Raw genomic sequence first — 144,179 nt, 5'->3', positions numbered from 1 at the left:
AAACCATTTTATATTCAAGTTCTCATCTGTGCTACATTTAATGAAGTCATTTGGTACTTTCAAAAAATTTAACATGGTGATAATTCACCTGTTAAATTTTTTTAAAACAAATAAATTGTCTCAAATGTTAAAACATATATTTAATAATATTAAATCATTATATAGTTTGGAGATAGGTTTAACTTTTCTCTACAAGGAGTTTAATTTCAGTGTACTATAGATTATTCATGTTCATACAATCATTCCCTCTCTTTTAAATAAACAACTTTGGCATTAATTTCATTGCTTGCCTAAAAGTATATGACTTAAAAGTATAATTTCTACAGTTATTTCTTTTTGTTTGTTTGCCTTATAAGAAGCAGCAAACTTTCATTTTAAAAGGGATTCACTACTAAGAAGAAAAGATCTAATCTAAGAATAAATGCAAACCTTTTAGGAAGAATAATCATGGCACCAAAGTTATTACAGTAATAATTTATTCAGAACAGAGCATCTGTGTTTGAAGATGACTACAAATGGGAATGGAAAATATTGAGAGAAAAGAACAACACATATTTTGAGGATGAGTTGCCATTTCCTTTTGTAAGGTCTTGGTCATGCCATAGGTTATTTCTTTAAAAGGTCAAGTTAAATTTCTTTATGTGTGGTGGTCTGCCCTCTCATGGGCCAGAGTAATATACAAAAGATCCATGTGACTTGTAAAAAGAACCTCAGCTCCCAGAGAATAAACTATCTTTTAAGTTAACCTAGTATTAAAATCTTAATATGTATTCATGAATGTAATAACTTCTCACAGATTGTAGTCCTTGTCCAAATATTTAAAGAGTTCTTAGGTGTGGTTGTTCCATTAATTTCCTCCTTATCTCCCTTTACCCCTTCTCTCTATTGCAAAATAAACACAGCCTGCCTCTTGATATTTTCCTTGACCTCTCTTTTTAAAATACTTTAAAATTAACTCATAGGCAATGAACAGAAATCCCCTCCTTGCTCACACATTTTTCCATTAAAATCTTCTTTATTATTACATAATATGAATTTGTTAAAGAAGAAAAATAGAGAATATAAAAGATGACTAGAGAATAGAAAATAGAGAACAGAAAAAAAAAACATTAAATATTACTTGTAATCCCATCACAATGACATAACACTATTAATATCTGGAAGACTAATTCTCCATTTTTGAGATATATGTATTTGTGTGTGTGTGTATATTTATATATATGTATAAATATGATATATGTATATACATTATATATACTGTATATATATTATATATGTATATACATTATATATACTGTATATATATTATATATGTATATACATTATATATACTGTATATATAAAATACATGTAACATATTAATCTAAAAAGGTATTTATTTTAATAAAGTGGGATATAGTGCCACTTAAAAAAACTTTATATTGCTCTTTAATCATTGTAGTGCTGTCTCTTTTGCTCAAGTAGACAGTAATCCCCTTTGGGACAATGTCTGTGCTGAATTAACTTGGAATTTCTATTGTTACGTATAGAATTATATACAAAAATATATACTCACTGTTTTAGAACAATCTCATATATATTTTGACCATGAGTTGTCTCTGGAAAGTATTCCCTAAAGGAGAAAAGGAAAACAACTAGATTCTATCCCCTCAATATATGATTAAGAGTGAACCAAGCAAAATGAATCTAAGCAATGGATAATATAGGATTTCAACTATAATCATGATTACAGTTAGTGATGTGCATACAAAGTCATTGTATAGATATGATAAAATAAGTATTCGAGATTAAATAGGTGGCTTCAAGGAAATTTTATTTTTGCAGTTTATTCATAGTTCTCCTGTGAGTCCTGTTTCATTCTTCATAGTGGAGGTGTATAGAAAATATCTACTGGGTTATCTTTTCAGCCCATGAGCCTCTCCTATGGTATGAATTAGGAAAGACCTACTTGCTGGTATAAAAGTTAGACCCCAAAATGCATTACTTAAATATGCGAAAAGTTTATTTCTTCCAAGTAACACTAGTGAGTAGTTTGGGAAGTTTGGCAAAGCAGCCCTATTCCACCTAGTCAATTAGAAATCCAGGCTGCAGAAGTTCTGCTAACTTAAAAATATAGCTTCCAAGGTCACCCTATTCCAGTCAGCCCTAAAAGGAGGGAAACATATATAAGTTTTATAAGGGCCTGTGTCTTAAATTGGCACATGTCATTTTCAGTCACTCTATGATGAAAACTCAGTCACTCTGCTATACTCAGCTATAAAGTAGACGGAGACATATAGTCCAATGGTGTTCCAAGAAGAAAATATAGATTTTTATCTATATTGTGAGCTACTAGCAGTCTTTGCTAGACCTCTTTTATGAGAATTGCCCCTGCCTTTCCAGGGATGAGATGCACCCTCCTATTATGTTAGTAATGTGTAACCTTTCTCCCCACCCCCACTGATTTATCAATAGTGAACAGCTGACATGTCATAAGCTGGGCCAATCAGATTCAGATTCTCCTTCCAGGGAATTAGAAAGTAGGATCCAATTTCTGTATGTGGCTGGAACTATAGCCATTTCACTCATGAGAGGGGGTAGGAGATGGTATGAGAATGAAGCAAAATAATGCAAAAAGGACATGAGACAGAGATTGGATTTCTGCTGACTTTCCAATTGCTGATATTAGTCCCTACCTGACATCTGACTGGTTACTCTGACTGATTCATGAAATGAATTTATATCCCATACATTAATTCTTATTTTTTGATTAAGCTGACTCAAGTTGATTTCTGTTACTTTAAACCAGATTTTTGACTAACAGAGGGTATGTTGGTGAAAAAGTTTCTACTGAATGAGAAAGAGTTAGACAAGACCATTATTAAACTTGTTTTCAAATGTTAAGTGTCTGCCTTTCATGAAATGATACCTGACTCAGCTTTCCCCCATCTGCAAAATATGAACAATAATTTACACCTTCCAGTGTTCTTACAGGTTTTTAAAAAATAAAACACAGGGGACAGTGCCAGACATACAGTGTATGCTCAGTAACTGATAGTTCTGATGATGATAAAGAGGATGACGATGATCATGTTTACAGATATCAAATGGCACTTGCTTTCTGGTATATATCTTTCAGTGGACCCAGTGGCCTACACCTGTCCCTGAGGTGGTATTTTCTCAGATTTCCAGGTGAGACCAAAAGCAAGTGAAATGTGACGTGCCTAATTAAGGAACCTGAACCTTCCTGTCAACTTGTCAGCTGGTCTATAGCTAAAGGTCATCTAAAGACCAGAAAATATTTTAGAAAAACTCATCCTAAATCAAGTAGTGCCAATTGTATAAAGGGAGAAGTATTTTACCATTTTCTCAGATTTGTTTTTGGCCAACATCATTTTAAATCCACTTTCCATAACAAGATTATATCTATAACTTCACATTGTTACAAAGTGCCTTTAAAAAAATGAAAGATCGAGAAACTAAAAGATTTGAAAATATGTCTGTCACTCCTAAAAAGGTAAAAATGGCAGGTGTGATTTAAACTGTTTTAATCTATCTCCACTTAATCAACTCACTGAATTAACCATCACTCTCCAGGGCAGATACAATTGAAGTGTACTTAATTTAATTCCATTTAACCAAGTCACTGAATTAACCATCATTCTTCATTCTTACTGTATTGCACATTGATAGATGCCTACATAATCTTGCATGATCATAGCCAGTGGGCCAGTCTTTAACACATACATAGAATAAATGCTTTTGAATGAGGAATAAATGATTGGAATAAAGTTGAAAATTCTAAAAGAGGCTGGCACTTAAGAGTGCTTAAAACACACACACACACACACACACACACACACAAACACACACTTTAAGAATAAATCAAACAGGGAAATGTTGATGCTATTGTAGGAGTGTGGTATTTGCAGTTAGATGACTGAATTTTAATCCGTCAAGCAATGTTCAAAAGAAAGTCCTTGGTGATGAGTCAAAATGTTGTTCAATGACTGTACATTCATATATATACACATATATATGAATATATATATGTGTATATACATTAGGCTTAAAAGTCTAAATGATCCATATATTTATATTTACATACACACACGCACACACACACACACACACACACACACACACACACACACACACACAGTGGAATACTACTCAGCCATAAAAAATAATAAAATTTGCCATTTGCAACAATATGGATGAAACTGAAGGGTATTATGCTACGTGAAATAAGTCAGACAGAGAAAGACAAATGCTGTCTTTCAATACCATATATTATCACTTATATGTGGAGTCTGAAAAATTAAATGAATGACTATAATAACAACAAGATTAGCTACTTATGTTTGAGGGCCTATATATTGAAAAAATATGTTGTAGTGATTAAGTTAATGATATACATGGGAGTTCCCTGTACTATGCTTGAAGTTCCTATTCTTGTTTGAAATTATTTCAAAATAATTTTTAAATACGTCTAAATGATATATCTTTTTAAATGATAACCCCCTCTAACTTTTTTTGATTAATTGGCTAATTGCCTATCCCAATCATGTCAAATGAGAGGGGAATTACTGTCTTATTACTTGATGCTTTTTGTAGCAGATTATTTTTCAGTTCATAGAATATTTATTAACAATATTTAGACTTTTGAGGAAATTGTGGTTATTCTTTCCTTTAATTCAGATAAACCATGCCATTAGGAGAAGAATTTCTCCAAGAATGCTGTGATGTGTTTAAATATCAGAGAAATGGAGTGCAGTTGCCTAAGAGTATATCTTATTCAGGACTCTAGAGCTACACATGATAGCTAGGGAAATAGCCACAGATATCCTGAACCTGTGTATTTGTAAGTTCTAGGGAGGGCACAAAAGTAACAATGAACTTGATAAAAAAGCAAGTAGTGGGCTTTTCTGGTGGCACAGTGGTTGAGAATCTGCCTGCTGATGCAGGGGACACGGGTTCGTGTCCCAGTCTGGGAAGATCCCACATGCCGTGGAGCGCCTGGGCTTGTGAGCCATGGCTGCTGAGCCTGCGCGTCTGGAGCCTGTGCTCTGCAACGGGAGACGCCACAACAGTGAGAGGGCCGCGTACCGCCAAAAAAAAAAAAAAAAAAAAAGCAAGTAGCAATAAAAGTGCCAATTCATAATACCCCAAGTCAGAAGCATTCCCAATATTGATATACAACCCAGAGGAAATATTTTTATTTTATTAAATTAGTTCTCCTCCATGACAAAAACTGCAAGGTCAAAAGACCAAAAACAGAAAAATAATATTGCCAACTCATATCACGGACAATGACAATATAAATCAATTTGAAAATGACCAAGAATCCAACAGATAATAAGCAAAGAGTACAAATATGAATGTAAAATTTACAGAAAGTGAGCTGTAAATGGTCCTTAAACATATGTAAAGACTTCACCTTCAAGTATGAAAACTGCTAATTAAACCAAAACTGATATGCCATTTTTTATTCTTATAAGACTGGCAAAGATCAAAAGTTCATATAGGACTGATGGACTTCCCTGGTGGTGCAGTGGTTAAGACTGCGCACTCCCAATGTAGGGGGCATGAGTTCGACCCCTGGTCAGGGAACCAAGATCCTGCACGGTGCAGCCAAAAAAAAAAAAAAAATCATATAGGATTGAAATAGCTAAAGCTAGAAATAACCAAAATGTCTAAAAAGAATGGAATGGAGGAAGTAACTATGGTATATTTCTTCTGTGAAATCCTATACAGCATTAAATAGGATTGAATTGGCGTTACATGTGAAAATATTTACAAGCGTGTAATGTGAAAAATAAGACATAAAAGATGCATATGGTACAATTCCATTTTTCTAATATTTATTCGTAGACACCACTAAGTTCTACTGATTAGGAGTACATATATGAGTGATAAAATAGCAAGAAAATTATTAACATAAAAGCCATGAGAATTGTTACTGCTGGAAGGATGAATGAGGAAAGATTGGGAGTGAACATGTGGGAGCTTCTGGAAAGTTAGAAATGTTTTGAATTTTACCTGAATTGTAGTTACACAAGAGTCTGCTTTATAATTATACTTTAAATTGTGCCTATGTTTTACACTCTCTTCTGTGGTTATAGCACATGAATATATATTTCCAAGAAGAGAAAAAAAACCACAATGACCAACAAACCTGTGAAAAGATTCCTGACCTAATTTGTAATAATAGAAAAGAGAATTAAATGAGATACAATTTTATACTCACAGATTTGCAAAGGCTAAAAAGTATCATAAGAATGTAGAAAAGTGGTAGCAGCAGTGTAAATCCGTATAAGCACTTTGGAAAACAATTTGGTATCATCTAGTAAAGTTGATGGTGCTCACACCCCATGACTCAGCATTTCCACTATTAGATACATTTTGTAGAGAAACTACCTCACATGCAGGAGACTTATATAGGAAAGTTAATGGCGCTGTTATTTACAATAGCAAAAAACTGGAAACAATTCATGTTTTACCACAGGAGCATGGACAATCCCATATAGTCTCTATGTAATGATGAAAATTAATGAACTATCATTATGTGCATTAACATAGATGAATGACACACTGATACAAAAAGTATGTTGTAGAAAAATACATGCAGTATGATTTCTTTTTTATTACTGCTCAAACACATGTAATGTGAAAATAATCATATATATACATTTGTGGTAAGATATTAAAGAAAATAGAGTGTTAAATATAAAATTTAATCTAAAAAAAACTCCCAGTGAAAAAGAGGAAATTTGATTGGAGAGTGATGCACATGGATTTTAAGTTTATGGGTAATATTCTTTATCAAGTCGTGAGGTAGATATATGAGTATTCATTTTATTATTATTCTATGTACCTTTCATAGGCTATATAGATGAATATGCTATATATACACATACATGTATGCATGACATGTATTTATGACACAATCTTTAATTTAAAAGAATTAATGAGAAAGAAAAATAAGATGATCCTTTATACATTTTTTAAATTATTATTATTTTTTAAGATTTTATTTTTATTATTTTTTAAAACTTTATTTTGGCTGCGCAGGGTCTTGGTTGCAGCATGCAGGATCTTTTAGCTGCGGCATGTGGACTCTTAGTTGCAGCATGTGGCCTTCTTAGTTGCGGCATGCATGCGGTATCTAGTTCCCAGACCAGAGATCAAACCGGGCCCCCTGCTTTGGGAGCGTGGAGTCTTACCCACTGGACCACCAGGGAAGTCCCGATCCTTTATATATTTAAATGGTATAATCTTCAAGATAAATTAAGTGGATATGTGTATAGGATGCTATGATTAGTATAAATAAAAGGGCAAAATGAGAATAAATACACATTTTGCTTATTTGTGTACTGAACATCTTTAGGAAGTTACACAGGAAACTGATAGCTGGGTTACCACCTGAGGAATTAGGTATTTGAAAGGCACTTATGTGGGAGGGAGAAATTCCACTGAATGCCCTTCTGTAACTTTAAACGCCTGTACCAACCAAATACATTATAATTATTACAATAGCTACAGTTAAAATTTTTAAAATAAATTATAATATCCCACCCAAATTTTCTGGTTAGAATGGGTCCTGTGATACACCTAAATGGGTGGGAAAGAAGATTCTGACTTACAGTCTACTAACAAAGGATGAAGGCATTCTATCACTGGCCTTCTTGCCTAGAGGGCACAGCACAAGGATATACTCCTTTTACCACCAGAAAGGAAGGAGAATTTGGGAAGGCATGCCGTGATTATTATCTTTACAAATTGCAAATGATAAGCATGAAATAGAAGAATGGGGCTGAATTCAGTTAATGTCAAACCAGAAAATCACACCAAATGTCAAATTTTCCCAGACGCTCTCATTAACAACACTTATGGCAGTCACATACATTGGTTTCTACAGAGATCAGCCAAAATGTCCAACAGTTACTGGCTATAATCTGACTTTCTAACAAAAACTAGCTTATTATATCCATGCAAAGCCCAAGGCTGAGCAACACAGAATAACAGCAGCAGAGAACGAACACTGTGAGCCAGAGTAAATCCACTTATTTATGACATAGCTTAATCAGTTTGGGGAGGCTCTTATTTGATAGCACCATCCATGATTCTGGAATTTTCCTTCAATTAACAATTGTGCAAAATTTACCAAATGTATCATTTAGTTGTCTAAAATGGACAAAGCCTTCATTTTTAAAAAATGATTATTTTGTAATTTAACTACTATTTTTTTAAATGCTTTTATAGGTAGGACAGAGCCAATTTATTCTTACTTTGCTTGTTCTTCAACTTTCTGTACTGTCATGAGGGTTGTCATTTTAAACTTTCTGAGTTAGTATCTAAAAAGAGGTGCTCATGTTACCAATCTTGATATATTTACAGCATATAATTACACAAGTAGTCAACAAACATTTCTGTGCCTACTACTTTTAAAATAGTCTATCAAGAGATAAAAAGACATAGATAGAAAAGTACTATATAGATTGTTCTTTCCAATAGATTTGTTTGCCTGGAGAGCCCAGCTATACTGTGACTGGTAATGAAAGGTAAGCAAAGGAAAAGTAGATAAATTACTTGTCGTATAAGTGTGTAGCATCTAGGGCTTATTTAGAAATCTGATAGTATTTGGAGCTATCTGAATTCCATAACGCTTAAGGGCAGAAGGAACATTTTCCCTTGATCTTGGAAGCCGAGAATGATTTTTTTTTTTTTCCCCTGTGGTACGCCAGCCTCTCACTGTTGTGGCCTCTCCCGTTGCGGAGCACAGGCTCCGGACGCGCAGGCTCAACGGCCATGGCTCACGGGCCCAGCCGCTCCGCGGCATGTGGGATCTTCCCAGACCAGGGCACGAACCCGTGTCCCCTGCATCGGCAGGCGGACTCTCAACCACTGTGCCACCAGGGAAGCCCTCGAGAATGATTTTTGTAAGAAGGAGGAGAACCTAAAAGAGGGAAGAGCATGAGCTAGCTAAGATTGGTAGAATGAAGTAAATGAAGTAGGTATTTGGAAAACCAGAAGCTATGCCTTAAATAGCCAGTTACAGGATCTCAGAGAAGTGAAATGAAGTCAGACTAGAGGCCGTGAAAATTACGCTAAGTCATTTACAATGTGTTGTTGTTAATTTGTTCATGGGGAACCATTAAATGTTTTTTTAAAAATGGTTACTTAAATATGAACCACATTTTATTTAATAGAAGAAATATTTGGCCAGAGTAGATTAGTGAACAGATCTTTTTTTAAAAAATTGTAATAAAATACGCAACATAAAATTTACCATCTTAACCTTTTTAAAGTATCCATTTCAGTGGCATGAGTACACTCACACTGCTGTGCTGCTATTACCACCATCCACCCACAGAACTCTTTCATCTTGCAGAATGGAACTCTGTACCCAATAAATAAAAATTCCGCATTCTCCCCTCCCCAGACCTTTTTTTTCTAAATATGAAGTAAAATAACAGACACATAAAAGGCAAAACATTTTCCCAAGGGTGTTGAGAAATATATAAGATGTAATGAGTGGGTTTGCTTGCTGTACCCTATTTACATGTTTCTTTCTTATCATTTCTCTCTCTCTCTCTCTCTCTCTCTCTCTCTCTCTATATATATATATATATATATATGGGGGAAGGGAGAGAGAGAGAGAGATTTACACACAAGCATACACTATATATATGTATATAGTGTATGTATGTGATACATATATCACATATTTCTTAGATCTAAGAAATTGAAAAGACTAAGGAAAGAATATGGCTGAATTGGTCAAGAAGGAAATAGATTTCATTAGCAAGATGCCCTAGAGGTTAGCCATCACGGGCCTTGACCAGTAATACCAACCATTCAACATAAAATATAGTGGTTTTGGACATAAAATAACATTTAGGCAGAACATAAAAGGGTTGTATTGGATAATACAGTAAGAAGGAATAGATCCACTTTTACTATCATCTGGCTGATGTATTGACAGTGCTACAACCTAGGAGAAAAGGATCTAGTTTTCATTTTTAGTCGCATACAGTATACCTCCAGGCCAGAAGCTCTTTCACTGCATCATTGCCAGAGAGGGGCCTTGGATGGCTGGGGAACCAATGAATGTATCCAGTTACTTTGTTTTAACAAGCTTCTGTGGAAACAGGAGCAGACCAGGAAATTTCAAATGAGCCAATAGTCTTCACTGAGTACACACAATGTATTCAGCCAGGTTCTAGGTTTTACAGATCATGGTTAAGTTTTTAGCGTGATGTGTAATCAGGAAGGATAAAGTTTTACATCTTACAGGAATATGTGGTTATATCTAACAACAATATTATGATATTTCCATATCTTGTGGTATTGCCATGGGAAAACACAAATTTGTTTTCATGAGTTTACTGCAAAATCAGCTGTCATATATGCCTTAATTTAAAGATAATTAGCCTTTTTTTTTTTTTTTTTGGTAATTGGAAACTTGAGGAAGAACATTGTAAGATACCCCAAAGTAAACAAACCCAGTTGGCAGTGTAAATTAGTTTTGATTTACATGAGATTTTATATGCTTAGAGATTTTGGGTTGAAAGAAACTGCACTTTTTGAATTCTAAAAACAATTTTAGTGCATTTTATTTCTTATGTTTGCCTAATATTGACTTTGTTGCTTTTTATTGCTATCATTGACTTCCCCAAGCCTTTAAAAGGTTGCCTTTTCATATATCTTATGGTCATTAGACTTACTAAAAGAAGAATTCAGTTCTACTTGGTAGAAGATATGTTGGTGATCTATAAATTATGTGGCAATAATTTCATTTTGTGACAAATGTAATAATGAAAATCATTCTCATTGGATTGGAAAATCATGGTTTTATTAGACATTATGTGTCCCTGAACCTGAGCGTGACATTCCAGTGTGACCACGTAATCCCTAGATTGGAACTGACTTTACAAAGTCTTGACTCAACCATAAAGGAGAATAAGCTGAGTGGAGGAAGGATTGGGCAGGGTGTGAGGAATTCTATCTGCTAACGTTTGGGCGTTGTGGCTGTTAATATCACACAAGCAAGAGAAAAAGAACTCTGGGCTCTCTTCTTTGCTTGTTCATCAAATCATGATTTCCAAGCCAAGTTTCTTACAATAATTTTATATTTTAGTTACATTTTGCTTATTGTCTTTATCAGAAACAGAGACAGATTTATGTAGTAGCCCCAAAGTTTTCAATTAAAGCCTGGCAACACTCCTTATTAAAGAATGTTCATGGCTAATCACTGAATGTAAGGCAATGATTTTATACGTTTTTGTTGTTGTTTCAAAGTATTGGTTTGAGGAGATTATGGTCCTTTTCAGAAAATTGCTAACAAGACAGGCACTTTTTCCAGATAAATCCACATATGTACCTACATTGACAATCATATACAATTTCAAGGGGTTCTTCCATTTCCTGAATTATATCCATGTACCCCTAATTTAGAACATGAAGCTTGAAGCACCAAATCTATGCTTTTCAAGTGACCCTCTACAACTAGAGCATCTCCCGTCTCAATCTCTCACTATTTTATAAAATTAAGCTTCTACTCAAGTCAAGATGATTTCCTTACTGTCTCCAAAACAAGTCATATTGAACTCTACCTACAATCTAATGCTGCCATCCTCCCTGGCCCTTGGATAATTTTTGTGTTTTCTTCTCCTTTAATCCCAGGTTCTAGAAAATCAAAGTTTAAGTTAGCCTTTCCAAGAAAAAAAAAAATTCCTGATGTCAGCTCACAGTGCATTCTCCTTTCTCTGTATTTTTAATTTGTGACACGCTGCATATTGATGAATATACGACAGTATCTTAAAGTAGTAATATTTCCCTGGGTGTGTGGTAGAGACCCTCAAGAAAACTATGAACTCCAGTAGCATAGGGTTACACTCCACACTTGGATCCATTCAGTTAGAAACTCTTCTATGAAGAAAGATGCTGTTGGGATGCTATTGACTTCATCGTGAAGTGTCCTCTTAAGGAGAACCAGCTGTGGCAACATTCTGGTTGTATATTACCCTATCACTTGATTTGTTTCCTTTCATGGTTATCTAAATCTCATAGCTAATTTCCCTCTCCTTTGTTTGCTAGAAGCTTAGAGCCAAATTGGTGGAATTTTAGCAGCAGTATAGGGCTTCATGGCATGTTTTCATTTTGTTTTACCACATTTTATTTTCCTTTTATGAAAATTTCCTCATGGTGTTTATCTTCTGATACTATATTAATGTTTTTGAAACAATCTAAATGTCCTTCTTGAAAAAAGTCAGAAAAACACAATAAATAAAACATATTATTTGCTTCCTCTAATGTGTTATGGAAATGCTTGAAGAGGATGAATGGTTACCAAAGATCAGGTAGGTGAGGGTGGGAGGGAGGAAGACATGCATAGATTGGAATATTAGTTTTACTAATTTTAAAAGGAGTAATTTTAATTTACAGGTTATAATAATTTGGATTAAAATAGTAATTTTTCATCTCAGACATTCTTTATTCCTCATTCCTGTTATATTTCTCTCTATAGGACTTATACCTGGCATATCTCTATTTGCTCTTTGTTCATCTGTATCCTTCTGCTGGAATATCAGCTCCATGAAGGTGAGAACTTATTTTGTTCCTCACATATCCCCACAAACTTTAACAGTGCATGGCCCCAATTAAATACTCCATAAATATTGAATGAATGAATAATTTTAAAATCACAGCAATATCCTATGGATACAGGGTAGAAATAGTCCCACTAAACTGGAAATGTATGTCTTTTAGTTCTACGTGTTCCAATAGCAGTTTTGTGGATTTGGCTCAATTACAATATCTTCCAACTTTATTACCTTCTTTTAGTTGTCTCATGATGATTTTGGATTAGATAGACTATAAGATATAATGCCAAGTCCTTTTCTCAGATTCTATTAATAAAGATTTTTTTAAAGTGTTTATTAATCAATTAGAATCCATGGAAATAAGGCTGTTTCTGAAAATTCCTCATATTATTTTTTATAGTGCTTCTGAAAAGGCCTTTATTTCTCAGTCAAGAATATCTTTTACTTTCCATTTTTTAAAGATTACAAAGTCTCCGACATGCAGGTCTGCAAACCTTAATTGATAAGACAGACCTTAACAGCTTTATTCTGTGACAGTTTTGAATAAGTAATTGTTTTTGATTTGAAAGATATTAACAATGGCTCTAAGTGTAATGAGAATCTCTTAGGTTATGAAGTCAGGTGAAGTAAACATGGATCAATTATTTCATGATTTTTATGAATGAGGACAGCTGTGTTCTAAAGCTAGGATATGAACAATTAACATTTACAATTCCTTTTCATTACTGGTCGACTTTCACCATTTATTTACATTATCTTTACATTTCTTTAGTTCATTTCCCTTGCAGCTGTGTATAATAATGGTCTGATTTGGTTCTGTTTTATACACATTCTTCAAAAATTTCATCATTTTGAGCTCATTTTCAAAGCAGGAAGTAAATGAATTCTTTTCAGGACAAAGACACATGAGGTAGGTGATATTTACTCTAAAAATCCTGCATTTTGTCCATTTGTATCAACACTCTTCCTCATTTACCATGTGCTACGCTCTAGGGGTCTCTGAAGGTGAACAAGCCCTTACTGAGCTCAATCTAGTGGGAAGAACAGACACACACGTCAATAGTTCATAGCTAAAGCGGTGAAGTAGCAGTGAGTACAATGAAGAGCACAGAGGAAACAGTGACAAAAGCCAGCATTTGATGAGGTAAGGGAGTGGGGCAGAAAAAAGAATTTGCAAGGTCACAAAGGAGCTTTGGAGCACAAGAGCTCACACTGTGCCAGGTAGAGAATTCTTTTCTATTCCTAGTTGGTTGGGTGGTTTTTATCAAGGCATCTATGAACACACACAGCTAACATCATATTTAATGGTAAAAGACTGAATGCTTTCCCCCTAAGATCAGGCACAAGACAAGATTGTCTGCACTCCCAATACTGTACTGGTGGTAGTGTACATGCAGTAAAATTTTGCTAATTATTGTCAGCATAGTCTCCAAAAATCTCATCCCATTTCAAACTATCATAAGAGTATTAGAATGCCTCGTTCCTTATCCTATCACAAAACATTTTGACCTCTACAATCTGTGAAAAAATAGTTATATATTGAGGTTTTAATTTGAACTGCTTTAATTATAATTGAGGTCGAACATTTTTTATATGTTATCTATTTCTAATAGTATTTCTGCAAACTGTTCGTTTGTGTTGTAACCCATTTTTATTTGCTGTTGGTTTTTTGTATTGATTTATGAAAGCTTTTTATATATTAAGAACTTTCAGTCTATATATTTTACATATAAATGTTTTATAAGCATTTTTTGTTTGTAATTAGACCTTGCTCATGGTATTTTTTACCATCTTAAATATCTAATTAAACGTATCTATTTTCTGTGTTTTGTATCTTTTTTAGAAAGGGCTTCCTGTTTTCAAGTTTTAAAAAATAAATCCCCTACTTATTTTTATTTATTTTTTGCGGTAGGCGGGCCTCTCACTGTTGTGGCCTCTCCTGTTGCAGAGCAACAGGCTCTGGATACGCAGGCTCAGTGGTCATGGCTCACGGGCGCAGCCGCTCCGTGGCATGTGGGATCTTCCCAGACCGGGGCACGAACCCGTGTCCCCTGCATCGGCAGGTGGACTCTCAACAATTGCGCCACCAGGGAAGCCCCCCTACTTATTTTTATAGTATTCAAATTTTGGCCCATCCAAAATTATGATATAAAGATGGGGATAGGAACCCCCAAATAGTTAACCAGTTACTCCTTCCCTATTTAAAAAATTGTGTATAAATATAACTTATCATGTTAAAATGACATTTTATCATTAGAAAATTACTCTGTGGGTTTTTAAAACATGTGTGTTTGGGTTCTTTGTCACATTCTGTTCCATTGTTCTATGTAGGAAGAGGGAGTCCACCAGGGGCCCTGATCGTGCCCGCACAATCTTGCAGAGTGTGTTGCAAGGCTTATACATATCCTGAAACAGCTATTTCTGTAGCTATCTACATAGGCAAATGATTAGATCAATAATAACCATCCTATAACTGTTCACTTCCTGGGGCAGGGGCTTGGGGAAACTGGCTTGTTCATTGCTTGCTACAATGTTTATTGTTTGCTCAAAAATGCTGCATGTGCCCTTTGCCCTGGATTCCTTTCATTGAATTAAACTGCCTCTGCAGGTGTCATCTGGGCCCAGTGCACAATCCTGGTGGAACTTGGAGGGGCAAGAGTAAGCACTGTAAATATGCTGAATGACAGTAAACTCACCAAGACAAGTGTGATCTTGCAGGTCCTTATTAAGGTGGTCAGTCCCTCTTTTCCAAACTATACTTACTTATTTTACTATATAAAATTAAAGTAAGTTATTGATTCCTATACAATTTAAATTAGTTGAAAATTCCAGAACAAGGCAGACTTTATCTCAGGCTACTACACTAATTTTCACTAATTTATCAGTCCTACTGTAATATAAGCTTATAATATAATCTTTATAATATAATGAAATATGAAAATTCTTCAGAATATTGGTGATTATAAATAATGCCTTGAATTTCCAAAAGGGTATTCTGAAAGCTGACCTCAGATGACTGTAATGTACAAGTCTGGTAAAATACTGGATTTTTAGAAATAACTGTCTTCAATAGTCCCAAAACACTCATCAAAACAAAATTATCTGACACAAACAAAAACAAATTAAGAAGTGCTAAAATGGGGTATAACAAGAGCAAAATCTCTAGGAAGACAACACAATGACCAGGGAGTTACTTGATCAATCAGGAATAATGGAGAATAAAATAAAATAATTAGGAGTAAGAAATTGATAGATATTTCCCTTTAAGATATTAAGTAAGTGGTCCATGAGTTACCTACCTTAATCCCAAAAGGAGGGATATGAAAGAAACTGGGATACAAGGAATCAGCTGACGGGGTATTGAGTGAGAATTCCTATTATTATTATAATTGTAGGTCTATTAAATGGCAGGCTGGAATGGCCTAAGAAAACAGGTTAAATCGAAAGGTGTGTGTATACATATATATGTATGTATATGTGAAAATTGCATAACGCCCAAATAGGGAGGCATGCATTTACAACTCCAGGGAAGGTGGAGGCGGGGTGGAACAGGGGCAGGAGAAGTTCATCTGGTGGAAACTGTCTGACTTCAAATGTCTATGAACCAATACTGTCTCTCCAATATTAACATCACTCCCTCACTGGCATCAAAAATGACCACCCCCGACCCCAACCTCAAAGCCACTGGAAGTAAAATCAGTATTCACAGAATTATAGAACCTGAGTCTAGAGTTGTAGTTATCCCACACTGCTTTAGGCAAGAACCCATCTTCAAGGGCTATGTGAGATTCTGAGTGTTGTGTTTTCAAAAGACGCTGAGACTGCTGTTATGAGGAACAGAGTAAACCACATGGTGAAAAATTGGGGACCATTTTACAGGAGAAACAGTGAATAGATCTAGTAATATTTCATCTTGAATGAGATAGTTTTCAGTTAAATATGATATTTGATTTACTGAATTAAAAATATTTGAAAGATTAGTTTATGGCCATTGGATTAAAATTCTCTATCTATACATCATGTTTGTCTAGCAATCCAGATGATTTTGGTAAGACTCTTCCAAGCATAACATTTTACAATTCTAAAAGTTAAAGGTTACAATTAATCTGTGACAAATCACTGAGAATAAAAAGGGCTAAGTTTTGGACAGTAGGTAGATTTGAACAAATGTAAAAACTTTCCTAATAGAATTATAATGCAGATACAGACTCTTGAGATAGGCCATCAGGTTCAAATCTCATCTCCATCAATTACTGTGTGACATTCAGCAAGTTACCCTTTCTGTGCCTCAGTTTGACCATCTATAAATCACTGATAATAGTAGCACTTATGCATGTGTATATTGCAGAATTAAAATATGACTTAAAATGCTGCCAGGCATATGTAAGTGCTATATAAATGTTAGCCTTTATTATTATTAAACTTCTTAGGAAATAGAACAGGTAATTTTATGAATAATCACACTGGTTGGGGACATGTTAGTCAATTTTACTCAACGGGTAGGGGGTCTATGATTCCGTGATTTCTTTCTCTCTTCTTCACAGAGATGAACCTAATGAGAAAAATAGGCATAAAAAAATAATCATGCCTAAGATACTCCTGTGTCTTCTTGTCGTGCCTCTGTCCTATTAGGGGGACAAGGGAGAGTGGTGAAGGTGGTAGTTTTCCCACAGGAGGATTACTGATTTTTATAAATAAATATAAATTTAAAATAAGGCATAAGCACTACTACCCATAACACTTTACAGACCATATTTAAATGAAAGCCACTGGATCAGTGTCATTTCCATTTTGCAGGAGGGTGAGAATGATGCAGAATGACTTCTAGCCCAAGAAGCAGAAGCAGCATCTGGAGAAGAGCATAGGCAATATATCTTCCAGTCACTGCTTTCTAATGCCAACAACTTGCAATGCAACAATGGAACTAAATCACTAGAGAAAGTAAGATGAATTAAAATTCATCTACTTTCCAAAGGAAGCATTCAAAATGCAAAAGCAGGGCTAATGTCTCCTTGTCCCTCTCATAGTTTTTGCTTATGGCCCTCCTACAGCAATTAATCACATCTCCCAATTGATCTCTTGCCTCTGAAAACAGACTGTGTCTTATCATTTTTGTATCGCCAAACTTTTTATCATAGCACCTTGCTTAGGAAGTGAACCGAAATATTTTTTAAATAAATACATAAAGTTACTTGCAAAAGCTGAAAGTACTGGATAGTGTTAAATGAGCAAGTATTTTTGTTAATACCTACTGTGTGCCCTTATTGAAGCTTGATACTAAGATGTTTATTTAAATAATTAAACAATTAAACGACTCTGAGCTTATTGAAAATATGAATTTCTTGTTAATATCTATATTCTCAGGTTCGCTTGACAGTTCCATGTACATATGTAATAATAGGTGCACAAAGGTGTTACTAAATTAATACCCAATCTGATTGATTATTGAATATTTTTCTGATACAACTACTGATAACAACAATTAAGAAAACAGTTGTTGAAATTTCTTATGGTATTTTAAAATTCATTGTGATGAAAACGTAAGATGTATTATTTTATTTAATCTTTACAGCAAATCTATGAAATTTGCATTATTACCTATAGTGAGTGTCCCTTATATGGACACTCGTCCTTGGATTTAGGCCCATCCAGATAATCCACCCAAGAAAGTTACTTACATCCACAAAGACTCTTTCCAAATAAAGTCACATTCACAGGTTTTGGAGCTTAGGATGTGGACATATCTTTTGGGGGAGTCACCGTTCAACTCACTACAGTGTTGTAACAAATTATCATAAACTTAATGGCTTAAAAGACTATAAATTTATGGTCTTACATCCTAGAGATTGTCATACTGAATAAAGTAAGTCAGACAGAGAAAGAGAAACATATGATATTGCTTATATGCAGAATCTAAAAAGAAATGATACAAATGAACGTACTTACAAAACAGAAACAGACTCACAGACTTAGAGAATGCACTCATGGTTATCGGGGCTGGGGGGAAGGGTGGAGGGAAGGGATGGTTAGGGAGTTTGGGATTGACATGTACACATATTTAAAAAGGATAACCAACAAGGACCTACTGTGTAGCACAGGGAACACTGCTCAGTGTTATGCAGCAGCCTGGATGGGAGGGGAGTCTGGGGGAGAATGGATACATGTACATGTATGGCTGAGTCCCTTTGCTGTGCACCTGACACTATCACAACATTGTTAATCGGCTAGACTCCAATATAAAATAAAAAGTTAAAAGGTAAATAAATAAATTTATGGTCTTACAGTTCTATATGTCAGAAGTCTGACACTAGTCTCACTGGGTTAAAGTCAAGAAGTCGGCCCGACTGTGTTCCTTTCTGGATGGAGACTCTAGAAATGAAACTGCTTACTTGTCATTTCCAGCTTCTTGAAGCTGTCCCCATTTCTTGGATCATGCTTGCCTTTCTCTTATCTTTAAAAGCCAGCAACACTGCATCTCTCCCACCTTTCTTCTGTCTTTATTTCTGTCTCTGACTGCAGTTAGGGGAGGTTTTTTCACTTTTAAGGACTCATGATCAGATTGGACCCACCTGTGTAACCTGGGATACTCTTCACATCTCAAGGAATTTAAACCACAGCCACAAAATCCCTTTTGCCACCTAAGGTAACATATTCAGAGGTCTTGGAGATTAGGACATGGACATATTTAGGGGGCTATTATTCTGCCTACCACACAATGCCTAAAACCTGGTGTTGCTTTAGAATCATGCTTGAAGACACTTGAAGATCAGTGATGCCTCACAGGAGCTGAGGATTGTGTGCTTATCAATGGAAGCCAGCAGACAAACCCTGGACAACCAGAAACCTGTCCTATTAAGGCTGTGGTCCCTGCTCTACTACTCAGCTCTGCTCACTGCTGTTACTACCAGGTCATGCCCAATGAAACCTGAACATTCTGAAGAGATTTGATTGTTATTAAACTCCTGTTCAGACCAGACCATAGTCATTCCTTAAGGTGCCATGATGGTAGACAATTCTTCCACAGGACCATCACCCATAACAAACTGGCTCTGTACCATTGGTATTATAGTTCTTTAACATAAGTATTTACCTACAGGTCAAGATGGCCACCCGGTGGCTGGATTGAGACAGATTCCTGGTGTCCCCTGACTCATACCCTTTTAAACCACCAACCCCCCTTCAACTGTGGTTTGCTGTCAGGGCAGAATAACAGGTCCTATTTTTTTTCTGCCTTTGGTGAAGTTCATCCTGCTCTCACTGAACAGGTTTTTAAAACTGGAATTATTTTAGGTCTTATGAAACCAATTTCCTTTCAAAAATTAATTTTAATCAATTTATCCAGAATTGGTTTCTGTTGCATGAAACTTAGAAAGCTGAATGATACAGAAACTTTTTCAGTCTGTTCAATATACTAGACTTTATTGTAGAGAAAGGCTTAGTCTTTCAATGGGATGTTAATTTTCTCAGACACTTCCATTTTGCCTCCATATGTTGAAATATTTTAATTATAATATTGTTGCTTTCCATCAAGTTGCATGACCTAATATGTCATTTCTCTTTGATGTCTAGTTAGTAACTGGCCTAACTGGACCAAAAAAAAAAAAAAAAGGTAGATTTAGTATAAAGAATGTCAATAAAATAGATTGGCTACAGGGCTTCCCTGGTGGCACAGTGGTTGAGAGTCTGCCTGCCGATGCGGGGGATGCAGGTTCGTGCCCCGGTCCGGGAAGATCCCACATGCCGCGGAGCGGCTAGGCCCGTGAGCCATGGCCGCTGAGCCTGCGCGTCCGGAGCCTGTGCTCCGCAATGGGAGAGGCCACAGCAGTGAGAGGCCCGCGTACAGAAAAAAAAAAAAAAAAAAGATTGCCTACAGCTATTGATAAGAGATACATCACTTTCTATTAAAATGACCTTCTCCAATTTGATTAACCTTTCTGGGTATCAGTTTCTACATTTTTTTTTTTATTGTGACAAGCAAGGGAAATGAAATCAAAATATTATATGTGAAAACATGCCTCTCATTTACTAGGTGCTTGATAGATGCCTCATTGCTGACATGATAGATTTTGATAAAATTATTTTCTATGATTATTTATAATTTTCAATAGTAAATTTGAAAAAAATATTTTGAAAGATATCAAAATCTTGTAGAAAAACTGACCATCTTGTCTAGAATGTTTACTGTATGTAGTTGGGATGTCATGAAGGACAAGCATAAACGTCACAGTATTCTATGAACCAAGTCTTAGAATGGATCCATAAAGATTGAGTACATAAAAATGACTCTTCTACTCTTTAAAAATATTTGTTTTGGAAAAAAAGAACTAGGAGCTATTGGCATGCCCAGTGAAACAAAAGAACCCAGTGCTTAATTTATTACTACTTAATTTATTACTACTTAATTTATTACTATTACTACTGCTTGTCTTAATCCATAGAGAACATCTCTTGCATTGACCTGGAAGCTGCCCCTGACAGAGCCAAACATGTGATGCAGATCTTAAACATTTGTAATTATTAATTCCAGATTTCTGCTTCGAGGCTTGTATCACTCAGCGTCCAAACAGGAATATAGAAAACTCTCTAAGAATTTAAACCAGAAGGGATTTGGTTACACAAGTGATGAGATGGGTGAAAAGTCAAATAGAGTATAGGAAAGCAACCCAGAGGTTAGCAATAGCAGGAAACTACTAAAAACCTAGGCTGCAGAGTCAAAGGGAGGATGTGTTATGAAATTCTAGGGACTGAAGTCACTAAAAGAAACTAGAAACACATCAGTCTTGTCTGGTGTGAACTAGAGAAATAGACAAATCAATGGCTGGAGACACCACCCAAAGCAGATAAAGAGGAGGGAGAGGAAGAGGGAATGGGGGAGGGGGAGGGGAGGGGGAGGGGGAGGGGAGGGGGAGGGGGAGGGGGAGGGAAAGATCATCCAAGACAGAGAAAAAGAAAATTACCTTGACTTCTTTTTCCTATCCTTCAATCTCCCATAAGAGTCTTGTATTGGCTGCACCCAAACAAAAGTCAGCTGGATTCTGCAGGGATCAGCCATTGTGAAAAAGAACAGGGGAGGCGTGAAAAAAAATGTATCTGAATGCTAATAGGCCCAGAACTGGCTCTCAGCCCAGAGAAGTTTTATCAATTCTCAGGATGTATCTAGTTCTTACAAAGCATTCACTAGAGTGGAAAAGGAAGTAAAAATATCATGGGTATTCCTGAAAGTTCAATAAGCATAACATCTTACTCTAACCCTCTGTATCAACTCCATCATGAAATCCTATTGATTTTACTTTATTCTCCATGGTTGCCTTTTTAAATCTTTCTCTTGAATTACTGCACTAGCTTCCTAAGTAGGCTCCCCATATATTACACTGTGAAAACTTTGATGGGTTTCATCAGACGAAAATTCTTTTCAAATTACAGATGAAATTATGTCACTTTTCACTCATCATTTAACTCATCAATGCCTTCTTGTTGCTCCTGGAATAAAGATCCATATCTGTAACTTGACCAACAAGGCCCTATGTAGCCTGGCCTCTTTCTGCCTCTTCAGGTTCACTTTTTTTATAAGGCTTTTTTTAAAAAAAGTATTTATTTACTTATTTGGTTGCACCAGGTCTTAGTTGTGGCAAGCGGGTTCCTTAATTGTGGCACATGGGCTCCTTAGTTTTGGCATGCAAACTCTCAGCTGCAGCATGCATGTGGGATCTAGTTCCCTGACCTGGGATTGAACCCGGGCCCCCTGCATTGGGAGTGTGGAGTCCTATCCACTGCAAAACCAGGACAGTCCCCAGGTTGACTTTTGATTGCTCTGCTTCTCATACTTTGTTTCAACCATTCTGGCGTTTTTATAGTTTAAAATAGTGTACCGAGGAGCTTCAAGATGGCAGAAGAGTAAGACATGGAGATCACCTTCCTCTCCACAAATACATCAGAAATACATCTACATGTGGAACAACTCTTACAGAACACCTACTAACGCTGGCAGAAGACCCTCCCAAAAGGCAAGAAACTCCCCACGTACCTGGGTAGGGCAAAAGAAAAAAGAAAACACAGAGACAAAAGAATAGGGATGGGACCTGCACCAGTGGGAGGGAGCCGTGAAGGAGGAAAGGTTTCCACAAAGTAGAAGCCCCTTCGCGGGTGGAGACTGCAGGTGGCGGAGCGGGGGAGCTTTGGAGCTGTGGAGGAGAGCGCAGCAACAGGGGTGCGGAGGGCAAAGCGGAGAGGTTCCCTCACAGAGGATCGGTGCCGACCGGCACTCACCAGCCCGAGAGGCTTGTCTGCTCACCCACCAGGGCGGGCGGGGCTGGGAGCTGAGGCTCAGGCTTCGGTCGGAGCGCAGGGAGAGGACTGGCATTGGCTGCGTGAACACAGCCTGAAGCGGGCCAGTGCACCACAGCTAGCCGGGAGGGAGGCCGGGAAAAGCTGTGGAACTGCTTAAGAGGCAAGAGGCTTTTTCTTCCTTCTTTGTTTCAGGGTGCGTGAGGAGAGAGGATTAAGAGCGCTAAGTAAAGGAGCTCCAGAGACGGGCACGAGCTGCGGCTATCAGCGTGGACCCCAGAGACGGGCATGAGACGCTAAGGCTGCTGCTGCCGCCACCAAGAGGCCTGTGTGCACACACAGGTCACTATCCATACCTCCCCTCCAGGGAGCCTGTGCAGCCCGCCACTGCCAGGGTCCCGTAATCCAGGGACAACCTCCCCAGGAGAACGCACGGCACGCCTCAGGCTGGTGCAATGTCATGCCAGCCTCTGCCACCGCAGGCTCGCCCTGCATCCGTATCCCTCCCTCCCCCTGGCCTGAGTGAGCCAGAGCTCCCGAATCAACTGCTCCTTTAGCCCCGTCATGTCTGCCGTCCTGTCTGACCGAAGAACAGATGCCCTCAGGCGACCTACACGCAGAGGCAGGAACAAATCCAAAGCTGAACCCCAGGAGCTGTACGAACAAAGAAGAGAAAGGGAAATCTCTCCCAGCAGCTTCAGGAGCAGAGGATTAAATCTCCACAATCAATGAGATGTACCCTGCATCTGTGGAATACCTGAATAGACAATGAATCATCCCAAGTTGAGGAGGTAGACTTTGGGAACAACGATATATATATATTTTTCCCTTTTTCTTTTTTTGTGACTGTATGTGTATGCTTCTCTGTGTGATTTTGTCTGTTTAGCTTTGCTTTCACCATTTGTCTTAGGGTTCTGTCTCTCCGTTTTTTTCTTTTGGGACACTTTTCAGCACTTGTTATCATTGGTGGATTTGTCTTTTGGTTTGCTTGCTCTTTCTTCCTTTCTTTCTTTTTTTATTACTTAAAATTTTTTTTAATAATTATTTTTTATTTTAATAACTTTTTATTTTATTTTATTTTATCTTCTTCTTTCTTTCTTTTTTTTTCTCCCTTTTATTCTGAGCCGTGTGGAGGACAGGCTCTTGGTACTCAAGACAGGCGTCAGGGCTGTGCCTCTGAGGTGGGAGAGCCAAGTTCAGGACATTGGTCCACAAGAGACCTCCCAGCTCCATGTAATATCAAACAGTGAAAAACTCCCAGAGATCTCCATCTCAAAGCCAAGACCCAGCTCTACTCAATGACCAGCAAGCTACAGTGCTGAACACCATATGCCAAACAACTAGCAAGATAGGAACACAACCCCACCCATTAGCAGAGAGGTTGCCTAAAATCATAAGAAGGTCACAGACACCCCAAAACACACCACAAGACGTGGACCTGCCCACCAGAAAGACAAGATCCAGCCTCATCCACCAGAACACAGGCACTAGTCCCCTCCACCAGGAAGCCTACACAACCCACTGAACCAACCTTAGCCACTGGGGGCAGACACCAAAAACAATGGGAACTACGAACCTGCAGCCTGCAAAAAGGAGACACCAAATACAGTAAGATAAGCAAAATGAGAAGACAGAAAAACACACAGCAGATGAAGGAGCAAGATAAAAACCCACCAGACCTAACAAATGAAGAGGAAATAGGCAGTCTACCTGAAAAAGAATTCAGAATAATGATAGTAAAGATGATCCAAAATCTTGGAAACAGAATGGAGAAAATATAAGAAACGTTTAACAAGGACCTAGAAGAACTAAAGAGCAAACAAACAGTGATGAACAACACAATAAATGAAATTTAAAATTCTCTAGAAGGGATCAACAGCAGAATAACTGAGGCAGAAGAACGTATAAGTGACCTGGAAGATAAAATAGTGGAAATAACTACTGCAGAACAGAATAAAGAAAAAAGAATGCAAAGAATTGAGGACAGTCTCAGAGACGTCTGGGACAAAATTAAATGCCCCAACATTCGAATTATAGGGTTCCCAGAAGAAGAAGAGAAAAAGAAAGGGACTGGGAAAATATTTGAAGAGATTAAAGTTGAAAACTTCCCTAATATGGGAAAGGAAATAATCAAGCCCATGAAGTGCAGAGAGTCCCAAACAGGACAAATACAAGGATAAACATGCCAACACATATTAAACAAACTATCAAAAATTAAAGACAAAGAAAAAATATTAAAAGCAACAAGGGAAAAACGACAAATAGCACACAAGGGATTCCCCATGAGGTTAACAGCAAGAGACAAAGAAGGACACAACATACTGATCAAGGGATCAATCCAAGAAGAAGATATAACAATTTAAAATAATTATGCACCCAACACAGGAGCACCTCAATACATAAGGCAAATACTAACAGCCATAAAAGGGGAAATCAACAGTAACACAATCATAGTAGGGGATTTTAACACCCCACTTTCGCCAATGGACAGATCATCCAAAATGAAAATAAATTAGGAAACACAGCCTTTAAATGATACATTACACAAGATGGACTTAGTTGATATTTATAGGACATTCCATCCCAAAACAACAGAATACACTTTCTTCTCAGGTGCTCATCGACCATTCTCCAGGATAGATCATATCTTGGGTCACAAATCAAGCCTTGGTAAATTTAAGAAAATTGAAATGGTGTCAAGTATCTTTTCCGACCACAATGCTATGAAACTAGATATCAATTACAGGAAAAAATCTGTAAAAAGTACAAACACATGGAGGCTAAACAATACACTACTTAATAACCAAGAAATCACTGAAGAAATCAAAGAGGAGATCAAAAAATACATAGAAACAAATGACAATGAAAACACAACGACCCGAAACCTATGGGATGCAGCAAAAGCAGTTCTAAGAGGGAGGTTTACAGCAGTACAATCCTACCTTAAGAAACAAGAAACATCTTAAATAAACAAACTAACCTTACAGCTAAAGCAATTAGAGAAAGAAGAATAAAAAACCCCCAAAGTTAGCAGAAGGAAGCAATCATAAAGATCAGATCAGAAATAAATGAAAAAGAAATGAAGGAAACGATGGCAAAGATCAATAAAACTAAAAGCTGATTCTTTTAGAAGATAAACAAAATTGATAAACCATTAGCCATACTCATCAAGAAAAAAAGGAGAAGACTCAAATCAAGAGAATTAGAAATGAAAAAGGAGAAGTAACAATGGACTCTGCAGAAATACAAAGGATCATAAGACATTACTACAAGCAACTATATGCCAGTAAAATGGACAACCTGGAAGAAATGGACAAATTCTTAGAAATGCACAACCTTCTGAGACTGAACCAGGAAGAAATAGAAAATATGAACAGACTAATCACAAGCACTGAAATTGAAACTGTGATTAAAATACTTCCAACAAACAAAAGCCCAGGACCAGATGGCTTCACAGGTGATTTCTATCAAACATTTACAGAAGTGCTAACACATCCTTCTTAAACTCTTCTAAAATAGAGCAGAGGGAAGGACACTCCCAAACTCATTCAATGAGGCCACCATCACCCTGATACCAAAACCAGACAAGGATGTCACAAAGAAAGAGAACTACAGGCCGATATCACTTATGAGCATAGATGCAAAAATCCTCAACAAAATAATAGCAAAGACAATCCAACAGCACATTAAAAGGATAATACACCATGATCAAGTGGGGTTTACCCCACGAATGCAAGGATTCTTCAATATATGCAAATCAATCAATGTGATACACCATATTAACAAACTGAAGGAGAAAAAACATATGATCATCTCAATAGATGCAGAGGAAGCTTTCAACAAAATTCAATTTTTGATTAAAAACCCTACAGAAAGTAGGCATACAGGGAACTTACCTCAACATAATAAAGGCCATATTGACAAACCCACAGCCAACATGGTTCTCAATGGCAAGAAACTGAAACCATTTCCACTAAGACCAGGAACAAGACAAGGTTGCCCACTCTCACCACTATTATTCAACATAGTTTTGGAAGTTTTAGACACAGCAATCACAGAAGAAAAAGAAATAAAAGGAATCCAAACTGGAAAAGAAGAAGTAAAGCTGTCACTGTTTGCAGATGACATGATACTATACAGAGAGAATCCTAAAGATGCTACCAGAGAACTACTAGAGCTAATCAGTGAATTTGGTAAAGTAGCAGGATACAAAATTAATGCACAGAAATCTCTTGCATTCCTATAGACTAATGATGAAAAATCTGAAAGTGAAATTAAGAAAACACTCCCATTTACCACTGCAACAAAAAGAATAACATATCTAGGAATAAACCTACCTAAGGAGACAAAAGACCTGTATGCAGAAAATTATGACACTGATGAAAGAAATTAAAGATGACACAAACAGATGGAGATATATGCCATGTTCTTGGATTGGAAGAATAAACATGTGAAAATGACTATGCTACCCAAAGCAATCTACAGATTCAATGCAATCCCTATCAAACTACCACTGGCATTTTTCACAGAACCAGAACAAAAAATTTCACAGTTCGTATGGAAACACCAAAGACCCCGAATAGCCAAAGCAATCTTGAGAAACAAAAACGGAGCTGGAAGAATCAGGCTCCCTGACTTCAGACTATACTACAAAGCTATAGTAATCAAGACAGTATAGTACTGGCACAAAAACAGAAATATAGATCGATGGAACAGGATAGAAAGCCCAGAGATAAACCCGTGCACATATGTTCACCTTATTTTTGATAAAGGAGGCTAGAATATACAATGGAGAAAAGACAGCTCTTCAATAACTGGTGCTGGGAAAACTGGACAGCTACAGGTAAAAGAATGAAATTAGAACCCTCCCTAATGCCATACACAAAAATAAACTCAAAATGAATTAAAGACCTAAATGTAAGGCCAGACACTATCAAACTCTTAGGGAAAACATAGGCAGAATATTCTAGGACATAAATCACAGCAAGATCCTTTTTGACCCACCTCCTAGAGAAATGGAAATAAAAACAAAAATAAAGAAATGGGACCTAATGAAACTTAAAAGCTTATGCACAGCAAAGTAAACCATAAACAGACGAAAAGACAACCCTCAGAATGGGAGAAAATATTTGCAAATGAAGCAACTGCCAAAGGATTAATCTCCAAAATTTACAAGCAGCTCATGCAGCTCAATATCAAAAAAACAAACAACCCAATCCAAAAATGGGCAGAAAACCTAAATAAACATTTCTGCAAAGAAGAGATACAGATTGCCCACAGACACGTGAAAGAATGCTCAACATCATTAATCATTAGAGAAATGCAAATCAAAAGTACAATGAGGGGCTTCCCTGGTGGCGCAGTGGTTGACAGTCCGCCTGCCAATGCAGGGGACACGGGTTCGTGCCCCAGTCCGGGAAGATCCCACATGCCACAGAGCGGCTGGGCCTGTGAGCCATGGCTGCTGAGCCTGCGCGTCCGGAGCCTGTGCTCCGCAACAGGAGAGGACACAACAGTGAGAGGCCCGCGTACCGCAAAAAAAAACAAACAAAAAAACTACAATGAGATATCATGTCACACCAGTCAGAATGGGCATCATCAAAAAACCTACAAACAATAAATGCTGGAGAGGGTGTGGAGAAAAGGGAACCCTCTTGCACTGTTGGTGGGAATGTAAATTGATACAGCTACTCTGGAGAACAGTATGGAGGTTCTTAAAAAACTAAAAATAGAACTACCATAGGACCCAGCAATCCCACTACTGGGCACATACCCTGAGAAAATCATAATTCAAAAAGAGTCATGTACCAAAATGTTCATTGCAGCTCTATTTACAATAGCCAGGACATGGAAGCAACCTAAGTGTCCATCTACAGATGAATGGATAAAGAAGATGTGGCACATATATACAATGGACTATTACTCAGCCATAAAAGAAACAAAATTGAGTTATTTGTAGTGAGGTGGATGGACCTAGAGTCTGTCATACAGACTGAAATAAGTCAGAAAGAGAAAAACAAAAACTGTATGCTAACACATATATACGGAATCTAAAATACAACAAAAAAAATGGTCATGAGGAACCTAGGGGCAAGACAGGAATAAAGACACAGACCTACTAGAGAATGGACTTGAGGATACCTTGAGGGGGAAGGGTAAGCCGGGACAAAGGGAGAGAGTGGCATGGACATATATACACTACCAAATGTAAAATAGATAGCTAGTGGAAAGCGGCCTCATAGCACAGGGAGATCAGCTCGGTGCTTTGTGACCACCTAGAGGGGTGGGATAAGGAGGGTGGGTGGGAGGGAGATGCAAGAGGGAAGATATATGGGGATATATGTATATGTGTAACTGATTCACTTTGTTATAAAGCAGAAACTAACAGACCATTGTAAAGCAGTTATACTCCAATAAAGATGTTAAAGAAACAAATAAATAAAAATAGTGTATCATTCTACTTTTCATTAGATGATCATCACATACGATATTCCCTCTACTTGGAATTCCATTTCCCAGATTAACTTTTTTTTTTTTTGTGATCAGCACTTTCTGACTCCTAGTTATATCTTTTTAAAGCACCTGTACCTTTCCTCATAGTTAGTTTCTATATACTTTAATTACATGTTTGCAGTGGAGGTACTGTTTCATGATGCCTATTCTACCCAAGAGAGGTCCAGGAAATTTCTCTTTCACAGTACCGGTGTTCTTCTCTGGGTTTCCCTTCCTGTGCAATCCTCTGTCAAAGTTCATCTCACTGAATTCACTTTGAGGCGTTCCAACTGTCTCCTGCCAGGATCATGACTGGCACACAACTTTTGTAGTTTTTCAGGGCAGTAAAGCAAGTTCTTTTTTGATGTGGGCCCTAAGTCCTAGAGTATGACTCAAGGGAACAGAATAGAAGGTTTAGACCTATATATCCATGTGTATACACTTAACTGATTTTTGACAAAAGTGCCTAAGCAATTCAGTGGGGGAAAGGATAGTCTTTTCCATAAAAGGTGCTGAAAAGTTAAACACCCATATGCAAGAAAAAGAAAATCAAATTACACCTTTATCTCTCATCTCAGACTTAGCAAAAATTCACTTGAAATAGATGTTCATGTAAATGTAAAAGCTAAATGTAAAAGCTAAAACAACTTCTAGAGGAAAACAGGAAAAATCGTGGTCACCTTAAGTTGCACAAAGATTTCTGAATCATGACACAAAATATATAAACTATAAAAGGGAAGTTAACAAATTGGACTTTACCAAAATTAAAATCAGGGGCTTCCCTGGTGGCCCAGTGGCTAAGAATCCGCCTGCCAATGCAGGGGACACGGGTTCGAGCCCTGGTCCAGGAAGTTCCCACATGCCACGGAGCAACTAAGCCCGTGCGCCACAACTACTGAGCCTGCGCTCTAGAGCACGCAAGCCACAACTACTGAGCCCGTGTGCCACAACTACTGAGCCTGTGTGCCTAGAGCCCGTGCTCCACAACAAGAGAAGCCACTGCAGCGTGAAGCCTGTGCACTACAACAAAGAGTAACCCCTGCTCGCCGCAACTAGAGAAAGCCCACGTACAGCAACAAAGACCTAGTGCAGCCAAAAATAAATAAATAAAATAAATTTATATTAAAAAAGTTAAAATCATTTGCTCTTCAAAATACACTCAAGAAAATAAAAATACACACCATAAACTGAGAGAAAATATTTGCAAGACTAATATCTGAAAGCACTTATACCTGGAATATGTAACTTTAAACTCAATAATAAGTAGACATACAGCCCAATTGAAAAATGGGCTAAGGATTTGAATAGACACTTCTCCTATATATATGGATACAGGATATACCCTATATAGGATATACGGATATAAATATATGAATAGCAAATAGTCACATAAAAATATATTCAATGTAATTAATCATTAGGAAAATACAAATTAATTCCATAATGAGAGTCTACCATACACAAAATAAAATAGCTAAAATTTAAAAGATCGACAAATACTAAGTCTTGGAGAATATGTAGAGCAACTTAAACTCTCATATTCTACTGGTGAGGATATAAAATGGTGCTACCACTTTAGAAATAGTTTCACAGTTTCATAAAATGTTAAATATACATTTACCATACTACTCAAACATCGTTCTAGGTATTTACACAAGATAATTGAAAGCATATGTCCATAAAAGTCCTGCACTCAAATGCTCATGACAACTTTATTTTTAATACCTCAGATTTGGAAATAATTTAAATGTCCATCAAAAGATAAATGACTTGAAATTTGTGGTTTACCATACAATAGAATACTATTCAGCAATAAAATAGAATCAACCATTGATACATGCGATGACACGCCTGAATCACAAAATAAATATACTGAAGGAAGTAAGACCTAAAAGACAAGACGGTATATTATATGATTATATATATAAAATATTATATGAAATGGAAATCAATCGATAGTAGCAGGAAACAGATCAGTGACAACACTAAATGTGATTAGAGAAGTTTGTGAAGATGGAGGAAAGGATTAAAAAGAACAAGGAAATTTTAGCAGGTGATGGATATATTCATTAACTTGATTGTGATGATGGTTTCATCTGTGTATCTATTTGCCCAAATCCATCAAATTTTACACCTGAAATATGTACAGTTTATTGTATGCCAATTAAATCTCAGTAAAGCTGTTAAATAAAGTATATTCCAATCCAGTGTTTCACTCTTAAAAATTAAAATAGTTTGAAGATCATTTTCTACCAATACATAGAAACATGCTTTTTTTCTTAAACCATTGCTTTATAATCCATTAGATGGATATATCATAATTTATATAAATAATTTCCATTGATATACACAGGAATCTTTTCCAGTGTTTTGGTATGAATAACATTCTGGTAATGAACAAACTTGTATATAAATTATTTAACATGCATACAAGAATATCCTAGGACAAACCCACAGAACTGGGTTTATGACATTGAAAGATGTATATATATATATCTTCTTCTAATTGACCTCCATAAGACTTAGACCAATTTATTCTGCCATAGTTTTTTATTTTTCCAATAATCCCATTATACCTTAATTTCTCTTTTTCATACCTGAAGCCCTCCCCACACTTCTGAAAATATATCCCTTTCATAAATTTGTCTTTCTAATTCTGTGAATAAAATATCTCACAAACTCCACTGGTCTTGCTTTAAGACACTTCATTAAGACACTGTGACTCTTGTAATAGATTCTTAATTGGTCACTCCGGTACCTCTTTTTCCTGTTTTTCTGTCTTTCACACAGTCACCATCTATCTCAAATCATAAAATAGTCACATCAGTGCTCTGATGAATTCATAGGCTTCCCCCACTAACCACAGAACCCATCTATAAACATGTACAGCTTTATACAATCTAGAGCCAGCTAGCTTTTCACATTTCTTCCTCCAACAAGATTCCCACTACCCACACATTTTGCTCTTAACCTGCACTGAAATTGTTGTGTCTGCCAAACATATCACTATGTCACACAGTTCTATCTTTGAACATGTATTTCTCTCCATGAAGATGTCTCCCCTTTCCTTTCTCTGACTAGGAAATTCCTACTCTTCCTTTAAGAACCAATTAATTGTGGCTTAAGTGATATTCAACTAGTCTCCTTGTTGTTGCCCTTCACACTCTTCCTTTAAAAAAATAATCTCATACACACACACACACACACACACACACACAAGAGTAATGCATCAATTCTGAAAAAGGAAGTCTTGGAGGCAATCCTCTTCTGAAAGATTCATAACGCTAAACTGAGAAATAACAATTTTTGATCAGTAAAACCTTTGTTCACTGCATTAGCAAAACCACCTCAACCTTCCAAAACAGAGCTGTCAGAAAACCAGTGGAATAGTGAGGGAGCACAGACAGTGGCAACAGGAAGCTTACTAGTTGACTTGCACACTGGGGTTGTGATTTTGCACTTGCTAAGTTATATTTAAAGTGTTGGAAAATGGAGAATTAAGAGATAAAATTTATGCCTGTTTACTTACAATCTATGTATACTTATTAGACTCTGAAAATAGGGCCTTCTGTCCAACTACAATTCTGGGAAGTTGTTTTTATCACTATTTAAGAACTGCTTTGGGCAAGTACTGGGCCTTGATATGTCTCTGTTCTTTGAGCAGTAAGAAGAAAAAAATTACCAATATTCTTACTAAGGGAAAAGAAACTATAGAGCGAAGTAAACAAAAATCATAATTGACATTCAGAAGTAAAAGGTGCCACTCAGACTTTTTATTTACTGTGGGCATAAGAATACATTTCAGAAAGTTACTTTATATAGTTTTAGTAGGATGGAATAAGGCACACATATTTAAAAAAAAGAAAACATCTCAAGATAAAAAGAAAACAAATTGAACTCCTTCAAAGAAATTAAAACTTTATAGTGGAATTGAAACCTGTGTTGTCGGCAGTAAAGAGGAGAACTGACACAGAAAAATAACAAAAACATGAAAACCCATTACAGGTAAAAAAAAAAAAAAAAAACACACACACAAAACAACAACAACAAAAACCCCCAAAAAACCAACCTGAAGAAAAAAACAGAGATTAAAAAGACAAAACAAAATATATTCAGAAGAAAATTTTCTGTAGATGAAAAATATTTGGCTTTCCAAATAAGTAGAATCTAAGTGCCAAAACTAATTAAGAAGATTATAGCTAGACAAATCCTAGCAAACATTTGAATGGCAAAGATACAAGGAAAAAATATTAGGACAAAGTTTTGAGAGAGAAGAACTGAGAACCCTCCCAATTTTATATCCAATTACATGTTTGTTCATATGCAATAAAACAATTTTAATTATCAGGTAACCCATAACAAAAAAAAAATTAAAAATATGCATTCTAATTTCATTATCACTTACACTATTCTAAATATTTTGGCTGTCTCAATTTTTTAAAAAATGTTTTTTACCCTAAAAAAGGAGTTATCATTACCAGAAAGAAATAAGAAAAGTATTATTTTTGAATACATTTTGTCTATAAAACCATTAAACTAAATAGAATTAACAAGAATTCTTAGAATTAAAAAAATTTGTGAAGTGGGCAACTCTAAAAAAATTAAAATTCTAGTTTCCTATATATCTTGTTTACTGAATTTATGCATCGCATTTTCTATATCACAACAAAAAACAAAAGCTAGGAATTATTCTATAAAATGGACTCTAACTATATAAAATGAGAGAAAGAAGGAAGGAAGGAAGGAAGGAAGGAAAGAAGAGAGGGAGAGAGGGAGGAAGGAAGCAGACATAAGAAATGAATGGAGAGACAAATTTTGTTTCTAAATGGTACAACTGTCATATAAATAGTTGAAAGATGTCAGAGTAAAGATGTAAAGAGTTTTGAGTAAAAAAAACCCAAACATAGTAAACTAGGAAATATGTAATTTAAAAATAATTTCAGGAAGAGGAACAACTCCCCAAACACTAAAGCAATAGAAAAAAGTCTGAAGGAAAACACTGAGCAGCAGGTTTGCCTAAAAATGAAATTTTATATGTATATAATATTATATATTCTTAATAGATCAAGAGTCCTAAAAAATTAATAGGGGAAACATTAGCACTCTACCAATTAGAGAACACAGAGGAAATATTCACAGGAGAAAAATAAATGGCCAACTGAAGTATAAAAGAAAATGTTCTACCTGTCTAGCTGTTACCAATATTATTCTCATAATATCCTCTTGTGTATATACACTAGTGTAAACATCCCTTAAGATTGTTTGACAACATATTAAGATTTTTGAAATTTCATACCCTGTGACCCATTAATGCTAGCTTCAAGAGAATTTCCTGTGGTAACAATTTAGAATTGACCAAAGCAAGTTGCCCGTGAGAGTCTCCAGCAGCTCAGAAGTCAGGAAGAGAATGAGATTAGAATGCTTACTTCCCCAATTCTCTCCTTGCCACAGTGCCACCAGTTAGCTGATTTCATCCACTTAACGACACAATCTTTATTGAGCTGACTTCTCCAGATTCAGGTAACACCACTATGCTTGCTGACTGCAGTCTTAAGGCTCCCTTAGTCCTAAGTCTACCTGCATTTGTTTGTTGGTTTCCCTTAACTCTGCTTCTACTTTTGTAAACATCTTCATTAAGCTTTCCCCAACAATACTGCTTGAACATGCTGTTTCCTGCTGGTCTCTTGTCTGGTACACCCATAAAATCTCATATATTCCATATCATTTAAAAATCAGATCTCGCAAGAAAGGATATTTCTTTTCACAGTATAGCCACTGGGTAGCTCCTAATTAGTGAAGCTCCTAATTCTCTCATACTTTTACTACTCTTTTTGCGGTATCATTACTACCTAGCCCACTGTAGGCAAAACAGTGAGGGGGCTCTCATCCATTTTATCCAACCTTTATGCCAACCTGAGAAGACATACTCAATATGTCATTTTTATATATTGTCTATAAATTAAAAGCAGGTGTGCAGTCCTGTGGTAGAACTACAGGATGGAACTGTAGTTAAACTGATTCCCCAGTGTTTGTGTAGCTACACTGAAGAAGATAAATGAACTCATTGTGTTTTTCATTCATGTTTTAGGTGACATTTCCTCTGCTTCTATCAGCTTTGCTGAGTATTCACAGGTTTTATTCATAATCTTCATAATGTGTTATTTTCATTTTAAGTTAACTAGTAGTGATATCCAATTTTTATTCAATATGATGAATTTATTTAAACCTTCAGGAAAAGAACTTTTTAGGTATTAGCTAATACTGGTCAGATCTTATCAAGATTCATTTGTCCAGTGCACCTAACCTGTAACTCCATAATTCTACTCCTCCGTATCTACTTAAGATAAATGAGTATATATGTCCACTAAAAGGCATGTACAAAAAGTTCCTAGTGACTTTATTATAATAGGCAAACACCTTAATCAACTTAAGTAATCATCAAGAGCAAAATAGGTAAGCAAATTGTAGTATATTCTTACAATAGACAACTACACAGTGATTAGAAAAAGAACAAACTAGTGATTTCCAAAATAGCATAGATGAACCAAATTATACTGAGTAGAGAAAGCCAGACACAAAAAGTATGATTCCATTTATATGTGTTTGAGAATAGGAAAAACTAACATATGGTCATAAAAGTCAGAATAATTGTTGTCTCTAATGGCAGTATTGAAAAGGGAGGACATGGGTACAGAAAATGTTTTATAGCTTAATGTGGGTGGTAGTTACAGAAGTATGCTTATATGTAAAAATTCATTGAGTTGTATACTTATGATTTTTGCATTTCATTCACCTTAGTGTATAATTTTTACCTTAAGTTGAAAAGTTTTTGTTTTTAAAGAGTTTTAGTTGCTCAGCATAGAAAATATCAGGTAAGTAACACCTTTATGAACTTTTTTTCTTAAATAAGGCTTATTTCTGAAGACACTGCTGTATATAATATTACTTACACATTTATTTCCTCACTAAATCATCATAAAATCCATGTAAAGTCCAAAGAAGTTACATAAGTTGCCCAAAGAATTAAATAAATAGATTCAATACTAAATGGTAGGGTCAGGCTTCAAATCCCTTTTATTATTATTATCTTAGACTGAATTCCCTGGCAACAGACTCCAAGATAAAGATTAGGGAAGTTATCTTGGGAACAACATCCATAAGGGTGTGTGAGAAGCACGACTAGGGAGAGAGAGTTTGAATTGTGATTCCGTTGCAACAGAGGCCTCAGCCCACTCCATGGAGGAGCTCTGGAGGTGGATGGCCATTTCCACTTGAAAAGGAGGGACTATGCATTGACAGGTCAATGGATGTGGATTGAAACAGGGTAGCAAATAATTTTGAGTAGGACAGTTCTTTTTAGCTGAAGGCCATTTTGTGGGCCAGCAGCAGCCAGCACTCTTGGTAGGTGGAAAAATAAATGCCTAGATCCTGAAAGGAGGATTGAGATGAAACATAGCCTATCCTGTACAAATACTGACAGACCTTTACCTCATTACTGAGTACATGAAATTCTAATTCAAAAAAGTTTTGTAACTTGACCAATAAAAGAGTGATGACCAATAAGAGTGAACCCAAATTATAGATTTCCTGCCCAATGGATTTTTTTGTATAATACTTCCAGGCCATCAATGACCTTTTTTTCTTATTTCATAAACACTAAGTATTAAAGACAAGTATTATTAAAATGTATAAGGTCGGGCTTCCCTGGTGGCACAGTGGTTGAGAGTCCACCTGCCGATGCAGGGGACACGGGTTCGTGCCCCGGTCTGGGAAGATCCCACATGCCGCGGAGCGGCTGGGCCCGTGAGCCATGGCCGCTGAGCCTGTGCGTCCGGAGCCTGTGCTCCGCAACGGGAGAAGCCACAACAGTGAGAGGCCCACCTACCACAAAAAAAAAAAAAAAAAATGTATAAGGTCTCTTCTTGATTAAAGTTAAAATAATAATGGGAAAATTGTAAAGGTTAGTTAATGGCTTCACATTCTGTCTTTAAAAGTGATTATAGTTATTGATCTACTATAATTTTTATGTTAATTTGATTCCTGAAATAACTCTTGCGCTATTGTAAATCATAGCTTTATAGCAAGAATTTCTAAATGTAATATTATTGATATAGAATAGATACGTCATTTAGTAAATCACCAGGACTTAAAAGATACTCAAGTTTTATCTAATTTATGTTTAAAATGATTAGTTTCAAAAAAACCCAAATGTATTTGTATGTAATGAAAATATAAAGTAATATATATGAAGATTTAATGAAGAACTTAAAATATTTTAGAGAAATTCAACAATCTGTAAAAAGATGATAGCAAACACATTTTTTTCATTAGCGAAAGTATATCTCAGTTGTGAGAATTCTGATTTCCTTTTTGGTAATATTTTAGTATTTTCCAAAATAAGAGGTGTTTCTTTGCAATCTAGCAATACTGTTTTGAAACAAAATTCATAATTAAAGATAGGTAATGATGGTAGGAGTAAGGGGTCACATGAAACCTCCCAGAAATAACAATTATAAAAATTGAATAAAATATTATAAAACAAGCATTTAAAGAAACTTAAAAAGAGTCCAAAAGCAAAAAGAGGACATATGAAAGTTTACACTTGGAAATCTGGAACTGGAAGGTGTGAGAATTATGAGAATGTAGGATTCTGGCCAGAGTGCACTCCCATCTCCATGGCTATAGCAGCAGAATAGGCAGTAGAAAATCTCATCCTTATCAGGCCAAGGTCCTGGAGATAAGAATTCAGGGCCAAAAGAGTGGCCATGAATTTAAAGGGATAATTTTGGCAGTAAGAGAACCGCAGAGGTAATGATATCAAAAATCTAAGTATCAACTCTGCCCAAAACACTAGCTGAAAATTCCATTTACAGGGAATACTCCAGAGTCCCTAATGAGAAAGGACAGAGGATATAACTACGTTGGGGCCAAATCTGTGATTCTGTACCCTTTTTTTTTTTTTTTTTTAATAGATGAGTACGTTCTCTAACAGTGCACAGATTAAGTGAACTGAAGAAATCTATGCCTTTTAGGCTTGGACAGAGCAATATTAGTGGCTGCATGTGGTGAATTCACATTCATCACTTCACTCTCTGTGCCTTGCATTTGGCAGGTGCTTACTTAGTATCTGCTGAAAAGGTCATACAGTTATTGATTAGGTTTTCTTGTGTTATAAACTAGTCACAAAATAAAAATTAAGTTACCACAATTTTTAAATTGATGTGGTTAGAAACTTTATTAAAAATCTAAAAAGTTTTCCAGTTATCTCAAATCTTAGTTAAAACCCAGCAAAAATCAGGCCACATTTTATAGCATTACTTTACATAAAAGAACATTCAAAGATTCTCACATGAAAGTATAAACCTCTCACCTAGATCTTCCATTTGATAGGTCATAAAGCACAGAATAGAAGTACAGAATAGTAGAAGAATGATGTTTTAGAAATCAACAAATTTCATAATATTAATATAACAGCCTCAGCTGAATTCGTCTATTTAAGAATGGTGACTGGAAAACAGGACCTAAAGTATAATGGTGGGGGAATTGTGACTTGCTGAAAGACAATTTATCAATAATATTCTTATTTCTTTTCAGTTTCTACATTCTAGAAAGTATCTTAAATAATCCTAGCATCACTGTGAGGTTACGGTTTATCTACCAGACTTGTTCTTTTTTTAATTATTAAAGTATAGTTAATTTATAATATTGTGTTAGTTTCAGGTGTACAGCAAAGTAATTCAGTTATTTTTTCCAGATCATATTCCATTATAGGTTATTATGAGGTATTGAATATAATTCCGTGTGCCATACAGTAAATTCTTGTTGCTTATCTATTTTATATATAGTAGTTTTTATCTGTTAATCCCATACTCCTAATTTGTCCCTCCCTCTCCCCTTTGGTAACCGTAAGTTTGTTTTCTATGTCTGTAAGTCTGTTTCTGTTTTGTATATAGATTAATTAGTATTATTTTTAGATCTCACATATAAGTGATATCATATAGTATATCTGTCTTTCACTAAGTACAGTATTCTCTAGGTCCATCCATGTTGCTGCAAATGGCAATATTTCACTCTTTTTATGGCTGAGTAATATCCCACTGTATATATGTACCACATCTTCTTTATCCATTCATCTGTTGATGGACACTTGGGTTGTTTCTATGTCGTGGCTATTGTAAATACCGCCGCCATGAACATTGGGGTGCATGTATCTTTTCGAATTAGGATTTTCATTTTTTTCCAGATCTATACCCAGGAGTGGGATTGCTGGATCATATGGTAGCTCTGTTTTTAGTTTTTAAAAGAACCTCTATACTGTTTTCCATAGTGGCTGCATCAATTTACATTCCCACCAACAATGTAGGAGGGTTCCCATTTCTCCATACCCTCTTCAGCATTTATTATTTACAAACATTTTGGTGATAGCCATTCTTACCAGTCTGAAGTGATACTTGATTATGGTTTTGATTTGCATATCTCTAATTAGTAATGCTGAGCATCTTTTCATGTGCCTGCTGGCCATCTGTATGTCTTCTGTTTAGGTCTTTTGCACATTTTTTGATTGCGTTGTTTGCTTTTTCGATATGGAGTTGTGTGAGCTGTTTTTATATTTTGCATATTTATCAGACTTGGTCTTACAGCTGATATCAGTATTTCTCAACAGGGATGATTCCCTCTGACCCTTGCACCATGATTACCTTTGGCTTTATCTGGAGATATTTTTGTTTGTTACATTTGGGTGGGGGTAGGAGGGGGGCAGTGCTACTGGCATCTGCTACTAAACATCCTACAATACTCAGGATACTGCTTCATCCTAAGAAAATATCCTACTCCAAATATAAATAGTGCTAATGTTGAGAAACCCTGTATATCAAAGCCTGCGGTTCCAGACACAGTCATACAACAGACTTAGGTCAAAACCTTGTTTACAAAGACACACTTTCTTGCCCAGTGCTGAGACGTTGAAGCCTCTTCAATAGAACTCTTTCTGCCTGCATGGATTTACAGTGCAGGCCACTTTCCTTAACATATACTGTACCCCTGAAAATGTGTATGAAGCTTCAACATGTTTTACGTGTTTCCAAAAGCTAAAAAAAAAAGTTAAAAAAAAATCCCTCATCATATCTCCCTTGTTAGATGCTGCCATAGCATATTTGTGACATTTTATTCATGTTCTTTATTTTTCACTTTCTTCCACCAAGCTGTAGGTGGTCAACCAGTTTAACAGCAGTGAGCATCCAATTCAGGCTAAAAATGTGTTACTATTATTGTGTAGCTTTGCATCAATTTTAAATGTATGATACTTGTGATTTTCATCATCAATATCAACACATATTTTGCCATGTTCATTCTTGTATAAAAAAGCAACAATTTTCAAACTCCTTTTACTAACAAAGTCCTCATCTTTCTTACAAACAAAATCTTACATGAAGTCCCAAATGTAAATAAAATACTTAATGCTAAGTCACCTCTACGCCTTATTTCCATCATCTTTATCCCTTTACCCCACCTTCCTAAACAAGCAACACCTTTGCAAAACTTATGGGGCTAAAAGAAACTATACTGGAAAGACATTGTAATACTACATCAAAATTATTGCATGAACATTGCCCTGCTCTACTGACAAAGATGTTGATGCTGCTAAAACTGAATTTTTGGCTGGCAGCAGCAAGCCATGTATCAGTTTCAAATGTTCCTTCATGAACAGATGTATGGAAATCAGTCTGGAATATAAGAATCAACTTGGCAGGTATCAATTTATAATATATGACAGCGTGAGTTGTTCAATGCTTGACTGTATATTGATGGAAATGACCAGTTTTTCTTTGCCTTGACTACTTTTTGCTGAACTTGCCCCGTTGCTATTGCCCAATGTACTCTCCTGTATCTGCCATTTCTCATTGCCAACCCACCCTCCTACTGCAGCCAGACCCCTACTGCTGGTGTACCTTGTCACTCATGCCCATGGCACTTAGAAAAAATGGACATTGAGATCATGTGATTAACAGTAAGGTCCTAAATCTCATGGTGATATAAAGAAAATTATCTTTGAAAAAATATTTGGCTTTTATTTTTGCTTATCAAAATTATCTTTTGGAGTAAAAATCTTAAAACTAAGATTAAGTAATAATTTAACTAAAGGAGTACATAAAATTTAAAAATTACTAATGAAAGAAGAGTTAAATTCACCTTTCTTTTTCTTTTTTTTTTTGCGGTACGCGGGCCTCTCACTGCTGTGGCCTCTCCCGTTGCGGAGCACAGGCTCCGGACGCGCAGGCTCAGCGGCCATGGCTCACGGGCCCAGCCGCTCCGCGGCATGTGGGATCCTCCCGGACCGGGGCACGAACCCGTGTCCCCTGCATCCGCAGGCGGACTCTCAACCACTGCACCACCAGGGAAGCCCTCAACTTTCATTTTTATATCAAAAATTGTTTTCAGATAAGGAATTTAAAAGGAGCACAGCCATCCAAGTCCTATGTTTTTGTCTTTGCACTGCCTTCTCTTCTCTGCACATGTTAAAACCTACTTTCCATGTCTTGCTCCTCGTGTGAAAGGGCAGAATAGTCAAGATTGAAATATCTAGCACCAAGACATATCTTTCTTTTCAAAATTCAATTTTCATCTGTCAAATACATCATGAACATTATCAAGTATATTACACATGGTAGACAAAATGAGGCATGTAAATGGTAAGATTCCTGCATCTAACCAGTATAATTCAGGGCCTATATTGGACCAGGCCCTGTTTTAGGTACTTTGGGTATAGCAGGAAGCAAAACAGAGAGCATCCTCCCCTCAAGGGTTCTAGTGGAGGATATGATATGATTCCTGTTAATGAGGAGTTTTCAAGAAAACTCAGAGGGAAATAAGTATGCAAGATAACCAAAAATAAGAGGCTGTCCCCCTCCAATGCTCCCATAACTGTACACATGGCTATAATGACTTAGCAAATTACAATTATCTGTTTATTTTCCATTTCATTCATTAAGACAGTAATTTTCAGACTTAAAAAAAAATCAGCAGAACCCTGTATATATATGCATGCAAAATTAAAAACCACCATTGAAAATGCTGTGGACAGAGAGTACAGTTTATCATAGGTAGCAAAGTGCCTATGAACTCAAATGTCTGTTGAATTAATACGTGACAATTATGAGAACAAGAGCTTATTAACTGTTGGAGTAGTCTAGAAGATTTCACAAAAGACATGAGACTCAGGCTGTCATTTAGGATGATGCTTTAACGTGATGGAAAGAGACAAAGTGAATTTGTCTTGAAAAACAGAATGAGTTGGGAAATGGGCCAATGGGCCATGTAGTACAAGGTGCATGGTGCATTGAGAGGGCAGACGCAGGCTGCTGGGGCAGGAGAGGAGGAGGCATGCTGGAAAATAGTGTACTGATATTTATAGGCAATGGGCCGTGAAGAAGAGGAAAGGAGAAAATGGAACTGCCCAGAGATTAAACAACTTCCCTAAAGTTGGTCTCCAAATCCGTGCTTTCCCATCATTACTATTTAAATGTAATTTGTAAACTGTTAAGCATTGTACATACTTTACTTATGAATCTTAGGTCGTTTTGCAATTCTGTGCAGTTTATAGCACACCATTTCAGCTGGGAAGCACTGAGCTATAGTCAATTTCTCTTCTAACTCAAAGATTTATGATTTTTAAGCTTAGAGATGGGTAATCATTGTTGTGCATATACTTATTCCTAGTTAAATTAAAAATAAAGTTTCATGTAATTGTCCCTTTTTTGACTGGTCATATTCAAATAATCAAAATTAATTTAGGGCTTCTCTGGTGGCGCAGTGGTTGAGAGTCCGCCTGCCGATGCAGAGGACGTGGGTTTGTGCCCCGGTCTGGGAAGATCCCACATGCGGCAGAGCGGCTGGGCCCGTGAGCCATGGCCACTGAGCCTGCGCGCCCAGAGCCTGTGCTCCGCAATGGGAGAGGCCCGCGTACCGCAAGATAAATAAATAAATTTTTTTTTAATTAATTTATCTTTTAAAAATAGAATTGCATTAACAACATCGGTAGCACTTCCATTCTATTTGAGAAGCCATAACTCACGAGGAAAATGGACTTCGAGAAGCACTTAGGAAGGAATAGTACAGCCATATATATCGTATACATGTCCTCCTAGGAAAGCAGTTATGTTTAAAAATCTTACAAATCATGGTTTATAGTGGTTGTTTTAGAAAGACAAATGAGTATATTACTGTACATATATTTTTATGGCTTCATAAAGCTAAGTACTGCTTAAATGTATAAAGGGGTCATTATGTCAACTAAATGACTTTTCTTCCCCTAGAGCAGGTTTTAAATATCTGAGCTTAGCAAACACTTGCTAGCTTATCCTTGTCCTGAATGTAGAGACAATTCTGAAAGATGTTTTGGTGTTTAATCAATAATAATTAAAATAAAAATCCTCTCCTTTTTCCTTTGAGCACCAGCAATTTGAACATCAGATGATTTTAAATATGAGAACTTCATAATCACTGACCTGAGAAACGTTCCAAGTAGGAGTGAAAAATTGCCCACCTGTTAATGAATCCAACTGATCTGCTTTATACTGATTCCACGCCTCTTAAAAATTTTCTCTAATACACTTAAAAAATGTAATCTACCAAGTAAGGAACTAAATGATCATTATCCAGGAAGATCCATATTGATTCTCCTTCCAAAAAACTCAGATTTACTCAGAGCTTCTAAGCCCTAACCCAGTTCCACTGAACTCAACAAATGTTTGCTAGATCAACTACTATATGCTAGACATCATTCTAGCTGTAGAGATGACAAAAATGAATTATGTCTTAGTTTATTTCCTCAAAAAGTTTCCAGTCAAGACAGGAAGTAAGAAATATACAAATAGCTAGCAAGAATCCAGGCCAGAAGAGAGGTATAAACAAACTGCTCTGGAGAAGCCAAAGGAAAAAAATTACTTTCTACCACAGAGAGGTAAGGCAATTAGGGAAAGATTCGTGGAGGTGGCTGCCTTTCCGTAAACTGGATTTCAATAGGTTGAAAGGGGCTAAAGAAGAGGCATCACAGAGAGAAGAATAAGAGCAAAATTCTTGAGATATGATACTTTGGGTTCTTCCTCAGTACAGCCAAATCTTGCACATCTCCTGATAAAGATGACTCATAATGGATGAGGCTTTCCCATATTGCCCTGAGGTCAGTGGCAAGCTGTATATAGTGATAGCAAGACCACAGCTTCTGGGGTCAGACAGATTTAGGTCAGATTGCAGCGCTGGTACTTATAAGCAGACATGCAGACAAGCTACTTACTATTTCTGAGCCTCAGTTTTCTTATCTCTGATGTAGGTCTAGTAGTACTTACTTTAAAGGGCAATTGAGAAAATTAATTTTTAAAACTCTATAGAGAGCAACTACTAAAGAAAACTCTACAAAGAAGTATACTAGTTAATTGGTACAGCTACTATGGAGAACAGTATGGAGGTTCCATAAAAACTAAAGACAGAGCTACCATATGATTCAGCAATCCCACTCCCGGGCATATACCAGGAGAAAACCATAATGTGAAAAGAAACGTGTACCCCAGTGATTATTGCAGCTCTATTTACAATAGCCAGGACACGGAAGCAACCTAAATGTCCATTGACAGAGGAATAAATAAAGAAGATGTAGTCCATATATACAATGGAATATTACTCAGCCATAAAAAGAATGAAATAATACCATTTGCAGCAACATGAGTAGACCTAGAGATTGTCATACTGAGTGAAGTAAGTCAGACAGAAAAGGACAAATACCATTTAATATCGCTTATATGAGGAATCTAAAAAAATGGTACTAATGAACTTATTTACAAAACAGAAATAGAGTTACAGATGTAGAAAAAATCTTACGGTTACCAGAGGGGAAAGAGGGAGAGGGATAAATTGAGAGATTGGGATTAACATATACACACTACTATATATAAAATAGATAACTAATAAGGATCTACTGTATAGCATAGGGAACTCTACTCAATACTCTGAAATGACCTACATGGGAAAAGAATCCAAAAAAGAGTGGATATGTTTATATATAACTGATTCACTTTGCTGTACAGCAGAAAGTAACACAAGATTGTAAATCAAGTATACCCCAATAAAAAACATTTTTAAGGAAATATACTAAAATAAATAAAAATGGAATCCTAAAAAAATGTTCAATTAACCCACAGGATGGCAAGAAAAGAAACAGAGGAAACAGAAAGAAAACAATAATAAAATGGCAGAATTAAGTTTATACCCCAAATCTTGAAGCAGCTCAGATGTCCTTCAACAGGTGAACGGTTAATTAAACTCTGGTACATGTATACCATGGAATACTACAGACCAGTAAAAAGATATAAATTATTGATACAAGCAACAACTTGAACGAATCTCAAAGGAATTAGTCTGAGTGAAAAAAATCAGTCTCAAATATTGTGTATTGTATGATTTCATTCATATAATATTCTTGAAATGACAAAATTATAAAAATGGAGAACACATTTTTGGTTACCAGGAGTTAAGGATTTGTGGTTATAAAAGAACAACATGAGGGATCCTTGTGATAGAACTGTTCAATATCTTGAGTGTGGTGGTTGATATGTGCACAGAGGCATGTGATAAAATTGTATAGGACTAAATATACACACACACACACAAGTAAAAGTAAAAGGGAGTAAATCCGCATATAGGACTTTTGGATTGTTTCACTGTTAAGATCCTCCTTATGATAGTGTACTTCAGTTCTATAAGATGTTACCATTAGGGGAAACAGTGTAAAGGATACACAACTGCATGCAAATCTACTTTATCTCAAAAGAAAATTTTAATTAAAACAAAACTCCATAGACCTTGTATCAGTTCGCTAGGGTTGCCATAATAAAATACCACAGACTTAGTGGCTTAAACAACAAGAGATTATGGGCTTCCCTGGTGGTGCAGTGGTTGAGAGTCTGCCTGCCGATGCAGGGGACACGGGTTCATGCCCCAGTCCGGGAAGAACCCACATGCCGCGGAGCGGCTGGGCCCGTGAGCCACAGCCGCTGAGCCTGCGCGTCCGAAGCCTGTGCTCTGCAACAGGAGAGGCCACAACAGTGAGAGGCCCGCGTACCACAAAAAAACAGGAGTTTATTTTCTCATAGTTCTGGAGGCTAGAAGTCTAAGATCAAGTTGTTGATAGTTTGGGTTTCTTCTGAGGCCTCTCTCATTGGCTTTCAGATGGCTGCCTTCTTGCTGTATCCTCATATGGTCTTTTCTCTGTGTGTGTGTGCCCATGTCTGTGTCCAAGTTCCGTCTTCTTATAAGGACATCAGTCATATTGGATTGGGCTCACCCTAGAGATCTCATTTTAACTTAATTACCTATTTGGAGACTTTATTTCCAAATATGGTTACATTCTGAGGTAATGGGGATTAGGGCTTCAACATATAAATTGGGAGGAGCCACTGCAGACTTAAAACTATAATAAAAGGTTTAGCATAAAATATAGGGGGAAATTTCATGACATTAGATTTGGCAATAATTTCTTGGATATTACACCCAAAGCATAGGCAACAAAGGAAAACTAGATAAACTGGACAACATCAAAATTAAAAACTTCTGTGCATCAAAAGACATATGCTACAACATGAATGAACTCTGAGGATGGCACGCTAAATGAAACAAGCCAGCCACAAAAGGACAAATATTGTGTGATTCTACTTATATGAGCTTCTTGAAATAGTTAAATTCATAGAGAGAGAAAGTGGAATGGTGATTGCTAGGGGCTGGGGTAGAGGGGTAAACGTGGAATTATTATTTAATAGGCAGCATTTCATTTTTGCAAAGTGAAAAGAGTTCTGTGGATGGTGGTGATGGTTGCACAACAACGTGAATGTATTTAACGTCACTGAATGATACACTTAAAAATGGTTAAGATAGTACATTTTATGTTATGTATGTGTATTTTACCATAACTAAAATAAATACAAATTAAGTTAAATTTTAAAAATAGTCACAGAGCCTTGTGCACATAGCCAGCACTTAGGAAATGCTAGTTACCATCTCTTCTCTCTATAAACGCTAAGATGGATTTAAATTTCTTCATTGGTTTCTCTCCAGAAACCACCTCTCTGCCTCTTTCCTGTTTCTAAATCTTATTTCTTCAAGAAGAACCTTGAAGATCTAGTCAGACCAGATCCTTATCACTTCACTTCTTCATTCTGTATGGCTCCAAAACCGAATAGTTGGTTACAGGCCATTTTATATAGTCTTTCCCATTTAGATATAAGAAAGCTGTTTCTTGGTATTAATATATCTCTTTTTATAATATGACAGCAACTCTAATAACCCAAGTATGATAAGATAAGAAGTGTTCCCATCTTGTTGCTTGGATACTCTGGCATTAATATTCTTGAGGTAATGAAAAAAATGCAAGCAAGTTATTCCCCCCCACAGTGAAAATTGCATCTAAAGGAGAATTTCACTTTCTATTATTTTAATGTAAAACATATTCAGTGTTTCTCATATTATATAATAGAGTTAATATATCTTGATAATAAGGACCTAATGTTCATACATATTAAACAGACTGGACATTTTGCCCAACACAAACTCATCATTCCTTACCCTTGGATTTACTGTTAATACACAGTTAAAACATTCCATTGTTAAATAAGTTTTGGAAACATTGGATAAGCAAAGTTAAACATTTATTTATGACTAAACTTCTAGATCTCCTATGCAATAATTTTTGCTTTTTCTCACCAAGCAGAAAATACAATAAATGGGAGTTTTAAACCTTAATTTACCACCCTACCACTTATTATTTTAGATTGAATCATCTTGGGACTGTTAAAACACCTTTTGTGACACAGTCAAATTTGGGATTGGAATGTATAAGGATGTGACATATTGCCCATGAGGAAACTGGTAATATATTTACATTGGTTTTCCCTGCAAAAGAGGTGGAAAAGGCAAGCGTTGGCTCTTCCTTCTTTAAATGAAAATGTTGTTGTTTGGGGTTGACCCTAGAAAAAATGTGAGAATGTTAGCATGGTGAAGTGATGACTAGCATTTAACAGTTGTCTGCTGAGCAGCAAAGACTTTGTTATATTAGAGAAGGATAACAGAATGGTGGAAAAAGAGAAGTTTATGGGATTGGGAAAGCTTAATTTATTCATTTGGATACAGCTGAATTAATTCTCACTATTATAGCTTAAAATAGAATAAGTGGTTTAAAACCATATGCTTTAAAACTGAAAACAAATGTACAATTAGGTATGGTCATGATAATTAGAAGATATAACCTAAAAACATCATTTTCAATAGTATCTAGGAATAATCAAACAGATATGCAAGAATTATTCACAGAAAAGTGTAAAGCTTTAATGAGACTTTACAGAAAATCTAAATACCCTATGTTAAAATATCCTATGTTCTAGAACAGGAAAACATTATAAAAATGGTGATTTTCCTAATTGACCTAAAGATCCTATGCAACTCCAGTTGAAGCCCCATCAGGAATATTTTTGAAAGTTGACAATATGACTCTAAAATTTATATGGAAGAAAAAAGGCCCAAGAATTTCCAAAATTCTTTTAAAGAAGAAAAATGAGACAGGATGACTTGTTTTAGCAGATATAAATACTTAAAGCTATAATAATTAAGATAATATAGTATTGAGGCAGGGATAGACACATTGATCAGTAGAACTTAGAAAAGATCCAAGCACAAATGAAACTTTAATATATGAAAGAGGTAACAGTAGATAAATTGAAAAAGGAAGGACTGTTGAAAAATAGAGCTGACACTTGTTAGCCATATTATGGGGGAGAGAAAGGGAGCTGGAAATGGCATTTAATTCATGGTGTACAACTTAACTGAAAATCAACTCCCCATGTATTGAGGTCAAAAGCAAAATGCTAGACTTTTGGAAGAAATTATTCTGTAAAGTCTTTCTGATCTTGTATAGGGCAGGCATTCTTAAACAAGATACTAAGAGCTAACCAGGAAAGTAAAAAAAACCTCATAAATTATTTTACATTAATATCAAGTATTCATCTAAAGATAAAAGAAAGTGAAACAAACAAGATACAAACTAGAGGAAGATATTTACTATGTAAATAACCCAAAGATTAACATCAAGAATATGTAAATCCAGCATATATCTAATATGTGATTTGCAAAAATTAAGAAGTCTTAGAATGCTAAGAGTTGGAGAGGATGGAGATCAAAACAATCTTTTCTACATTGCTGGTGGAAGTCTAGCTTGAAATAACTTCTTTGAAAAACAATTTGGCATTGTCTATAAAGTTCAAAATTTGTATACCCCATGACTTAGCCGTTCTACTCAGAGTTTAACCCTAGGCGAGAATACCTGTACAAGAATATTGATAGCAGTACTCTCTGCCACAAGAAAATAACCAATCTGGAAATAGCCCAAATTCTCTTGATAAAAAGGAATAGGGAAATGAATTGTGCTGTATTCACAGAATGGAATATACACAGAACTGAAAACTCGACCAACTATAGTTAAATGCAGCAATAAGTATAAATCTTAGTATACTAAGTTTGAGTGGAAAAAAGAATCCCAGGAGATTAAAAACAGTATACACAAAAAATGCACAATATATTCTTCAGGCATGTATACATATGAGATATAGCTCCCTTTTATAAAACAAGAAAATAGAAAACACAAAGCTCTCAAGAAGGTGGTCAGCTCTGATAGAAGGATGAGTGGGTAAGTACGGATCTAGGTGAGGACAGGAGTACAAAGATCAATATATAAGTTAATGGTAATATTGTAGTTCCTGGGCTGAATGTTTATAAATTTCTTTTTTCCTAACTGTAACTACCTACACACATACATACGTACATGGTCTGCCAATGGACTATTTATATTAGTCCATTTATGATTAATTCAATTTTGTGCACCTGATTTCCATAAAGAAAATAAAACATTTTTACATTGTGATGGCCCCGCTGGTCCCACAGAAGCCATTATTAGAATGGAAGTCAGTTGGCTTGCAGGCAACTTAGAGACTTTCTGTTCTGCTTCTACCATACAGAAAAAAAGAGGTCTTTGGGAATCCCCAGTGTAGCTCTGGCATCACAAAACTTCCTTGATCTGTGCAGAGAGAGAATTCTTCTAAATGACACAGTGAAGACTTCCAGTCTTCACAATGGGGATATTATAAATATTACTAAAGTCCCTTTTCTTTTAGAAAGCCTTATTTTTACAGCTATCACTTTGCAATGGAACCTATCAATCACTAAATCTAACTAAATCTAACTTACCCATTTTTCAGACTGTGGTCAAACTCATGGAAGTGGGACTGCCCTCCAGCAATGAGCAAGTCACTGAAATGAAAAGAGGTCAATTCTGACTTGGGGCTGTGCAGAAACCTGTGACCTTCCCCAACCAGTTTTGGACGTCAGTGAACAGCAGCGGTAGCTGAAAAGTACACTGAATTGTGGTTTTCCTGAGTCATCGATGCTAATCACAATTGGTTTCCAGTCAAACTCTAGTGGCATCTCTGGCCTCATTGGAATGCATTAAAATGTTCCTTTTTCTGACAGCATATATGCTCACTTTCCTGCAGAATCACCTTCCAACCTCAGTGGGTGAGTATTTTAATAGCTACCTTCCTCAGCCAGGAAACTGCTTAAGCTATAATTCATTCAGATTGGTAAAAATAGATCTTTCTGGGCACTACAATCTCCAAGTCAGCTGAGGAAAACAACCGAGCAGCAGAAGGATAAAGTGAAAACATAACAGCTAAAGAAGAAAAACAAAACATTTTATTTGATTGGGAGATGATTTGTACTCTAACTTTTGCAGTGTCTCTGATAACTTTAAAATAGAAGAGGTCAACGTTTATTTTATTGAAGTATAGTTGCTTTACAATACTCTATTAGCTTTAGATCTACAGTATAGTGATTCAGTATTTTTATAGATTATACTCCTTTAAAAGTTACTGTAAAATAATTGCTATAATTCCCTGAGTGTATACACAGTATATCCTTGTTGCTTATATATTTTATTTTATTTTTTGCCTTTTTTTAAATAGATTTTTTTGGAGTATAATTGCTGCACAACACTGTGTTAGTTTCTGTTCTACAGCAAACTGAACCAGCCATATGCATACATATGTTCCCATATCCCCTCCCTCTTGAGCCTCCCTCCCACCCTCCCTATCCCACCCCTCTAGGTCATCGCAAAGCACTGAGCTGATCTCCCTGTGCTATGCTGCTGCTTCCCACCAGTTATCTATTTCACATTTGGTAGTGTATATATGTCCATGTTCCTCTCACTTTGCCCCAGCTTTCCCCTCCCACCCCGCATCCTCAGATCCATTCTCTATGTCTGTATCTTTATTCCTGCCCTGCAACTGGGTTCATCAGTACCTATTTTTTTATGATTCCATATACATGCTTTAGCATATGGTATTTGTTTTTCTCTTTCAGACTTCACTTTACTCTGTATGACAGAGTCTTACCTAGAGTCCATCCACCTCACTACAAATAACTCAATTTCGTTTCTTTTTATGGCAGAGTAATATTCCATTGTATATATGTGCCACAGCTTCTTTATCCATTCATCAGTCGATGGACATTTAGGTTGGTACCATGTCCTGGCTATTGTAAATAGTGTTGCAATGGACTTTGTGGTACATGTCTCTTTTGGAATTATGGTTTTCTCAGGGTATATACCCAGTAATGGGATTGCTGGGTCATATGGCAGTGCTATTTTTAGTTTTTTAAGGAACCTCCATACTGGTTGTATCAATTTACATTCCCACCAACAGTACAGGAGGGTTCCCTTTTCACTACACCCTTTCCAGCATTTATTGTTTAGATTTTTTGATAATGGCCATTCTAATTGGTGTGAGGTGATACCTCCTTGTAGTTTTTTTTTTTTTTTTTTTTTTGCGGTACGCAGGCCTCTCACTGCTGTGGCCTCTCCTGTTGCGGAACACAGGCTCTGGACGCGCAGGCTCAGCGGCCATGGCTCACAGGCCCAGCCGCTCTGCAGCATGTGGGATCTTCCTGGACTGGGGCATGAACCCATGTCCCCTGCATCGGCAGGCAGACTCTCACCCACTGTGCCACCAGGGAAGCCCTCTCCTTGTAGTTTTGATTTGCATTTGCATCTCTCTAATGATTAGTGATGTTGCGCATGTTTTCATGTACCTCTTGGCCATCTGTATGTCTTCCTTGGTGAAATGTCTATTTAGGTCTTCTGCCCATTTTTTAATTGGATTGTTTGTTGTTTTGATATTGAGCTCCATGGGCTGTTCATATATTTTGGAGATTAATTCTGTGTCTGTTGTTTCATTTGCAAATATTTTCTCCCATTCTGAGGGTTGTCTTTTGGTCTTGTTTGTAGTTTCCTTTGCTTTGCAGAAGCTTTTAAGTGTCATTAGGTCCCATTCGTTTATTTTTGTTTTTATTTCCATTACTCTAGGAGGTGGGTCAAAAAAGATCTTGCTGTGACTTATGTCAAAGAGCTTCCTCCTATGTTTTCCTCTAAGAGTTTTATAGTGTCCAGTCTTACATTTAGGTCTCTAATCCGTTTTGAGTTTATTTTTGTGTATGGTGTTAGGGAGCGTTCTAATTTCATTCTTTACATGTAGCTGTTGAGTTTTCCCAGCACCACTTATTGAAAAGACTGTCTTTTATCCATTGTATATCCTTGCCTCCTTTGTCATAGATTAGTTGACCGTAGGTGCGTGGGTTTATCTCTGGGCTTTCTATCCTTTTCCACTGATCTATATCTCTGTTTTTGTGCCAGTACCATATTGTCTTGATTACTGTAGCTTTGTAGTATAGGCTGAAGTCTGGAAGTCTGATTCCTCCAGCTCCATTTATTCCCCTCAAGACTGCTTTGGCTATTTGGGGTCTTTTGTGTCTCCATACAAATTTGAAGATATTTTATTCTAGTTCTGTAAAAAATGCCATTGGTAATTTGATAGGGATTGCATTGAATCTGTAGATTGCTTTGGGTAATATAGTCATTTTCACAATGTTGATTCTTCCAATCCAAGATCATGGTATATCTCTCCATCTGTTGGTATCATCTTTAATTTCTTTCAACAGTGTCTTATAGTTTTCTGCATACAGGTCTTTTGTCTCCCTAGGTAGGTTTATTCCTAGGTATTTTATTCTTTTTGTTGCAGTGGTAAATGGGAGTGTTTCCTTAATTTCTCTTTCTGATTTTTCATTGTTGGTGTATAGGAATGCCAGAGATGTCTGTCAATTAATTGTGTATCCTGCAATCTTACCAAATTCATTGATTAGTTCTAGTAGTTTTCTGGTGGCATCTTTAGGATTTTCTATGTATAATATCATGTCATCTGCAAACAGTGACAGTCTTACTTCTTTTCCAGTTTGAATCCCTTTTCTTTCTTTTTCTTCTCTAACTGCCATGGCTAGGACTTACAAAACTATGTTGAATAATAGTGGTGAGAGTGTACATCCTTGTCTTGTTCCTGATCTTAGTGGAAATGCTTTCAGTTTTCACCATTGAATATGATGCTTCTTGTGGGTTTGTCATATATGGCCTTTATTATGTTAAGGTCGGTTCCTTCTATGACCATTTTCTGCAGAGCTTTTATCATAAATGGGTGTTGAATTTTGTCAAAAGCTTTTTCTGCATCTATTGAGATGATCCCATGCTTTTTAATCCTTAAGTTGTTAATATGGTGTATCACATTGTTTGATTTGCATATATTGAAGAATCCTTGCATCCCTGAGATAAATCCCACTTGATCATGGTGTATGATCCTTTTAATGTGCTGGATTCTGTTTTCTAGTATTTTGTTCAGGATTTTTGCATTTATGTTCATCAGTGATATTGGTCTATAATTTTTTTTGTGATATCTTTTTCTTATTTTGGTATCAGGGTGATGGTGGCTTCATAGAATGAATTTGGGAGTGTTTCTCCCTCTGCAATTTTTTGGAAGAGTTTGAGAAGGATGGGTGTTATTTCTTCTCTAAATGTTTGGTAGAATTCCCCTGTGAAGCTGTCTAGTCCTGGACTTTTGTTTGCTGGGAGGCTTTTTTTTTTTTTTTTTTTAACAGATTCAATTTCACTACACACGATCAGTCTGTTCAGATTGTCTGTTTCTTCTTGATTCAGTCTTGGCAGGTTGTATGTTTCTAGAAATTTGTCCATTTCTTCCAGGTTGCCCAATTTGTTGGCATGTAACTCTTTGTAGTATTCTCATGATTTTTTTGTATCTCTGTGTTATCAATTGTTATTTCTCCTCTTTCATTTCTTATTTTGTTTTTTTGGGGTCCTCTCTTTTCTTCTTGGTGAGCCTGGCTAGAGGTTTATGAATTTCGTTTGTCCTTTCAAAAAAAACAGCTTTTAGTGTCATTGTTATTTTCTTTTGTTTTTTGGTCTCTTATTTACTTCTTTTTTTTTTTTTTTTTTTTTTTTTTTTTGCGGTACATGGGCCTCTCACTGTTGTGGCCTCTCCTGTTGCGGAGCAGAGGCTCTGGACGCACAGGCTCAGCGGCCATGGTTCATGCGCCCAGCCACTCCGCGGCATGTGGGAGCTTTCCAGACCAGGGCACGAACCCATGTCTCCTGCATCAGCAGGTGGACTCTCAATCACTGTGCGACCAGGGAAGCCCTACTTCCTCTTTGATATTATTTCCTTCCTTCTGCTGACCTTGGGCTTTGTTTGTTCTTCTTTTCCTATCTCCTTTAGTTGGCAAATTAGGTTGTTTGAGATTTTTCTTGTTTCTTGAGAAAGGCCTGTATCACTATAAATTTCCCTCTTAAAACTATTTTTGTTTCATTTCATAGATTTTGGAAAGTTGTGTTTCCATTTTAATTTCTCTTTACATGTTTTCTGACTTCCTTTTTGATTTCTTTATTGACCCATTGGTTGTTTAGCAACATGTTATTTAGTCTCCATGTGTTTGTGTTTTTCCCATTTTTCTTTCTGTAATTCATTTCTAATTTCATATGGTTGGGGTCAGAAAAAATGCTTGATATGATTTCTATCCTCTTAAACTTGTTGAGACTTATTTTGTGGCCTAGCATGTCATCTATCCTGAAGAATGTTCCATGAGCACTTGAAAAGAATGTGCTTTCTGCTGTTTCTGGATGGAATTTCGTGTAGATATCTATTAAGAACAACTGGTATATTGTGTCATTTAAGACCACTGTTGTAAAAGGCCATTATGATTTCATTTTAAAGTTATGATATTATGGTCTTCTGCTCAAAACCTAGGAGTGTTATTTAAGAAACAAAAGCAAAACTAGTACTGTGGAGACTACATGAGGTGGTACTGCCTCAGGACATTCAGTGTGATGAGGGAGGTTATTTTGCACTCATTCACTCATTCATTCATTCATCCACCCACTCATTGTTACTATGTATCTTCTGTGTGAAAGGTTCTGAGTATTGACGCAAATAAATTTAAAGCACTATCTTTTTTTAAGAGTTTATATCTGATAGGATTTATTCTCCTATGATACAGATAAATTGAGATTTTAATCTGTTGCTAACCTACAAATTTTTTTCTAACAGTTCTAAATATATTATTGAAGTTTCAGCATTAAACTATATTGAGAAATAAATTTAGACATTCCTTTATTTTTAGGACTTTTGCTTTATGCTTAAAAATTATATCTATAAATCAAACTGCCTTATATTTCAGAGGATTACTAAAGAAATGAAATCTAGAATATCTTTGTGAACCAACATTGCTGAAATATGTTATTAATATTTCTCATTTATCCCACACCATTTTGTACTGTGAATTACCTTTAAGGCCATGAAAACCATTCAAACTGAAGCATTGTTTTTAGAGAAGGGAAAGACTCAAGAGGAGTCCATTGTCAATGTAATTCCAATTTTATTCTCAAAGAAGACCACATCTTTGGAAGTGCCCTATAGAGCCCACATAATTCGAACAGTGACATTTCATTGGAAGACAGTCACATTTGTCATCTGATTATTACTAATTTTTTTCTTTACCTTATAAATTCCTTGAAAGTCCTCGAAAACCTTATTGCTACTGAGGAATGTGCCTATTGTCCCCTAAAGTAAAAGGAAAATACAAAACATTGATGCATGTCAGAAAGTATAGGCATCTAATTTCTCACAAGTTTGACTTCCTATTGAAATTAATTTGAGATTTAGAGAATATTTTTTAATTTAAGAAGACAGACATAGTTTAAACACCACTCATATATACACTGAATGAAAATAATGAGACCACAGACCATGATGCTATCATCAATGAAGGTCAATTTTGTTTCAACTTTAAAAAATTAAAGAAATATGAAATGTGTAAATCAAGTATAAGGAATTAGACTTTAGCAATATCTATTGGGTTTCCCATTTTGTTTTCTTTATATTTATCTTTATATGTTACACTCAGATTTGAGTTTACCATGAATTTTATGTGATAAAAGAGATAAAGAGATAAATAAAACAGATATCACCAAAAAAATGAGACCCCCAAGGGGAAACCAAAATACATATAGAAGGTAATTAATTTACTAAATACATATATATTGAGTGTTCTGTGTTCAAGGTACTATCTTCACCATCACATGGAAATATAAATATGATGAACTAAAAATCTCCACCACCCCAGTTTATATTTCTGTTGACAGATAAGAGAGACAAACAAATAGAAAATAAAATCCAGATGATATTGAGTTTGTTGTAATGTCTCCTAAAATTCAAATAAATATTAGAGCCTCCAGGATACTTTCTCAAACAACTTTATAAAGTTCTTCCCCTTTATAGTGCTTAACACAATTTGTGCTTATTTGTTGATTTGTATGTCTTTTACAAATATCTATTACCCTTTTTAGGATGTAAGTTCCAATAGGACAAGAATCATCACTATTTGGCTGGCCCATCTTTTCTCAGCACCTTGCATAATATGTAGCACATGAAAGCATTCAATAAATTTTTTGAATGAATGACTAAATAAGTGAATTCTCGAAGAATGATGACAGTACACTTATTTGAAGAAATACTATGTAACAATAAAAATAACCATAATGGTAAGAGTAATCATGTTGAAAATATTAAAATTCAGAGAAATAAAATCAAACAGTGGTAGAAAAGTGAACACAAAAGTAAGCTCCAATATGTAAAAACAGATGCTTATAAAGAGAAAATATTTAAAATGTGTCCTGAAGGTTTTCTTTGTTTGGCAAAATATGAAATAATTTTTACATTCTTTTCTATATTTTTCAAATTTTTAAAAAATAACCAGATTTTCCATTTCAGATAATGAATTACAAAAAAGATATGTTGAATGTTGTTGACAATAGGTCCATCATAAAGTTTTTGGGAGCTTTTGATGAGACTGTAAACAGATTAAAGGAAATTATGGCTAAAGAGAAAATAACCTGTATGTTAACCCTACCCTCTGTTTAGGGTAGAGCTTGGTTCTGACTCCAGAAGGTGCAGGACCTTCAACATTAGGGGTTAAGACTATTTTTTTTTAAAGGCTTATATTTTTAATAGTCTTAAAAACCTATTTAACCACCTAGTCATTTTATTTAGTAAATTTTAACCCATAAAGAAAATTAGATTTAATTAATAGATCATTTGATTTAGATTTATTTAATAGGCAAGTTTGAATTTTTCACTCAACACAAAATGAAGTAGTCTTAATAGTCATAAAAGTTCAAATAGAACTACTATTCTTATACCCAGTGTCCTTGTTTTCCTGAGAGAGACAAAAAATAGTATGTGCATTTCCATTTCTCTGGGAGGTGGGTCAAAAAGGATCTTGCTATGATTTATGTCATAGAGTGTTCTGCCTATGCTTTCCTCTAAGAGTTTGATAGTTTCCGGCCTTACATTTAGGTCTTTAATCCATTTTGAGTTTATTTTTGTGTATGGTGTTAGGGAGTGTTCTAATCTCATATTTTTACATGTACCTGTCCAGTTTTCCCAGCACCACTTATTGAAGAGGCTGTCTTTTCTCCACTGTATATTCTTGCCTCCTTTACCAAAGATAAGGTGACCATATATGCGTGGGTTTATCTCTGAGCTTTCCATCCTGTTCCACTGATCTATATTTCTGTTTTTGTGCCAGTACCATACTGTCTTGATTACTGTAGTTTTGTAGTACAGTCTGAAGTCAGGGAGCCTGATTCCTCCATCTCCATTTTTCGTTCTCAAGATTGCTTTGGCTATTCGGGGTCTGACTGAAATAGACACTTCTCCAAAGAAGATATACAGATTGCCAACAAACACATGAAAGAATGCTCAATATCATTAATCATTAGAGAAATGCAAACCAAAACTACAATGAGATATCATCTCACACCGGTCAGAATGGCCATCATCAAAAAATCTAGAAACAATAAATGCTGGAGAGCATGTGGAGAAAAGGGAACACTCTTGCACTGTTGGTGGGAATATAAATTGATACAGCCACTATGGAGAACAGTAAGGAGGTTCCTTTAAAAAATTACAAATAGAACTACCATACAACCTAGCAATCCCACTACTGGGCATATACCCTGAGAAAACCATAATTCAAAAAGAGTCATGTACCAATATGTTCATTGCAGCTCTATTTACAATAGCCAGGACATGGAAGCAACCTAAGTGTCCATCGACAGATGAATGGATAAAGAAGATGTGGCACATATATACAATGGAATATTACTCAGCCATAAAAAGAAACGAAATTGAGTTATTTGTAGTGAGGTGGATGGACCTAGAGTCTGTCATACAAAGTGAAGTCAGAAAGAGAAAAACAAATACCATATGCTAACACATATATATGGAATCTAAGAAAGAAAAAAGGTCATGAGGAACCTAGGGGTAAGACAGGAATAAAGACACAGACCTACTAGAGAATGGACTTGAGGATATGGGGAGGGGGAAGGGTAAGCTGTGACAAAGTGAGACAGTGGCATGGACATATATACACTACCAAATGTAAAACAGACAGCTAGTGGGAAGCAGCCGCATAGCATAGGGCGATGAGCTCAGTGGTTTGTGACCACCTAGAGGGGTGGGATAGTGAGGGTGGGAGGGAGCGAGATGCAAGAGGGAAGAGATATGGGAACATATGTATATGTATAACTGATTCACTTTGTTATAAAGCAGAAACTAACACACCATTGTAAAGCAATTATACTCCAATAAAGATGTTTAAAAAAATAGTATGTGCACTCAAATTCTAGGAAATTTAATAAGATTTACTAGGAATAAACTACCAAGAACAGTTAGCTAGTGCTCTCCTTTCCTTCATCATTATATTATGAAAAATTTTAAACACACCACAAAGTTGAAATTATTTTACAGTGAAAACCTATATACCTACATTTATACTTGCCATTAACATTTTATTTTACTTATCACTTATTATCCATCTAGCTAGCCATCCTTCTAAAATCCATCAGTCCCACAAATCTTACTTTTTGATACATTTCAAACGAATGTCATATTTCTCTCTACATATTACAGCATACATTGTTAATCAGGATTAAATATTCATATTTTCTTTTTATATAACACGTTCACACAATAAAATGGGCAAATCTTAGTTGTAAATTTATTCATTTATGGCAATGTTACACTTGTATAACCCATATCTCTATTACCATCACCCCACATGTCCCTTTCCAGTCAATCTTTACCTCCGTTCCCTGAGAGAAGTATATTTCTTTATGCTATAGATTAGTTTTGACTAGAATTTTATATCAGTGTAATGAGGCAATATGTACTCTTTTGGATAAGGCTGCATTCACTCAGCATAATGGTTTTGAGATTCATCGATATTTTTATGTATCAGTGACATTCTTTTTTATTGCCAAGTAGTATTACATTATATGACAATACTAGAGTTTGTTATTCATTCTCCTGTTGTTAGATCCTGGACTACTTCCAGTTCATAGCTATTATGAATGAAGTCAATATTGGAGTTGATTCGTTGGAACTGCCTTGATGATGATTTTTAATAACAGAGTGGACTCCAGTGGTTTGATTATGAAGCAACAGACATGAGGCAAGTGTACTAAAGAATGGGTAAGAGGAGGTACACATGGAGAGGCATAGATCATTACAGGAAAATATTTCTTGTCTGACGTTCAGAAGAAACAATACAGATTAGGTAACAGTTTTCTGAACCTGTGAACATAAATCCTTCCAGCCCCCATTTATTATTGCTCAGAGGATTTTGACAGAAAGAACAAAACCAAACAAATAATAATAATAAAGATGTTGATGATTGTTTGATATTGTGGAGTAGCAATCTTTGGGATATGAGGGGACGGTTTTCTAAGAAGGCATCCAAAGTGCAAGGTGTTTCCTATCATTGCAACAGTCACAACTCCTGGCTTTGGACAGACCTCTTATCAACTAATTACCAGAAAACCCCAAAGAGGCTTGGCCACTTAACTGTTGGGGAGCTTTGGGGTCCTTCTGATGTCTGCTCTTGGCATGCCAAAGGGTAATTCACACAAAGATAAAAAGCATTCATGGCACTAAAAGGCTATTCTTAATAGATTAAAGCTTCATAGCTGGTTCAATGACAAAGGTCTTTCAATACATATTTTCTTTCTCCTCTAAATATGCAATCATTCTCTGTAAATAATAAGGGAAAATTACACCAGTAGAAAGGAAACAAGAGTTTTACTATTTAAAGGCAAATGAAACAGAATGAGGTGAAATGAAATGCCCAAGATCATAGGAATATATGCTTTGCTAGAATAAATTTAATTTCTTTTCCTCAATATCCTTTTATTCAAATTTTAAAATGCTGGATGCCTTTCCCATAGGTTCTTGTTCTGTAGGTGGCCTAGGTGTTATTTACTCTCGAGAACACTCTCCTTCCAGATTGACTTTCTTCTTTTAGCTATAGACAATGTTATCACCAAAAAGGAAATGTAAATGTTCTCTCATCTTGCAGGCGGAATGTGAGGCAACGGAAGGTATCATTAGAGATCCAAGAAAGGCCTAAAGTATAGTCACAACCTTGAAGTAATTTACAGTGTAGTTGAGACTAAATTATTATAGATGGGGTTCCCAAAAATGTGAAGAAGACTGAAAAAGAGCAAGTGAAAAGAGAGAAAGCATAAACTTTAAGTAGGGTCAGAGGAAAGTCAGAACCAAGAAATTGATTACACTTAGAATAGGCCTTAGAGAATGGGCAGGAACCGATCTGACCAGGCTGGGCAGGGCTGAGGAGCTGGGGGTGGGGGGAGCTGGAAGGGGGAGAAGAAATCATGGTAGAGGCTGCTTCTATACAAAGGAGAGTGGATAAGAGGATAACAACCTGTGCCTTATAGTATTTCCTCCTGTTCCCACGTACTCTGAAGATTAGATATTAAAACAGGTGCAAAATATTCGTTTGTAGGGATTACTGGGTGGTTTATTAACTTGGAAGTTCATTTTGCTCTTTGTACTATACTCCTCAACAGAATTTTATAGCCTTTGAATAATTAAGCAATGTTCATTTCTAAAAGACACTGGCACCTCTGGGGATATTATAAACAACATTTCTTGTTAAATGGGTGTCTGAAATGTTTGGATCTCACTTTTTTAGATGTAGAGAATAACTCTACCTTTGATACAGGAATTTTCTTTCCCTCTTAAAATATGTTCCATCAAGGAATTCACAAATGCAACAGAGTTATGTTTGCTTTTACCTGACATGGTTGTATGAATATCTTGAAAGTTGTCTTCTGAGCTCCCTGACCCTATTTTCATCTGAAATGGATATTCTTGTACATTATTAAAAGGGAAAGGGCAAGGAAGTAGGCGAAAAGAAGAAAAGTTAACTCTTTTAGGACAAGTCTGAGTCCTACTTTAAATTTATCACTGTTGAGCATACTTTATTAAAGCAGTCACTAAATATGATCAAATGTGGATCTTTACAAATTTATTAAAATTTTTACCATCCCTTTAGACTTTATAACTTTCGTTTCTTTGTTTAGGCAATTGGCACAAAAAAAAAGCCTACCATCTTTCAAAAGTTCATTTTTAATTTTTGACAATATTAGCACATAAGCAGAAAAGAACATATGAAACACTGTATTGAAAAGGAATACCTGTTAGTATTTGCAGAGGTAAATCTATCACTCTCTCTCCTTCCCCTTCTAAGTCCAAGTTCTGCCTCTAAATTTTTATGTTTACTACAGTAACTTAGATAGCCTAAATGGCCGTGTTTTTTTAATCTTAAAGACAAGTGATTTTTTTTAACTACATGATCTCTTTGTTTTCTTTTAGTATTAATATTTATTTTAAATTATCACCTAAATTATTAAAGAAATGACTATAAAGTCAGAAGTTTAAATACCAAGAGGTCATGGAGTAATAACTATAGAGCTACTTGATGCAAATGTGAAAAATACAAAGAAATTGGTATAGTATTTTAATTTTTTCATATTTTTGCTGTAATTATAAAAATGAGCCCAAAACTATATTGCTAAACTATTAAATTTTTCATATCAATTTTTTAATTTGTTAACATAGCAAATAAGACCATATTATAGTACTTAAATAGAATGAATTCCTCCTTAAATTTTTCTAATGTGAATTGATCTTTAATGATTTAGGGGGAAAAAAAAGACATGGTCAGTTAAGCATATTCCTATGGTTATTTTTTCTGAGACAAAAATATGGTATCTTTTATAGTCTGAATAATGCTGAATAGTCCTAATGCTTCACAGAGACAAAGATTCACTGGACTATGTGTTCCTCACTTACAGGAAGTAAAAAAAAAAAAAAAAAGACATGAAGAATCTTGCTGAATGAAATCTTCTAGATTTATACAATTTCTTGTTCCAAAGACTAAGAAGTGCTATATTACCTGTTCCCAAATGTCAACAGCCCAGGACATAAGTGGAAAGACCATGCACCTAGCTCAATGTTCATTTACATTTTATTTGGATTTTGAGGTGCACACGGTGATGCATGATCAAAATTGTTCTTCAAGAATGAAGCACTGAGGGCTTCCCTGGAGGCGCAGTGGTTGACAGTCTGCCTGCCGATGCAGGGGACACGGGTTCGTGCCCCGGTCCAGGAGGATCCCACATGCCGCGGAGCGGCTGGGCCCGTGAGCCATGGCCGCTGAGCCTGCGCGTCCGGAGCCTGTGCTCCGCAATGGGAGAGGCCACAGCACTGAGAGGCCTGCATACCACAAAAAAAAAAAAAAAAAAAGAATGAAGCACTTAGTCCCCCAAAACCTGAGAGTGCTACTAGAAGATGGCCCCTATGGTCTACTCTCCTTGAGAATTTCCTTGGCCAAAGAAAATGCCCTCATCCAAGGCAACACCTCTTTCCAGGAAAGCCTATTATAGTGACTCATCAATGCAGAAATATAAATGCTTGGCCCCCTCCTTACAACTCAGGATGATTCGCAAGCGCCATCCTGGCTTGAGGGCTGACCAAGCAGTTGGCTGAGGCCTTTGATGGGACTTCACCAGAGTTCAGCTTCTCCCTCTGCCCAATCCTGCTTTCATCCTCTCCCTTATACAGGTGTTGATACTAAGAGTACTCCTTAATTAATGTGTTACATGCTAATATCCATCTCAGTGTCTGCCTCCTAGAAAACAGCCTATGAGAGGGGGTGGTCCACATTTAGGTACAAGAAAACAAATGCTATTATGGGATTTTGGAGGTGGGTCACCTACAGCCTAGAGGGCAATAGGCACTCCATTATTGTTTATTCGAGGAGTACAGATAGCCCCTGGGACGAGCTAGCAGTACAGCTGTTCCCCACTGGTGAACTGGGATGCTCTATCAATGGAAAATACATTAGCTGGTGTGGTTTTATAGATAAGGAGAAAGTACTAACTGTGAAGACAATGGCTTTAAGTAGCCACTATTAAACTCTGTTGAAGTCGGGGAAAGGTAACAAAAAGCCAAGAGTGATTAATCAGCAATTAAAATCTAAAGCTGGAGCGTCTTTGTGGCAGCCTACAAAGAGGCTCACATATCCTGTACTGAGAAAGTAGAAAATGCTGAGGCCCAGGCCTTAATTCTCAGAGTAGTCAAGTTCCAAAAAAGGTTAAAGTCACAGCTAAGGTTCAGAGTCCTGTTTGGGAAAGAATGGAAGCCTGTACATAGAATGCACACATCTGTGTTGATGCACATGAAAATCTTGATTCCCTAGATTCCTCTGGACTCACTGAGCCTTCAGAAGTGGCTCACTAATAAGGGCTATCATTTCCCCCCTCTTGAAGTTGCATCAGGGGTCTCTCCCTTGAAAAATAGCATTCCACTTCCCTCTCCCCACCTTGCCTTAGGATCTTCCTCAGCCTCCCTTCCTGGTTGCTAGGCCAATAATTAAAATTATGTCCCAGTATAACCTGGCTATGGATATTCTAAGTCAGCTAAGGAAGGAAAGGATGAAAGAACTTCAGAAACTAACCATTATGTATCAGCAGGAGCTGGGAGATTAATCATGGGTCTGAATTATGATGGACTAAATTGGAAACATACACTTTTCTGGAATACAGAATTTTATACCCTAGAAAGGATATTGGGAGATGGTATACATATCCAGATAGCTTTCAGAAGCATGGAAAAAGTGATGGCTCACATTAAATAAGATAGAAATCCAGAACTGTCTTGATAAATGATGAAAGAAGGGGTTTAAAGGGCCAGAAAAGTAAGCATTTTAGAATAGATATACTTTGTGAGTCTACAAACCCCCCCAGAGGACTCTTCCACACACTGGCCCACAGGAACATGCCGATGGGTGGGCCTTGGCATCCATTAAGTTCCATAGAGGCTCTCCTTTCAGACTCAAGGTTGACAGTGGGAGAAGCTTTCACAGAACTGGTCTCACTGATTGCAATGCGGATAACAACTGGAAACAATAGAGGCTGTGTGGCAAGGTGTAACTGTCAGAATACAGGTGAGTACAATTATCACCATGAACAGCAAGGCTGGAGTGACAGCAAAGTAAGCTCCGGGATTTGCAAGAGTTTAAGATGGTTAAAAGCACATGTTGGGAGTCCTACTTCCAGCTGAACAGCATAAAGAACTTCATGGACCCACTTCGCAGCTCCATGTGCCAAGCAGCAAGAAGAGGAGTCAACATTTGACAGGGGTAACTGACCCTGATCACCAGATAGATGCAGAGCTGCTGTAAGAGTGGGAGCAGAGGAAATGCTTTTGACACCTGCATGATCCACTTGGGAGCTTCTTGGTACTCCCTTTCCCAGTTAGTAGATAAATTCGGGAATAGTGCCCAGATAAGGGTACAGTGGCAGTGGACTCAGTCACTTTAGGGATGAGGGTCTAGTGTCTCGAAAGGAAATTTAGTCAAAAAAAAAAATTTGATAAAACTGCCTAGGAGGAGATTATAGCAGATGCATAAACACTACCTACCACTTGAAAAAGTTAAATCCACAAAAGCCAAAATCTGGAACAACAGAACAAGTGGGAAAAGGAGGAGTCTTTGATTATTGCTGGGAGCTGTCTTTTTTCTTTTCCTTCACTACCGATTTTTCCTGTCTCTCCACTTTGTCCCCAGACAACTGGCTTACTTAATCAAGGCCAGATACTGTGCTATTCTAACTACACGGAAAAAGATTTAGTTCCAAAATGAATGTCTAAGATCTGGCTTTTAATGGAGCCTTGGAAAAACTGTTTTATGTATGTTGCCTTCTTACATTATTTTAAACTCCTATCCCCTGCTCACATGGATAAGAAAAAACAAAAACACAGAATAAGGTGATTCTTCATAACACTACAAACAGAAAATATTTCTCTGTACCTATTTCCCCCCTTTTTTTTCAAACAGCACCCTGATTATATCACTTGAGTGATCTGTTGGGATTGCATCTGCCCTATCACTGTGAGTACTTTGGATTGTATCAAACAGCCTACACTTCGATACCAGAGAGAGCTTGATTCGAAAAGGATACAGGACTGGAGTCAGGCTAGTGAGGGTTACTCATGCCTTTTACCTCCTACCTCAGAGAATAGGAAGTTTAGAGTCACCCTCAAGAGCATGGGTTTTGATGTTACATAGACTCAGATTCAATTCCTGGCTCCAAAACTCATTGTTTATATATTTATAGGTTACTCAATTTCTTAAAGTCGCTTTCCTCCTACGTGCGAGAGTTAACAATAACCACTGCCACATGAGATTGTTAGTGAATTTGAAGAGCGTTCGTTAGAGGTTGTTAGCAAAATGCTTGGCACATCCAAAATGCTTAATGGCTGTTAGCTTTTGACTACAGTGCAAAAAAAAATTCTAAAGGAGACTCCTACACATGGCTACAGATATTCTGAATCAATACCAATGATTAGAACCACCATTAGATGTGAGCAGGTAGGGTGCTACACTAGAACCCATGCCTCAGAGTGCCCCATGCTCTTGAATGCTTTCCTCAAGTATTTTTTGAGTCTCCCTCTATTATGCTTGGGGTCAGCTATGACTGGCAGTGGCAGCTGGGTAGGGTTCCCTGAGCCCAGACCTGATGGTACATGAGCCTGGCTGTCAGATGTACCAAACTCGAAATTTTCTAAGTCCCTCTTCAGTGACTTGGACTGTCTAAGGCCTGCAGTGCAGTTTGGGTTAGGTGTCCCAAGTCTAGAACTGCTTCCTATTTCTTCCTTTTGGGACATTCCTTGGCCCTCTACCTCAGATATGGGGTTGACCAGATACTCCAAGGAACTCTGCAAATTGTGCCTATAGGCCAGGAGGGTGTCCTGATGGGTGAATTCTTCCCATTGGCTGGTGAAGTCTTTCTTTCATGGGATTATGCAAGACTGGTATACTAGAATGTTGCGGACATGCTGATTTGAGGTGACCTCACCTATATTAGACACTGGATTTATTCAGACCTCAGAGCTACCAATGGCCCATTTCTGACCTTTAAGCTTGAGCCCTGTGTGTTGTCGGTTTCATAGTTTGCAAATATTTTCTTCCATTCCAGAGGTTGTCTTTTCGCTTTGGTTATGGGTTTCTTTGCTGTGCAAAAGCTTTTAAGTTTAATGAGGTCCCATTTGTTTATTTTTCTTTTGTTTCCATTACTCAAGGAGGGGATCCAAAAAAATATTCTGCGATTTATGTCAAAGAGTGTTCTATCTATGTTTTCCTCTAGGACTTTTATAGTATCTGGTCTTACACTTAGGCTGTTAATCCATTTTGAGTTTATTTTTGTATATGGTGTTAGAGAATGTTCTAATTTCATTCTTTTACTGGGTTGCTCTACTCTTGACTGCATCTAACCATGCAGGTTGTACACAAGAATTACAGAGGGCTTCACTCTCATAGACTTTAAGGGAACGACACCAAATTGTGCAATGGAGACAGAATTTTAATGCTGTCCCCATGTTTTAATGCTTTCTCTAGTCCCCTCTTCTGTATTTCCTCTCAGCCTTAGATTTTTCTTCCTCTTTAAGATGCTTTTCCTTTAATACTTGAATACTCTAAAAGGACACTATCCTACTTCTCGCCCACAATCACTACAGTCAAAAGTTCAACAGTCCAACCTCAGCCATGGATCCCAGATCCATTCTGCCCATTTTTTTTTTCATTAATTACCAGGTGGTTTAAATAAGCTCCTCCTCTACTCTGTGTCTTCCCAAGCCCCACTCTTACATGAAGGACCATACTGCTCTCAAGTAGCCATTCTATAATGGATACCCTAGTTCTCCAATGTATTCAGGATAAAATTTGAGCCCCCTCAGTAAGGCACAGAGGGCCTTTTAAACCCTTGCCCAAACCTCTATTTACTGTGTAATTTCTTAATGTTTATACCATGCTCTTGACACTTCATCCTCATGGTCACCCTCTGAACAGAAAATAAACCTCTAATGTTTTGTACATGCTGACCCTTTCTCCTTAGAAAGCCTTTCCTCACATTGCATACATGGCAAGGTTTACTCACCTTATAAGATGTTGCTGAAAAAAGTATTTTTCTGTGACGTTTTACCAGGCTCTTCTGGGCAAGTTTAACAGCTGTCTCTGCCATGCCCCCTACTATTATGCATTTATCACATTACAAGTGGAATTACCTGCTTGTATATCTGTCATTGTGCTAGACAGGGAGCTTCTTGAAGCCTGAGCCTATGTTTTATTCATATTTGTATTTACAGTGCATGAGGAATGGGTGCTCATTAAATATATACATTAATGAATGAATAAATGCGCCAGGATTCTCACATGCATTTACCATAATCCCTTTTCTTCTGTTTGCAATTTTTATATCTTTATTGATATTCTCTGTATATTGAGATATTACTCTATTTTCTTTTGTTCTTTGCCCCTGGTTTCCTTTAGCTCTTTGAGCATATATTAAGACAGCTGTTTTTAAAGTCTTTGTCTCGTAAGTCCAATTTTTGGACTTCCTCAGGGACAATTTCCACCAATTTCTTTATTTCACATGAATGGATTGCATTTCCCAGTTTCTTCATATCAATTATACTTTTGTATTGAAACCTGGACATTTTGCATATATAATGTGGTAATTGTGAAAATTAGATTCTACCCCCTCCCCAGGTTTTGCCATTGTGGCATTTTGTGAGCTATGAATCATCCACTTTTTAAGTGACTTTTCAAACTGTTTTTACAAAGACTATATTCTTTGATGCATGTGGTCACTGAAATTTTTCCATTATCTCAGTGTTATCTCAGTCAGGCAGTGTACTGACAGATTTCTTTATTTTTATTCAATTTATTTAAACTAAAACTTAAAAAACAGTTCACCCATTCTCCCACATCTCCCCCACCCCCACCTCTTGCAACCACCAGTCTGTTCTCTGTATCTATGGGCTTGCTGTTTTGTTTGTTTGTTTTTTAGATTGCACATTTTTGTAGAAATATTGTTTTCTAGCCAGGTTTACGGTATACTTGTAACTATGTGTACTACAGACATAACTCATTATTTTCAAAAGTACACATCAAAAATTATTAAACTATGATTAACAAAAGATATACATGAAAGTTGAAACAAAAATGACTGAATATTTTATAAAACTGTTTAAATCAAATATTTTTAAATTATGGCTATTCTTGAAAGGCAGTTGAACTGTCATCGATCCTGCTTTATAGGATCCTTCCCATAATACTAAGTGAGAGACCTGAGAGGACTGAGGCTTATAAGGAAACCCATAAGAAGACAAGGAAATGAAATTCTAGACAAAAATACAATTAAAATGCTAGAGTAAAAAGTATGAAAAAGGATACAATCCTGCAGCCTGTGGAACAAAAACCACATTCACAGAAAGATAGACAAGATGAAAAGGCAGAGGACTATGTACTAGATGAAGGAACAAGATAAAACCCCAGAAAAACAACTAAATTAGGTGGAGAAAGGCAACCTTCCAGAGAAGGATATCAGAATAAAGGTAGTGAAGATGATCCAGGACTTTGGAAAAAGAATGTAGGCAAAGATCAAGAAGATGAAAGAAATGTTTAACAAACATCTAGAAGAACTAAAGAACAAACAAAGAAAGATGAACAATACAATAACTGAAATGAAAAATACACTAGAAGAAATCAATAGCAGAAAAACTGAGGCAGAAGAACGGATAAGTGACCTGGAAGACAGAATGGTGGAATTCACTGCTGCAGAACAGAATAAAGAAAAAAGAATGAAAAGAAATGAAGACAGCCTAAGAGACCTCTGGGACAACATTAAACACAACAACATTCACATTATACAGGTCCCAGAAGGAGAAGAGAGAGAGAAAGGACCTGAGAAAATATTTGAAGAGATTATAGTCGAAAACTTCCCTAACATGGGAAAGGAAAAGGCCACACAAGTCCAGGAAGCACAGAGAGTCCCATACAGAATAAACCCAAGGGGAAACATGCCGAGACACACAGCAATCAAATTCGTAAAAATTAAAGGCAAAGAAAAATTATTGAAAGCAGCAAGGGAAAACAAACAAATAACATACAAGGGAACTCCCATAAGGTTAACAGCTGATTTCTCAGCAGAAACTCTACAAGCCAGAAGGGAGTGGCATGATATACTTAAAGTGGTGAAAGGGAAGAACCTACAACCAAGAATATTCTACCCAGCAAGGATCTCATTCAGATTCAATGAAGAAATCAAAAGCTTTACAGACAAGCAAAAGCCAAGAGAATTCAGCACCACCAAACCAGATCTACAACAAATGCTAAAGGAACTTCTCTAAGTGGGAAACACAAGAGAAGAAAAGGACCTACGAAAACAAACCCAAAATAATAAAGAAAATGGTCACAGGAACATACATATCGATAATTACCTTAAACATGAATGGATTAAATGCTCCAAACAAAAGACACCAGCTGGCTGAATGGATACAGAAACAAGATCCATATATATGCTGTCTAGTTCTACAAGAGACCCACTTCAGACCTACGGACATATACAGACTGAAAGTGAGGGGATGCAAAAACATATCCATGCAAATGGAAATCAAAAGAAAGCTGGAGTAGCAATATCATATCAAACAAAACAGACTTTAAAATAAAGAATGCTACAAGAGACAAGGAAGGACACAACATAATGATCAAGGGATCAATCCAAGAAGAAGATATAACAATTATAAATATATATGCACCCAACATAGGAGCAACTCATTACATAAGGCAAATGCTAACAGCTCTAAAAGAGGAAATCGACAGTAACACAACAATAGTGGGGGACTTCAACACGTCACTTACACCAATGGACAGATCATCCAAACAGAAAATTAATAAGGAAATACAGCTTTAAATGACACAATAGACCAGACAGATTTAACTGATATTTATAGGACATTCCATCCAAAAACAGAAGATTATACTTTCTTCTCAAGAACGCACAGAACATTCTCCAGGATGGATCACATTGTGGGTCACAAATCAAGCCTCAGTAAATTTAAGAAAACTGAAATCATATTAAGCATCTTTTCTGACCACAACTTTATGAGATTAGAAATCAATTACAGGAAAAAAAACCGTAAGAAACACAAACACATGGAGGCTAAACAATACGTTACTAAATAACCAAGAGATCACTGAAGAAATCAAAGAGGAAATCAAAAAATACCTACAGACAAAGGACATTGAAAACACGACGATCCAAAACCCATGGGATGCAGCAAAAGCAGTTCTAAGAGGGAAGTTTATAGCTATACAAGCCTACCTCAAGAAACCAGAAAAATCTCAAATAAAGAATCTAACGTTACACCTAAAGTAATTAGAGAAAGAAGTACAAACAAAACCCAAAGTTAGCAGAAGGAAAGAAATCATACAGATCAGAGCAGAAATAAATGAAATAGAAACAAAGAACAGTAGCAAAGATCAATAAAAGTAAAAGGTGGTTCTTTGAGAAGATAAACAAAATCAATAAACCATTAGCCAGACTCATCAAGAAAAAGAGGGAGAGGACTCAAAGCAATAAAATTAGAAATGAAAATGGAGAAGTTACAACAGACACAGCAGAAATACAAAGCATCCTGAGAGACTGCTACAAGCAACTCTATGCCAATAAAATGGAAAACCTGGAAGAAATGGACAAATTTTTAGAAAGGTATAACCTTCCAAGAATGAACCAGGAAGAAAGAGAAAATATGAACAGACCAATCACAAGTAATGAAATTGAAACTGTGATTTAAAATCTTCCAACAAACAAAAGTCCAGGACCAGATGGCTTCACAGGTGAATTCTATCAAACATTTACAGAAGAGCTAACACCCATCCTTCTCAAATTCTTCCAAAGAATTGCAGAGGAAGGAAAACCCAAACTCATTCTATGAGGCCACCATCACCCTGATACCAAAACCAGACAAAAATACTACAAAAAAAGAAAATTACAGACCAATATCAATGATGAATATAGATGCAAAAATACTCAACAAATTACTAGCAAACATAAACCAACAGCATATTAAAAGGATCATACACCATGATCAAGTGGGATTTACCCCAGAGATGCAAGAATTCTTCAATATACACATATCAATCAGTGTAATACACCATATTAACAAACTGAAGAATAAAAACCATATGATCATCTCAATAGATGCAGAGAATGCTTCTGACAAAATTCAACACCCATTCTTGATAAAAACTCTCCAGAAAGTGGGCACAGAGGGAACCTATTTCAACATAAAAGAGGACATATACAACAAACCCACAGCAAACTTCATTCTCAATGGTGAAAAACTGAAAGCATTTCCTCTAAGATCAAGAACAAGACAAGGATATCCACCCTCACTCACCACTATTATTCAACATAGTTTTGGAAGTCCTAGCCACAGCAATCAGAGAAGAAAAAGAAATAAAAGTAATACAAATTGGAAAAGAAGAAGTAAAACTGTCACTGTTTGCAGATGACATGGTACTATACATAGAAAATCCTAAAGATGCCACCAGAAAACTATGAGAGCTAATCAATGAATTTGGTAAAGTTGCAGGATACAAAATTAACACACAGAAATCTCTTGCATTCCTAAACACTAATGATGAAAAATCTGAAAGAGAAATTAAGGAAACACTCCCATTTACCATTGCAACAAAAAGAATAAAATACCTAGGAATAAACCTACCTAGGGAGACAAAAGACCTGTATGCAGAAAACTGTAAGACACTGATGAAAGAAATTAAAGATGATACCAACAGATGGAGAGATATACCATGTTCTTGGATTGGAAGAATCAATATTGTGAAAATGACTATATTATCCAAAGCAATGTACAGATTCAGTGCAATCCCTATGAAATTACCAATGGCATTTTTTTACAGAACTAGAACAAAAAATCTTAAAATTTGTATGGAGACACAAAAGACCCCAAAGAGCCAAAGCAGTCTTGAGGGAAAAAAACAGAGCTAGAGGAATCAGACTACCCAACTTCAGACTATACTACAATGCAACAGTAATCAAGACAGTGTGGTACTGGCACAAAAACAGAAATACAGATCAATGGAACAGGAGAGAAATCCCAGAGATAAACCCACGCACCTATGGCCAACTAATCTATGACAAAGGAGGCAAAGATATAAAATGGAGAAAAGACAGCCTCTTCAATAAGTGGTGCTGGGAAAACTGCACAGGTACATGTAAAAGTATGCGATTAGATCACTCCCTAACAGCGTATACAAAAATAAACTCAAAATGGATTAGACAACTAAATGTAAGGCCAGATACCATCAAACTCGTAGAGGAAAGCATAGGCAGAACACTCTATGATATAAATCACAGCAAGATCCTTTTTGACCCACCTACTACAGAAATGGAAATAAAAACAAAAATAAACAAATAGGACCTAATGAAACTTAAAAGCTTTTGCACAGCAAAGGAAACCATAAACAAGACAAAAAGACAACCATCAGAAAGGGAGAAAACATTTGCAAATGAAGCAACTGACAAAGGATTAATCTCCAAACATACAAGCAACTCATACAGCTCAATATCAAAAAAACAAACAACCCCATCCAAAGATGGGCAGAAGACCTAAATAGACATTTCTCCAAAGAAGATATACAGATTGCCAACAAACACATAAAAGAATGCTCAACATCATTAATCATTAGAGAAATGCAAATCAAAACTACAATGAGATATCATCTCACACCGGTCAGAATGGCCATCATCAAAAAATCTAGAAACAATAAATGCTGGAGAGCATGTGGAGAAAAGGGAACCCTCTTGCACTGTTGGTGAGAATGTAAATTAATACAGCCACTATGGAGAACAGTATGGAGGTTCCTTAAAAAACTAAAAATAAAACTACCATATGACCCCACAATCCCACTACTGGGCATATACCCTGAGAAAACCATAATTCAGAAAGAGTCATGTACCAAAATGTTCATTGCAGCTCTATTTACAATAGCCAGGATATGGAAGCAACCTAAGTGTCCATCAACAGATGAATGGCTAAAGAAGATGTGGTATATATATATATATAATGGAATATTACTCAGCCATAAAAAGGAATGAAATTGAGTCATTTGTAGAGACCTGGATGCATATAGACTGTCATACACAGTGAAGTAAATCAGAAAGAGAAAATCAAACATCGTATATTAACATATATATGTGGAATCTAGAAAATGGTACAGGGCTTCCCTGCTGGCGCAGTGGTTGAGAGTCCGTCTGCCGATGCAGGGGACACGGGTTCGTGCCCCGGTCCGGGAAGATCTCACATGCCGCAGCTAGACTCGTGAGCCATGGCCGCTGAGCCTGTGCTCTGCAGCAGGAGAGGCCACAACAGTGAGAGGCCTGCATACCGAAAAAAAAAAAAGAAAAGAAAATGGTATAGATGAACCAGTTTGCAGAGCAGAAATTGAGACACAGATGTAGAGAAAAAATGTATGGACACCAAAGGGGAAAGTGGGGGTACGGGGAGGTTGTGGTGTGATGAACTGGGAGATTGGGATTGACATATATACACTGATGTGTATAAAATGGATGACTTATAAGAAAATTAAATAAAGAAAGAATAAACATTTTTAAAAAGTATGAAAAACCGATCATAAATCAAACCAGAAGGTAAAGAATAAATCAGGTCATACATGAATATTAATGCTTAGAGTAAGCAGTGATTTAGAAACCAGAAAGGCATTAAAAAAAAAAAAACTGCGAGGGGAAACAAAGTAAAGAAGTTGGACAAAGTTCTAACAAATATTAAATAATCCATAGAAACAAAAAGAGTAGGGTGAAGCAGCAAATACCGCAAATTTAATGCTCAAATATCAAGATGCCCTTACATTTAATAACAATGTTCTGGCCTCGCTTTTTAAGCTCTTCTAAGACAGAGCCAACTCTGAACATATAGGTGAGTGGGTGCTCTAATGAGAAAGATAAATTTGTTTAAGTGACCTCAAAGTAGCCTTAAATAAGAGCAAAGGAATCATTTCATTTTTAAAATCTTAAGACTTCACATTAAGGTAGTTCAGAAAATTCACAATTGAATAGGTGCCCTCAAACATACACCACATCAAACATGTAGTAAAAATAGATAATAATTATAGGCAGCCAAAATATCACAACTAAGCTATAGACAAAATTAAAACTTTGAGAACTTTAAAAATAGGAAAGAAGTGAGCAGGGATAAAGATGGGACTGGCTTATCCTAGGAACATAAAACAGGTAATATACCTGGGTCAGAAACTCCTATAGGATAATCGTAACTCAATTCATCATGAGAGATGGCAAAGTGGAGTCAAGGTCAGTGTGAAAGTTAGGAGATGGAGGGTGGTATGGTAGAGATCTCTCACTCATAAAAGGAGAAGGAAAAGAAGGTACATTTGGAGCTCTGTCTTATAAGAGGGCTAAGGACCTGAGGAGGTGAAATCACTCTGACTCACCCTTATGATCAGTAACTGAACAAAGAGTGAGGGATAATTCAGCCAGGGACAGTGCCCTGAGTCATCATTTTAAGAGTTGGCTCTGGATTGAGAAACCTTGGATCTGTGCCACCACAACTCTGCTAGCCAGGAGCAGGTATGCAGAGGGATGGGGATGGGATATAAAAATAAACGCCAAATACTCAACTTTCCACACAAAATGGGCCAAGTGAATATTACAAAACACAACCAGAAATCTAATCATACCACGGCATTCACGCCAATTAGGATGGCTATATTATCCAAAAACAAACCCCAGAAAATAACCGTTGTTAGCAAAGAGAGAATGGTTAGGAGAGAATGGATGGAACACTTGTGCATTGCTGTTGGCAACATAAAATAGTGCAACCACTTTGGAAAACAGTATGGCAGTCCCTCAAAAAATTAAAACTAGAATTACTATATGATCCAGCACTTTCACTTCTGGATATATATCCACTTCTGGATATATATACAGAAAATAATTGAAATTAGGGATTCAAACAGATATTTGTACACCCATGTTCATAGCAGTATTATTCACAACACCCAAGAGTGGAAGCAATCCAAGTGCCCATCGACATTTAAATGGATAAGCAAAATGTAGTATATATACACAATAGAACTTTATTCAGCTTTCAAAGGGAAAGAAATTCTGACATGTACTACAACATGGATGAAACTTGAGGACATTATGCTAAGTGAAATAAGCTGGTCATAAAAGTACAAATACTGTATAATTACATTTATATGAGGTACTAGGCTAGTAAATTTACAGAGACAGAAAGTAGAATGGTGGTTGCCAGGGGCTGGAGGAGAGGGGGAAAAAGGAGTTAGTATTTTATGACTACAGAGTTTTAGTTGGCGAAGAAAAAACCAAGTTCCGAAGATGAACAGTAGTGACAGTTGCACAACAATGTAAATATACTTAATTCCACTGAACTGTACACTTAAAAATAGTTAAAATGGTAAATATTTTGTACATTTTGCCATGATAAAAAAGAAAAAAATCGCAAACAAAATTAAATAGAATAATACTGTTATTCTACATAAAATATTTAAGCATCCGATAAAGTCTAAAGTGAGTATAATGAAAATGCTGATGCAAATGTCAGATAGGAATATACTGTATTTGGATATGTAATGATGTTGACAGGACCCAAGGTCTGTAACATCATGCTTGGTAGATGATAGATAGATAGATAGACAGACAGACAGATTCCCCTCTCATATATACCACCTCATTGCCACAAAATGGCTGCGGCATTTCTAGAATCATTTCCACGTTGAATGCAAGAAGTAGGCAGGAAGAGATAACGGCCTTTCCTCATGAGACTTTCCATTTTAACCAGAAAGGGAAAGCCTCCTTAAATATTATCCTGATATACTTCTCCCTCCACAACTAATGCAAATACCCAATTTTACATTATTCAGCAGCCAAAGAGAATGCAATTATCCCAACTGGCTTAAATCAATCATGATTTGTAATCTGAAGATGGAAATGTGCCTAGTGTTCTTCCCTCTGCCTTCTCCTCTCTTCTGGAAAAATCAAGGCTATGTCTGCATTTAAGGAAAGGGGAAATGGCTCTTGGGTATGTAATAAAGAGAGTCTGAAACACTTAACAAGAAGAAAAATGAACCCAGAAGAAAGTTGTGGAATACAGGAAAATAACAGTCAGCAAAGACATTGATATACTGGTAAACCAAATCTTTTGTTATTAAAAAACTACTTTGTAGTATTTGTTTACAAAAATAAATGAATAAATAGCTGAATTACTTTATAATAGAATAATAAGGGGCTTATTAATTGGTAAGTTAAAATATGATAGGGTCCTTTTCATCTTCAGGAGAAAGACTGAAATATTGAATTAAAAGGTTTGGTTAGAAAAATATGTAGTTAATATGTTGTCTAAGAATTTAAGAATGGAATCTACCAATTCCAAATGAGCAAAGGAAAACCAAACAAGGCTGTCTTTAGAAAACTTTGTCACTCCAAAGAAGCCCTAACTGCAGAAGAAAAACAAGAAACAAGAACAAAAAGGAAAAAACAGCAAGTTTACCTATTAAAAGGCAGAGATTATCAGCTTGGAAAAATTTTTTAATTCACTTATATCATCCATAAGAGAGAAAAAGTTGAAAAGAAAAAAGCCACACTTGTGTTCCACCCTCAATCTGAAAATATTAAATATTGTTGATAGAGTTGAAACCTTTTTATAGAATTTGTTCTGAACGCATGCTCCTCAAAATCCCACCCTCTCCTTTGTTTATATTTTTGTTCAACTTTTCTTTATATTTTTATGGACTGCTATTTGTACGGATGCATCCCTGAAAAATATAATTTTCATATTTTAAACTTATTATGAATGGGAATATAATACCTAGTCTTCTGAAACATCTTGCTTCAACATTATATTTGTGAGATTTATACCTATGGTTTTTTTTCATTGTTGCTGATGAACAGTATTCTATTGTTGATAAACAATTTTTCATTTTGGATATTTAGGGGTTTTTCCCCAAGCTTTCGTAATTGCAAACAATGCTGCTATAAATTTTCTTGTACAAATCTCCTTGCTCGCCTATGTATAGAAGTCATTTGGGATATATACAAAAGAGTGAAATTGCTGGTTTATGACACGTTTATACATTCAGCTTTACTAGATTTCATCAAATTGTGCTCCAATGTAGATGTCCCAGATTATAGTCCTACCACCAGTAATGAGAATTCCCATTAATCTGCACTCCCATTAATTTGGTATTGCGAGACTCCCTAGTGTTTACTGATCTTATTGGTGTGAAATAGTTTCTAGTTGTGATTTTAATTTGCATTTTCCTGCATTTCAATGGGTTTGAGCATCCTTTACGCTATGTTTATTGGCCAGCTGGTTTTCCTAGTTTATGAATTTCCTTTTCATACCCTTTGTCCATTTTCCCTTTGGTTTGATTCTGGATGCATTTTCCTGATTAGTAGGAGTTCACTATATATTCTGCATAATAATCTTTGTGGAATATACACATTTTAAATAACTTCTCCCAATTATCTTTTCATTTTCCTTGTGGGGTCTTTTGAGGAGCAAAATTTCTTAGTATTAGCATCATATAGTTTATCAATCCTTCCTTGAATAGATATTCCTTTAGAGTCTTAACAAAATTCTTCCTTAGGCCAAGATCATGAAGACAGTTTGCCATATTTTCTTCAAAATGGTTGAAGTTTTGGTGTTTTACATTTAGGTTCTTTGATACAGCTGGAGCAATGGTCAACATGGAATCCTTACTTTGGCAGATTTTATGAGCACAGAAGCAAAGCCTTTGTCAGCAGTTCTTTTGGGGAAAAGGCTTCTCCAGCATCTTACTGATCTGAGTGGAAGGCACTGCAGCTCTTAGCAATCTGCTCTCTCCTGTCTTGTTTTGTTTTTTTAAACATCTTTATTGGAGTATAATTGCTTTACAATGGTGTGTTAGTTTCTGCTTTATAACAAAGTGAATCAGTTATACATATACATATGTTCCCATTTCTCTTCCCTCTTGCATCTCCCTCCCTCCCACCCTCCCTAACCCACCCCTCTAGGTGGTCACAAACCACCGAACTCATCTCCCTATGCTATGCGGCTGCTTCCCACTAGCTATCTATTTTACATTTGGTAGTGTATATACGTCCATGCCACTCTCTCACTTTGTCACAGCTTACCCTTCCCCCTCCCCATATCCTCAAGTCCATTCTCTAGTAGGTCTGTGTCTTTATTCCCGTCTTACCCCTAGGTTCTTCATGACCTTTTTTTTTTTTTCCTTAGATTCCATATATATGTGTTAGCATATGGTATTTGTTTTTCTCTCTCTGACTTACTTCACTCTGTATGACAGACTCTAGGTCCATCCACCTCACTACAAATATCTCAGTTTCATTTCTTTTTATGGCTGAGTAATATTCCATTGTATATATGTGCCACATCTTCTTTATCCATTCATCCGATGATGGACACTTAGAACACTCCCTAACACCATACACAAAAATAAACTCAAAACGGATTAAAGACCTAAATGTAAGGCCAGACACTATCAAACTCTTAGAGGAAAACATAGGCAGAACACTCTACGACATAAATCACAGCAAGATCCTTTTTGACCCACCTCCTAAAGAAATGGAAATAAAAACAAAAATAAACAAATGGGACCTAATGAAACTTAAAAGCTTTTGCACAGCAAAGGAAAGCATAAACAAGACCAGAAGACAACCCTCAGATGGGAGAAAATATTTGCAAATGAAGCAACTGACAAAGGATTAATCTCCAAAATTTGCAAGCAGCTCATGCAGCTCAATATCAAAAAAACAAACAACCCAATCCAAAAATGGGCAGAAGACCTAAACAGACATTTCTCCAAAGAAGATATACAGATTGCCAACAAACACATGAAAGGATGCTCAACATCATTAATCATTAGAGAAATGCAAATCAAAACTACAATGAGGTATCACTTCACACCAGTCAGAATGGCCATCATCAAAAAATCTACAACCAACAAATGCTGGAGAGGGTGTGGAGAAAAGGGAACCACCCCTCTTGCACTGTTGGTGGGAATGTAAATTGATACAGCACTATGGAGAACAGTATGGAGGCTCCTTAAAAAACTAAAAATAGAACTGCCATACGACCCAGCAATCCCACTACTGGGCATATACCCTGAGCAAACCATAATTCAAAAAGAGTCACGTACCAAAATGTTCATTGCAGCTCTATTTATAATAGCCAGGACATGGAAGCAACCTAAATCTCCTTTCTTATGCAACGCTGTTTCCTAGGGCAAGTGTGCTTCTGGAGCTCTTGGTTATTGTTCAAAATTTTGCTCGTTCATAAACCCATATCCCATCTCTCCCTTAGTCTCTGGTAACTGACCAATCTTAAGATGGCACTCTCTTTTCTCAGGGCAACCCAATGTACTAACCTTCTAGGAAAGATTTTACTCAGGGATGTCCAGGTCCTTTTCTCACCCACCAAATTTTTTTTAAAAAGAGGAAGATAAACTCACTAGTTTAAACTCTAGGTTAGAGTAATGTGCTTTACTCTACAACCATGGATGCTTTGGCCAGCCAATAAATATATATTACTTACACTCAGTCAATCCAAACTTTAATATCTCCTATTTTCTAACTTTATCCACCAAATACATAAATATTAACATAGACAAAAATCCCTGTTAAAATGTTGCGTTCCATCTATATAACTCAATTTGGTTACAGATAGTAAAAAATAAAGCCCATAAATTGAGCTCCCTCAGACTGATGCGTTTTGTTATTCTCTCCTTCTCACCAGTAGTTCAGTACTGGGTTTCCCTCTACTCTCTCACGTAACTTCATCACCATCAGAGGAGTCCCCATATGTCGAGGGCTTCGTGTAATGAACACAGGGGTTGATATGGCTGTGGAAGCCCTTTCTTAGACCATGTCTGGCCCTATTATCTCATATAATAAGTTTATATAAAATTATAGTTGTAGAAAGGAGAGCAAGAAAAAGAGAATGAATTCTTCAACTCTTGTCAATGGAAAGTCTTTACCAGAAAAAGGTGGGGAAAAAGAATTCTGAGTAGTGAAAGTGATTCCAAACTGTGCTCAAACAGGAAATCATCTCTGGTGCTTGACAGGGCCTGGAGGTAAAAGACAAGCCTAACATAGACTTTACTGATGTTCCTCCTGCTACAAGTCGAGGTCACTTCGTTCAGGGTCAAACAGGTAACTGGAAATGCTGGGGTTTGAATCTGTGGTTTTACTAAGTTAAGTCAGTTCAGTCTAACTTGTGCTTTTTATAACCAACCAGGTTGTGCACCAGGAGCACAGTAAAAAGGGACCTGACAAGGACGATGCTGATTTGGAAGTGGAGGCTCCTGTAGGCCATGAGACAAGGCCTAGGGAAAGGGAGTTGAAAAAGTCCTCAACTCTTTTCATTCAAATGAAGAAAATATCAAGTGCTCTAGAGAGGGTGAGGAGTCAAAGATGTGGAACTCTGGGATAAATGCAGCAAGCTTATAAGTCAGAGAGTGAGGAAAATTTGTACAACTTAGGAATATCTGCTAGGAGGAGAAACACATTTTGTGTTCACTTCATATTCTCCCTAACCTTTATATCTTTTACAGTTCAATTTTAGTAATTAAATTCCAGGAAGCAAAAAAGAAACAAAAGCTGGGGGGAAATACTTGGAAGGCAATTCCATAAGGGATTCAGAAGGAATCATGTAGGAAAAAAATACTGCTCCAGAAGAGGCAGGATAGAAACTGAAACTTTTCTTAATTGGCCTGAAGAAATCTCTTAGGACCTAGAGGAACTTCCTAGAAGTAGAGATAAAAGACATTTAGTTCCGTTACTGCATCTGTGAGGATAATATTTGATGAGGTGATAATAGTTAAAGGAGATAAAAGGGATGATTTTATGTAAAATAAACAAAAATGAGGCTGAACAGCAAACTAACTCTCAGGATGCAAATGCTTAGTCATATTGAAAACAATTTCTGTTGGAAGAAAATTGATAAAGATCCACCTGTCTGAATCTTCAGATTTTGGATTATAAACTGATGCAGTGAATTAACATCTTGAACAATGAAGGGATCATTTACAATCCCTTGATGGAGCAAAATTTTCAATGAAGAAAAATGAAAACAGGTTAAAAAAAAAGCTGTTTGGTGATTTGGGCACCATATTACAAATGTATATGATAACTTAAATGGAAAAAAAATAGAAAATGAAGCAGATCAAAAGTGATAAATATAAATGTTACTACCTTATAATTTATAGTTTGTAATATTCAGATTATAGTATACAGTTAAGATGTAGCAATTCTCTATAGCTTGAAATTTTAGAAATCTCTCTGCAGCGTACACAATATATGGTATGAATGAAATACACATTTACTTAAATGTTTCTGCTTATGTTAGGTAGAGAGAAGCTCCCTCCCTCGGATAAGAAAAGCTGCTTATACATATGCAGCTGACTCAGACAGTAATTGCAAAACATGTTCTAAGATAGGCAGATGGGATTAATTTACTACTACAGTATTTCACCATGACAAGGGAGACACCTGCAAAGATTATCAAACCCATTTTCTCTTTTTATTGTTTGAAAATCAAAAGATTAAAAACCTATTAGATGCGTCCTTCGTTCAATTTGTGCTTCAACTGGCCCATAAGACATTTTTCAGAGATCAAATTACTGAAAATGGAGAAAATACTGTAAATGAATAACACTTTTTCTATTACCAAAAAAATCTCTCAAACACCTGGTATAATGTTCTGTACTCTCAAAGCAGATACATTGTGCTTTACACTCAAATTAAGTTTGAGTATATAAACTCTACTTTCTGATTTTTATGATAAAAATTAAACATATTACCAAGGGCACATTATCCTAGATGAAATTTGATTCTTTTAACAAAGAAGAAGAAATTTGATTCTTTAACAAAGAAGAAATTTAGAAAGTGTCTAGGCAATTAGATATAAGCTAATTATGACAACACTATGGAAAAGTTTATCACTTCCCATACATTCTCCTCAATCTTTCACAAGCATTTGATTTTTCTTGGCAAAGACTGAATTCACAGTCACTAACTAAAACATAAATCCTTTCTTTTTTCTTTAATACTTGTACCACTTTTGGAATAAGTGGTGCAGTTAAGTAAAGGAATCATTTTAACACTCATTAGGTCAAACTCTAGTGCTTTCGACCAAAACCCTCTGTGAGTTTAAAGTCACTTTTCATAGTAAGGTCAAAAAAATGACATACATTACTAAATCCCTAAACTCTGAGGTTGTGCTACCTTTTCTTAATTATATATGCTTAAAATGTTAGACTTCCAGGGCTTGTGTCTTATTAGCTTACTCTCAAATTTCCATATTTAGCTTAAAGTAGTTCAGAAATAAGATTGATAGTATTATATAGTAAGAAAAGACAATAATATGTTACAAATAATTGTCATTAATAAACTCAGAATAACCTTACTAGTTATTCAACATTATAATAATCATAATTCATAACTTGCAATTGTTAATATGGTATAACTTTTATGGTAATAACCTAATATGTGTCACTAAAATTGTAAGTCCTTCTATCACAAAAATGGGACTGAAATCTTAACTTCATTAGCTTTTTCAAACTAAAGTTTCAATAAATTAATCAGCTTTCAACATCCCTTTAGCTTTTAAATCTACTGGTAGTTAAATGTTAATATATTGTTACATTTATTATATGTTAGGGCATAATATTTATATTTAATTATAATTTTAATTGAATAATTTCTATCAAATTATGGTATATTTATGAGATATATAAAAATATTATATATATTATATATAATACACATATATAATTTGAGAAATGTTGCTACTTTATATTTTATTTTATTATACATATATGTTCAATCAGTACAAATCATGTTTTATAGGATAGCTTACACCTCTAGATTTTTCAGGCATTTCCACAGTTAAGTGCCTTCAAGTTATCAAAATTAGGAGATTTTTAATGAGTAATAGAAACAAAATATAAGTGAAAAGGAAGAGTGCCAATATGTTGAAAATTCTAATAAACTATTCATAAGCATGTCGTATATTAAAACTGATTGGAGTTTTCTGGATATTTTAAGTCAGAAACCCCCTCTTTAGTCTTTCCTAATTACTAAGAAATAATTTTCTATTAATAACCAAGGAATTTAAAATGGAAAGAACATATAATGGAAACTAATAGGTTACAAATAAATCTAAGAAAATAGAGTCTAAAAAAGACATCCTTTTATTTACAACAGCTTTATAGCTGAAATAATAGCTTTACAGAGCTATGAAAAATTAATAATTCCTATTATAAGAAGTATCAGGTACTTAGCATAAAATGGAAAACAAGTTTGTTCTGTACTCTTCTGCAATTCTACAAATAATATGAGCTTATAATTTAATCTGAGAAACAATAACTCAGTCTATATAGTCTCTAGCTACTAACTGGAGCATAGGCTATACTTCTTGATGGAATGAATTATTATACAATAAGATAAGCAAGATTCTTTCTTTCAAACTTTGTTCTTGACGTCTAACATTAGGTTTAAAGATACTGATATGGTAAATGACTTGTGCTTTCTTATTCAACAATTGGTTGAGGATAGCATCTGACATAGTGTGGTTGTAACAGATTTTTCTGTGTATGTGTTTTTTTTCATTTTTAATAGACTTTATTTTTTAGAGCACTTTTAGGTTCACAGCAAAACTGAGCGGAAGATAGAGTTTTTCCATATACATCCTGCCCCCACACATTCATAGCCTTGCCCCTTATCGACATCCCCTACAGAGTGGTATGTTTGTTACAACTGGTCAACCTAAACTGACACATCATTAAAGTCCATAATTTACATTACGTCTCACTCTTCACGTTTTATATTCTATGGGTTTGGATAAATGCATAATGACATGTACCCACCGTTATAGTATCATACAGAGTCGTTTCACTGCCTTAAAAATATTCTGTGCTCTGCCTATTCATCCTTCCCTCTCACCTAACCCCTGGCAACTATTAAATTTTTTACTGTCTCTATCATTTTGCCCTTTCCAGAATTTCATATAGTTGGAATCATTCAATATGAAGCCTTTTCAGATTGTCTTCTTTCACTTAGTAATATGCAATCAAGGTTCCTCCATATCTTTTCATGACTTGATAACACATTTCTTTGTAATGCTAAATAATATCCCATTATCTGGATATACCAGTTTATTTATCCATTCATTTACTGAAGGATATCTTGGCTGTTTCCAAGTTTTAACAATTATGAAATAAGCTCCTATAAACAGCCATTTGTGTAGATATAAATTTTCACCTCCCTTGGGTAAATACCAAGGAGTTCGAATGATGGATCATATGGTAAGAGTATGCTTAGTTTTATAAGTTATAGCAGTTTTAAAATAATAGAATTCTAAGTTAGACACTAGGATAACATTTGTGTATTAGGATTAAAAAAAAATACAAGGAAAGCAATACTGTCAAAACTGTTTTCCTTGAGTGTAACTAGGCAAGAAAATTTTAAAAAGTAAAAAAAGTTCTTTACCATTTAGATGCACAAATATAACCAACTGAATATTTATTCCAGAAATATGAAACGAGATCACCATTAAAACGAACAAGTAGGGCATCCCTGGTGGCGCAGTGGTTGAGAGTCCGCCTGCCAATGCAGGGGACACGGGTTCGTGCCCCGGTCTGGGAAGATCCCACATGCCGCAGGGCGGCTGGGCCCGTGAGCCATGGCCACTGAGCCTGCGCGTCCGGAGCCTGTGCTCCGCAGCGGGAGAGGCCACAGCAGTGAGAGGCCCGCGTACCACAAAAAAAAAAAAAAAAAAAATGTAGGAAGTTCCATTTCCAATTATATGGTGACTTAGTTCCTCAGATAGACTCAATGAAAACAACCAGAATACCAGATAAATTAAAACAAACATTTTAAAATATGGATATATACTTACAGGAAAGTAAGAAATACTCAACCCAAAATCCATCTGAAGGCAGGAATCTTGAGAGTTAATTACCACAGGCAACTTTTGAAGAAGTGGAAAAACTGAACTTTGCTTTCCATAGCCTCGAGGGCATCAGGGAATGGAAACTAATCTCTGGGCATCTTCATCGAGTGGAGGTGTCTGAAAGGAGACATACCCAACAAACCTCCTTCCCTCAACTTCAAGACAAATGGATTATCTTGAATCTCAGCACTGAAAAAAGAAAAAAAAAAATAGGTCTGCCTCTAAAATATTATAACCACAAGCCTAACCTTATATCAATTTGGAGTTAGAATTCATACTACTTATATGATTTGAACAAATTCATGTCAAAATTTTAACTTTATGTGACCTCAAATTGGTAACGCACTCAACTTCTAGAAACTAAGAGAAATCCTCTGAGAAAGCATCTACTTTTAACCCAGTTCTCAAAGAATTTCTAACAAATAGAATTCCACAGAATTGAAAAACTTGACAAGTCACAACAGAGAAGCAATAGTAACAATAATAAACAGGGAAAGACTGTATGTATTGGAATTACCAGACACAGAATATGAAATAAAAATGTTTGTGATAATTATAAAATAAATATAACTGTGAGATAATATTTTCAAGGAGTATGAAATTATAAAGAATAAAATGGGGTTCTGCTTCTGTATGAAATGCAATAAGCACATTTCACCTTTTCCCATTGAATGCAACTATGAAACCCAGACAGAATGCATGGATCAACTGTGGCAAGTCTCTGAAATTTTTCTGCAGTAGGCAGGTTGGAGAAGAACACCAGAATTTCTAAATAACACTGAATAGGCAGTGAGTTTACCATTTCTTTTCCTCCAGTACTCCTGCCTGAATGCAATGCAGCTGTAAACTCACAAGTGGACCCTGTGGCACAGAACAAGAGAGAGCTTTTGGATAAGCTCTCTAGTTCTGTCTTGAAGACCAGAAACAGAAATTCCTAATGCTGAGAGGAAGCAGAGAAATTCATCATTTTTGTTCTCTTTGCTTGGTTCTATTTTCTTGCCCCAGTCTGCAGGGAATTCTTTTGCAGGGAAAGAGAAAGATCTATGGAAAACTACAAAAGCCAAAACTCTGAGGGAAGGGCACCTTCCTCTCCTTTGGTTGTAGCTATAACTTCAAAAGAATAGGACAAGCCATATTACATTTTATTTCTCTCTGTCCTCATTCCAGTAAGCCCAGAGCATGACATCACAGAGGATGATGAGTGGTTTCAGTAGAGATCCCTACCAAAAAATGAAGCCCCTGGAAATCAAAGTACTGGGGAGATCATGGAGAGGGAGGAGCTTATAAAAGTGATACAATAACATCATTTAGGAACTTCAGGGTTTCCCCTTAATCTGTATATGCATAGATCTGATCCTAAGAAGCATCCCAAAGATTTTGAGAACTAAACTAACAAGATAGAGTAGGGCTGAGACTGACCACTGTGGGGCACATATCCAAGAGAGAATAAAGAGCAAAACAAAGGTTTTAAAAACTGAATTAACACTAAAACCATAGCTCACAAGGGGTAGAATATCAATATTCTACATAGAATTTAAACAATACTTAAAGTCTCTTAAAGTAATTCACAGTATGTCTAAAATAACTTGGCATAGAAAGAACCACAAATATTTCAACACATGAGAAAAGGCAATCAACAGACACTGATGTTATGATAACAAAAATGTTGGAAATATCTGACAGACTTTGAAACAGCTATTATACAAATGCTTCAAGAAGCAATTCTGAACACTCTTGCAATAAGTGTTAAAATAAAAAGTTTCAGCAAAGAAATAGAAGATATAAAGAAGAATCAAATTAAAATTTTAGCATGGGGCTTCCCTGGTGGCGCAGCAGTTGGGAGTCTGCCTGCCAATGCAGGGGACACGGGTTTGTGCCCCAGTCCAGGAAAAGCCCACATGCTGCAGAGTGGCTGGGCCCGTGAGCCATGGCCGCTGAGCCTGTGCGTCCAGAGCCTGTGCTCCACAACGGGAGAGGCCACAACAGTGAGAGGCCCGCGTACCGCAAAAAAAAAAAAAAAGTTTTAGCATGGGTAAATACAATAGCCACCCCGCCTCCCCAATCTCATTGAATGGGCTCAGTAGCTGAATGAAAATAACAGAGAGAACAGTCATTCAGTAAGTTTGGAGACTGAGCAATATAAATAATCTAATCTGAACAACGGAGAGAAAAACACTGGGAAAAATAAATAGAATCTCAGGGATCAGTGGGAAAATACCAGAAGGCCTAGCAATATGCCAATAGAGTCTCAGAAAAATAGGAGAAATAGGGTATTGATGAAAAAAAATTAAGTAATGGCTGAAAACTTCCCAAGTTTGGGGAAAAAAACAACCCCATAAACCTAGAGGTTCAAGAAGCTAAGCAAATCCCAAATAGGGTAAACTCAAAGAAATCTATGTCCAGGTACATACAGCATAATCAAACTGCTAAAAACCCAAGATAAAGAAAAAATATTGAAAGCATTCCAAGAAAAATGACATAACTATAAGGGGAATAATGATTCATATAACTGAGGATTTCTTATCAGAAACCACAGAAGGCAAGAAATGGCATGAAGTTCTTAAACTGTTGAAAGAAAAAACTGTCAACCCTGAATTTTATATCTAAATAAAATATCCTTTTAGTAGTGAAGGTAAATTAAAGATATTCTCAGATGAAGGAAAACTAAGAGAATCTGTATCTATCTGCTGTGAAAGAATTTCTAAAGGAAGCTAAGGAAGCTTTTCAGAAAGAAGGGAAATGATTTCAGAAAAAAACTTGGGACTTCAGGAATGAAGGAAGAGCAACAGAAAGAGTAAATATAAGGGGAAATGTGACAGTCTTGAAATCTTTAACCCAAAGGAGACTGGAAATGGGAACCAGAATAATGTAAAACAAAGGGAAAAACAGAAAACAAAAAATGATAGTTTTAAATCTAAACATATCAATAATTATATTAAATGTAAGCAATCTGAAGATACCAATTAAAAAGCAAAAATGGTCAGAAGATTTTAAAAATGAACTATATACTGTCTAAAAATAGCCACTTAAAATATAATGTGATAGGCAAGTTGAAATAATGATGAGAAATGATATACTATGCAAAAACTAATCAAAAGAGAGGTGGACTGACTATGGTAATATCACAAAGCACACTTCAGAGCAAAAACCATTGCCAGGAATAAAGATGGATATTATATAATGAAAAAAAGTTTCAATTTACCAAAAAGCCATAATAATTCCCAATGTATATGAACCTAACAACAGATATTCAAAATACACAAAGCAAGAAGCTACAGTGCTAAAAGGGAAAACAGACACATTCAAAATTATAGCTGGAGACTTGAACAGTCCTTTCTCAGTAATAAATAAAAGTAGTTGAAAGAAAGTCAGCACGAATATAGAACAAACTAATACCATCAACTAATTTGATTTACTTGACATTTATAGAACTCCACCCAAGAACAGCAAAATACACATTCTTTCTGGGAGCACAGGGAATATTCACCAAGATGGATGATATTCTGGATTATAATTCACACTGACCAATATATAATAATGGAAATCATACAAAGTATGTTCTTTGACCATAATGGAATTATACTAAAAACAAACGACAGAAAGAAAACAAGAAAGTCCCCGAACACTTGAAAATTAAAGTTCATGATTCAAAATAATCTATGCTTCAATAGACTGTCTTAAGGGAAATGAGAAAGTATTTTAACTGAATGAAAATGAAATGCAACATAACAAACTCTATGGAATTCTGTTAATGCAGTGTACAAAGGGGAATTTATAACAGTAAATGTTTATAAGATAAAAAAGACAAAATTTAAAACTTCTACTCTGAAAGATAATGGCAAGAAAATGAGAAGATAAACCATAGACTGGGAGAAAACATCTGCAAAAGACACATTTGATAAAGGATTGTATAAAATAATACAAAAAACTCTTAAAACTAAACAAGAAGAAAATAACCTGATTAAAAAATGGGCCAAAGACCTTAAGACATCTCACCAAAAAAGATATACAGATGCACATAAGCATATGAAAAGATGTTTCACACCATAAGACATCAGAAAAATGCAAATTAAAACAAGATACCAGTACACACCTAATAGAATGGCCACTATCTGGAACAGCTACAGCAACAAATGCTGGCGAGGAGGTGAAAATAGGAATTCTCATACATTGCTGGTGGGAATGTGAAGTGGTACAGCTACTCTGGAAGACAGTTTGACAGTTTCTTAGAAAACTAAACATGCTCTTACCATGTGATCCAGCAAATGCATTCTTTGGTATTTACCCAAAGAAGTAGGAAAGTTATGTCCACACAAAAACCTGCACATGGATGTCTGTAGCAGCTTTATTCATAATTGCTAAAACTTGGAAATAACCAAGATGTCCTTCTGTAGGTGAATGGATAAATAAACTGAAGTACATCCAGACAATGGAATGCTATTCAGTGCTAAACAGAGATGCACTATCAAGACATGAGAAGGTACAGGGAAACCTTAAATGCATATTACTAAGTGAAAGAAGTCAATCTGAAAAGATCATGTTCTGTATAGTGACATTCTGTAAAAGGTAAAACTATGGAGACAATAAAAAGATCAGTGGTTAGCCGGGTTTGGGTGGGGAGAGATATGAATAGAGCACAGAGGATTTTTAGGGCAGTGAAACTACTCTGAATGATACCATAATGATGGATACATGTCATTATACATTTTTTTCAAACTCACAGAATGTACAATACTAAGAATGAACCATAACGTAAACGATGGACTTTATGATGTGTCAATGTAGATTCATCAGTTGTAACACATGTACCATTCTGGTCAGCAGTGTTGATAACAGGGAAGGTTATGGATGCGTGGGGACAAGGTGACATATGAGAAATCTCTGGCCCTCCACTCAATTTTGCTGTGAAGTTAAAAGTGCTCTAAAATTCTTACTAAAACAAGCAAGCAAGCAAAAGAACTAAACAAAAACCATTTACAATGACATCAAAACAGGAAGTAACTAGGAATGAATCTAACAAAAGATGTGTAAGACCTTTGTGTGCAATATTATTAAATCTTAGTGAAACAACTTAAAGGAGATCTAAATAGATATATACCATGTTCAAGGACTAGAAGATAACATATGGCAAAAATGTTAACGCTCCTGAAATTAATGAATAAATTCAAGCAATTCCAATCATACTGCCAAATGTGTCTCTATTGCACTTGACCTGCACGTTAGAAAATTTTATTTGGTAGTCTAAGAGCCAAGAATAGCTAAGAAAATCTTGATGAAAAAGATAAAATTGAGAAGACTTTCCTAGCAGATACTAAAACGAATTACATCCTGACAGTGTGGTATGTGCATGGGATAAACCAATAGACCAATGCAACCAAATAAAAAGTCCAGAAACAGACCCTGGCATATATGAACTCTTGATATATTACAAGGATAACCTATAGTTGTGTGCAGAAAGAAGTGACATTCTAATAAATGGTGCTGGAATGACTATCAGAAAAAGAAAAAAATCAAATTTCTAGCTCACTTTATACATTAAAAATCATCTTCAAATGTACTAAAGAACTAAACATGAAAGGCCAAACTATATATCTTTTAGAAGAAAATTCTTGGATATATCTTAAAGATTTGGGGTTTAAAAGTTATTTTAAATAGATTTGAAAGATGTTTTGAACACAACACAAAATGTCAAGTCCCAATGGAGAAAGTGATATATCCATCCACATTAAAGTTTAAAACTTACCTTCATCTAGACACCATGAAGGAAGTAAAAAACAAACAAACAAAAAACTAAAGAAGATAGTTTTTACTCTCTATAACAACCAAACACTAGTATCCAGATTATATAAATTTCTCACATAAATCACGGAGTAAATTGCAACCAATAGAAACTCAGACAAAAGCCTTAAACAGAATATACCAAAAAGGAAATGAAAATTAGCCAATAAACATGAAAAGATGCCCAACTTCTTTAGCAATGAAAAGTAAAACAAGTTAAAACCACAAGAGTCACCATGTCTCACCCAAATTTTCAGGCAAAAAGTTAAAAATCTGACATTATCACATATAAGCATATATATGGAACAACAGGAACTTTGGTACATTGGTGGTGTGAGGTACAAATTGACCCAAACACTTTCAAAACCAGACTGGCATTCCACAGGAAAGGTGAATGTACACAAAATGTATAATCCCCGAATTTCACTTCTGGAGTAAATACATAAGAATATTAATAAAAATTACAAGAAAACCAAAATGTCCATCAATAGTAGAATGGAAAATAGTCCTAAAATGGAATACTATTCAGCAGGGAAACTGAATGAAGGACAGCTACACACACCAATGAATCTCCCCTAAACCTCATATTAATTGAATGAAATAAAGTTGACAGAGGAGATGTTATAGTTTATATTCATTAAGTTCAAAGATGGGAGAGATATATTCATAAGCAGTAAAATTATTTAAAATGAAAAGAAAATAGGGTGATTATTATAAAAGTCAGAATGATAAACCTCTGGGTGGAGAGTGAGAAGGTGATGCAACTGGGGAGAGGAACACAGGGGAACTTTTGAGAGAACTGGCAGCAAACACATGGGTGCATAATTTAGTAAAACTTTTTAAGCCAAAATATACATCTACACACTCTTCTGTATGATAAACTTCTAATAAAACAAATGGAAAAATGCGTGGTAAATAAATTTTTATGAGATCCCAATACTGAATTACTGTGCTTGTTCAAAAATGGCAACCTGATATAGAATTTTTTGTTATAATTTTTCTCAGTCTAACATATTCCAGTTTTCAGTTCTTGACTCTCCTTAATGCCAAAATATAACTATAATATGGTATTTTGTTTAAGCATGTGCAATTAAAAGGACACCATTGTATACACCAGTGCATAATGTTTTCCAACTGCTAGAGGTGGAGAACATAATTCCATGTTGTGTATATATTCCTACTGAGGACTCTCTATTTCATAGATTATATAATATTAGAAAGGTCTCCTTCATGCCACCAAACTCTCTATCTCAAATTATAGATTAGAAGTGAGTTATTGTTTGGTGCACAAGTCAGGAGACTGCTTGCAGAGTACCGCTAATACATAGGAAATACTACCCAGGCATAAAAGGGCCACTTTTTGAAGCCAGAATTGCCAGTGCATTATTGCTGTTTTTGTGCAGTTTGGCATAAGTCAAGGACATATTTGGTGCTATGCTGAGAAGAAAGGAAACCCTGTCCAGTCGATTAGAACTGGAGCTTAAGTGGGCAAGTGGAGAAAGTTCATAGGAATCAATTATAATCCCATTTATTTTCTACCACAATATCTTTTATAGAAGACTCTTTAACCCACTGTTTTCATATCTCAGTATTTCCTTCTTTCTTGTGATCCTTAAGATTATCCTGTCCTTTGAAACTAGAAATATAGGGTTAAGTTTTCCTTTCTATATAAGTAATAAAATTCATACAAGCTTCTCTGCAGATAACAGATCAAACAGTCTTTAGAAGATTTGTTTCTCTTGCTATAACCTGTAAAATATTTTTCCTTGCTAATTTATATGTACCTATAAATAGACACATTTTATCTTAAGATATAAATTAATCATTATTTTGCATAATATCGTAGAAAATGAACTTTTACTCTGATACTGGCTAGGGCTAGTGAGTTCTAGCCCCTTTCTGTGCAAGTCATGAATATATTTTAAGACTATTTTGCAGTGAGAATATAAGTAGCAGTATTTGCATCAAATAATACAATAGCGTTCCCTGAAAAGTCATGCTCTGTACATTTAACTCAACTTGGCAGAAACCACCATTCCTTCTATGGAGGATACTAATACTGTGTATAGAAATTTACATAGAAAACATGCTTGCAGACTTCTTGTAGTTAGAGTTTAAAATATGCAACCTAAATTGGATCAACTTTATGTCAATATTCTATGGGAATTAAAAAAATTTATATCAGAACTTTGACAATTCTTACATAGACACCTATCCACATAATGAGTATATTAGTGTGTTTATTTATTTATTTGATTTTTCTTCCAAATCATTCACATTGAACAGTTGAGACGAAATCAGCCTGATTCTGAGAGAAATGTAGCTTTCATTAGATACAGGTAATACATGAAGGTAGATCCCCGAAAAACCTGAGTAATAAAATCTCCAAAAATTATTGGCAAACTCTAAGCCATGATAATTCAAATTAAATGACTTTATTATTACAATTTTGTTTGTTTTGAGCAAACTGTACTGAAGTAATTGAAGATACACACACACATACACACACGCAGATCACTGGTGTATAGCTTAATAAATTTTCACAAAATAAACACATCTGTGCAACCAGGACTTACATCCAGAGACAGAATATTACCATGTCCCAGAAATTTCCCTCAGACCCCCTTTCAGTCACTACTCTGTCCCCAAAGGAAGTCACTATCTGACTTTTAAGACCATAGATAAAATTTGTCCAACTTTGAACTTTATGTAAGTGGAATCATAAGACAGGTACTCATTTGTGTCCTTTTTTTCGCACTCAACATTGTGTTTATAAAATTTATCCATGTTGATTTATATATTTATATCTTGCTCATTCATATTGCTGTTCAGTATAAAATAATGATTTTAAGGCATCATGTATGACTGTATACAATGTGTTAAAGATATCATATTTAGTAAAATACTATTTTGAGGGTCAGTGGCTTAACCTAGCTGTATAACACGGCATAGAATTTGGGATCAAAGGAGCTGGAGGTAAGTTAGTAGCAGAAGCTCTTATTAACTCTTCCACCCTATATAGGAAAGGCTGACCTTACTCCTCAGTTCATATAGCAAGCCCCTATTATCAGGCTACTGTAGTTTACCTTATTCCTAATTTAGCAGACCCTGATGGGTGGCTCATCCAAGAGCCATGAAAACTATTGTCCTTCCCTCTTTTTCTTCTATAGAGGCTGAAAGAGCCTGGTATACATTTTCCCCAATCCCTCATACTACTAAGGAATGACCATGTGATACAGTCCTGCCAATGACATTTGAGGGAGTTTTTGGAGATTTCTGGGAAAACTTTGATTTTTTTGTTAAAGAGCTAAGTGTGGAGAGGAAAACAACCCAGAATAGCCAATATTGAAGCCAATATTGAAGGAGAAGAACAAAGTTGGAAGACTAACAGTATCCAACTTTAAGATTTATTAAAAAGCTACAGTACTCAAGACAGTGTGGTATTGGTGAAACAACAAATAGATGTAGCAAAATAGAGAATCCAGAAATAGATCCCTGTAAACATAGTCAACTGATCTTTGACAAAGGAGCAAGGGCAATACAATGGGGCAAAAACAGTCTCTTCAACAAATGGTGCTGGAACAACTGGACATCTACATGCAAATCAAGCAAGCAATCAATCAATCAATCCAGCTACAGACCTTACATACATCACAAAAATTAACACAAAATGGATCACAGATCTAAGTGTGAGACACAAATCTATAAAAATCCTAGAAGATAACATAGGAGAAAACCTAGATGACCTTGGGTATGGTGATGTCTGTTTAGATACAACACCAAAGTCTATCAAAAGAATTAGTTCACAATCTGGACTTCATAAAATTAAAAACTTCTGCTCTGCAAAAGACAGTGGCTTGAGGATGAGAAGACAAGCCATATACTAGGAGAAAATACTTGCAAAAGACACTTCTAATAAAAAACTGAATTTATAACATATTTTTACAAACTCATAAAACTCAACAATAAAAAACAAGTGACCAAATTAAAAAGTGGGACAGAGATCTTAAGAGACACCTTACCAAAGAAGATATAGGCATACCTCATTTTATTGTACTTCACTTTACTGCAGTTTGCAGATGCTGTGTTTTTTTACAAATTGAAGGGTTATGGCAAAGCCATGTCAAGCAAGTCTATTGATGCCATTTTTCCAACAGCATTTCCTCACTTCATGTCTCTAGATCACACTTTGGTAATTCTTGCAATATTTCAAACTTTATTATTATTATTATTATATGTTATGGTGATCTGTGGTCAGTGATCTTTGATGTCACTACCATGACTTGCTGAAGGCTCAGATAATGGCTAGTACTTTTTAGCAATAAAGTATTTTTTAATTAAAGTATGTACTTTTTTAAAGACATAATAGACTTAGTATCGAACACTTACTCAAAATAGACATAACTGAACACTTAATAGATTGCATTCTACTGTAAATATAAATTTTATGTGCATTGGGAGGCCAAAAATTCATGTGACATGCTTTATTGCCATATGCACTTTATTGTGGTGGTCTGGAACTGAAGCTGCAGTATCTCTGAGGTATGCCTGTATACAGCTGGCAAATAAGCAAATTAAAACATCGTCAGATACTACTACACACCTATTAGAATAACCAAAATCTGGAACACTGACAACAAATGCTGACAAGGATGTGAAGCAATAGGAACTCTCATACATTGCTGGTGGGAATGCAAAATGGTATAGCCACTTTAGAAGACAGTCTGGTAGTTTCTTAAAAAACAACATACAGCCACCCTCACTATCTGATGGGGGATTAGTTCCAGAACCACCCCCCAAAATCCATGGATGCTCAAGTCCCTCATATAAAATGGCATAGCATTTACATATAACCTATGTGCATCGTCCCATATACTTTAAATCATCTCGAGATTACTTATAATACTTAATACAATGTAAATACCATATAATTAGTTGTAAATACAACATACATGCTATGTAAATACTTGCCGACGCAGGGCAAATTCGAGTTTTGCTTTTTGGAACTTTTCTGGAATTTCTTTTTTCAAATATTTTTGATCCACAGTTGGTTGAATCCACAGATGTGGAACCTGTGAATATGGAGGACTGACTGTGTTCATAGGTTTTACCTGTGTTTCACAGATTGTATTACCATATGACCCAACAAACTCACCCCTTAGTATTTACCCAAAGGAGCTAAAACCTTATGTCCACTCCAACACCTGCAAACAGATGTCTATAACAGCTCTATGAATAACTGCCAAAATTCAGAAGCAACCAAGATGCCCTTCAGAAGGTGAATGGCTAAATAAACTGTGGTACATTGAGACAATGGAATACAGACACACCTCAGAGAAGTTGCAGGTTTGGTTCCAGACCATCAAAATAATAAAGCAAGTATTGCAATAAAGTGAGACACACAAATTATAACACACACAAGTTATTTTTACACTACACTGTGGTCTATTAAGTGTGCAATAGCACTATGTCTGAAAAAACAATGCACGCACGTTGATTTAAAATTAATGCTGTTGATTTGCTAGACAGGGTTGCCACAAACCTTCCATTTGTAAAAAATGCAGTATCTGGGAAGTGCAATAAATGAGGTATGTCTGTATTATTTGGTGCTAAGAAGAAATGAACTGTGAAGCCATGAGAAGACATGGGGAAACTCTAAATGAATATTGCTGAGTGAAAGAATCCACTCTGAAAAGGCTACACACTGTGATTCTAACTATTCTGGAAAAGACAAAACTATGGAGACAGTACAAAGATGGGTAATTACTAGGGGTGGAGTTGGGGGAAGGGATGAATGGGTAGAGCAGAGAGGGTTTTTAAGGCAGTGAAAATATATTTTATACTTTGTATGATACCATGACAATGGGTATATATCATTACACATTTGTTAAAAACCCACAGAATGTACCACACCAGGAGTTATGATATAATGTAGTTCATCAATTGTAACAAATGTACCATTTTGCTGAGTGATGTTGATAATGGGGGAGAATATGCACGTGTGGGGACAGGGTATATGTGGGAAAATCTCTGTACCATTTGCTCAATTTTGTTGTGAACCTAAAACTACTCTAAAAAAATGAAGTCTTTAAAAAAATAAATGTAACAAAAAAAAAAGAGATAAACATAAGAGGAGAGGGGATCAATGTCATTATTACCTCATCTTCCTGTCTTGCTTCTGAATATGATTCCTGGAGCTTCACCAGTCGTTTCGAGATCATGAAATAATGAGCATGAAAATGAAATGGTAACACACTAAAGTGATCAAGCCAAAATGTGAAAATCAGAAACTCTGATAATACCATTGGTGCTGAACCAATTTTTAGACTCATGGTTCAGTAAAGTAAATAATTTCTTTATGATTTAACCCCATGTGATTTCAGGTTTCAATTAGTGCAGTTAAAAGTATATCTGATACACCATTTATAGTGATAATCAAGATAGAAACATGCACTGAAGAATGTTGCTTGTAATTATAGTGTATTTTACATTTATTCTTGAAAAGCAACAATATCCTGATTAAAAATATAAAACTGCACATTCATCCAAAAGATGAACCATGCCTAGTTATCAAACACCTGAAATGTTTTCAGATGCTTTGTTTTTTTAAAACAATTATTGTGAATTTCTTGCTACTGTAGTACAACTTGTGCAAACATTCAAATATCTTACTGTTTTGACTCTTCCTGGTCCACTGGGGAATTCTGGTGGTAGACTGCTAGCTAAGCACCTAGCTAAAATCCCCAGAGGTCAGTGGACTTCAAACATGATTATTATCCCATCAGTAACAGAAAATATCTTTTTACATCTTCCTTTAAACAAGTAGACTACTATAATCATAGTTCTGAAATCGTTTATTGTCTCATTAAATTAACAGTTTCCCACAGACTTTTTTTTTAGTCTTTTTATCTTATATTGGAGTATAGTTGATTAACAATGTTGTGTTAGTTTCGGGTGTACAACAAAGTGATTCAGTTATACATATACACGTATCTACTCTTTTTCAAATTCTTTTCCCAATTAGGTTGTTACGGAATATTGAGCAGAGTTGTTAGGGAAGGAGCATTTAAAAGTCCTTTGCTCCTCCCACTGAAAACAGAAACCTTTATTTGTACCTATTTATGTTTATTTGTAGCAAACAACACTTTATCTCTCCCTTGCTGACTTTCTATGGCAACATCTAAGTAAGAATAAATTGGACTTAAGCTAAGTTTTCTTTTGACTGAAAGCAAATCTGATATCTCAAAATAAAGATGGATATACACCCCAATGAGTATTTGGAGTCTTTCGTATAACAAGACATCTTATTAACAATTTATATTTCTTATGTTTGTGATGAGACCATAGGCTGTATTGAGTTGGCTTAAACAATGCAGTCGGAAAAGGTGTCCTCAAATTCTACTGTCAGTAATATTTTAGTAGAGAACTTGAGGAATCATAAGAAAAATGTATGTTAATGATCCTGCTTTGCTTCCTTGGAGAAGCACTATTTTTATACAATTAAGGGCCCAGTTAATGAATGTTTACATTCTTATTATATTTTATAGCAGGAAATTCAAAGAGTTTGGGGGTTTAAAGAACAACTGTATGGTGTTTGTGAAGCTGAAAAAACTTCTGCATGCTCAGACCCCCTCCATCTGATCAGTCTAGACTACTTTAATGGACCTCATTCACTTAAACCAAAAATTACATTGTGTCATGAAAATGAAGATAAACTAAAAATTACATTGTGTCATGAAAATGATGGCAAATATTTCCCAGAAAAGCCAAAAATGAGTATTTATGAATACTTGTTCTTCTTATAAACCACTGATTGTAAACAGAAGGAATGCATCAAAGAGCTCTGATGAAACCATTTTATGTACATTTTGCATGGTATATTAAAATTTTAGCATTTGATAAATTCAGAAGATAAATAGGAAAATAAAATTCCATACAAAAAGCAGTAGATACAAAAACGCACATTTTCCAAATGATGAATAATAAATAATACAGCTAAGACTCATGGACACCCAGTATTATTTATCAGACTGTATTCAAGCATGGTGCAAGGAGAAAGTACTTATGCGGCATGTAAGCCAGTCTTTGACCAGCTTTGGCACCTAAACAGGAGTCAGATTTTTGGAGCCACAGATGTCTTCTGCACAGATAGGGTTTTATTTAATACCAAGTATGTCTTTTTCTACTTACATTTCCTGGAAAATAAGTATGTATTTTGTAACCAGTCTATGAATAATGAAACCTTCTCATGAATGGCAGACTTCAGAAAATTCAGGATTTCAACCTTGGTAAACAAGTATATACTTGTATGTCTGTCTAGGCTTATGTGTACCTATGCTGCATTCCATAAACCATCTCACAAAAAGGTTTCTGAAGCCCTCTCCTGACTCCCACTTCCCACATTTCATGAAGGAATGTGGGTGTGGAAAGGGGCGACTCTTCACAGAAGGATTCTAGTCAAGTGTTTCTGTCTTGAAACCAACCACAGGCTACTTTAGAAAGCAGAGCAGTTTGGAACATTCTATTGGAATGTTGGGAACATTCTACGGAAGATGGAAGAGAATAAGTGTTCTTAGTTCATCAGAGAGATTCTAGAGGCTTCTCACTAGTGGATAGAGTCAAAGACTTTGATGATGGTGAACCAGCATGAGAAAGAAGACTTCTATGTTTGAACAAAGTAAGAAGTAGAGGTGGAAACCAGTTGTGTGTGTATGATGTGTGGTGTGTTACTGTAGGGTAAGACTTCTGACCTCCAGATGTCTATGCCTCTTGTTTCATTCAGCATCTAATTTTTTGATTCCTTCAGTTTGTACTTAGTGAAATGTTCAAACCACCCCTCACCACATCTCCCTGCCATGCTCACCCCTCTCCCCACACACATACATAACTCAGATGGATAAAGATCCCTCAGGGTTCCTTTCTTGGAGACAGAAAGTACAGTTGGCCTGCAGATGGCCACTGAGATGACCCTGGCCTCTTTCAATTACAGACTCAATGAGTTCCTTTGGTTTCTCAGCGATTGGATGAGATATAAACTACAAAGATAATCAGAACTAATAACTCAGTTAACATTTAAATTCCATTTTTTGTTTAAGGAAAATTATATAAAAGTAATCATAATTCATGTGTTGCTTAATATCTAGAAATTTAGATAAATATCTGTAACATTGACTACCTGTTTGATTTTTGATTTGCCAAGCAGATTTTGGGTTTTATTTTTCTCTCAGGTAATTCACTTATAATTTGATATGTCAGTAGGTGGCTATGGTGCCTAAGGCATTCTTATCTAAACAGAGGGTAAACCATGCAAATAAAAATCCTAACTCAAAGATAAGAGGATATTTTCTATTCAAATATACAACTGTTCAAAAAGGAAATAGATTTTTTTTCTAAGAACGTGTAATGTGGTGTCTTTTATGTGTATTTGACTTGTATCACTTTTCATTACTATAAAATAATTTGTATTTATTCATCAATTTTAAAATAATACTAATCTTTATACCCCCAATAATATTTTGAAAATGGTAGTGAATGGTAAATTGTGTTTGTACTAATAGTGGCACCACTGTAGGTGTTAAACAGAAATAACATCTGTGCTTTGCTGAAACGAGTCTTGAATTTTTCAAGTATTTGTTATGCAGGAGTTTCAGAGATACATCCATTGCATAAAATATGACCACCCCATAATTATGTAATTGTTGTGAAACAGTCAATCAAAACATACAAAGAAGAAACAAAAAATCATCCATAAGCCTAACACTAAGAAACATAATTATGATCTTTTAAAAAAAAGGTATAACTGCTGAAATGGTTAAGCAAAATTTTAACTTATATTTTTCTTATTATACAAAATTAGAGTCAGGTTAGAAGAAACACTTAACATCAGTTAAGTACCTCAATTATTTAAATACTAATGCTGCATAACTACTGCTTACTTGGATTTATCTCCACCCCCATTTACTACTGTTAGATTTGAAGAGAACGCAACTCCTGCATGCCTTCAGCCATGCGGTAGCCCTCCTTGGTCCCTTCATTCTTCTAAACACCAAGTTCCCTGACTCTACTTCCAAAATACACTTCAAATTCTCTCACATTCCTTCATCTTTGCTGCCACTGCCCTCGTCTAAGCTTCCATCATCTTGTACCTAGACTAATGCCAAAGTCTCCTGACTAGTCTCCTTGCCCCTTTAAAACTGCCTCTCCATTCAACAGTCAAAAATGGCTGTTATCCATGGTTTGTGACCACCTAGAGGGGTGGGATAGGGAGGGTGGGAGGGAGGGAGGGAGACGCAAAGGGAAGAGATATGGGAACATGTTTGTTATACAGCAGAAACTAACACACCGTTATAAAGCAATTATACTCCAATAAAGATGTTAAAAAAATGGCTAATAATAAATGACTGGATTGATTGATTTAATCATTCATAGCTTTGAACCTACTTTGAGGCTGGTACCCTTCTAGGCACTGGGGATAAATCAGTGAACAAAACGAAGTTCCTTTTCTCATGCCACGACTTATAGGGTCTGGAATTCCTATGCTTTCTCAGGCTCCATGTTCTAGCTCAGGGCACTCATTCTGCCTGGAATGCCTTTTTCCTCACATCCTTGCTTAGTTTACTTGCACTGGTTCTTCAAAAGTCAGCAAAATGGTCACCTCTTTGAGGAAGACTTCTGTGTCCCACACCGCACCACGCTGGGTTAGTGTACCTATTTGAACTTCCAAGGTTTTCTGTGCGTTCCTGTCTCTCAGCTCATAGCTGCACTGTATCGTCATAGCTAATTACCTTGCTGCCTCCCTGCATTAGACTGTGAAATGCTCCTAAGAGGGGACTCTGCGTTTCCACTCTTGTTTATTAGATCACACCATGACCCCATGATCTAACTATGTTATTGGAAGACTGTTGAGACAAAAGACCCAGAGAATTTAATTTCAGCATCATACAGCTATGAGGCAGCAAATAAAAAATCTAGTGAAGGGTCTCAAGTTTAGAAGTCCATTCTGGGCGTTTTCTTTTATATCTTCTGGTTGATTGGGAACGCCCCTAATTAAGGGGCGTTCTTTTATATCTTCTGGTTGATCTGGTTGGTTGGGAACGCCCCTAATTAAGGTAGAGATTGCATAAGCAGAAACGGGTTTGTGGAGTCTGAAAACAAACACAGTCAATATCAAACCCATTTTTAACCTTCCTGCTGGGTGATTCTCTGCAAATTATATGTGTGAGATTCACTTTTCTCATTTACATCCCGATAATATCTAGGTCATGAAATATCTAGTTGGTTTTCCTCCAGGCAAATGAAAATGTTGAAGCTAATGATGAGAGATATCCACGCAATGTGAGTTTTTATGTATTTCAATCACTGGTAATTTCCTGACTGTTCTCCTTAAAGTTTGGACCTATCTTTTAAGCCTATTTATCTCCATCCCTCTTATTTTCCCAGGCACAGGAATGTGGTAGGGTGTGTTAAGACAGTGGTTTACAGTCAAACATAATTGGTCGGCTCTCTCAGAGAATATGTTTTTCTGAGATTCTGTCTGTGGAAAGAACATTGAATCCACATGTGTTGTTTTCTCTTGTTGCCATTGACATCCAGAAGTCAACATCTGGTCTGTTTTTAGCCTCTTAAAAGCTTTTCTTTCTTTTTGTTTTAATGTGGCTTTCCTATTTTTCTAAACTTACCCCAGATGCCAAGATTGTTTAAATTCTAACGTTTCTCCAGCGCTTTATTTTGTATGGATAATAGATCAGTGAATGATTATTATCACTTTCCTCCATAAGATGAAGGATGATAATCCTTATTTCTGTTCTCCTAGGCTTTTCTAAAGATGAATTGGCTGTTTAAAACAAACTGTTTTAAAGTTGAATTGTATGCTTTTCTAATTAAAGGAGTATTTTAAAAATAATTGAAAAAAACTGACTTAATACATCAGAACAAAACTATCTTCTTCTTCTTGGCTCAGGGTGAACTGGCTTGATTTTGCAAAGGCCAAAGGACTCATTTTGTTAGTGCTGAATTTATTCACCTTCTTAATCTTAGTTTAGAGTATGTAATATTGTGTGTGGGGGGGTAGAGATTGGAGAACTAAGGGCAATTCCTTTAATAGGAAGGAATAAAGACTCATACTAAGACTTACCTTAGATTTAACAGTGATCACTCTCCAGAATAACATGGCCCTACGTTTAGAGGGAAAAAAATGATGAGAGGCTCTGACCAGCCCAAATTTCAATTCTAAAAGAATAAAAATTCTCCATTTAACCTTAACCCATGTGAATTTCTTGAATCTCAGCCGAGTTAATTTTACAACTGGAAAGTACCAAGACCACCCTGAAAAAACAGATGATAATTTTGCCTTAAAAAAAATCATTAAATAAATATTGATTCCTCAGGAGAAAAGCTCCAGCCGCAGACATCCACACCCAATAATTAGCTAATCTACTCTAAATGCCAAAGATGAATAGAAAAAAATCTTAAAAGAAACTAAAGCCTTTCTTCATAGTTTAACAGGTGTACGAAATACTATAACCAAGTTTCTGTTGCCTAGAGTTGGATTGCCAAATACTTCTTTGGTTTTAAATATTTAATGGATTTTTGTAATTAAAATGTTTTAATATAAACTGCTGTTTAAATAATTCTCCTAATGCTCTTATTCCCCTTTCCCTATGACTAATGCTTGAGAAATCATAGTCATTTTTGCTCAAAAATTATCTGAAGCTATTTAACTTCTTTTCCTCAAATATTAGCATAAACATTGCTGACCAATCACATTTCTTACTTATTGCCTTCCATTAAGATCATTTACCATGAGAAGGTGTAAAAGGGAATATGAGGTGGTCCATAGAGTGTTCATACTTCAAGTTGATGTTATCCTTTCAAATGTTTTAATGTAAATATGTCTATTAGTTATTCTCTGCATGCATTTTCTAATTTGTCACCATATTTCCAGGATTTTCTTCTAGAAAGCTGATTTGTATATGCAGTATTATGGAATTGATTATTAATACACTAATGCATGATCTTGGGCACATCATAAGAGTATGTATTGACTGCTCCAATTTGTAAATTTCACATTTGGGGAAAACAGATTCATGGTGAAATATGCTTTGATGATAAGTATGAGAGTTTTTCTCAGAAAATCAAAAGCAGAACACTGTCCAAGGACTGTTTAAAAGCACATAATTTTCCAGAAGTCCTCTGGCTTCCTAATAATGAAGGACCCTGAAGTAACTTCGAGGTTGGTGGTCTAAATAAGAACTGAGTGGCAAGGACTGTCACTACAGGTTCTCACATTATTTTACCCACAGAAGTTTCCTTTTAAAGCAAACTCTACTAAGGATTTCAGAATTTGGGCAGAGATGAAATTGGAGGCCAGTCTTCCAATTCACGTTCTTTCTATAAAAATACAGTCACACGATTCTTATACCTGTGTTCTCATGTGAGTCACAGGATTCCTATTGTAAACGATGAAATATGAATAGAGATAAGATTTGAGAAAGATAAAAAGACCCCCTTCAATATTATGTCCTAACCAGGCTTCTGTTATACCTTATTACTCTGAAAGTAAATTCAGGATATTTAATACTTTCTCAAGAAATTTTAACTTTGCCTCATTTTCAGAGCTTCTTGAGATTTTTTTTCTTAAAGCTTCGTTGGGCATTAGAAATCAAAGATTGTCAGTTGATGCCAATGATGATCACTGAAAACTACAACACTGAAAATGGTGATATTGATGATGCAGAAATAAATACCGTCCTGCTCTACCAAGTGCTCTTGTATCCTCTTCACTTTACCAGCACAGATTCTCACCAACAAATCTGAATTAGCTACTCCCATTGCCTTTCCAGCATATGATTTCCTGCCTCCTATCTGGTGACAGAAATATTTTACCCCTTGAGAAATTTTTAAAATCATTTCTTTATCTGAATCAGAGCATGAGTGATGAAATTTTTTTAAAAAACGATTAACTTTAGACTTCTTTCTTGTCTGTCTGCACACACCTGCTTTCAACTTCATGATTGTTTCTTCCATTTGAGATCTGGTTTACCAGGCCACAAGACTAAGCCACCCACTCTCTTCTGATACTACCAGGTTTGAGTTAGGGACTGTCACCACAAGAAGAGACCTTAAGGTTATTTTGTTGAACTCTCATTCAGAAGATGATGAAACAGAACCAGAGATGCGAAGGGACCTATTCAAGGTCATGCAGCTAGGTAGTGTTAGACTTGGTTTAGATTTTGGAGGTGGGGGGAGGATTCTTTGTTAAACATTCACTGGGTTATGCACCTCCTTTTCTTTATAATTGTAATTGTTTATTGTGTAGATGTTGTTGAAAATGGCCATTTTTTCCCTCTTAACTGAATAATATGCACGTGATTTGCTCTGGATACCTGTGAAGCTGATGTCTTTGGTGGTATTGGTTGCCTGTCATGTGTACGCCTTTCCTTCTCGGGTAAGGAGTGAGGTAAGGAATTACCCGTTACTCTTGATGTCCACAAAAATAAGAAATGGCAGGTGCTTGCTTTTACAGCTTTTGTAGTACCCAGGATAAAGGCATATAACCTTGACATTGTCAGACACTCTCAGCCAATAAATCCACTCTAAGGCAAATGATGTGAAGATACAGGGACAAAGATGTTGTCCTGGTGCAGGTAGCAGAGACAACAGTTCCAGGGTGAGCCTTGGCAATGATGTCAGTAGCAGACAATGTCCAAGACTGGCAGGGGCAACATCTGACATCCTGCAGGTATGGCCATCATGTCCATCCTGATGTTTAGCTGTGTTCCTGGTGCTCAGGCTTTCTTGGTTCCTGCCTGTTTTCTGTGCCTAACATTCCAGCTTTTCTGGAAATTTTGTGAGTATCCAATAACCTTTTTATTTATTTATTATTTGCAGTACGCGGGCCTCTCACTGTTGTGACCTCTCCCGTTGCAGAGCACAGGCTCCGGACATGCAGGCTCAGCGGCCATGGCTCACGGGCCTAGCCGCTCCGCGGCATGTGGGATCTTCCCAGACCAGGGCACAAACCCGTGTCCCCTGCATTGGCAGGCGGACTCTCAACCACTGCGCCACCACGGAAGCCCTCCAATAACCTTTTTGAGAAATTCTTTTTGGATTTAGCTCATCTGGAGTTAGTTTTGTTTACTTCCAAGAGGAATTCTGATAGTTACGTGGCTTGAATAGAGAAGTTTTGCTTTCTGGATCGATCTCGCAATACCGAAAGAATATGCTTGCTTTGGTATAGATTTGACTAGCAGAGAGATGTATCAAGGGCCAACTTAATTTCTCAACTGTCAATAAGTGGTGGCTGTCCATCCTAGCCTCTCCAGAATATTCAAGTAAAGTATGTTTCTCTCTCTTTTTTTTCACAGGTGGGCTCAGTTATTCCATCTTTATGTAAGTTTTCCAAAGGCTTTGCTGTAAATACTGTATGCATCATGCACAGATCTAAAGAAATTTACTAAATTTGTGTTATATTCATAAAAGCCTCCCTCCTACTATTGCTCTTTCTAAGTGGTAAGAACACTGGACCAGAAATCTGGAGAATGTAGATCACAGTTCTTGTCCTTTTCCCAACTGATTTCTCACCTTTGTAAGTGACTTCATCTTTCTGGGCATAAATTTCCTCTGTGTAAAATGTGGGAGAGGAAAACCTGAGGAAGGTGGGCTGTATCACTTCTTGTATTAGTTTTTGCTTCACAGACTCTGATTTTACATGAAAATGTGGGAACAGGGAAAAATTTGTCCTGTTCCTTTCTCCCCAACTCCTCCAAATAAGTATCATTATCCATCCTTCAATAAACTACAAGGAGCAATAAAAGCAGACAAAGGGAAAAAAAAAACACCTTGTTGGGCTTCCCTGGTGGCGCAGTGGTTGAGAGTCCACCTGCCGATGCAGGGGACACGGGTTCGTGCCCCGGTCCGGGAGAATCCCACGTGCCGCGGAGCGGCTGAGCCCGTGAGCCATGGCCGCTGAGCCTGCGCATCCGGAGCCTGTGCTCCGCAACGGGAGAGGCCACAGCAGTGAGAGGCCCGCGTACCGCAAAAAAAAAAAAACACACCTTGTTTTCTTTTGATAGAAGCTCATGAAATATAGCAAGTCAGTTTCAATTTTCTGGAGCTCTGTACAATAATTAATCTTAATTATTGCCTAGAGTAACCAAACACACACAATTCCAAGCTTTTAAAGAATTCCATTCATTAAAATAAAGGAGCCAGGCATAGGTAGAGTGATATTTTTTATGAAGCACTTGACTTGAAATTTTCCAACATCTGCAGAGAGTTAAGAAACAATCACTACGATCATTACAGTTACACTGAAGCCGGCAATATATGAGTAACCCTTAGGCACTTTATGGGTCCTACAAAATCATCAAATAGATCTTCAAAAGTGTTTGCAGTAAGAACCACACCTCTTTTTTTCTGGGCACGGAAAAACCATGTAAAATAGACTCTCAATGAAGCCAGCATTGTAAGTAACAGACACAAAGTTTATTTTTAGAGGCTGAATTGCTATTAGTATGTAGTTGGACACTTTTTAGTCTGACTTAAACACGCAAGAAACATCTTCCTGATCATTTATAAAGTCTTGTCTCCACCCTGCACAGAATATAAAATGTAAAGTTTCCAATAATAGGGACACAGTTAAATGCATTCACGGGTGCTTTCTCTTTCAACACAATTAATTTGCCCTAAGCAGTACCTAGTTCATGAGGCCTTAAATTGTCAGGAATGAATAGGTATGTTCTCTGCCCTAACTTCAGCATGAGGCAAAGGCAGACACTGCTCTTTCCAGCTTATTTAAGTTGACTTTGGACCCTTTTCCTATATTCAGTGTCCCTTTAGTGAGAATGGTCATGAACTTCGAGCTGTCTGTCTCCTCCCTAAAAGACTGGCTTCGCTGCCACGAGTCCTCCCCTTATTGGAAGCTGACACTGCACTAATAAAGAACTGCTGGCAAACAACTGTAATTAGGAAATTTAAACTTGGGAGTCTTAGGAAAAGGCAGATTAGTTCTGCATTACCCCTGAGCATTTTCAGAAGGCACAAAGTACTGTTTGCTTCTAATTAAAACCAGAGGAAATACTGAATGAAGGCCAGCTTTACATGTAATGAAGGTGTGTATTTGGACAGGCTTTCTCCCTGCTATTGCTTCATTGAAAACCCAACTCCTCACATTTCTTTAGCAGGGGAAAGCCACTTTCATTCAGTTTTTCAAACTAGGAAGGAAGATGGCCATGTCCCTAAGGAGAGGTTGCGCAATGATTCAAATTCGTATTAACGTACACATGGCTGACATTAGAGTATTTTCTGAAGGCTGGTTAGGATAAGAAGAAAAGAACATTAAGACAGTAAGTCTTTAGAAACAAAAAGATCTTGGAAATTGGACAGGAAGCATAATTCATCCACAAAGAAACATTGGGCAAGCAGGTATTTAGGAGGAAGTTGTGAGCTAGCTTTGATGCTTACTCACTAGGCTTACTGAGAGGTTGCTAGGTAAGTTCTGTCTTAATGGGGGCTCCTTGGTCAGGTGTGGCTTGATGTCCAAAGAATACATCAAGCAAATGTTGGCAATAGGAATCTTAGTAGAACTTTTTATTTCTTGCCTATCTTCACCTCTGGTATGTGAAATCCTTGGGGTAAGGAGTATTACTGTTTTATTCACCATTAGATCTCCAACACCTGATAAGGACTCAATAAATATTTGATATAGGTAGAAAGAAGGAAAGGAAGGAGGGAAGGAAGGGAGGAAGGAAGGAAGAAAGAATGGAAGGAGCAGAGGCCCACTGAGACCACCTCATGGCAGGAAATCTGGCGCCTGTGTTTTTCGGTTGTCCAATGAGTGTGTAGCTACCTTTAAGAATTCTTGTGTATGATGTACGCAAATAGATTCCCAACAACCCCAAGCAAATGTGGTTATAAGACAGCTGACACAACAGCCTCTTGGCTGAGTTTGTCCCACTGTGTTCATTCTCCCCAGAGTTCCCTCTGGCTTCTGACTTACCTCCCACTACTTAGCTCCTCCCTCTTGGAGCACCTAGATGTGTCTGCATCACCCATCATGCTGCCCTTTGACTTGTATTTGACTGCTGGCCCTCAACTGAGGTCCTACTTTTTCTTGGAATTGACCACAGAGTCTGTGACTGGCTTTCTAGACACAAAGTATGCAGAACCTGTGACTATCCAGGTGTTTTAGATTGAGTAGCAATCTAAAACCGGTCTGGCCACTGCCCAACCTTGTCAAGTCCCATGTTCGCAATGTGGTCTAAATCATAGGGGTAAGATTGAGTCTTCAGAGGAGGGAACTAAAGGGTTTACCTCTGAGGAGCTAGCAACAGCAGAGACTGAGGAAAGGGGAAGAAAGAAGAAAGAAAGGAGTTCCATGGGATCAGGGAGCACAGAAAGGGGGTGGGAATGCAAGAGCTTTATGTACTTTAAAATCTGGCCTGGGGTTTGCCCTGTCTCAAATGCTGACTGTACCAGCCCATAAAACGTTTAGAGAGATGCACAACTGTGCAAACAAAGCAAATTGCAAACGAGTTTCAGTAATTTCTCAACGAAGGGATTACCTTGTAATTCTCTGTGAACCTCCTATTTTGCAAGCCCAAAGGGAAAATGGTTTGTTCTAGACACGTCTGTTATTGCTTGTCCCCCCTCAGCTGGTTGGAAGGGAAGCTGCCCTTGCCTTCAAGTCTCTGCTGAGCACATACAACCATGCTCACTGGCCTCATCCATAAAATACGGTCAAAAGAGCGTCTGCCTCCCAAGTTGTTATTGGGATTAAATGAATCACGTCTAGAGGGTTTAGGAGGTTGTCTGGCACATAGTAAGTATCCATTAAACGTTAGCAGTGGTACTGACTGTGATGATACAAGATGACAGTGATGATTATGATGATGTTAACATATCATTGGCTGTGACTGATTGGACAAGGCATGTTATTAGTCCAAAGCTACCAATCCAGAAGCTGCACACTGCTTTATGATTTCTGTGGTTGGTTTCAAAAGATGAGCTAGACCAATCAGAGCCCTTTCTCAGAGACCAATGGAGACTGACAAAAGGCCATGGGCTGGGGTGGACACAGTCTGGCAATGTGAAGATTAAGGTTGGGAGGGGAAACTAATTGAAATAAGGGTGGGTGAGTGGGGGAAGAAGAGGCATCGTAAGAAATGCACTCAGAAGCAGGGACACTTTGGGACTTCCCTGGTGGCGCAGTGGTTAAGAATCTGCCTGCCAATGCAGAGGACACGGGTTCAATCCCTCGTCCAGGAAGATCCCACGTGCCGTGGAGCAACACAGCCCATGTGCCACAACTACTGAGCCTGTGCTCTAGAGCCTGCAAGCCACAACTACTGAGCCCACGTGCCACAATTACTGAAGCTTGCGCTCTCTAAAGCCTGCATGCTGCAACTACTGAAGCCCGTGCACCTAGAGCCCATGCTCCGCAACAAGAGAAGCCATCGCAATGAGAAGCCCGTGCACTGCAATGAAGAGTAGTCCCCGCTCGCCACTAGAGAAAGCCCACACGCAGCAACGAAGACCCAATGCAGCCAAATATAGAGTAAAAAACAAACAAATAAAAGAAGCAGGGACACTTTGCAGGAGACTGAGAGAAAGAGAGCCCAGAGTGCTCAGTTCTCAGTCTGCTACTCTCACTACTATTTTCTTAAATATCTCCTACACTCCAACCTTCACTCCTGGCTTTTAGTTTTAAACCCATTGGGGTTTGAGTGTTTACGAGTCCAAAGAATCCTGACTGGATTTTAAAAATACTTTTTATAGTATAATTAATCATACTACAAAAAAATGAGTCAGATATTATCTGGCTACAAGACTTCCTTTCAACTGCAGTTTACAAATTTTAGAGCATACCAATGGTTACAAACGCTGATGGACAGATTCAGCTGCTTATGGGAATTAGAATTTCTATGGCTAGGCTCTTCTGTGTAATTTCATCCTCGTGTCCACTATAAATTTAGAGATTGCTAGATGTCTGTGAACTCACCAACGACTGACATGGCAAAGGAAAGTGTCTGGGGTGCAAACTCCAATGCCTACAGGGGCATTAATGCATAGAATGGATGTAATACAGTAGAGAATGGTAGGAACACTGCCAATCAAAGAGGCATTCCCTCCTGTGCCTTCCAGGCCCCTCCCCAAGAAGGGACTTTCTTCTCATATCAGTCTTCTGTTAATTATGGAAATATGTTCCCAATGTAAAAGCTAAAATTCCAAAATTTTAAATTTCAGTCTTCTGTCTGTTAAATACTGGGAACTAATTTAATATTTTTTTAAAAAAAGAAATAGCCCAAAGAAATGTGTCTGCAGACCAAACTTTACCTGAGGCTAACAGTTTTCACCCTCTGACATAATATATAGGATGTGAAATATACTCTGGTAAAGAGATGGATGCTTCACAATTTACCACATTTCCTAAATCCCTAGCCAACTATGTGGTTATACTTTAGAAAGACAAGAGAGGGAAGACTTTGCGACTTTCTGCCAGAAGTAAATGGAAAATGTATATCAACACTTGTCTAAACATTTCAAAAAAGTGTTAACATAATTGTCATCAAATTATGGATCCTGGTGATTAATAATGCATACATAATAATGCAATAATGCCCTTCATATTGCAATGAAATCATGTTAAGTCTGCTAGCACACCTGCACACCTGCATGTCATTTTGCAATTGTTTTCTCCATTATATACATTTCAGCAACATTGCAGTACATGGGTAACTTTCAAACTTTTTCCCCTATTTCTAACAGATCACTATTAAATGCTTAGCTTTAGGAGTTGTATTTAAATGTACTCTTTGACTATGATTAGAAAGTAGTTTAAGTGATATACACACATTTTAAAATTTTCCTAGAATAATGTGCTCTGGTTTTTAAGTTTTCCAGATTAACCCAATTAATTGGAATAGAATATACATTTTTGTTGAAATGCAAAGCGTATAAAAGATGATACAAGGCGTGGCTTTCAGATTATAATTCTGTGATAAGTCTCCTCCTTGTCTGCTTCAATTGTCCTCTTACTTATTTTCAAAAGACTACGTGAAAGACTACTGACTTCTGTGAAATGTAAATCTTTTATATTCTGTCTTTTCCTCTAAATTCCTCAAATTTAAAGCAAAGTCTTTATAATGGACAGATTAACTTCCTTCCACATCCTCTCTCTTAAAACTTGTGTGTCTAAGGCTACAGACAAAAGATGTAAGAGATTCAGTTATTGCTATGTAAGAAGTCTAGATCTAGTATGAAAAATTACTACTTCCAGTGTTAGCCCTGATAATGTAAAGAGCTTAGAAGTCATTGCTCCTGTCCTTAGAATAAGAGAAAGCTGAACGAATAAGAACAATCAGCAACTATTTTTAGACACATTAGAGAACTGAGGTTGTAGGGGAAACACCCCTGAAATCTGGAGACAAGTGGTGGTAGGTTAAACAATAGCTGCCCAAAGAAGTTCACATCCTAAGCCCTGGAATCTGTGATATGCTACTTTACACAGCAAAGGGAAGTTAAGGTTGCAGATGAAATTATGGCTGCTAACCAACTAATAGGTAAATAGATTATAGATTGGGCCCAAAGTAATCACAAGGGGCCCTAAAAGTAGAAGAGGGAGGCAATGTGAAAAGTGCTCTGCCCTGTGTTAATGGTTTGCAAGATGGAGGAATGGGTTTATCATCAAGGAATGCAGGTGGGCTGTAGAAGGTGGAAAAAATTAGATGCCCTGGGAGCAGAAACTGCAAGCAACCCCTCCAAGCCTGGGTTTGCAAGGGGCTGGCAGTATCTGAAAGAGCCAAGGAGAATCCAAGCCAGCAACATAGTGGACTGACCAGCCAGTTCTGCACAGACCCAGCACCCAGGGAGGGAGTAGTGAGCTTCCTGTGAGGTAGAAGGAGAAGCAAGCAAACAGTGCTTAGATGTCGAGGTATGACCTCTCTGAACATTTGTATGAAATGAGACTGCTTGCGTGTTTAACTTGGAATATAAAGTTATCCCTAAACCCTTTCCCTACCCAAAACACTAACCAGTTAACTTAGAGCTCATGAAGCAATCATAGACAAATTAAAAAAAAAAGACAAAACCAATTAATTTTGAAAATCTGTATAGAGTGGACATATTTCAACACAATTACATAAAGCTACTTAATCTATTTGATTATTTGGAAAAATATTTGAGCAGTAAAAGTCTTTATTCCAGATATATTTTGACAAACAGTCTCTAAGATGCGAACGTGATGGAAGCACTCTTGAAATAGAGATGTTGCAATGATAAACTAAAACCACTTGAGGGCAGTAAAAGCACATTTCTTGCCTGTTCGTTGCAGATGATTTAATTACTTTAAAATTGAACACTTTACCAAAATGCCCTTTTTTGTATGTCTCCCTTGGTCTAGAGTTATCTCCCACCTCCGTAGTTCAGATTCCTAGAGCATTTCTCTCATGTAGGTGAAACAACAACAAAAAGTTGCACACTTTTTTTTTTTTGATTATCAGCTCTATTTTTGCTGCAGCTTGTAACTGATGTAATTCTGAAACATTTCTCAATTAAGTCACTACTTCAATTTCTTCACCTCGAATAATCTGTTATGTTCATGTAAGTATATCCTAAAGTCCATCTATATATGTGGGCACCCGTGTGTGTGTGTGTGTGTGTGTGTGTGTGTGCGTTTACCCAGAAAAGTTTGAGTAAATAAATTTAAAAAAACATCTGAAACCATTACAGTGAACCAGCAGAATTCTTTGGGCGCACATTCATAAAGTACCTTTATTCTTTCCCATCACTGTCCTGTAAACCCACTATGTCATATGTCGGCCTCTTTTTCATGACCACCTTGCATAAATCTTGGGCAAGTCTCAGATGTCAAAAAAAAAAAGTTGTCAAGTTACTTTTGTTTCCTTCTCAAAATATCTTATTTCAGTAATTAAAATGTCCATCTTCTAAAATACTTAAAATTCTAAACTTCACGTAAAGCTAAGCTTCCCCCTTCGCCATTTTGTCTGCTTCTGCAGTGGGGAGAAGTGGTGAGGTGATGACAAACGTTCAGGCTGATTTCTCTGCCTAGTTTCTACTCATCTTCCTGCTTACTAGGCTGCCTCTTACTCCTGGAGGATCGGAAGAGGAAGAGAGGTAAAGAGGCGTCTTTCATTGGAATCTCTGTAATCCCCACTGATTTTCTCTGGCTGTGGCAGAAGTTTATGCTTAATTTCTGTTGAGTCAGCTTTTGGGAACTTTTGTGAGCTGTGTGATTTCACTACTGTGTCCAGGGCCAGATTCACTGGTGTGAGTCCCGTGTGGATGCTCAGGACCACAAGGTTAGAGGGGCCTCAGGCTTGGTCTAAATGCTCTGTCATCGCCATCTTGAAATTTTTAATAAATTTTGAAGAAGAGAACCCCACGTTTTCCTTTTTTACTGTGTCCCCCAAGTTACAAAGCAGGTCCTGACTGAGCCCCTCCAACTTCAGCTCTGTTGCAGGGCAGTGCCTCTCCTTCAGCTGTCGATTTATAATCTCCCCCTCAGCTTCTTTCTGGTCAGATTACATCTCTGGCAGAAACCCCCTTGGGCAGTATTCTGTGCATTGAGACCACAAGCCAATACCCTTACTTAGGTTCTTTTGCTCCAAAAAGGCAAGAACTTTGGGGAGTACAGCTATTGGAAAGCTCTGTGCTAGTAGTGCCACAAGTCCTCTGGGGAACCAACCTCCCCCCAGAGATTTTTTTCTCAGGCAGGAGTCAGATGATTCTATTCTGTTCCTAAGCAATGGTGGTCCCACTGAAGCTCTCCATGTGCTCCTTGAAGCCCCTCCTCCTCTAGATACTCTCAACAAATCAATCCTTCCTCTAGTTCCCTGACTTCTTCACCTCAGTTCTTTTATACCCTCAAGATGGGTGAGGATCTGAGGGTCAAAACTTCAGTTTTTGGTCCCTGCTATGCAGGGTCTGTGTAGGGGTTTCAGCCTCACTCTGAAAACTGCAAGTTCTTGCCCCGTGCTATTTTGTTCTCAGCCTTTAGGAAACTCAGCAGAAACAGAGAAAGAGTCCCAGTACAGTGCTCAGCCACATCATTTATAACAACAAAATTTTACTTAAAGGTAGGGATTTTGAAATTAAAGTATTTGAGAAACATTTTAAGTAGTCCCAATTCTATAAAGACGTTAATAACTTCATCAATAGGAGAGAGAAATTCCATTCAACAAATATTTTGAGCATCTCCTTTGTGTAGCAACCAGTCTTAAGTCCTACTGATATGCAAATTAATAAGACAGCCACACAGTCTTGGGGAGCTCACAGTCAGACAATTTTCTGAGGTAAGATGGGTCATTAAAATAAAGTTCTGTCATGGGTTTTGTGTTAGTTTCCTGAGCTTGCGGGTGAGAGCGGGGGTTGTGGAGCTTCTTTCCTGAAGCTTCCTGATTGACAGATTGCTTTTAAGAACCTGTTTAATAGAACTACCCCTCATATCTGAGTCTCTGGCTCCACCATACACACAGGATGGAATCCCAACCTATATACTTTTGGACAAGGGGTTCCATTTTACCTGTAAACCTATGTTATGCCCATTCAAAACTAAAATCCATAGCAAAGCTTTGCACAGGGCATCTTGAATTTTTTTCTATCTCATTGCTATGAGGAATCAATATTAGAGCCAATAGACAAAAACATTTTTTAGCTTCTCCTTCAGTGTGTAAGAAACAGTCCGCAAAGAGAAATGGATGGGCATCAGACTCTGATTTGTCCATTAATGGATACAGAGGGAAGCCAACAGCAGCATTCTTTGTGACACTGGATGTTTTAACTTAGAATTTTGTTCCCCCCTTTTACTTTCCCCCCATCGGAGAGTTCCTAGTATGATTAATAAAATCTTATTAAATCTTTTAGGTTATGGATCCCTTCGGCAACGAAAGGGACATTTATATCTCCACCAAGGAAAAAAATTCCCAGGTTAATTGAGTAAAAAAATACCCCACTTGGTTGGAAAGGAAACAGGGGATGGGGTGGATTTCAGTTTGGAATTTCCTGGACATAGCAATTATAAAGTGATTCACAACTTGGAAAAGTTTGTCCAGATATTGTCTTTCTGGTATTAAAGAAAGCAAGCCAATGCATACTGATTATAGAGTTTGATGGCTGGATCATTTTCTAAATAGGCTGACTTACTGGTCATCTTTTTCTTGGGGGCAGGGAGTCACATTTTGTGTAAATATCCTTTACCATAATGGAGCCAAATTATGCCTTCTTCCTTATCAGCTCCGGCATGTCTCTTCCCTCGAGCACTGAAGTCATCAAGTATCACGCTCAGCACGGAGGAGCAGCGTTTCTGAAGCAGTATCAGTTGCTTCCATAGCCCATGCCCTAGGCGTTAGTAGTCGTATCACATACCACTCAATGATAATTTCTCCCATTCTCAGAATACGGTTCTCACACTTTTAGGAAAGATGCCAGGAATGCTCATTTCTCACTCCACTCTCATCTGCACTTGCAAATCTTCCCAAAGGATGCATTCTTCAGTCCTTCCTTTCTACCTAGAGAGACACTAGATGTAAAGTTGTGTAATCCTCGGCTGCTATTGGTAAAACCTCTGATGGAAGCACCAGATCATCAGTCATGTCTCTGCCCACCCCAACTTTGAGAGGTCCAGCGAATTTATACCCCAGCGGAGGGTGTCATTGCTTTGAGGGTAGAAACCGTCTTACAGAGCATTTGCCTTCTCTGGCTGAACCCTGACCAGTAACAAATGATTAAGCATACTCTTGTGGCTAGCTAACTTTATAGTATTATCCCATTCACTTCAGGACAAGTAAGGACATATTGGGAAGTGAGGGCTGCTGTTACCAGTCTACTCTTGAAAAGACCCTCCAAATATATACCTTAAATTTAACCATGTAGCCTACTTCAGTGCTAAAAAGTCTAGTTTATGAATGGGGGATTGAGCTTTTAGCCATAGACTAGCAAATGCCAGCATTTTCTTTCTCCGCATATTTAATTTTTAAAAATATAATACCACTCATAAGACTTATGAGCCAGCACCCATGTATGACATGTAATGCTTATTGAAACTCATAGAACTCAAATGGAGATGTTTTGTTTAAGAGAGAGGTTCCTGGGAGTGACAGCAGCATCACGGTGATGTGAGACACGCTCTGTCTCTCCTCTTCAATCCACCACCAGGAAAACATCTGTAACTCAACAAAAAGTTCCTCTGCCCAACACACCAGGACGTTGGAGATTTCCATACATCTGTATATGGAAAGGTGGGTGAACTGAACACACAGAAGAGGCTGAACCAGGGGAACCGCAGAGGTGGTGCCCGAAATCCTGGTCTCCCTGCTACAGCAGCTAAGCCTGAAGCCCAAGAGAACCCAGTAGCAACAAGAGAAGTAGTGCAAGTGACTCCAGCCTCCTGGCTGCAGGAGTACACACCACCACAGGGAACTGGCAGCAGCAGCAGCGGCAGCAGTGAGCCCTGTGACCCCATCCTTCCAGCTATGGTGGCACCTGAAACTCTGGCTCCCCCACCTACAGTGGTGGCATCCATGACCCAACAACCCCAAACATGGGAAAGGCACCCATGACCCCAGCTCCCTGCACACCTTCCCCCTTCCCCTATCATGGTGGTGCTCTCAGCCCAGGCAATCCTGAACACAGTGGAGGTGACTGCCATCCTGGTGTCCCCAGCAGCCACACCAGGGACAGCAGTGACACTGACAGCATCGAGGCATCAGCAACCCTGGAGGCACAAGCTGTGACAATAAGAGCACCAGGTGACACCTCTGACAGAAGTGTTGGAGAAGGGAAAGTTCCCATTCTCAAATAACAGCCAGGGGCAGCGCAGGTAAGAGAACCAAAAACTTGTGCTATAGCGCCACCTAGTGAAAAAGAAAAGAAAGGCCTTTAATTACCGATCTATAGGATTGTTTGACTCAAATAAAAAAAGCTTTACCTAGAGAAGAAAGGTAGTCACTACTTAAAATGCACCAGCAACAGAACAACTTATCAGACACCATAAAGAACCAGAGTAGCACTGTGCCACTGAGAGAAAATGAAAATTCTTCAGAAACCAAATTTAAAGGCATGGAATATTACGATCTGAGAAAAATTCAACATAGTTGTCATGAAGCTCAATAAGCTACAAGAAAACTCAGAAAGGCAATCCAATGAGATCATGAATAAAGTTAACAAACAGAAGGAAGGCTTTACCAAAGAGACTGAAACTCTAATAAAGAACCAAAGAGAGAGACCTTCAAGATGGTGGAGGAGTAAAATGTGGGATCACTTTTCTCCCTACAGATACATCAGAAATACATCTACACGTGGAACAACTCCCACAGAACACCTACTGAACGCTGGCAGAAGACCTCAGACCTCCCAAAAGGCAAGAAACTCCCCACGTACCTGGGTAGGGCAAAAGAAAAAAGAAAAAACAGAGACCAAAGAATAGGGACGGGGGCTTCCCTGGTGGCGCGGTGGTTGAGAGTCCACCTGCCGATGCAGGGGACACGGGTTCGTGCCCCGGTCCGGGAAGATCCAACATGCCGCGGAGCGGCTGGCCGCTGAGCCTGCGCGTCCGGAGCCTGTGCTCCGCAACGGGAGAGGCCACAACAGTGAGGGGCCTGTGTACCGCAAAAAAAAAAAAAAAAAAAAAAAAAGTAGGGACGGGACCTGCACCAGTGGGAGGGAGCCGTGAAGGAGGAAATGTTTCCACACACTAGGAAGACCCTTCACAGGCGGAGACTGCGGGTGGCGGAGAGGGGGAGCTTCGGAGCCACGGAGGAGATTGCAGCCACAGGGGTGCGGAGGGCAAAGCAGAGAGATTTCTGCACAGAGGATCGGTACCGACCGGCACTCACCAGCCCGAGAGGCTTGTCTGCTCACCCGCCGGGGCAGGCGGGGCTGGGAGCTGAGGCTCTGGCTTCGGAGGTCGGATCCCAGGGAGAGGACTGGGGTTGGCAGTCACACATGAAAGGATGCTCAACATCACTAATGATGAGAGAAATGCAAATCAAAACTACACTGAGGTATCACCTCACACCAGTCAGAATGGCCATCATCAAAAAATCTACAAACGACAAATGCTGGAGAGGGTGTGGAAAAAAGGGAACCAACCCTCTTGCACTGCTGGTGGGAATGTAAATTGATACAGCCACTATGGAGAACAGTATGGAGGTTCCTTAAAAAACTAAAAGTAGAACTACTATATGACCCAGCAAATCCACTACTGGGCATAAACCCTGAGAAAACCATAATTCAAAAAAAGTCATGTACCACAATGTTCATTGCAGCTCTATTTACAATAGCCAGGACATGGAAGCAACCTAAGTGTCCATCAACAGAGGAATGGATAAAGAAGATGTGGCACATATATACAATGGAATATTACTCAGCCATAAAAAGAAACGAAATTCAGTTATTTGTAATGAGGTGGATGGACCTAGAGTCTTCCATACAGAGTGAAGTAAGTCAGAAAGAGAAAAAGAAATGCCATATGCTAACACACATATATGGAATCTAAAAAGAAAAAAAAAAAGTTCTGAAGAACCTAGGGGCAGGACAGGACGAAGTGAGAGAGTGGCATGGACATGTATACACTACCAAATATAAAATAGATAGCTAGTGGGAAGCAGCCACATAGCACAGGGAGATCAGCTCAATGCTTTGTGATCACCCCTCTAGAGGGGTGGGATAGGGAGGGTGGGAGGGAGACGCAAGAGGGAGGAGATATGGGGATATATGTATATGTATAGCTGATTTACTTTGTTATAAGGCAGAAACTAACATACCATTGTAAAGCTATTATACTCTATACAAACCTCACGGTAACCACAAAACATAAATCTAGAGCAGAGACACAAAATATAAAAAAAGAGGAAACTGAGAAAAATGTCATAGAAACTGCCAGACTAAAATGGCAGACATAAACACAAGGAAAAAGGAACAATGGAGATATAAAAGAACTGGAAAACAAAAGACAAAAGAGCAGTACTAAGTCCTCATTTATCAGTAATCCCCCTAAATGTAAATGGGTTGAATTCACCAGTCAAAAGAAATAGAGTGGATGGATTAAAAACAAGACCCAACTATATGCTATATCTAGGCGACTCATCCAGCTCTAAAGACAAACTGAAGCTCCAAGTGAAGGGAGGGAAGATGATACTCCAAACAAATGACAGCCAAAAGAAAGTGGGTATAGCCACACCCATCCAACAAAATAAACTTCAATCAAAAAAGGTAACAAGAGACAAAGATGGACATTATAGAGTGATAAAGAGGACAATTCATCAAGAAGATATAACAGTTATTAATATATTTGGAGCTAATATAACAGCACCAAAATATTTAAAGCAGTTATTAACAGACCCAAAGGGAGAAATTGACAGCAATACAACTACTGTTAGAACTTTTTTTTTTTTTTTTTTTTTTTTTTTTTTGCAGTACGCAGGCCTCTCACTGTTGTGGCCTCTCCCATTGCAGAGCACAGGCTCCGGACGCGCAGGCTCAGCGGCCGTGGCCCACGGGCCCAGCCGCTCCGCGGCATGCGGGACCCACCCGGACCGGGGCCCGAACCCGTGCCCCCTGCATCGGCAGGCGGACCCCCAACCATTGCGCCACCAGGGAAGCCCTACTGTTAGAACTTTTAACACCCCACTTATATCAATGGAGATTCCTCAAAAAATTAAGACTAGAAGTACTAAATGATCCAGCTATTTCATTTCTGGATATTTCTACAAACAATACAAAAACACTAATTGGAAAGATATATGCACCCCTATGTTCATTGCAACATTATTTACAATACTCAAGATATGGAAACAATCTAAGTGCCCATAAATGGATGAATGGATAAAGATGTGGCATATATACATACAATGGAATACTACTACTCAGCCATAAAAAGATGAAATCTTGCTATTTGCAACAACATGGATGGACCTTGAGGGCATTAATATGCTAAGTAAAATAAGTCAAGTACCTGTATGATTTCACTCATACGTAGAATGTAAAAAAAGAAAACAAAATACATGAACAAACCAAACAGAAAATACATAGATACAGAGAACAGATTAGTGGTTATCAGAGGGGAAGGGGGTGGGGGGAGGGTGAAATGGGTAAAGGGAGTCAACCATATGGTAATGAGTGGAAACCAAACTTATAGTGATGGATATGCTGCAGTGTACATAGAAGTCAAAATATAATGTTGTATACAAGAAACATATAATGTTACAAACCAATGTTACCTTAATAAAACCAAACAGTGGTTCTCAACCCTTGCAAAATATTAAATTCACAAGGGGAGATTTTAAAAGGAGAAACAGATTACCTGAATCAGAATTGCTGAATTTTAAAAAATCTCCCCAGGTGGTTCTCATAATCAGACATGGTTCAGAATCACTGGTCTAGAGTTTAGAATACCTGCTCCAGGTTTCCCTGGAGGTGGTAGTGTCAGCCCTTTCTCTCCCACAGCTGCCATGGGCATTAGCTTAAAGATGGGAGGGAGCTTGGTGCTAACCAAATGCTCACAAGTCAAATCAGTGAGAGATGCAGGATCCAGGTGGAATCTCTGACTGACAGTCTTAAATACCAGCTGAACTTCCAAAGCACTGTCACTTCTCTACATCAACTGGGAGGAGGGTAGTAGATAAGGACAAGATTTCCCCTGATGAGAAACTACGCCTGCTATATAACTAACAGAGTCATGGTCACATCAGAACTAATACTTCTTAGGAAACATTTTCTATTCAGCTTCCTTGAGATAGTACAAAACTCTAAGGATTCAGATTTTTCCTCCCCAAGTCTTTCCAAATACAATTATACTATCTAAATATTCCAACCCCTTCAAATACCATCCCACACTAGTCACTGGTAGGTAAATCGTATCTGGAGAAATCTTGATGCACTGTTTCAGACTGTAAAAGATTTCCTCTGGACAAATAAATCCTAAATTTTTCTCATCTCCTTCACCCTCATAAACAATAGCCATTCTTTAAATCTAACAGTGAGAACAACTGTCTCCACCAGAAATCCTAGGGTGTATTAACATCAAGGTATATTGGTCAGATTTTGTCCATTGGCTTAGTATATGACCATCAATACCTATTTTTAACCTTTCTAGATTTCTGAAGACTCATTTGGATTCCAAAACTCAGTTCTGTAATGGTTACAAGGTCTTTAACATGGTCTGATGGCTTTTTAACCATTTTCCTTAAATGGTAATGTGTCTTATAATAATTATGTTCTATTTTGTACCCCTTTGCAACAACCCAATCTCACTCTTAGAGAATACTGCATTCCTATCAGGTAGCTTTCCTATTCTCTCCTTCTACTGCATGCATTCTAAGGAGTCACTGAAGTCAAAATTGTCTGAACTCAGGTTTCAGGCTCCTCTCATTTAGAAACACTAGCTGGGACATGTCGGAAATTACTTCTTTGGGTCTTCTGACATCTGTCAGTCTCAAAAATCATGTGGGTAGCTATGGCCATATTCTGTTATTAGAACATATTATCACAATAATAATCACTTTTTAATATTAAAAAGTTTAGACCAATCTAAGTTAAAATTTCACTAAAAATTCTAATTCAAAGCCTTTCCTGCCTTATGATTGTACACTCTTCCCTCTTCTGCTTCAGATTCCTCTAAAATCAGATTGTGGAGATATGGGATTAAAAAAAAGAAGCAATAATCTTTCATGTAACTCATTCTGCTTCAGTCCCTTGTCTTTGATATCCTGCATGGCCACAAGTACAAATTCTTTAGAGGACCTATGGGAGTGTCCTTGCTGTAGAGTTGTCTGGTGTGGGTCATGTGCTTTCTAGATGATTTTTTCCAATGACTGCACAGATCCAACTTGCTCCTGGGTTCTTCTTACCTAGATGACAGCCTCTGGATTGGGGACTGGTAAATGGCTCAAACCTAATGTCCCTTGACTGATGGCAAACTTGCATGTCCTTGCCAGGCTAATAAAGGCTACACTGCTGTTGCTTCTTTCAATATCTTTGCCAACATGGACTAATTTAGCAAGCTTTTCATCTTTTGGGTAAGAAAAAGCTTAGGTCATTACACTCACATATGCATTTGAACTTCCAGGGACACATGTCTGGTCTCCTAAGAACTCTCTTACTGCACTCTGTCTTGTAGACTGACATTCTCTTCTTTTGCTAATCACATAATAAAAAATTTTGTCATGCGATTATTGTCCTTATTCGGTCTTTACTCCAAGAACTTCCTTTGAGAAAGCAATTGATTGGGTCAGATATTAAACCCCAGTTCTATCTGCTGTGGCCAAGGATATGGGGTTATGGGGGCCTTGCCTGTTTAGAAGTTTCTCTGGGAGCAGACTCTCTAATCACAGGGCTTGAGCAGATTTATTAAGGGTGAGTGGGGTACAGAGGAAAGAAATAATTTCATGTCCACTATTTCTCCAAAGTATCATTCTCTAAGGTATAAATATCAAGGATAGGAGAGAAGAACTCAGAAATCGGGATACCTAGAAGAGAGTAGATCTTTAATAATTATACTTTGGTTTTTGTAAATTCTTTACTGGCCTCACTCACTCTCATCTGACAAGATGAGTAAAATTAGTGGAAGCACCCTGATTAGAGTTTTTAAAGAGACAGGAAAGAAAATGGAAAAATGGAAGTTTCTTACAGTAGTTAACATTTGCATAGCCAGTTACAAAACTTGGCCTGCTACTAAGTGAAAGAGTTTATTTCAGATTTTAAAGATCAGTATGAAACAGACAAGTAAACCATGATATTTTGTGGCAACTTTCATGTTGTCTTATAATTACAACTCAAGTCTCAAAGCTAAAGTAAATAGATACATATCATCTCCACAATTTAAAGATCAACACTAGATTTACTCCTGCCTAACTCAGTGAAAGCTGGCAAAACGAGTCTTCTCCCAGTCTTTATAGATAAAGCACTGGACTGGTTTCTCATCGAGTCTGAATGCTCTTCCTCTGGGGTCCATGATATAACTCTACACCCTTTCAATAAGTTTCTCAATTTTGCCTAAGGTACTTTATATGAATTTCTGTTACTTGCACCCAAATGACCCCAGACTAAAATATGAAGTACTGTGGTCTTAAGTAGCTCGTCAGACAACCACACCATTTTCCTTTTCTAGTCAATACCTAATGGAAGTAACTAGGGAACACCTGGGGTAACGAGACCAACCTCTGCAAGTTATGGAAGGGCTTCTTAAGGTCAAAATCTGTGTGTGGGAGGGGGGACTTCCCTGGTGGCGCAGTGGTTGGGGGTCCGCCTGCCGGTGCAGGTGGCTTGGGTTCGTGCCTGGGTCCGGGAGGATCCCACGTGCCGCGGAGTGGCTGGGCCCGTGAGCCGTGGCCACTGGGCCTGCGCGTCTGGAGCCTGTGCTCCGCAACGGGAGGGGCCGCGGCGGTGGGAGGCCCGCGTACCGCAAAAAAAAAAAAAAAAAATAATAATAATAATAATAATAAAAATGTGGGGAAAACAGAAGGTTCAGGTGATAACTCAGTCATCCTGACAGCAAATAAAATAAAAACTGTCAACTCAGCTACACAGGGGAGCAGGCACACTTGAAAGACGTGGGTAATATGAGGGGCATGTCTCACATTCGTTCCTGGCAAAGCCCGTTAACAATTCCCAGGAGATAATAATAGAATATGAGTAATAAAATAAAGTCTAACCTTTTTTTTTTTCTTTTCCTTTGTGCCTCCTTTGGTTTCACTTGCTCATAGGGTGCTGCGCAGAGGCCTCGCCCCCCCGGGACTTCATGCCAGAGTTCCTAGTGCGAAAGGGTTGCGCCTGACACTTCAGCTCCTCAGGCCGTCAACCCGCAGGCAGAAGCGCTGCACAGGACACTCAATTTAAGAGGGTGGCAGCGCGCCGTGTGCAGAGACGCTGCGCCCGGCACTGCAATCTGGAGTGTGAGCTGCGCAGGCGCGCACCCGCCTGGCGCGAGCCCCACCCCTTCCCCCTGCTGACGAGATTCCCGTGAAGCAGCCCCGCGCACAGCTGGGCCGGGAGAGCGTGGACTCTGTAGCTCCAGCTCGCGCCTCTCCGTTCTTTGATCAAAGAATAAAAGCTTTCCTTTGCTTGTGAGCCGAATTTACCTTCGTTCTATTGACGCAGGAGGACCCTTGTTGGGGACGACTCGGAAGGGTTGGTAACAATTCCTATCGTGTATTATTGCTATTATATACCTTATAGCCCATATGTCATTTTACACGTATTATCTTCCTTATGAGACTATGAAGCTCTGAGGACATAAGTTCCTAATTCATCTTCATATTTTCCCATCAACCAGCATGGGGTCTGTTATTTAGTATATAGTATGTGCTTAATAGGTATTTGTCAAGAGTGAAAATGATGGGGAACTGGGATTAGTCTCATTGGAACTAATGGATAGATATCCCTATCTCAGGGATAGCTTATTTGATGAAAACAAAGGGAATATACCTTAAAAGAAGAGACACTCTGAGATGTTACCTTATAGGTAGAGTAGTGGTTCTCAAGCAGGACTAGTTTGTCCCCCAGGGGATGTTTGGTGATGCCTGGAGACATTTTTGTTTGTTACAACTGGGAGTAAGGTATGCTACTAATATCTAGTGGTCAGAGGCCAGGGATGCTGTTAAACATCCTACAATGCCTAGAACGGCTCCATTCTCCACCCTCCACAATAAGGAATTACCTGCTCCAACATGTCAATAGTACCAAGGTTGAAAAATACTAAACTAGAGTTTCCTCTGATCAAAGAGTTTTTCTTGATGACTGGAGCAGAAACAACACCTTTGGGCTTCAGTTACTAATACCAACATCTGGTGCCAGAGGTACTTTTTGCCCCACTATAGCAATTCTCCCCTTATTTCTTTTGATAATAGAACATCTTGAGTTTTAGCTGGACCCTTGACTACCAACTAGAGACTACAGCTCTCATCCTCTCTTGTAGGCAAGCTTGAGGACGGGAGTAAATTCTTGCCAATGAAAAGGAATGGAAATGATGTGTGCTTTGTGTCCTCAAAAAGGAAGATTTTTGCACTCTTCATTCTTTCCTTCCTGTAAATTATAACATGGAAGTAGAGGGTATGAATGATATTTGTCCATGTGGATACAGATAAAATTACAGGAAAGGAATTCTTTGATGGTCCAGTGGTTAGGACTTGGCGCTATCAGTGACACGGCCCATGGCCCGGGTTCAATCCCTGGTCAGGGAACTAAGATCCCACAAGCCCTGCTGGTGTGGCCAAACAAACAAACAAAACAAAACAACAAACAAACAAAAAGAACCTTACATGGAATGCAGAGTGATGCAGAGTGATGGGATAAAAGAAACCTGGTCTCATGGAGCAAAGTCACCTACCTAATTTGTCCTGCCTGTTTCCTGCTGGCCAGTCACATAAGAAGAAAGCAAACTACTTTTTGCTTCAAACAGCGTTGTGTGAACACTTTGTAATAGCAACTTAGTTTTTGTCCTACCTAATACAAACCAGATGCAGTTTTTAGTGTCTGGATGATGGCTGGGAGTGAGTAGCACTATAGGAGATAGACAGCCACACGCACAGGTTTAGAATGCTGTAGACAGGACCGGTTAAAACTGATTAATACATGATGTTGGCAGACAGAAGGAAATAGACTACATCTCAAAAGAGACCATATTATTTGCATGCAGTGGTCTTTGTAGCAGTCAGCTAACTCACGGATCATACAAACTGTGAAATGTGGTAGGAGTTGAGGTTACCGTGATTTTTAAGTTGAAGGATTTAGAATGTGCATTGATTTTTCCCCCCTGCATTGATATTGCTTTTAATTTCTTTGTTTATAAGCTTTAGAGGTGTTATTAGGATATACAGCCATCTAGTAGAAAAAAACTTCCCAGTTTCCTGGAACAATGTTCTATAAGAAGGAGATGGATATTTAACTCTTATTGTAAACATTAGTGATCTTAGGAATAATGCAAATGTCTTATTTAGTAATTTGAGGAAAAGGTGGGGAGTAGATAGAACTAAAGATTAAAACTAACACTTTTTAGCTACCAACTGCCTGATACTCTGCTTTAGTCCTCTTGTTGTGGGATATGATTTAGGGAAAATGATCATTGTTTTTTTCCTCCTACATGTTCTGGTTGCTGCTCTGATTTCTGTCAAATGAGCAGCTTTCACCCTCTCAGGGGAGGATATGTGTAGCTGAGAAGGGGAAAGAGATATGTTAAAACTCCTCTGAGCCAGGCATTTTGAAATCCAAACCTTTTACAAGCCAAGCTTTTTGAGATCACAAAGGATTTCTGAGCTACAAAAGGCTAAGCCTCTGGAGATGTTAAACATGGAGTCTTGAGGATAAAGTTGGGGGTGAGGGAGGGGAGCTTGCTAAGAGAAGAGTATTTTCCCAGAGGAAAGGAGATGAAGTTTAACAAGTGAGTGGGAAGAGTGTTATCTGAGGGGAAGGAGCTAGAGTTTGGAATCCGAGGGTGCCTGAGACAGCATGTTGTGCCCTACTCTCGGCCTAACCAAGCTCTGGACGGCGTAAATGCAGACCACAGAGAGATTTGGTAGGAATCTTGGATCAGAGGAGGAGAGTTTTCCATGAAGCCTGAGGGAGTGCAAGCCTCGAAGATAAGTCCTGTTAGTGTACCTGTTCCCAACCAAAGTCATCATCGTCTTGCAATAGAAGCGTAGAAGGTTCTGGCTCTGGGTATGCATCTGGGCCCGGGTCTGGGCCTGGGGCTGGGACTGGGTCTGGGTCTGGGCCTGGGTCCGGGCTTGGGTCCAGAACTGGGTCTGGGTCTGGTACCAGGTCTGGGTCTGGGCCTGGGCCTGGCTCCGGGTCAGGGCCTGGGTCAGGGTCTGGGCCTGCATCAGGGTCTGGGCCTGGGCCGGAGTCTGGGCCTGGGTCAGGATCTGGGCCTGGGACTGGGTCTGGATCTGGGTCTGGGCCTGGGACTGGGTCTGGGTCTGGGTCTGGACCTGGGTCAGGGTCAAGGCCTAGGTCCCGGTCTGGGTCCGGGCCTGGGCCTGGGTCTGGGCCTGGGTCTAGTTCTGGTCCTGGGTCTGGGCCTGGGTCCAGAACCGGGTCTGGGTCTGGGCCTGGGTCCGGGTCTGGGTCTGTGCCTGGGTCCGGGTCTGGGTCTGGGTCTGGGCCTGGGTCTGCGTCTGGGTCTGGGACGGGATCTGGGTCTGGGTCCAGGCCTGGGTCAGGGTCTGGGCCTGGGCCTGGGACTGGGTCTGGGCCTGGGTCTGGGTCTGGACCTGGGCCTGGGTCTGGGTCTGGGTCCGGGACTGGGTCTGGGTCTGGGTCTGTGTCTGACCCTGGGTCCGGGACTGTGTCTGGGTCTGGGACTGGGTTTGGGTTAGGGTCTGGGCCTGGGTCTTGGTCTGGGCCAGGGTCCAGGTCTGGGTCTGGGCCTGGGTCAGGGTCTGGGCCTGGGACTGGGTCTGGGTCTGGGTCTGGGCCTGGATCAGGGTCTGGCCCTGGGTCTGGATCTGGGCCTGGGCCTGGGACTGTGTCTGGGTCCGGGACTGGGTCTGGGTCTGGGCCTGCCTCAGGGTCTGGGCCTCGGTCTGGGTCTGGGCCTGGGACGGTGTCCGGGTCTGGGCCTGGGTCAGGGTCTGGGCCTGGGTCTGGGTCTGGGTCTGGGTCTGGGTCTGGGCCTGGGTCAGGGTCTGGGCCTGGGACTGTGTCCGGGTCTGGGCCTGGGTCAGGGTCTGGGCCTGGGTCTGGGTCTGGGTCTGGGTCTGGGACCAGGTCTGGGTCTGGGTCCAGGTCCGGGCCTTGGGTCAGGGTCCTGGACTGGATCTGGTTCTGAGCCTGGGTCTGGGTATGAGTTTGGGTCTGTGTCTAGGTCCCTAAGCCTGGGTCTGGAACTGGTTCTTAGGCTGGACTTGGTGCTGATAGAGGCTGGAACTGGGCCTGGGAGCAGTGATGGGGCTGGAACAAGGCCTAACCCTGGGTCTGGGTGTGGGAATGTGCCTCGTTCTGCACTAGATCTGGGCATAGATTTAAGTTGGAGATGGGTCTGGGCCTTGGGCTGGGCTGGCGCTGAAGATAAGTTTCTGTCTATAAGAGGAAGTCAGGGCTGCTGCAGAGCTGCAGAGGCTTTGCTCTTAATTAAGTTAGTAGATATCAGGAGTCATATCTAGATGTGCTCTGATAAGATCACTAAACTGTCAGTGACCAAGAATTTCCTACCAGCAAAGCCATTAACCCCTTTCTCACGCAGACTTTCCTTTAAATCCAGAAATCCTGGTATCTGATTTCAAATAAGAGTTCATCAAGAGCAGAGCAAAAGTGAAAATATTGCTTTAGTTATGACAGAGTCTTAACAATTAGTTTGCAGTTAGAGCACATTTATGTTTTTTAGCTCTTTTAAATCTCAAACAATTTTCATTTTAAAAATTTTATGTTTTCATTTCATATTTTATGTTTTAAAGTAATTATTTATATTTTAATCAAACATGTTACCTTTGGTTGTTATTTATATTGGTTTTGGAATTATTATAAATATTACTGTAACTTTCATTTCTAAACTTCTGTGGATCTATGATTTTATACAAATGGATTATGGATTATAGTTATCCATGTTGGAGATGATACAGCATGCCTTGAGAATAACTCTTTCAATTCCAGCTCTGCCTTTATCTTGACTTTGAACGTGTCGATTACTCTTAGAACCTCACTTTTGACATAACAACCTTGCCTCGTAGGATCGTGAGCGGTCCATCAGCTAGTAAAAACAACATACAGAATAGACAAGCCATACTCCGTAATATCCATTCCCTTCATAGGCATCACCCTCCACCTGGCCTCACTATCAGAATCCTTCTCCTGGTGAACACAAGCTACTTTGGGCAACTCGGTCTTTTGAGTCCCTCAAAAGTGGTTGTGAATAACCTAGATTGTAAAATTCCCACACTAAGTTGCTAAAGTGTAAGTTACTATCCCACTTTGGACTGTTTGCTTCTTCTGTTTTGATCTTAGTAAGAGAAAACAACCATTATGTGTTTCCACGATGTCTGGCACTTAGAACTCATTTACTCACTTAATTTTCACAATGACCTGCAAAGGTGTGTTATTATCCCTATTTAATTTGAGGAATATGAGCCTGAGAAAGACTTAATCACTTGCCCCTAGCTATGTAGGTATACCTGACTGAGTCAGAATTTGAAATAAATACCTTCTGACCCTGCATAGGAAGCCCCAGACCTATTCCTGCTCTCTCGTTGCTGGGGCACTTACAGAGGTGACAGGGCTCCCTGACTTATAGTCAAGTGCCTGCCTTTGGTTTCTGACCTTTCCTAGATTTCTCTGACCCTCAGCTTTCCTTCAGTATTGTGACTTAGCTTCTTCTGTCTTGAATCTGAGCCCCATATCTATGATTCACTGTTAGGTATCCTCTTGGTGGGGTGCCCAAAGGTAGAGTTTTTGTTGTTTTGTTTTTTTGTTTTGTTTTTTTGCGGTACGTGGCCCTCTCACTGTTGTGGCCTCTCCCATTGCGGAGCACAGGCTCCGGACGCGCAGGCTCAGCAGCCATGGCTCACGGGCCCAGCCGCTCCGCGGTTTGTGGGATCTTCCCGGACCGGGGCACGAACCCGTGTCCCCTGCATCGGCAGGCGGACTCTCAACCACTGCGCCACCAGGGAAGCCCAAAGGTAGAGTTTTTAATGTATGTAAAAAATTGATTTGGTTTGGACTTATGTAATGATGTAGAAATTAAGACACATGATATAAAAACTAAGAAAAAGAAATACAGCAACTCTTGATTTTCACAAGAGGGTGTGTGTTTGTGTGTGTGTGTGTGTTATTTAAGATAAATTACAAATTCTGGGGCAATTTTTTATCCCCATCTAGTATAATATACTGCTGCCTACACCTGTCTGTTTTTAAAGAATGCAAATTAATTTTAATATTGGAGTAAGGCATTTTAAAGGAAGGAAAATCTGTTGTTAAAACATCACATAATTCAGATTTCATTTGTATTCCACTTTGAATAGAATTGCCTGTGGCGTTACTTCATCTAGGAACACAGATGGCAGAAATATGTTTATATATTCACATTTTTTATATTCCTTATAAATTTCATTCATAATCTTTGGCACTGTCAACTGACACAGTTTTATTCACTGAGATTCTGAGATATGTGTAGAACTACCTGTTTAATTGCTCTGAATACAAGTCCAGGAAACTCAGGGTCATGAGGAAATCATTAGTCATGACCTTGAAGAGTTAATGTAGCAAAGAAAATCAGGAAGAAAGATTTTGTCGACAACCGATTATTACTCAACATCAGTTTTTGGTAAAAGACAAAAATATTAAAAGCTAAAACAGAAAAGCCTTATCAGCCCTATTCCTTGTTAATGTGCTTAGCAGGGCTGACACTGGGGTGATGGTTTTGTTGGCCACCAGTCTCTGTAAGGACTCATCAGTACCTGAGTCTCTGGAATTACCCTAGGAAAGAAATGAGAACTCTATTTTTTTTTACTGTTTTTCCTGAATTGCAACATCAGGATAGTGGACCTTTAAATTTACTTGACTAACCATTGGCTATTAAAACAGACTGCTAAAGGTTGATGGAAAGGAAAAATGAGTAGAGAGATTTAACAAATATCATCGTCTTAAGATAGCAGTGAAAAGGAATTCTGTAGTCAGAGCCAGATTTATATATAATAAATTGTCTAAATGCTAACCTGCTATAAATTCTATGGTTTTAGGAAAATATAATAAGAAATTAACTCATGCCTAAAATCTCACACCATCTTTGTTTTCCTTTCAGGTTAGAGTTTTGAACTCTAATTAATGTGAATAACTCTCCCTGAGAGGTAATGAATATCACCCAGTAATTGGTACAAAGTTGCTTAAGAGAACCAGAGGAGGGTGGTGTGAGTGATCCCATGAGGCAGCGTCACTGCTCAAGCTCATACGTGCTGATTTTCTTGGGGGTTGCCAGTTCATTACACCAGGATGAATGAACATCTGAAGCAGGTTTTCCTAGGAGAGAGAAAACAAAGCATAGTTGGACCACACCAAAAGAAAATAATGACATGGGGCAGGTAGACCATAGCTGCCCAAAATTATATGGAGAGCACAGTATTTAAGGTTAGGGGTTTTGGAATTATGCATGCCTGGGCTCAAATCCTTCATCCGCCAACCATTTGTGGAGACAAGATACATAACTATGCTGTGAAATAGACTTCTCAGCTGTTATCTGCTAGGGTTGTGGATAAGATTAAAGAAGACAATGAGTATCATGGGCATAGTATAGGATTTAGCTCCATAAACAGAAAATATTTGGCTCTTGGTAGCTAATATTAATTCTTTTATTATCATCATCACCTCCAGTGCATGGCAGGAGTATGGATTCTGGAGTCAGACTATTAAGGTTCAAATCCTTTCTTCATCAGTTACTAACTCAGTAACCCTTGGCAGGATATTTACCCTTGATGTGCCTTAGTGTCCTCATCTGTATAATGAAGATAATAATACCTATCTTATGAGTTTGTTAAGAGGAATCAATGATTTAATCCATGTGGACAATTGAACTACTAGATCCTGTAAATAGTAAGCACTCTGTTAGTTTATAGTCCATCTGTATAATTTTAAATGGTGTAGAGGAACTCTGAATAGGAGATCAGTGGCAATTTGAACATAAAATAGGATACTTTTCAGCTTTTTAGGAGAGTGATTTTTTTTTTTGTATGACTGTCCAAACTAACCTCAGGTGCCTGAAGGTTAGGATTAATTTTTTTTTCTAGGACTCTGTTATGCTTGGAGCAGTACCTCCAGTCATAGAATCTCCAAGTAGGAGGAAACCCAGTGGTTTTTCTGGCCGATGTAAGACATGCACACTCTTTATAGTACCTCCGACAACACAGGGCATAGCCAGTGAAGGTGAACATATTACTTTTCAAGGCAGCCAATTTTCAGACAGTCATAGGAAAGAAAGTTGGTTCTTTTCTGCAACTGAATCTCAATTCCCTTCTAACCACTGGACGAGTCCAGCCCTAGAAAGCATCACAGACTAAATATAGTTTCTCTTCCTTATGAAAATTATTCAAATATTTGTGAATAGCATCCATGTCTATTCCTCTCCCCCGTGTTAGGCTGAGTTTCCCTTTTCTTGAAGCTAAGTTCCTTCCACTGTTGCTTGTATAAGAACAGCATGGAATCCTTTGGAGTCATATTGGGTGGACATCAAATTTCCATGTGCTTAACCTGGGAAGTTTATTAGATCCCTCTTTAATGCCTCATAGAGATGGAAGTGGTAATACCTAACTTAAAAATTGCATTAGGGATTAAATGTGTGAGTGTATGCATAATGCTAGACACAACATAGGTGCTCAATGATAACAATAACTACATTGATAATTATTGTTTTACATAGAATGTTTCTCCTGTTATTCTTGGCCTTCTTTGATGAAAGTGTTCAACGTGTCAACATGTGAAGAAAGAAAAATAATTACTTTCGTTTTTCGTACTGTTCCTAGGTGTGGTTTAATCTTAGATTTTAAGACTAAAATGTCATAGAGACATTTGAAATCACTTCTAATTAATAAATTTTGTGAAAGTTGCAGAGTGCTTATTATGTGTCATTCACTGTGTCAAGTCCATTAGGTGCACCGTGCACTGACTCCATTACAATAATTCTATGGGGCAAAAGGCATTTATTTATTTATTTATTGGCTGCGTTGAGTCTTCGTTGCTGCACACGGGCTTTCTTTAGCTGTGGTGATCAGGGGCTACTCTTCATTGCAGTGAGTGGGCTTCTCATTGCGGTAGCTTCTCTTGTTGCAGAGCACAGGCTCTAGGCATGGGGGCTTTGATGCTCCATAGCATGTGGGATCTTCCCGGGCCAGGGATCAAACCCCTGTCCCCCGCATTGTCAGGTGGATTCTTAACCATTGCGTCATCAGGGAAGTGCCCAAAAGACCATTATTTTCCTCATTTTGTAGAAAAGCAAACTGAGATTTAGTGATACTAAGAAACTTGTGCAAATTCACATAGCTGTTAAGTAGCAAAACTATTATTATCCAAGTCTCTCTGATATAACATATAGCACAAGTGGTCCACAGTCAGGTGTGGGGTTGCTGGCACAATTCATGGTCCTATGAATTTTTTTTTTTAATTAATCAACTGAAGCTGTCTTCTAGGATAAAGTCCTACTCTGATGGGAAACTTCTGGACATCGAATCCAAATTGAGGACAGTGTCAATGGGAATAAAGGAAAGAGAAGATTCCTTATAAAAGGAATGGGTGGGTCGGAGGGCAAAGCCAGGAGATCTCAGGAAGTATATGACAATTTTAAAATTTACTTTACAAAAAAACAGGGAAGAACAGGCTCTAGAGCTGGAGTGCTGGAAGAGCTGGAGAGTCCAAAATGGCTCCATTCACATAGTTGCTTGCCATTTGCAGGGGCCTTAGCTGAGACTCTCAGCAGAGGTCTTGACCTTCTCCAGATGGGTCTATCATCAAGACTTCTTGAACCTCCTCAAGCCTTATGGCTGAGTTACAAGAAGAAAGCAGAAAGCAGAAGCTGTCAGTTCTCTTAAGTCTGGGGCTCAGAATTTCCAGGAAATCACCTTTGCTGGTCAAAGCATCACAAGACCAACCCAGATTCAGGGTGTGGGGAAATAAATTCCACCTCTCAAGAGGAGAGTACCACATTTGTCAAGTAAGAAAAGAACTGATGGAGGCCATCTTTGGAGACTATTTACCATATATGCTTATACTAAAATGCAAAGAATGAACCTAAAAGTGTATCCAGTTGTTGATATAACTATGCTGAGAGAAACTATTCCAAAACTGACATTAAAATGTAGTAATAGATTATACATCTTTAGTAGGTATATTTTAAGGACAAAAATAACAACAAAGTAAAATGTATATCTTAAAATGATTTTAGAAATCATACTATTTGTGGTAGTGTTGATATTGACAATCTGGGACTTGTGTATAAGCTGGAAAAAAAGAAAATTATATGATATTTAAGTTTATCATGTTATTAAGAATCAGGATTCGTGGCATGGGAGAAAGAAGACAGTATAAACTCATGAAGTATTTTATCTTAAACATTTTTTTAATATTTTACCTTAAAAATATTGTCCACTGAAAATTTCTGAAAAAATAAGCAACCTAGAAGAAATACACAATTAGCACTCAGTTGAAATATTATGTCTCACTAAAAATAATGAGAGTTCCTTGGGAAAATGGCTGATTCTAGTGGTATGAAATGTGCAAGATGGCCATACCAAATAGCAAGGAAACTATCAAAGACACAAAAAAAATCATACCAGGACTTCCCTGGTGGTCCAGTGGTTAGGACTTCACCTTCAAATGCAGGGGGTGCGGGTTCGATCCCTGGTTGAGGGGCTAAGATCCCACATGCCTCACGGCCAAAAAATTAAAACAGAAGCAATGTGGTAAAAAATTCAATAAAGACTTCCCAAAAATGGTCCACATCAAAAACAAAAAATCTTAAAAAAAAAATCATACCAAAAGTACTCAGGAGCCCACTTGAGGAATTTCTCAGTGGTCAAATAAGGGACAATTTGGCCATAAACAAGGATATAACTATAATAAATTTAAACATATCACATAGTTTAAATCTATGAGTTCCTAAAAATAGCTTAAAAAAAGCTTATAGCTCAATATTGGAGAATGCTAGAAAACCAGCTTATTATTTTTAAAACTGGTAAATAAAGGAAAAGAACAAGCATTTATCCTTTCTCTTCTATATGTATTTGGCTACTCCTGGGTAACCATATAGTAGATGTGTAATGTGCCTCTTTATAGGAGTGTTGTAGTTAATAAGTAAAGAAAGAATATTAGACTTAGATATCACCATATTTCAATTCTCCAAACGATTAGTGAATGTATTCATTGATGATCAGTGGCCTCTATCATCACAGTATAGAGAGAACCAGACCTCTTGATGAAAGAACAAAACAGCATTTATGAAGTAGTCTTGCAAAAGCATCCAAGTAAAAATGAGCAGCAAACTGATTAAGGCTCCAGATTCAAAATCCAATTTATAAGAAACTCAGTAATCAGAGGAACACGTTAAATGGCAGTCACAGGATGTAGTCGGCAAGATGCAGACCACGGGAAAATCTACAGAATGAGCAACATAATTTATTCAACAAATAAATTATAATAAAATAAAAGATACAGAGAAGATGCCTACAGATTTTAGAGACATTAATCAATTACAATGTGTAATTTTAATTTTAAAAGTAAAAAAGAATTTGTTTTACACACATACACTATATTATATATATGCATACGTGTGTATATATGTGTGTATACACACATATATACACATTATACACTTATTGTGTATAGGTATACATTATACACTTTATGATATATATCACATTTTTTGACAGAATTGGAAATTTTAAAACTGGATATTTGATATTCAATGATAGTAAAAAAATACTGTTAAATAATTTTAGATGCAATAATTACATCTAAATCTCAAATTTCAACACATATTTCTTTCTCTTTCCCCAATATTTGTGCATTGTCTGGACAGTTCTGCCTCAGCCTATGGGCTTGTGTTCAAATGTGTCCCATGAGTTTCTCAGTCTCCCTAGATCTCATGTTTTTTTAGAGACAGATGACAGGAGCACAGAGGTCAGACTTAATCACACAGCACTATGCAGTCTTTGCTGGTGTCATGAGCACTAACATTTCAGGCTATTTTCATGGCCAAGTTCAACATCTACAGGTGAGGACACAAACTGTCCACAGAGGTGGAACTGTAAAGCCACATGGTAAAGGTCATAAATGGGTAATTCTATAATAAAGTAGGAGTGAAAACATGAGATCAGTAACCCATTCTACAATATACTTATAACTTTTAAAAATACGTTTTTATCTTTTAGAGATAAATATTAACATTTATGGATTAAATGATATGATGCCTGGCATTTACTTCAATATGATAAAGGTGAGGGTACTTATAAAACAGGGTCTTCCATAAGTTGATAAATATTGTAGCTACGTGACAGGAACATTGGGAGTTCATTTTACTATTGTTTTTGTTCCAACATAAAGAGTTTAAAATTTCAGAATAATTAAAAAACAAATACTCGATGTCTTTTGTCATTATTTGTAGACCATAGAATCATGAACAAATATTTGCTAAGCATACTTAGGTATATAAATAGTTTTAAGTACCATCTTAGGGAAGTAGGATTTCTTAAAAATGAAGTAATTCTGAATTGTGAAAGGCCAGATAACAAACCAAGTATGTTTATTCTTTCTGAAAAACTTTTGAGTAATACATGCTAAAAATATAAATGACTGATGTTTCCCAAGAAAACCATTTCAATTCTATAAACAGGATATATCTACAATCACCTATTTAGTGATTATTCAGTGATTCAACAAAATGAATGATCATTTGTCTTTTCAACATATCACAGTTACTGGATGCAATAAAAAATAAAGTTCTAATCCCCTTTTCTTACCCATACTCTACATAACCAAATTACTGCCAAATTTACAAACTTTTATTCTGTTTCCAAGATTGTCCTAACACTTCACACTTTTGCTTAATGATATGATGTTATTGAGGTTATTTAGCTCTTCATTTTATTTATCTAGATTTCAAGATATTTATAACTTATAATATATTTGAAGGCTACATAAGCCTTTTAGGTATCCTTTTATCAGCTTCATCTTCATTACTCTACAAAAGCTCACTATACCTTCCAATCATGTGAAAAAACAGATGAAAAATTTTTAAGCGCTTTTCCTAATTACTAGGCAAACATTTAGAACTGAATAGTGCTTTTCTTAATTAATAGGCAAACATTTAGAACTGATATTTCTTCCCAGCTCATTGAGTCTGTATCATAAGTCCTTAAACAACAATAAACGCAATCATAAAATAGTGCAATGTTCTAACAAATTAAAATATTTACTCAAGTATTTTGTGCAGTAGAAATTATTTAAGTAATGCTGATTTGAAAATAAATTAGATTTTTTTTTTTTTTTTTGTGGTATGCGGGCCTCTCACTGTTGTGGCCTCTCCCGTTGCGGAGCACAGGCTCCGGACGCACAGGCTCAGCGGCCATGGCTCACAGGCCCAGCTGCTCCACGGCATGTGGGATCTTCCCAGACCGGGGCACGAACCCATGTCCCCTGCATCGGCAGGCGGACTCTCAACCACTGCGCCACCAGGGAAGCCCTAAATTAGATTTTTGACTCTTACTTGATTCCATATGTGATTTGAGTATGAAAATTTATACTATTGATAACTAAACACAGGTTTGGTGATATTTACAAACTGTAACTGACTAAACAGGAATGTACTGGAACCGAATTTGAAAACAACAGTCAGGGCACTCCACAACTCCTTTTCAAATCACCTAGCAGGGACTGGGAAGAAAAGATTTCAAACAGATGCCTATGATTCATTTTCTCCTGTTCTGGTAAGTGGAGAGTCACCTAGGAAAGAAAAAGGCTAGCGACGACCTGGTCTAATTTTGTAAACATGGTGATTGGGCCTCCTGGAAAATAGACTAATGCTATTCATAAGAGAGTGCTTATCTATGGAATATTTTTTAGCAGAATTCCCATGGTTTAGGATTGACATATTGATGAAGAAAGCTAGAATCTGGCTTTATGAAGCATGGCTTCCTGTGAAATGTAACATATGCTGTAACTATCTAGGACACACAACATCTATGTATGGCAATCTAAAGTGCCTTGCAAACTTTCTTAGATACCTCATCCAATACTTTGGGTCAGAGGGCTTTTCCACTGGGAGAAGGAAGGATCTGGGGAGGTGCTGTCAATGTTCCAGAGCATTCCCTGCTTTGCTTATGCCCCTTGCCTGCCCACAACCTTGAAAATATTAGTAAACCGTGGTACTGGGTATGGTCTTTTATTTATTCATTTTATTTAATTGATTTATTTGTGTCAGACTGATTTAACAATATTTTAAAACATTTAAACGCTGTCTAAATTAAATCATGGGGTTTCCCAATAACTGTTTTGAACTATGTGACTCAGAAATAGAGTAATGGGTACTAAAGCTCTGGGTAGTTAGTTACAAGACCAAAACAAAATTCCTCCTTTTTGTAAGTAATTATAAACAATAATTAGTAAAAAGATTAGAAACTATTTCTAAGCAATATAAATTTTACTGATAATTGCACCTAGACTGATAAATCAAAAAATGATGTGTGCTGCATACTGAATACTTTATCTGTGATCTCTGTAAAGGAAACCATAGTTACAAAGTGAGGTTGCTTTCTATAATTGATACTGGGGTAGATATTTCTATACTGTTGTATTAACATTTTGAGGCTGCACACAGGAGGTTCTCTGAGAATGAACAGACATTCAAAGTGATTCCTTTACCTCAGAAGGGGCATGAAATTTTTTACAAATTAAAAAAATATATTTTGAGAGATTTGCAGGTAATGTTGATCTCAATCCTCTTTTTATGTATCTTGAGAAACATTGCTATAAACAGATAAATTGTGACACTCTATCTCCTTGATTTAATTATTTGATGCCATAATTAATATGATACCCATATTTCTAAAATATGTCTCTTTATTGACAGGGTATTTATAAAATCTTGAAATAAGATTTGAAGATGAAATCAAATTTCCCTGTAGAGGTGGCACAGGAATCAATTTAAGCTCAGAGATAAGACATAAATCAATGAAATTTTCTGGAGGGAAAGAGTGAAAAAGAAGAGGGAGCTGAGAAGACCAATATTGAAGAAAGAGGAGGCTGGGGTAAGAGTGACAGAGCTGGTAGAGCAGTGAAAGAAAGAGAGCAGGAAAAAGTATGTCAAATTAATAATTTAACTGTTTAGTAAATTTTATTTTCTGTCTTTGTTTAAGCCTCCCTAAAATAACCCTTTTAGGGAAAGTCCTAGTTGGAGAACTCTTGAATGGTTCCATGTACACTGCATTGCAAGCTGAACAGCTTTGCATACATGTATGGTTTCTCTACTTCCAGAAAGACACTACTGACCGTCTCATCTAAAAATGCACACTTAGACAAGAATTGATCCCTCATGGGGTTTGCCTGCAAATGTCTACCTTCCAGGCATATGCCTTTATGCCTCACCCCTTCTGTTGCCCTCCCCACACCCACCCCCCTCCACATGGCAGCCCTCAGCAGAATTGGTGTCACCTCCAAATCATTCCCCAACCTACTGTGACAGAATGATTCCATGCACTTTTAGCACTTTGGGCACATCTCTATTTTTGCCCTGTACTTACTCCTGTTTGTTTATGTGTCTGTTTTCCTTATAAGACCAGGACCTAACTGAAGGCAAGAAATAATTGTTATTCATAGCTTAACCAACGACAAAATTTCTGGCAAACACTGGAAATATTTGTTGAATAAGTATTTTTTTATACAAGTGGCAAGCTGCCACATGATTCTACCTGTTTACATAATACATAATATGATTTTTATTTTTATTTTAAATGTGTTTAGCATCCAAGGCACATTTCAGTTTAAGTCTCATCAGTCTCCTGGTATAGACAAAGTTTAATGAGAAAATGTCTCATAGGAACTAAGTGATTGCATGATTGATGTCATGAGTTTACTTTCCTGTTACATGTATTAAATATGTATATATTTACCTCTCTATATAGAAAATTTGTATATGTATGCCAAGACTTTCTCCAGGTCCACCAATTTGGGAGTGCAAATAGAATCATAAAATAATAATGCTTTTTCTTGATTGTACTCTACCTACTCAGTATGTCTAAAATCCTGCCCAGGTATGTATTTTTGTAAGGTCCCTGGAATATGTCTCATTTATACTCATAAATATGCTCATGTTTCCTTCTCCTCTTCTGTTGCAGATCCTTTTTCATGGCATCCTGCTTGGATTGCTGAACCCAAGAGATCTGACTAACCACTGAGCTCTTGATGAGTACTTCCACTTAGATCTGGCATCAGGGAACAACCACTGTCACCAATGGATATTATATCACTCAAGTTTCAAAATAGCATGATATTCCAAGGTTAAGTGTGTGAAGATCTTTCTTTTTAAACAGCTTGTGGCGTGGGTGCAGGTCCTTGTCAGGCAACGCAGGGTTGTTAAAATCCAGAAAGAAACCTGTTGTGTCTATCTGGCATGAGAAAGCAAAGGACAAGTTCAGGATGAACTCAGCATCTGGAAAGTAAGTGGGGGAAGATCCTACAGGCGAGTTTATATACATCTTGTGTATAAACTCTGCTCAAGTCTCTAGCTGACCTCTGAATTATGGATGTGCTGGGTAGATTCTAAACAGCTTAGTTTCTAAGCTGGCTAAAGTAACTGAGATTGCAGAGTTTGGCGTTTGAGTTCAGCCATGAAACAAAATCTCAGTACTTTTCAGTGAAACATAACAGAATCCAGAGTCTCCACAAGGTGTTATTCATAGTGCTCAGAGTATAGTTAAATTTATTAGATGGGAAGAAACAGGAAATTGTCGCCCATACTTAAAGAACTTAAAGAGAAAAAGCAATCAATGGAGACCAACTTCAGCATGACCCAGATTTGGAACTAGCAGGCACAGATCTTAAGCATTCATTAAAACTATGCTAAAAACTATAGAGGAAAATATAAGGGACAGGGCAATGGTGGCTGGCACATGTATTTGTGTATAGACACTCTATCCTTCATATGAAATAGCATTCATTATAAAAGTAGTGATGACAGAAAATAGCTTGATATGCACCCTCAAAAGGAGCATTGAATTCAAACTTGTTCTATAAGATATTCATTCATAATGAAGAATCATTTAAAATGTACCTTGTTGGGTGCTATGAAGACAACAAAAATTAAATTAAAAAGTTACATATGGTTTTTCCATTAGCAGACCTAAGAGTTGACTTGAATCTGAACAACTATAATATAAGGCCCAAAATAATGTGTTTTATAAAAACAGTACTCGAAAGTGGTCTGAAGCCCTAGAGGTAGGCAGATTTATTTCCAGATTTTGGGAGGAGAAGATCTAAAAGTAAGGCTTTAAGATGACGTGACAGATAAGATGGATCTTAATAAAGGCTTAGATTTTTTTTTATATGTGGGCATGAAAAAACAAGGGTGAGCATCCAGGTGTACCCAGTAAAGAAAGTTCTAAATATAATGAAATGAAGTAGCTATCTTTGGCTGGAGGGTATAATTTGTGACAAAAGCAACGAGAGAGAATGTGCAAAGAATAGGTGGGTCCAGACTGAAAAATGCTGGACCAAGTAGTTTAGACATGATTCCGAAGATACTAGGGAGCCAATAAAAGACAAGATACAAAAATCCAACATTATTTCCTTTGAAAACCACAACTGCAAAAGGATTTCCATTATTTATTGTTTGTGATTGTAATCACCTAGTACAAAAGGCAAACGGAGTGGCTCTTATAATTTCAGTGCAGGTCTCTTTAGTCTGTTAAGGATTAAGTTACCACATGACAGATTTGAGCAAAAAAAGGAAAAGATAAATGTGCTATAAAATTACTTAACATTTTGGTTAAAAGATATATGTAAGAGCTTATAGTTTCACAAACTATTTCACTGTACTATTGAAAAGAGTCTACCCCTGCCACTTCTTGGCATAGGTGTGAGGCAAATTGAATTTCATCTTTACAAATGAAAACCAATGCATAAAATACAAATTGCAGTTAAATTATATGTTGCTAAGCTTATCTGCTAATATTTTCAGGTAAGCAAATATTTCTTTCCTAAGACCCTTTCTGCAGCCTTTTCTGATGAAAAAATTCAGAAGATTAACTATCAGGCAGTTATAAAATTACATTGACATTTTAAAAATATTGATAATAAAGACAAAGCATGAAAAAATATTTTAAAGCCTAATGTTAGGTAGGAAAACAAATCCTTTGTAGGTAATGTGTTTTTACAGTATTTCAATGGGAATATTTTGGGTTTCTGGAATGTCAGAATATAATATTACCAGAGTATCTCAAAACAGGAAGGACAATGGAATTTTATGTCTTTGCTCTCATAATGCTTATTTTATCCTTCACATTACAGCTAATGGCCTCAAGGAAAAGAGCATACACATGTAGCCATGCACACATTTTATTACATGCAATAAGTGAGTTATTATGTGACACTTTTTGACTTCAGATAGCTAAGGCAGCACTCATTTTTTTCCCCTAAATTTGTTTTGTGGCATGGAATGGTGTCTAAGTAGCCCTCCTGAGATAATCTATATTGATATATACATAAATGTTCCATATATTCTGCAAGTTCATACACTGCATTTTGTTTAGAACATTCCCTCCAATGGTCTTAGGTAATGTTCTAT

This window comes from Phocoena sinus, chromosome 4 (assembly GCF_008692025.1).
Source record: "Phocoena sinus isolate mPhoSin1 chromosome 4, mPhoSin1.pri, whole genome shotgun sequence".
NCBI lineage: Eukaryota > Metazoa > Chordata > Mammalia > Artiodactyla > Phocoenidae > Phocoena > Phocoena sinus.
The sequence above is the reverse complement of the archived record's forward strand: the minus strand, read 5'-3'. Positions refer to the sequence as shown.